At 45.5% G+C, this 115,483-nt stretch overlaps 9 protein-coding genes across 10 annotated transcripts in view; 2 read left to right on the forward strand and 7 right to left on the reverse strand.

Moving 5' to 3' along the window:
* Positions 1-5,727: 5,727 nt before the first annotated feature.
* Positions 5,728-13,832, reverse strand: LOC149275709 (protein saal1-like). Its single transcript, XM_089504409.1, has 13 exons — positions 13,766-13,832; positions 12,190-12,356; positions 11,742-11,855; positions 10,536-10,619; positions 10,013-10,092; positions 8,890-8,949; positions 8,515-8,630; positions 8,147-8,330; positions 7,526-7,608; positions 7,094-7,282; positions 6,484-6,674; positions 5,905-5,997; positions 5,728-5,817 (listed from the first exon to the last, which is right to left on the reverse strand). Exons 1-13 carry the CDS (start codon positions 13,830-13,832, stop codon positions 5,728-5,730), a joined length of 1,518 nt encoding a protein of 505 aa, XP_089360535.1.
* A 4,725-nt stretch (positions 13,833-18,557) lies between these two features.
* On the reverse strand, positions 18,558-30,201 carry LOC149275710 (BLOC-2 complex member HPS5-like). The gene is made up of 22 exons (XM_089504392.1): positions 30,094-30,201; positions 29,711-29,821; positions 28,110-28,174; positions 27,613-27,805; positions 26,932-27,065; positions 26,619-26,834; positions 26,184-26,255; positions 25,913-26,001; positions 25,360-25,538; positions 24,825-24,983; positions 23,900-24,059; positions 23,661-23,784; positions 22,766-22,906; positions 22,473-22,544; positions 21,729-22,252; positions 21,046-21,166; positions 20,579-20,734; positions 20,282-20,401; positions 19,983-20,096; positions 19,393-19,499; positions 18,851-19,136; positions 18,558-18,618 (listed from the first exon to the last, which is right to left on the reverse strand). Exons 1-22 carry the CDS (start codon positions 30,199-30,201, stop codon positions 18,558-18,560), a joined length of 3,312 nt encoding a protein of 1,103 aa, XP_089360518.1.
* A 5,330-nt stretch (positions 30,202-35,531) lies between these two features.
* LOC149275711 (general transcription factor IIH subunit 1-like) lies at positions 35,532-42,102 on the reverse strand. The gene is made up of 14 exons (XM_089504398.1): positions 41,949-42,102; positions 41,151-41,343; positions 40,696-40,858; positions 40,295-40,388; positions 39,941-40,090; positions 39,584-39,663; positions 38,963-39,090; positions 38,331-38,418; positions 37,987-38,075; positions 37,444-37,561; positions 37,004-37,094; positions 36,210-36,325; positions 36,000-36,092; positions 35,532-35,618 (listed from the first exon to the last, which is right to left on the reverse strand). The coding sequence occupies exons 1-14, from the start codon at positions 42,100-42,102 to the stop codon at positions 35,532-35,534; spliced, it is 1,644 nt and encodes a 547-aa protein (XP_089360524.1).
* Positions 42,103-53,522: 11,420 nt separating this feature from the next.
* LOC149275712 (L-lactate dehydrogenase A chain) lies at positions 53,523-55,677 on the forward strand. Of its 2 annotated transcripts, XM_089504424.1 has the most exons (7): positions 53,523-53,648; positions 53,812-53,929; positions 54,040-54,213; positions 54,338-54,511; positions 54,951-55,068; positions 55,234-55,357; positions 55,513-55,677. In XM_089504424.1, the coding sequence occupies exons 1-7, from the start codon at positions 53,523-53,525 to the stop codon at positions 55,675-55,677; spliced, it is 999 nt and encodes a 332-aa protein (XP_089360550.1). The 2 variants fall into 2 exon arrangements, with proteins under 2 accessions (XP_089360550.1, XP_089360551.1); XM_089504425.1 differs by lacking the exon at positions 54,040-54,213.
* A 3,768-nt stretch (positions 55,678-59,445) lies between these two features.
* Positions 59,446-66,029, reverse strand: LOC149275713 (tumor susceptibility gene 101 protein-like). Its single transcript, XM_089504422.1, has 10 exons — positions 65,988-66,029; positions 64,808-64,892; positions 64,207-64,272; positions 63,783-63,946; positions 62,898-63,024; positions 62,384-62,444; positions 62,045-62,151; positions 60,522-60,724; positions 59,822-60,061; positions 59,446-59,535 (listed from the first exon to the last, which is right to left on the reverse strand). Exons 1-10 carry the CDS (start codon positions 66,027-66,029, stop codon positions 59,446-59,448), a joined length of 1,185 nt encoding a protein of 394 aa, XP_089360548.1.
* A 1,595-nt stretch (positions 66,030-67,624) lies between these two features.
* On the reverse strand, positions 67,625-73,455 carry LOC149275714 (ubiquitin-conjugating enzyme E2 variant 3-like). The gene is made up of 12 exons (XM_089504410.1): positions 73,414-73,455; positions 72,742-72,826; positions 72,363-72,428; positions 71,893-72,056; positions 71,466-71,623; positions 71,179-71,269; positions 70,485-70,593; positions 69,912-70,082; positions 69,633-69,809; positions 69,254-69,344; positions 68,469-68,592; positions 67,625-67,789 (listed from the first exon to the last, which is right to left on the reverse strand). The coding sequence occupies exons 1-12, from the start codon at positions 73,453-73,455 to the stop codon at positions 67,625-67,627; spliced, it is 1,443 nt and encodes a 480-aa protein (XP_089360536.1).
* Positions 73,456-75,958: 2,503 nt separating this feature from the next.
* On the reverse strand, positions 75,959-81,849 carry LOC149275715 (protein SPT2 homolog). The gene is made up of 6 exons (XM_089504411.1): positions 81,787-81,849; positions 78,686-78,800; positions 77,087-78,568; positions 76,634-76,787; positions 76,369-76,446; positions 75,959-76,064 (listed from the first exon to the last, which is right to left on the reverse strand). The coding sequence occupies exons 1-6, from the start codon at positions 81,847-81,849 to the stop codon at positions 75,959-75,961; spliced, it is 1,998 nt and encodes a 665-aa protein (XP_089360537.1).
* A 10,183-nt stretch (positions 81,850-92,032) lies between these two features.
* LOC149275716 (lysoplasmalogenase TMEM86A-like) lies at positions 92,033-102,939 on the forward strand. Its single transcript, XM_089504423.1, has 3 exons — positions 92,033-92,053; positions 99,314-99,578; positions 102,512-102,939. Exons 1-3 carry the CDS (start codon positions 92,033-92,035, stop codon positions 102,937-102,939), a joined length of 714 nt encoding a protein of 237 aa, XP_089360549.1.
* Positions 102,940-110,938: 7,999 nt separating this feature from the next.
* LOC149275717 (tyrosine-protein phosphatase non-receptor type 5-like) overlaps positions 110,939-115,483 on the reverse strand; it is a 12,121-nt gene continuing 7,576 nt past the window's right edge. The window contains exons 3-11 of the mRNA XM_089504413.1: positions 114,898-115,124; positions 114,576-114,762; positions 113,820-113,904; positions 113,449-113,531; positions 113,235-113,372; positions 112,999-113,109; positions 112,640-112,797; positions 111,316-111,429; positions 110,939-111,032 (exon numbers count right to left, since the gene is read on the reverse strand). Coding sequence (XP_089360539.1) covers positions 110,939-111,032; positions 111,316-111,429; positions 112,640-112,797; positions 112,999-113,109; positions 113,235-113,372; positions 113,449-113,531; positions 113,820-113,904; positions 114,576-114,762; positions 114,898-115,124 — 1,197 coding nt within the window. The remainder of the gene's footprint in view (positions 111,033-111,315; positions 111,430-112,639; positions 112,798-112,998; positions 113,110-113,234; positions 113,373-113,448; positions 113,532-113,819; positions 113,905-114,575; positions 114,763-114,897; positions 115,125-115,483) is intronic.

Here is a 115,483-nt window from a genome sequence, read left to right on the forward strand (position 1 = left end):
ATATAACCCCCCAGCACTGTATACAGTAATATAACCCCCCAGCGCTGTATACAGTAATATAATCCCCCGGCGCTGTATACAGTAATATAACCCCCCAGCGCTGTATACAGTAATATAATCCCCCGGCGCTGTATACAGTAATATAACCCCCAGCGCTGTATACAGTAATATAACCCCCCAGCGCTGTATACAGTAATATAACCCCCAGCGCTGTATACAGTAATATAATCCCCCGGCGCTGTATACAGTAATATAACCCCCCAGCGCTGTATACAGTAATATAACCCCCAGCGCTGTATACAGTAATATAACCTTCAGCGCTGTATACAGTAATATAACCCCCAGCGCTGTATACAGTAATATAACCCCCAGCGCTGTATACAGTAATATACCCCCAGCGCTGTATACAGTAATATAACCCCCAGCGCTGTATACAGTAATATAACCCCCAGCACTGTATACAGTAATATAACCCCCAGCGCTGTATACAGTAATATAACCCCAGCGCTGTATACAGTAATATAACCCCCAGCGCTGTGTACAGTAATATACCCCCCAGCACTGTATACAGTAATATAACCCCCCAGCACTGTATACAGTAATAACCCCAAGCACTGTATACAGTAATATAATCCCCCGGCGCTGTATACAGTAATATAACCCCCAGCGCTGTATACAGTAATATAATCCCCCGGCGCTGTATACAGTAATATAACCCCCCAGCGCTGTATACAGTAATATAACCTTCAGCGCTGTATACAGTAATATAACCCCCAGCGCTGTATACAGTAATATAACCCCAGCGCTGTATACAGTAATATAACCCCCAGCGCTGTGTACAGTAATATACCCCCCAGCACTGTATACAGTAATATAACCCCCCAGCACTGTATACAGTAATATAACCCCCAGCACTGTATACAGTAATATAATCCCCCGGCGCTGTATACAGTAATATAACCCCCAGCGCTGTATACAGTAATATAATCCCCCGGCGCTGTATACAGTAATATAACCCCCCAGCGCTGTATACAGTAATATAACCCCCCAGCGCTGTATACAGTAATATAACCCCCAGCGCTGTATACAGTAATATAACCCCCAGCGCTGTATACAGTAATGTAACCCCCAGCACTGTATACAGTAATATAATCCCCCGGCGCTGTATACAGTAATATAACCCCCCAGCGCTGTATACAGTAATATAACCTTCAGCGCTGTATACAGTAATATAACCCCCAGCGCTGTATACAGTAATATAACCTTCAGCGCTGTATACAGTAATATAACCCCCAGCGCTGTATACAGTAATATAACCCCCAGCACTGTATACAGTAATATAACCCCCAGCGCTGTATACGGTAATATAACCCCAGCGCTGTATACAGTAATATAACCCCCAGCGCTGTGTACGGTAATATACCCCCCAGCACTGTATACAGTAATATAACCCCCCAGCACTGTATACAGTAATGTCGGTCAGTACTGACACGAGTCTGGTTTTATATCATTTTGTTCCAATAAACTCCATTTATCTGCAGACCAGGAGGCTGCCTTTGTTATCAGTGACTTTTGGGTGACTTTCCCTTTTCACCGCACTGAGCTGATGCTTTATGGCGATGCTAATGAAGTCCGTTCCTCCATAGACTTTCATTAAGCAGAGAGTCATTCTCTTTCTCCCCACAGGCAGTATGATAAGGAGTCGGGGGGGTTTAGTAGATCGGGGATCAGATAACAGTGCGAGAATCATACAAACGGCTGATATGCAGCTGCCTGAAAACTTTATATTATGGGGCAAAAAGATTAATGTCGGCTGAATGTGAATCTAGGAAAAGAGACAAATCCTTTTAAATCATTTGGAAAACCATTCGGCCCCCGTCTAGTCTGCCGTTTCTCCTGCTGTAACGAATCAAACCTTAATCAGTCGTTGGTCTCGTCTTAGATTCAGGAGCCGTATGTCTATCCCATGCATGTTTAATACCCTCACTGTATTACCCTCTACCACTTCTGCTGGGAGGCTGTTCCACTTATCTACCATCCTCTCAGTAACCTAAGGCGTTCCCTTTTGCCAAGTCCTGTAAGTCAAGGAGTCTGCTGTTCTTTAGTGTGATGCGGAGCAGGAGTCTCTTTATCTTAATGTCAGCGAGTGAATGATTAGCTGTAATTCATGCCGTGTTCCCAGCAGGAGGATTACGAGTGAATTGTGCTGCAGCTCGGCGATGGCCGCCGTCCAGCAGGGGAGTCATTCCGCGTGGCACGTAGGCACCTCGTAATTACCCACCGCAACCCTTCGCTGCACTTCAAAGGCCTTTCAGGGCATTAACCACCTGTGTGCTGGGGCAGGGTGTGTGAACAGTTTAATAAAAAAGGCATAAAGGGTTAATAATTCACGGTTATTTACTGTCGTGGTTTAGCTGTTTGTAAAAGCTTTGGAGCAAACATCCTCCTTGTCCAGAACTTACTTCCCTTTCCCCCTGCTGTAATTAATTAACGGGGAGGAATAAGTATACAAAATCGTACTATTAAGACGGCTGGGATTCTTAAAATATTAACCCATTAGTAGCTTGTCCCAAAGATTCTTTTTGCAATGAGTCTCAATGGGGAGGAATAAGTATTCAAATCCCATTAATAGGCCATCCCAAAGATTCTTTTTACAGTGGTGAACGCAGTCAAAACGGTCCTCATAGAAAGCATGCCTTGTGAGGAGTTAGAGATATTCCGAATGAAGTCACCTGTATTAAAGCAGGGATTTGAGCTGTGATATAATGGGGAGCTGTGATATTTAGGGTTAACCCCCCCCCCCCCCGATAATACAGACTGACTTTAATTGCGTTTTAAATAAACCTGGCGTTTGAATAGAAGGTGACGTTCCAAAGCGATGAGCTCGTGTTCCGTGTTCCGTGACACGCACCACGCTGCAGGCATCAGCCTCTTTAGAGCGTCCGGGGCTTTTGTCGCGCACCTGGACTTTCTAATTTTGCTTCCATCTTTCAGTGACGGGAAAACAAAAAAAATCCGTTCTCTTTATTGTGCACATTTTTTTGTGTCAGCGGCAGGACATGAAAGGAGCGCCACACGGGGGGGTCTGCGTTTCATCAATTCCCTTCTTTCAAGACTCTGCAAACTGCTGTCTGAGGATGAGGGTCCGCGTCCCGCGCTCTTCTCTTCATTAAGGGTCATAATATAAAACTAGAGTGTTTAGATGTCATTTAAGGAAGTCTTACTTTACTGAGAGTGGTACATCAGTGGAAGAGCCTTTCCAGCAGAAGTGGTAGAGGGTAATACAGTGAGGGTATTAAACATGCATGGGATAGACATACGGCTCCTGAATCTAAGACGAGACCAATGACTGATTAAGGTTTGAGTCTTTACAGCAGGAGAAACGGGCGACTAGACGGGGGCCCGATCTGCTGTTAAATTCTATCTTTATTTACTAAATGAATTAAGAGCGTTATTGCAAAATTAAATATATTTGCCCCGGTTAGATTGACCCCGGACACCATTCATTCACATTATATTCTTATTCATTCACATTATATTCTTATTCATTCACTCTGAAATCTTACATCCCTCAACACACGCGCACACACACACACACACGTTTAACAGCCACAGGAAGTTGACCTATAAAAACTTCCTATTAACCGTGAATGGAAAAAAAAAAATTAATAATTTTTACTGTTTTTTTAAAGAAAACAAAATAATAATAAAATTCCGCTGCCGTCAGACACCCAGCCGCTTTATTAAAGTCAGAAATATCCCTCGTATTGACAGTAGATAGAGAGGCCGTTATAGAGCTGCGCCGAGGAAATGATATTTGTGATTTTATTACACCAATCGACAAAGAACTTCCTCGCCTGGTCGGCGGAGCAGATGGCGGATGAAGTTATAGCTTCTTATTTAAACAAAGTCCTCTCGTGAAAGCTCTGCGCGGCAACAGACATAATATTGATAGAGTGGCGGGGTCCGGCTGATAGACTGCGAGCGCACCGGGCGGCTCATGGAGGACTCGGCGATGGCTTGTAATAATCTGATGAAGAAGTTGTTACATCAGCGAGGTTTGGGGCTGGTATTCTGCGCGGCGCACGTTTCGGCCGCCCGCTCGGCGGAGTTCAAACAGTGATGGCGGGACGGCCCTAACAGGAACGGGCGATCAGCACAAGTAACAAGATAATCATCCCTGATGACACGCATCGCACCCAACTCCACCCCCCCCCCCCCCGGGATACCTCTCCTTAGTCTCTGTAACTCCAGATTGTTACCCCTTGTACAGCACCCCAGAATACGAGGGCGATATATACGTCAGTAAATAATACCGGACATTAAATGGCCTCTATCTATGGAATTGGGACGCGATGCTTAGTTAAACTGTCACACCGTGCCTTCCGTAATCATTCCGCAGAGCGCCGGCCGACGGACAGAATGCCGCGATTATACGCTTTGTCTGCGCCGGGAGAGAGCGGCTCGCTATATTTATAATCTGGGGTTTTAGGTATAATTTGGGGCCGGAAAGTCATTTTATAGCCGAATTTGGGGTTTAAAGCATCGGCCCCCCTCATAGATCATTTGGATTTGGAGGGATTTATATGAAATTGTTTCTCGTGCCGGGGAAGCAAATGCAGATCCGTTCCCTCTCTGCCTGTGACAGCAGATCGAGGGAGCAGGGCTGGAGAGGATTAGGGGTACCGGCGGTGATTAGGGGGTACCCTCACTTTAAGGCCAGCAGCCCCGAAATAATGTAAGTGGTTCTGGAACGCGGATTAATGTCCCGTTGAATGAACCCGGGGGGGGGGGGGGGGGGCGCAGAGCGGATCAGAGGCCGTCACTCTCCGTAATAACGCAATTCTACTGAGTGAAGAAGAGACGCGATGAGGGTTTTTAATCCCGATCTGATCCAAACCGGACCAAAGAAAAGACTTCCAGACCAAGAAAATCCCACGCCACCTGCTGCTGTGTGGATGAGGGGGAAAAAGGGAGATGCATTACTTAGCTGATAAGACCCATTCGGCCCGTCTAGTCTGCCCATTTCTCTTGTTGTAAAATCTAATCCAAAATAATCATTAAAAAAATATTAGAATAAAAAAAACAAAAAAAAACAGCAGATCAGCCCCCGTTTCTCCTGCTTAATCAGTCGTTGGTCTCGTCTTAGATTCAGGAGCCGTATGCCTATCCCATGCATGTTTAATCCCCTCGCTGTATTACCCTCTACCACTTCTGCTGGGAGGCTGTTCCACTTATCTACCACCCCCTCAGTAAAGTAAAACTTCCTCCCATCCCATCTCAGCCTCTGACCCTCTAGTTTTAGATTCTGTCTGTCTCGTAACTTTTATCCCCTTCTGTAAGGGGGGCAGAAATAGGGGTAACATTCTCTGGGGCAGGATCCCGGTTACATTGATTGCCTGTATCTTTCCTCGGGGGGGGGTCACTGTCTCCTCCGCTGTGGCTTTAAAGCACTTTAGTGGGGTTTGTGGCTTTAGACGGTTTCACTCCGCGTGCCGACGCCATTTAAAGATCGAGACAAAAGTACAAAAAGACAGCTTTATATTTCAATTATATGACAACAAAATACAAAAAATACTCTTTCTTGGCACAAGAAATCTTCCGCTGACACTGAATAACATGTTTAACCCTCAAAAGCCCCCCGGGGTCAGATCTGCTCCGTTCCGACAAGCCGTGAAAACAGGGCGACGCTCCTACAGCGAAGACGTAACGGAAGCTCGCGTCTGGTCACTGGTCACGTAAAGCAGGGAGCTGCTCCGTTAACGTGTCCGCCAGGGGCCGGTCCGCTTCGCTCAGGATCCCCATGAAGCTTTTCACCTGAGGGTAAGAGGGAGAGCGTTAGCGCGGCCCGCGGGGTAACAGAACCGGTTTCACCCCGAAAGAGAATTCCGCACTGATACTCACGTAAGCAGCGTACAGGGGTAAGAGATCGGCGAGCGCCCGTCGGCATTTGTGTTCGTTGATGTGTCCTTGTTTGATTCCCTCTAGTATGCTTTCCTATAATAAAATCAGCATCGGTTTAATGCCCACGCGCTCCCGCTGATTTTGTGACCATTACCACCCGCAACATGTGTGTCCAATCCCGCCCGCTCCCGCAACATATATCCACTCCCGCAACATATATCCACTCTCGCAACATATATCCGCTCCGGCAACATATATCCACTCCCGCCCCCTCCCGCAACATGTGTCCAATCCCACCCAACTCCTTTCCTGAACTGCAGATTTCCTGCGCATTCCCGCAAGGCTGCCTTCGCATTGCTCGCACACAGCATCTCTTGTTCCGCCCAGGGGAAGCGGGAACGGAGCAGAGTCACGTGAAGTAAAAATCACGTGACTCCGCTGGGTTCCTGGGCGGAACAAGAGAAGAGACGCTCCGAGGGAGCAACGCGAAGGCAGCCTTCCCGCAACACCCGAAAAACCACCAGCACCCGCAAGTTTTTTGGCGAGACCCGCATCCCAATGCAGTCCTCTACTTCAGACCTTCGTGAGTTCGGAGAGGACGTTGGACAGGAATTCGCAGCAGACGTCTTTCAGAATCTGTAAATGCAGATCTTCGTCGGAGGCGCCGGGCGGATCGTCCGATCCCCTGTGTCTGCATTTATCGGAGCGGCTCGTGTGACAGGCGCCGAGGTTCTCCAACACACGGAGCAGACTGTCAATCAGAAAAAAGTCTGCAAGAACACAAAAAAAGGAAAAAAAAAAAAAAAAACACATTAAGAACGTTAGAAATACGGCTTTTTATCACTCCCATCACTCCTGTGCTCCAATGGCACGTTGTGTTCGCTGATCTAAGTTTAAGTTTTAAAGTCTAATTGAGGGTTAGAAAACCTTTTTGCAGCTAGAAATTGACCTGTTTTCCATAAAAAGCTGAGTGACCCCAAACCTTTGAAAAGTAATGTGTATTTTTACAGGCTATAGGGCACCCTAAAGGCCATTCTTCACAAGGAACAGAAATAATAATAATATGACTGTTAAAGCCAAGAAAAAGCTTCTAGTTTATTTCTGTTCCTATGACATAAAATAAACATCCTGGGTGACATCAGCAGGTCGCTGCCGGGCTCGACGTGTTTCTGTAATATTAAATAATTACTTTTTTCAATCTTCCTGTACTCTTGGTCCGCCTGGGAAGCAAAGATGATTGACATAACCGCGAAGACGGAGGACAATATGGTCTTCTGCTCCTGGACGATGAGAGGTGGATCGTCGGGCTGGCACAGGTCACGGCTGATAAGCTCGTACAAGAACTCCCAGGCGCTTCGTCCGCGGTCAGGAGATCGCACTTTACAAAGAGAACGCAGCTTTAATAACAGTAATAAAAGCATTTGCCCCCACCTGACCCTGTATGCAAATGACTCTCTGATACGGTGCGCAGGGGTAACGCATGTTAAAAAATGTATATGTATTTCAACTGGGAACTAGGACCGGTCACGGCATTGAGATGAGGATTAAATATCACACGCTTCATACGTGTCAATGCCTGGAACATGTTATTCATATCTAGAGATCGGGGAAAGAGACAAACCGATAGCTTGCAGCCCGGCGTCCACCGTGGTCAGCAGCTGCAGGACATGCATGTAGACGTCGAGACCTTCCGTGCTCTCGTACCTGCGAAGACGGCAATCATTTATGGAGAGTTAATAGCCACCCTCCTATAGAACAGATCGATGAGGCGGCCACCAGCACCTGGGTAGACGGTCCATCCCAGACAACCCCCTGTCCTTTTTTCTATTCAGTGTTTTTATGGTGACTGTTCATGCCGCCCCCTGGTGGTAATATCTGGAACTGCAGATCTATCCAAGTAGCAATTGGAGAGATTAAAGCCCAGAAGCGTCGGGGTCCGCGTGATCATTTCTTTTATTCACATTAAACGCGCAGAAATGTATGACCAGCTCCAAAATGACAGGGGTTACAGGTTTAAAGGTTTATAGCCTAACTTTCCGCACCTTTAGCTAGGAGTAGCATGCGCAGACCGCAAAAGGACAAAGCAAAACGTCTGTCGATAGTTACAATGAGATCTCATCAAAACACAAAGGTCCTGGAAAGCATCTTTTCTGTACAGATCAGACATCTTTATAATCTTTTCATGTTCTTTACACTTTAATGCGTTTGTTGGTTCCATAGAGATACGGACATTCATTCTCACCTGAGCTGTTTTGCGGCTTCCAATAAGCAGCTCACGATCTCCAGGGCCGGGGCTTTGTCTTCTTCGATGTCAGTAACTGGAGTTTGGGGCTCCGGGGAGCCGGCTTCTATCCAGTCAGTCATCAGATCCTCATCCATGTCGAAGATCTTGTCCACCAGCTCACCGACTTTCACCAAGAGGTCCACTGCCCGAAGGAATCGGAAAGGAGCCATTAGTACAAAGTCTTAAAGGATGGAATCCACTTAAACCCAAAGAACGCAGACCTACATGGACTGGTTTTGGGTGGGGAGTTGCCTTAAATATACGGCGCAATCACTCATCAGCTGTATAGAGAATAACGATGCCGTTAATGACAGACATGACCGTACCGTTGGTGGAGCTGGACATGATGAAGCAGAGGTTTTCTCGGACTGACCAATGCTTTCTGATCCTCTCCAACCACAAACTCGCCACATCTGCCTGAGACAAGCAAGTCAGGAGCAACCTGGAAGCGAAAAGAACCGGCCGGTTACAGACGGCAAACACGGAAAGGCGAAAGATTCTGGCCTGCCATAAAAGTCTAGCGAGGGGACACCACGGAAGTTTAAAGGGACCACGCGGCTATCGTATGCATTAAAGTGACCTATTCTGGGTGTTTTGGTGAAAAATGCGATGAGGTTTATTTACTAAGCACGCCGTAGCACAAGTAATGTTCTATTAGGGGAACGTGACCTTTAACAGCATGTAATTACTGGATACAGTACCTGCAGGTTTCCAGTAATGTCGGCGGATCGGGATCGGCCAGTAACAGGAGAAGGAGCTCCCTGAAACATCAAGACAATACATATAACCTTCAGATACTATTAGTACTCCCAGTATATACAATCCATACAATATAATTCACGTCATCTAAACAGCCCGGATCACAATCGGAATTCCTTGTACTAGAAAGTTATATTTCAAGGAGAAGTTACTTTGCCTGCTGATTTTTATATTTATTTGTAATTATAAAATGCCCCGAAGGATCTGTCAGATGTGTAGAGCATTAAAAGTTCTAGAAATTTCTGGCTGTAACATAATTGCAAAAGGGTTTCTAACGATCAGGTAGCCTTTTAAACTTAAGCTTGAATCAGCGAACACAACGTGCCATTGGAATACAGGAGTGATGGGAGTGATAAAGGGCCATTGGAATACAGGAGTGATGAGAGTGATAAAGGGCCATTGGAACACAGGAGTGATGGGAGTGATAAAGGGCCATTGGAGCACAGGAGTGATGGGAGTGATAAAGGGCCATTGGAGCACAGGAGTGATGGGAGTGATAAAGGGCCATTGGAGCACAGGAGTGATGGGAGTGATAAAGGGCCATTGGAGCACAGGAGTGATGGGAGTGATAAAGGGCCATTGGAGCACAGGAGTGATGGGAGTGATAAAGGGCCATTGGAACACAGGAGTGATGGGAGTGATAAAGGGCCATTGGAACACAGGAGTGATGGGAGTGATAAAGGGCCATTGGAACACAGGAGTGATGGGAGTGATAAAGGGCCATTGGAACACAGGAGTGATGGGAGTGATAAAGGGCCTCTGTACGCCTATGAAAAGATTCCATTCCAAGTCGACCGTTTCCAGCTACAATAGTCATTTACAATATTAACCCCGTCTGTGCTGGATTTCTGATCCATTTCATGTTGTTTAAATGAACAAATTCGGATTTTCAAAAACAAGGACATTTCAAAGTGACCCCAAACATTTGAACGGTAGTGTGTGTTGAATAACAATGAAGTTAAGGTTTTTTGGTGAGCGTTATGACAGCGCCGGTGTTATTCCACTAATGGTATAATAAGAACTATTAAGAAGTATTATGTTTTAGCATAATTAGTAATACATTACCCCAGGTTTTCGTTGTCGCTGATGGCCGTGCACGTCTCTTGGAAACAGGACATATTTGCCAAAACGCCGACACAGATTTCCTAGCGAAAAAAGCCGGAATCAGAATCTCCCGTTAATTAATGAAGGTTCCTCACGAATCTATCAGACACTGAGTGCTATCTATGGGTACCGCGTCCTATATCACAGAATTCAACAGACGAAGAGTCCATTCTTACGGTATATTTCTACGGCAGGTAAAGCATCCATACGGTCTCTGACCCTTCTTCACTTTTATTCCTCACTTAGCACCACATCCGTACTGGGCATTCCTGAATTGGGAAACCTGGTCACTGCTGGAAGGCGATTCCATGCAGCCACCACTCTGATAAACTACACTGCATTGATACTTCCAATGAGAATCTGAGTGGGTTATAATAGAAGTACGGATTATATATATATATATATATATATATATATATATATATATATATATATATATACACACACACACACACACACACACACACACCAGACGTTTACTTACGGTTAGCCGGTTACTTTTGGACTTGTTAATAACGCCCAAGAATATTTCAGGTGCGTTAAACTCCTTGAGGAATAAAGACACTTCCTACAAAAGAAAAAAGTAATGATTTTTTACAACATCATCGACTTCTCAGCAAATAAATAGGATTTTGTGCAAGACAGTAATACCAAAACTTTATGTGGTGAGTTTAATATCTATGAAAGGGAACCCCACGCCTGGATATTGTGACCCCCCCCCCATCTCCGTACCGCAGAGATCGGCAACCCCCACGTCCCAAAAGAGTTTGTAGGGAAGAAGAAAGCAAAACGGGGAGGTAAATATAAAAATTCAATCCCTCATCAATTATTCATCTCATATATAATAATGTATTTTTCAGTCTCATAATAAATATTTTTGGTCCTGTATATTAATAATAATCTATTAGTCTCATATTAATAACAAATTTATTAAATAGTTTCATATATAATAATGTATTTTTCAGTCTCATAATAAAAAAAAATTGTCTTGTATTAATCTCATATCATAATGTATTGTTCAGTCTCATATTAATAATATTTTTTGTCTCTTATTAATAATAATTTATTTATTATTCTTATATGAATTCAGTTTTACTATTTTAGTACATTAGAAAGCGTGGACAGCAGACGTGCCTCGACGCCTCTGCATAAAAGGAAGCGTAACGGCCCCTCAGATACTCCGCACCGCCATAGATTTGTGAAACCTTTTTTTTCCCCCGTCTTATCTCATCGGTCGGATACGATTTCTCAAAGGAAAAAGGTTAATTTTAATCTTTCCTTTGTCTCTTCAGCCCCGCTGAGTACGACTACAAATCGGCGATTATTAAATGCAATATTTTACATGTAAAGACGCAGCGACCTTTCAGCGGCCGAAGGATTATACCCCACAGAGGGGGATCGGGTTGCATTAAAGTGGAACGCGGATCCTAAAACGGGGGGGGGTTACAAAGTCCGGTTACAGGAACAGCTTTCATGGTTCTCAAACTGCGGCCCTCCAGCTGCTGCAGGACTACATCTCCCATAATGCTCCTTCAGCTAAGGGGCTGGCTGAGGAGTATGGGAGATGTAGTCCTGCAGCAGCTGGAGGGCCGCAGTTTGAGAACCCCTGATTTAGAACTTTATCCCCGCAGAGTCCATCCCAGGCAGACGGCCCGCGGTATACTCCTTCCGCGCGCCGCTCGGGTTTTACCTCATTCATAGACATGTCCCAGACTTTACAAATATCGTTCTCCATGTCTTCATCCAGCTCGGCCGGCGCCTCCTCTCCCTCCTTATCCTTTCGTTCCTCCTTCCGAGTGACGGCCTAGGAGAAGACTTCTGTTACTCAACGGCCGATACATTTCGATCGATACATGGAGATCCATTAAAAAGGTACCGATTGTGAATGCCGAGTATCCTACGGGAGCGACAGAGCAGATAACATTGTCGTTTTAGGCCCCTCCGGACAGGACTCTCGGGGACGCGCGTTAAACCTCTACCCAGGGCAATAAAAAGTTCCAGTATAACATTCAGGGAAGTTGCCCAAACTCGGAGGATTGTGGACAAGAAATTAATATATTCCATCCATCCCGCTGAAAATCAGTCCTACGTAATCACTGTTATTATATTATTATTATATTAGATATTATTCCACAAACCTCGATCAGCTTGGTCAGGGTGCTGAAAAACCAGTGCTTGCTGTACACGGTGCTCCCGATGGAATCTCCCACCGGCGTCCCATCTTCGCTGGGTGGCGGGGACGGGTTGCGGTTCGCGTAATCGGAGGGTTCCGGGTCGCTGGCGCCCAACTCGTTACTGCGGTCCTCTAAACAAAGAAGAAAAAAAAAAACACAACGTGTCGGTTTTATAATCGACATTAAGAAAAAAAAGAAAGCGCCAGTGGGGTTTTCCAAACATCCAGCCAGAAATAAAACTGCCATTTATATGCTAAACCGCTGAAAACGGACGTTACTAACGGAAAACCCTGCCTCCGGCCGGCTAAAAAATAAATAATAATATTTACAACAACAATAATAAACAACAGCAAAAACAATAATAATAGTAATGTCTCCCTGGAATTACTACCAATAATGCGCTCCAGGATTTACCATTCCAAAGCAATAAAAATAGATTGTAAGCTCCTTTGTCTAACTGTTATGCTAGTACTTCTCTGCTGTTTACCTAATGTACAGCGCTGCGGAATATGATGGCGCTATATAATAAATAATAATAACTTGGCATCAGGAGGGGATCGTTTTTTATGGCAGTTTCACAAGGGGGGGTTGTGTTGTCTATGTTTTGAAAAGCGCAAACAAGGCTGAGAATGAAAGACTTAAAATCATTGATTTTTTTTATGTTATGTTTAGTTACTAAGAAAATATCACAAACTGATACAGATAATTGCAGAATAATCCCCTCAACAGCTTCTCTCTCTCTTTTTTGGAACAAGAGCAGTCAGGAGATGATCCGTAACACGAGGTGCGGACACTTTATACCTCGGCTTCCTCGTTACTAAAGTTTGGGGTCACTCGGCTGTTTTCATGGGAAATTAGCAAATATCTGGCCGTAACAGAATCGCAAAAGGGCTTTCTAACCATCAATTAGCCTCTTTCAAACGTTTTAAACATAGTTCTCTGATAACGTGGCATTTCAGATTTGGCAGAGACCGCTTTAGGGTTGTTTGTAATAGAAACAAACAAAAAGAATAAGCCCGGACTGTATGAATAACATTAAATACAGCGATTAATGAAATCGGCCCCCGCTGGTCCCCCACCCCAGAACGATGTGTATAAATACTCCATGAATCAGCGGTAATTTGGTAAAACTCCACGAACATCCAGTGACGGTAAGTCTGTGCGTTTTACTCCCGTCACGTGATGGAAATTTATAATCCTCAACCAGCAAAAACGACGTATTTTAGAGTAAAAAAATCTACACTTCTCTGTCTCAGGAGAAGCTTAAAACGACGCTCCGGCCATCGTATGCATATGACAGCTGTGGGGTCCCCCTCTGCAGAATCCCCCCATATGCCCATATATACATTTGCCCCTTTCCCCCCATCCCATAGCCATTTGCAGTGTAAGAGATGTATTCGGGGAGGGGGGGGGCACATCTCCACGCGTGATATACTAGTCTGGAGCTAGAAGCCGCAGAAGGGTCTCCATTCGGACCCCCAGTGGGCATGTGTAGAAAGGGCTCTCATTGATTTCAATGGGAATAGTTTCTGCTGCTAACCCAGTGGTGAGAACAGTGAGATGGAGGAGGAGGAGGAGGTTAGGGTCCTCGGTTCTTTAATTCGCATTCTTTACGGGGGCGACGAGGTCAGTAAACAGTCCCTTGGAGTTGGGGTCTTGTGTCCAGCGTATTGATAAGTCGCAGTGTTTGCTTGTCGCAGTGACCGTCCCTCGGAGAAGCAGACGATGAAGTTCTCGGTCTGCACGGTTTTGCTTTCCTTGGTCCTGAACGTCGGTGGAAACCTGCCTTACGGGGCTGGACACGCGAGGAACGGCTTCCAAGGTGAGTCCAACAACATACGACAAACCAGCGGCCATCTTTACGCGATCGTCACGGTCATCAGAGCATTCGCTTTCAAACCAACCCCAAGCCAGGGGTGGTATAAGATACTAAATCTTTCAAAAGCATCAGTACCCCCAAAGGGTTAAGTGATGTGATCTAGGCTACCATGGACAGAATCCAGCCGAGGGGTTCCCCGTCCTGACGGTTACATGAACGGTACGGAACGTGTTTATTCACAGGGTTCTAGAAACGGTGTCGGTTAACTGGAGACTTCTGACGTATCTCGGTTCCTTACTTCTAAATCTATTATTCTTTAGATAATTTATCCGGAAAAACACTGAGCAGGCAATCCGACGATCAGACGGAATACGGAGGGACGTATTCCAAGAGATACAGCTACAACAACGGACATGCACAGGACGGAGGGGGTCCGGGGCTGGAGCAGAGGGTGGGATCTTACGGCCGAGGCTGTGCTTCAGGAAAGAATAAAGGGAGAAGGGGTGGTTTACAAGGAGGAGAGCAGGAGCAGCTCACCGGAATTCCGCAACAGCTGAACCTTCCGGGACATCGTCATCCGTCCGGAGGAGCTGAAGAAATGGGCGGCCTGCAGGAGCAACTGTCGGGGCTTCTGCAGAACTTAGGACCTCAACTGCAAGCCTTGATGTCTGGGGGGGGAGGGGGCGCTTTACAGGAGCAACTGTCGGGGCTTCTGCAGAACTTGGGACCTCTGCTGCAAGGCTTGATGTCTGGGAGTTCAGGGGGAGCTTTGCAGGGGCAACTGTCGGGGCTTCTGCAGAACTTGGGACCTCTGCTGCAAGGCTTGACGTCTGGGGGGTCAGGGGGAAAAGGGGGCGCTCTACAGGGTGGGCTGCAGGGGCAACTGTCGGGGCTTCTGCAGAACTTGGGACCCCTAATGCAAGGCTTGATGTCTGGGGGCTCTGGGGGAAAAGGCGGTGGGCTGCAGGGACTTTTGCAAAACTTGGGACCTTTAGGTCAAGGCTTGTCCTCCGGAGGATCAGCGGGCAAAGGAGGAAGTTCGCGGCACGGGCAAAGGTCAGGTTCTCAGCGCCAAGGCTTAACGTCAGGTGGATCTGAGACCCGAGGAAGGAAGGGCTATCCTCGAGGCGGTTACCAAGACGATGACGTCATGGGGTAAGAAACAGCATATCTGACACGATTTACTAAAACAGCATTCTAACCCAGCCAATATGGCGTCTTCTACCCCATGCCCCGACCTCGCCGACCGCACACCTAGATCGGCGCATAGAGACAAAGGGAAGCCGACAACGTCCAGCTATAAAATAATAATAAATAAAACTAAAGCATTAAAATTACACAAAATTCCTTCATCTCAGTCCGTCCAGAAATAACAATTCAATGTTTTGCTAGAACTGCAGTTATTAACAAAAAAAACAAAAACAGGTTATGTTGAGTTAAAGAACGTCCCAAAACAGCGGTTTGTGTTATCGTAAGTGGAAACAATTTGTTACTTTTGTATCCCTGCAGACAAAGGAAACGGGGCAAATAAAGTCCATTCCACGGCTGCGCCGGAGCCGTCATCCACTGGGCACGAAATTATTATATATATACGTCTGATCCGGAACGCGAAGGGTGCGAGCGTACGCTCACTGCCCCCAATATCACGATGATTCGTTAAGACCGACTCGCTGTATATGACGAATAAAGCTTGTTGTGTAAAAAAAACAATGAATGCTGTGTGATTCCAAACAATATGACCGGGACTATTGTAATGAGTTTCCTATGCGGCTGTAAGGCAAGTTCACAGCAAGGAGATCGCAAAGCTTTAAAAGTGGTGTTATCACCATAGCAACCTGCAAAATGCTGCAGCTGATTGGACCATTCCATTGGTTGCTATAGGGATAAGATCACATAACCCCATGTTTACATTTTTATTGCCTTTGGCTCCTAATTCTGCCTCTGCACACACAAGGGAAACCTCTAGGAGCACACAGTATACACAGGCATGCAAACCTCTAGGAGCGCACGGTATACACAGGCGTGCAAACCTCTAGGAGCGCACGGTATACGCAGGCGTGCAAACCTCTAGGAGCGCACGGTATACGCAGGCGTGCAAACCTCTAGGAGCGCACGGTATACGCAGGCGTGCAAACCTCTAGGAGCGCACGGTATACGCAGGCGTGCAAACCTCTAGGAGCGCACGGTATACGCAGGCGTGCAAACCTCTAGGAGCGCACGGTATACGCAGGCGTGCAAACCTCTAGGAGCGCACGGTATACGCAGGCGTGCAAACCACTAGGAGCGCACGGTATACGCAGGCGTGCAAACCACTAGGAGCGCACGGTACAAGAAGCCAAACTATTAGGACTGCTGGGTATATGGGCAAACCTCTAGTACATGGTGTGTGTGTATATATAGGCAGGCAAACCTCTAGGACTGCACCCCACGCACACAGGCAGGCAAACCTCTAGGACTGCACCCCAGGCAGGCAGGCAGGCAGGCAAACCTCTAGGACTGCACCCCACGCACGCAGGCAGGCAAACCTCTAGGACTGCACCCCACGCACGCAGGCAAACCTCTAGGACTGCACACAGGCAGGCGCACGTACACCTCTAGGACTGGAGGCTAGTTTCATGCTCGTGTCCCGATCCCAGCCGCCTTTGAATTTCCCTCCCCAGAGCCTGATACGATTTGGCCCTCATATTACTCCTTACCCATTGTGGTCTTCGCCTGACGTCACTCAGGCCCCGCCCACGACTCGCATGGCGCATCAGCTGCCGGAGACCCGGCCGTCTGAGCAGAACCCCGCAAGCCCCGCCCCCTGCCGGGATCGCTGTACGGGAGCTCCGAAGGCTCAATCTTCTCCCGTGACGCCATTCGCGCTCTCAGTTACTAAATGCTGCAGACTGGGACCGTGGATGGAGTTTTATCATTTAAAAGTAAAAAGCATTTTACCGCAGAGCAAAATCTGTCTGCTCCTCAGAACAAGATCTTTCTAGAAGGAAACAAAAACCTTTTGTCTGCATATTACCTATATGATCAACGTAAAGTTAGAAAAAGTTTTTTTAAATACTACACAGCTTGTTACTGTACAGGGTGTCAATACTAAGTGGGGGCGTTAGATAAGAACTATGGTCGCCGGTTACATCACCGCCACATGTAATAAGATGACGTCTCCAATACTATACTCTGTAATTATGTATCCTGCAGCATGTTGGCCACCATATGGCCCTTACCGGACAGCCTGGCTAAATTATCCAACAACCGAGAACACGTCACTAAAATTCAGCATTTTTTTATTTTAAGGTTCAGTGTTAAATATTGCTTTAATTACAGAGAAAATACAAAGAAGAAAAAAAACTTCACGTTGGTGAGTATTCGTTAGAAATAAACACAGGAACAGGAGTGACAAAAACATGACATTTACAGCGTTCAGTCAATATGAACCAAAACACACAAAAATAAATTGCACTTACAATGAGCCATTCCCGTGGACAACTCGGCGCCTCCATTAAAGGACATCATTTTGGGGGGATTTGGGCAATTTGAGAATTTTGTTTAGGATAACCTTCCTTATTGTGGTTTAAAGAATTTGCTTGGACATGGTTTATTACTATTAAATAAATGATATTTACCATAACTAGTGACTGGAGGGTGCAGAAGGGGTTAAAACACAGAATTAACAATTCACCTGTCCTACTAAGGCTCAGTGATGAACCTGGCCAATATACATATTACAGGGCTCTGCATAGTGGCCTCAGCGAGGAACCTGGCCAATATACATATTACAGGGCTCTGCATAGTGGCCTTAGCGAGGAACCTGGCCAATATACATATTACAGGGCTCTGCATAGTGGCCTCAGCGAGGAACCTGGCCAATATACATATTACAGGGCCCTGCATAGTTGTGGCTTCAGTGAGGAACTTGGCCAATATACATATTACAGGGCACCGCATCCTAGCTAACACATATATCATATAGATAATAATTCACATGCCTGGAATTACAAATTAAAATGTAAAGAGCGATGCTAGGTATGCACTTGAATTCTTTCTAGAACATTCTCAGCAACTCCCATCAACCCGGTCCAAAAGTTACCCAAAACGATTCAAATGTAGTATTTTTGTTTGTTTTTAAATCACTATTAAATACTTTAATGAAGCGCTAAGGAATCCAATTCCGTGGGGTTAATACTGAATATATATAATAATACAGCTCGCAGTCCCAGTAAAATGTCACCAAAACATCATATCCCGTATCCGTAAACCCGCCCTGTTTTGTTCTTAACGGTTCTGGGACCGGATCTTAGCGTGTAACACGGTATGAGCAGTGACTTTGGCATGTGCTTGGAATCCAGAGTCAGTCCACCTGCGTAAGGTCACTTTAATTGTTCCGAAGGCTTCGGTTCGATACGATGTGGCGTCCGCTTCACGCACCGCTCTGTTATTCTTTGTTCCATCGGCGTAGAGTAAGCGTGAATGAAAGGTGTTCCTCGGTCAAGGAACGCTGGAGACCTCGTGCCCAAAGTCGTCAGGCCTGCTGGGACCACAGGAACCGCTCACATCTTTCCAACATAGACTGGATCAAAGCCCTGCGATCACACGGCACGGAGACATCAGCACGAGACCAACGAGTGCCGCAGTCTAATACGGTTTAATGCAACGTGCCGTAGATTACATGCGATGGGCAGCTACAAATGTTGCAAACCCAATGCTTTAATTAAAGGGGCAAAAAAGACTGTTCCTTTAAGAGAAAAATCGACATCATACTCCATATACGGAAATAATTATCCAGAAAAGACACACCCCCCCCCTCAAACTTGCCTTTGCCTCTTTTCAGCTACTTTCATCACCTCGCAGACCTTGGAGTATCGATCGGAGAAGTCCTCGGTCAGGCCCCAGTCTTGCAGGTACGGCCAGGCACGGTCCGGGCCAATCACCTTCGCCAACGTCAGCGCCAGGTTTTCTATGGTGATGCAGTTAGGCCAATCAGAATGCCCGTTACTCAGGGTATCCCCATTCTGCGCGCCGTGATGCCGATGATCCAGGTTGGAACTTTTTGCAAGATGAAGAACGAGCCTCCATTCATCGATGGTCTCCGGCGCGACACCTACTCGGGGTACATCACACAGATTACCTTTAACTAAAAACTTAAATAAAAAACAAAAAAAAACAACACATTTTTGTAATTGCTTTATTAGCGTAGCAGCTATAGCCTCTTCTCTGCCTCTATTTCCAGCTATATAGAGCTGGCAATGTTTATTTTATCCAACAGAGGTACCGCCGGCAGGTAAACGCTCCTCGGGAACGCAAAGCCACAGGTCGCTGTGCGGCCGGAAATAAAAAATAAAAAAAAGTCGACTTACCGCGGTCCCCGTCAATCAGATTCATATCATCCAGGTACACGATATTGGTCAGAGCCTCCACTCTTCTGTCCAGCTCCAAGCAAAGAGTTAAATATCCCGGCCAAAATCTTAAAGGAATCAATTAAAATGATTGAGGAACTCATTTTATTTGGCACAAAAAAAAAAAAAAAGGGTAAAAAACTAAATAAATAAAGCCACAAATCTGTAAAAAGCTACAGAATTATTAGCTGAGACTTTATAAAAACGTTAACAGAACGTAAAGATTATTTGTACAGATCCCCTTTACGTCATTTTATTTGTTCCATCAGAAATACCATATTTGTCCGTTTATAAGAAAAATTAATCCGAAGGTAAAAAAAAAACCAAAAAAAAAAACCTTGTCTATAAATCGACAAAAGAACAAGAAGAGGCAAGAGAAAGAGCGGAGCTGCGGAAAGCAGACGGGACATGGAAGAGGTCGGCGGAGAGGGAGACATGGAGAGCGAGTGTCAGTGAAACAGAAGCAAAAACTGTTTTCATTTTTGGGGGGGTTCTCTTATAATCGAGTAATTACGGTGCATTGTTTCATTATACCAAAGAATTCTTCTTACCCGAAGGTTTTACAAGCGGAGATCATCTTCTCTTTGGTGGAAGAGTCTGCCGGGAGCTTAATTAAAAGCGTTAGTAGCTGCGCGAAGCCCCAGGTGCAGAGGTGAGCGCGGGACCTGGCGGGAACAGAACGCAGGACAGGTTAATCTGAGCTCAGCTTCCGGGGGATCCGGGTCTTTGACCTCAAACCACCCCAAAGCGCTCGGTGGGAGCGGGGCCTGGTAAATCACATGGTGCTTGGGGGGGGTTTGGACCATTGGGCTAAATGTTTGGCGTGTGTCCATTGGCCGCCATTACTTACCGGGGATTTCCTGCGGGATCCGCCAGGTTTTTGGCCTGAGGTGCATCGTGGGTAAGAGCCATTAACAGCCAATCCAGTTTTAGAGACTCTGGTTGCGCAAGAGACTGCAGTAAAGACGATCTGTCAACAGAGACGCAAACATTCTTCATCTCAGTAACATTAGAACTTGGACAGGCGTTACGGTAACAAAGTAGCAACAAAGAAAAAGCAGGTTTCATCCGCAGAGCCGGACATCGCCATCATCACACCGCGGCCAAAATACTAGCGTTATTTGGGAGGTAAGGAGACCCCCCCTACCTTTGTTCCTCTGGTTTCGATTTAACGAGGTTGTCCAGATAAGCCAAAAAGTGCCGCGGTTGGGCCCTGCAGAGCCTCGCGATGTCCACAGGTTGGATAGACGGGAAGAACTTGGTATACAGTCTCACCGCGCGTTCCCCAAACCTTCCATAAATCCTAGAGAGGAGGAGAATTGACCTGTAACCGGCATGGAGAACGACCCCGAGACGCGGCCGCCGCACAATCTTTTCGACGGACTCCGCGATAAATACGTTATTTGGTTTCAAATCCCTTTTTATGGCTTAAAAACGGCAATATAAAATCCGCCCACAGAGATGAGAACTAATTAGAGAGACCATAATGGGCCAAGGAGGACGACGACAGACGGAGCGTCCGCCGGCGGTTACTGAACATCGCGCAGGAAATATTTTGTTATTTGCCCCGAAGAACGCAGCTTTCCGGCTCGTTTTGGGCGGACGAAGGAATACCTGGAGGCATGAGCTAGTAGGAAGGGGCTATCCCAAGGCTCCAAGTCGCTTAATATCCGAACGGAACTCATCAAGTCTTCTTTTTCCAGCGCTAAATCCAGCGGACTCGGGCCGACCAGTTCTGCAAGAGTTGAATGGGACAGACGGGTAAAAGAATAAACGTAGGAACAGACAGCAGATAAGAACCATTTAGTTTATCTGGCCTTAAATACTCAGAATTACTTTATTATTAATTGTATGGCACCATCATATTCTGCAGCGCTGTACAACGGGAGGGCAAGAGTAGCGCATCACATAATTTGGAACTACAATAACAAAAGCTGACTAGGGTCCTGATCAAAAGAGCTGACAATCTACATGAAGAATTTATACCAATAAAAGCAGACTCTTATAGCTGCCAACAGTCCTGTATCTTAAGGGGGTGCCCAGACAGATGGGCTTTTACTTGAAGGTTGCAGCAAATTAGGTATCTGCAAATACTGAATGAACCCTTTCTCCATAGTCTGGGGCGCGGAGGGCTCCTGCTGCAACGTTTAGGGGAGATAGACCTCGTGGGCAATATATCCAAGCATTGTCAGCTCAAGAACTACCCCGGGGCAATTCTAGGACCCGATCTTCCAGAATCTAACCATCAGAAAATAGATATAATCTTTATAGATAAAGATAAAAAAAAAATACAATACCTTTTAACCCTTCCATGTATGTGTCCCATACTATAGGGCAGTCACCATAGTTGAAGACGATGCATCGTTTGAGTCTCTTTAAATCCAGAAGAAAGAAGTAGGTTTGTATGAACTGACAGGCGAGGGTATTAACCCCCGAAGAGTCTGGATCCAAACGGTCCTTCTCTCCGGGAAACACTTTGAATTCCAAACATAACATGGCTAATCGGGACAAGTCCCTCTGTAAACGTTCTTCTAAGGCACGCGGAGCCCGGACACAAAAAGAGGGCTTTTCTTCTTGCTCGGTTCTGCGAGGGGCATCTGGAATTCCTTCACCGATCTCGGCATCGGGCCGTACGAGAGGTTCGCTTTCTCCAACAGCCTCGGTAGAAGGTGGACGGGTCTCCAGAGGAGCATCACACGGTCTTTGGGCACAGAGATGACCTTCAGTCTTAAATGTCTTCTCCAAGTACGGCAGCCAACCCTGTAAGACGTTCCCGACGGCTTCCGGACTGAACAGAACTTGAGAATCTTGAAGTTTGAATCTGAAAAGGGGGGGGGGGTAAAAAAGGTATATTCAGTTATCTTTGTCCTAAAGAACCCAGAAGATCCCAACCAAGGACAACCTATGATGATGAAAGTAACATTTTTAATACAACCTCTCTTAGTCCTTAGATTTCCCTGCATTTAAACCTCATTAAGATGTGGAAAAGAACGATTAAAAGAGGCGATCGCTAATCCGTCATTGAGCTTTATTTCTCTTACACGGCTTCGGCAGTCGCAGCTTTCAGGTCTTCAAGGTGGATTTCCTCTTCTGACAGCGGAGCAGGTTCGGTTCTGTAAAAAAAATAAAAAAAAATAATATTATTATTAGTTCCCTATAATTTATTTTAAATCACAGACGTTATCTATGACTTCTTGAATAACCATCATAAATATTAGGATGCCACCAGCTGGAGAAGCGTTAGGGCAGGGGACACGTCTATGTGAAACAAGCCAACGGAGCCCAATGTGACCGGTGTGAAGAGACGGCGTGCCCCCCGTACGTCCTGACTCACCCCTGGTTTTCCTCCTCTGGTTCCGGAGCAGCCGCTTCCACGGGCCGTTCTTCTTCCTTCGTCTCCTGCCGGACTCGGAGATCGGGGCTCATGTGCATGGTGCCGATCTTCTCGGTCGTCTTCCTTACAAAGCTGGACACGCTACAATCACAGGAGAGGGAACGTTGGCACGGACTCGTCAGAACAGAAACGCGGAAAAGGATCTTGTTAGGAATTGGTACATGAAGTTACCCCTCGTACAATATCCGGAATCTCAGCGGAAACCTGTATATTATTCATACAGCTTTTGCCCCAATGTTCAGGACTTCGTGTAGTGCTGAGAATAAAACGTTACGGGTGCCGAGCCTTCCTTAAAAAAGGGGCCCTTATTATCTAAATAATAAAATAAAGGAATTGGAAGATCTTTTAAAGAGAGACTAAAAAAAGTTATATTTATATATAAAATGGCATCTTAGAGGGTAAATTATAATATTGTATAAATCTGTGCGGGGTCGATGCAAAGAGCTCTCCAGTGACCGGTTCATTAACAGAAATGTACAAAGAACAAGAGGTTTCATACACAACAAAAGGAAGGGATTCTTTACAGTGAGGGCAGTAAAGGTACGGAATCCACCGCCGAGAGAGGGAGTAAAAACAGAACATACAGGGGCACAAATGATAGAATAAACAGTCATATTTTACAGCTTTTCGACCCGAGAAGAAACAGGATTGCTTTTTGATTAAAGGAATTATTTTCCCCTAAGTGGCAAAATTCTGAAAAATAGCATAATTTGGATTTTTTTTGTCTTCTTTTGGATCAGAAGCAGGAAGGACATTAATTTGCCCGCACCGTTTCAGTCTAGTTTCGCATCTCGTTTTATCGGGTCCAGCACGGGGTAGGACGCTTTCTCTTTACCTTTCCTTAACCGCCTGGAGAGAGACGCGGGGCGAAGTGGAGCGGAATGGCAATGAGATGGTGAATGGGAGCAGGGTCTCATTCCGATCACTCTCAGCCGGCACGGACACATGAGACACGCCGTCTGACGAATGGGAGGAAAGCACACAACGTAAAAATAAAAAAAGAAGCACGACACGGCATGAAGAAAATAAAGATGAGGATGGAGCCGACCAACGGAAGACGTCGAGCGGCCTCACCGGAAGCGCTCTGCTCGGGATCCGGCTGGAAGGAGAGTTCCCGGAGCCGCTCGTCCTCGGACAGGGATTGGCTGTGCAGAGACGCAGAGTCCTCGTCGGATTGGCTGTTCTTACGGCTGATCACCTGATAGATCCCACAGTCCAACACGTTAAAACTCTCCTTCAATTCAAGAACGTTACATTTATTAATTAATAGAGCTCAGATCCCACGGCGTGGTTACAATAACGAGACAGACGAGATACAACGTGACGAGAAGAGTGACACATAACGAAGCAGCCCAGGCCTTTACGGGTTAACTCCTCGTCCGGTAATCAGATCACTGGTCCACCGGCGGGAATTCTCTTTAGAGAATACCGTCCCCCACCCCATTGAAGATTGAAACCAGGGTGCAACCTGTCAGACACGCCCCCCCAAAATCTGAATAATAATTTAGGGGGGAAAAAAAAGGAAAAAGTCTGAATATAAGACGACCCTATAGGAAAAAAGTTTTACCAGTAAATGTTAATTCATGTAAACTATTTCTTCATATTTAATAAAAACTATGATTAAGAAAAAAAAAAAAAATTCTTGTTTTTATTTCCTTTTATTTGCCAACCTGCCCCCCCCCCAGTTATGCCACTCTGCCCTCCCAGACTTGCCCCCCGTGCTCCAGACTCCCTAGTGTCTAGTGCCGGCACTTCCATGACTGAGCACCGGAAGGTCATGTGACGCCGGCACTGCATCATAGAAGCCCTGGCCGAAGCGCCGGCAGCAGCCAAGGTTGTCTCCATCGCACAGACGTCCACCGGCTGCCAGAGAGGAGGATCCGCGTCCCTGCAGCGCTGCGGGGGATTCTAACATTCAAGCAAATACAGTAATACGTCGGCAGTCAATTAACACAGCCCCCCCATAATCTTCCCTGCGATAAAATGTTGGGGTTCTTACGTGGGAGGTGATGCTGCTCCGGCGGCTGCTGCAGGCAGAGCCCGTGGGCTCCAGCTTCGGGATCAGCTCCTCCAGCTGGGTGATGGCGTCTCGCTGGGTTACGAGGTCCAGCTGCGCCTTGAGATATTCCAGCCTATCGACCGGCAAGACCTTCCTCGCCTGCGGCAAAAGATACATGAGACGCGTCGTCGCAATCCTTGTTTTCGGTCAAAGAAACGTCATTGCGTTCGCAGAAAACGCCAGTTTATGAAATTGAACTTCTGGGCTTAAATTTATTAAAAACTCAAAATCTTAAATTAATCAGTGGTGGCTTATTTTATTTCCTTTTATAAAGTTTGAAAAGCAGACTTTTTAATGACTCCATCGGTTGCTATGGCGATAAGATAATTTTTTTCCAAAAATGGAACCAGATGAAAGTTTTGAACAACAATTAGGATTTAAAAGACAAGGAGAATTTAGGGGGGGGGGGGGGGGGGATCCAAAGCACTTCCATGAAACGCATTTCCACGCGGTCGCCGCACCGTTAACGACTCACCCTGCCGGAAGCGATGGCGTTCTGGAAAACGTGGCAGACTTTGGCAGCCGTCTCCCAGCAGCTCCTCTTAATCAGTCGTTCGACGCACCTCTCCACAGGTAACAGGGAGAAGTGGGAGACCCTCCCGTCCAGGTGGAGGCAAAAGAGCTCGTTCTTATACACAGAGACGTCCTGGATCTCTACGGGAAGAAGGAACAACAAATCATTAAGTTAGAACCCGGCCAACACAGCCAAGAGTTTGTGAAAGAAAAAGGAGGCCATAATCGAAAAATAGAAGGTCAGAGGCCGGGGTGGAACGGAATGACGTTTTACTTGAAGGAGAGGGTGGTAGATAAGTGGAACAGCCTCCCTGCAGAAGTGGTAGAGGGTAATACAGTGAGGGTATTAAACATGCGTGGGATCGGCATACGGCTCCTGAATCTAAGACGAGACCAACGACTGTTTAAGGTTTGAGTTTTTACAGCAGGAGAAACGGGAGACTAGACGGGGGCCGAATGGGGCCGATCTGCCGGCAGGTTCTGGGTTTCTGCAAACAGAAATGAAACTCACTGACCTTTGACCTCACTCCAGAGTAGAACCTGGACACTTTGAGGAAGAAAAATGTAAATTCCCCTTTCTGTCCACGTCAGGATGCTGTGCTCACTACGAGAAGAGAGCGGAGAAGGAAAGAAGTCTCAGGATTTGTGCAAGAAAACGAAACTAACCGGACATTAAAGGACCGACCCTACTAACGGTAACATTTATCGGTCTATAGAACACCGAGAACATTCCAACACGCGGAGATACGCGCTCTCTCACGCCCCGACCGTTTCAGAAAATCTTACCTTAAATACAAAAGTTTTGGGAACGCCAGAGACTGGGAGGGACCCGGAGAACCGTCGTACCGAGGGTCTGACCTGGAAGAGGAACGGGCGATCGGTAAAAGGAAAAAAAAAAAAAAAAAAAAGTTATTTTATAATAAAAGCCAGGAGAGAATAAAAATAAAAAAAAACCCTGCAATGATTTTAAGGGCAAACATAAATTTTTTTAATTATTTTTTATTTGGATTTTTTCCAAAATGGTTGTTTATGAGCGTAATAAATATATATAATATATAAAATACATTAAAAAAACATTTCTTTTTGAGAAGCAGCCTGCAGCAAAGATTATTTTGATAGCTGTGTGAGAAGACGTTAAATAAAAGATGGGTTGTTCTAGGAGCCGCCATGAGCTCTCGCAATCCACCCACAGAGCAGGAGGCCGCCGACCGGTGTCATTACCGTGCGTTGATGACCGGCAGAGGTGGTGATGACAGCAGCTGCTTGAACTGATGGGTGCTCTGAACCTCTCCTTCAAAGTTTACCTCCCACATGCGGGAGCCGGGGCGAGCGCAGTATATCAACGGCGGCTGGGTCACAAGGTTTCTGCCAATAGGGAAAAAGCAAGCCCCGTATTCGCCGTCTCTCTCCTTATTGCCGATTTTCCAGAACTTTTCCCTAGAAGAAAAAAAATCATTAAAAATAAAAAAACCCACACAGGGAATAATTGAACATTCTGTGCATTAGACAAACGCGGCGCGGGATCTGGGCGTACCGTTCCGTATCACATAAATACGATCGTGCAAGAGACGAGATCAGCAATCGACCATCGAAATAATCCATCTGAACAACGCGAGAGTCGACGGCTGTGATTATCTGCACCGGAAACATCACGAAAGCAGCGGCTGCCTGCGCCGGACACAAAAGGAACAACAAATACAATAACACAACAACAATAACCATAATAAATACATAACAGCAACAATGTTACAACATTATCGTTGTTGACTTTACGCTGTGCACCATGCCAGGCAGCTGCTGCTAAGGCACGCAAGAAGCCGTCATGTAATAAGAGGGGAAAAGGTTTAAGATCAGGACATCATTTTGCCTCTTTATAAGTTATTTATAAGGCCGGATCTAGAATAGGGGGGGGGGGGGGGACAGTTTTGGGCACCAGTACAAAAAAAAAAAACACAATTAAAAAAAAAAAAAAAAAAAAAAAAAAAAAAAAAAAAAGGGAAATAGTGGGAATAGAAAGTTCTACAAATTTATTAAAGGATTGGAACATTTCTGCTATGAAGAAAGGCGGACTAAATTGGGATTGTTTTCTTTGGAGTAAAAACTAACTTTCCTGGCAAAGTCCCAGCTTGTGCCCCGTTTAACCCTTCATTAAACTCCTCCCCCGACCTCCATCTTTGAGAACAGAATAGAATCCTCGTAGGTTTTTTCCGGTTACCTTTCCCTGTTTGGAGGAATGTAACTTGATGGCGGTCACTTTGCCCACGTGGTCTCCCACGAAGACACGCAGTACCGCCGTGTCCCAGCAGAGGGCGGTCACCTTCCGACCTTTGTGCTCCGACGAGACGTAAGTCCGCTCCGGCTTCCCGCGACGCTCGTGGTTCAGTTCCCAGACCACCACATATCCCTGGCTACAGACATCACAGGGAGAAACGTACAATACTTATTGTTACATAGTTTGTTTGTTTTTTTAACTTTACTGAGAGGCTGGTAGATAAGTGGAACAGCCTCCCAGCAGAAGTGGTAGCGGATAATACAGTGAGGGTATTAAACATGCATGGGATAGACATACGGCTCCTGAATCTAAGACGAGACCAACGAATGATTAAGGTTTGAGTCTTTACAGCAGGAGAAACGGGCGACCAGATGGGGCCAAAAGCGGCCGATCTGTTTGCAGGTTCTGGCTTTCTACAGCAGGAGACTCGGTATCTTTACCTGGTAGCCACGGCAACATAATCCTCATCATGGGGGCAAATTGCAACCCGAAAGATTCCACCTTCCTGAAACAAAACAGCAAATTGCAGGCTTTTAATTTATTCGGGGACCGTGTAAAACAAACATCTTATTTGTAATGATTAGGGGTCTCTAGCGGTGCAGAAAGCTGTACCCCCCCACATTAGTATTAATATGTGCATGGCGGACCACCACCATGGCAACCCCCACCCACAGCATATTCAACTCCACCCACACCCCGCCCACTGCGACCAAGCCCCGCCCCTCCACACCGCTATGTATTCATCTCAGTATCGCACGGTAGAGGACTGCATTGGGAGGCGGGTCCCGCCAAAAAACTTGCGGGCGCGGGCGGTCTTGCTGGGGCTGCGGGCGGTCAGGCACTGTACCTGTGGGTCCCGTTTATCCCGCGCAGTCCCGCAAAGGCTGTCTTCTCGCTGCTCCATAACAGTGTCTCCTATCTTGCTCCGCCCAGGAACACGGTGGAGTCACGTGATGTGACATCACTTCCTGTGACTCCGCCTTGTTCCTGGGCGGAGCAAGAGAAGAGACGCTGTGAGGGAACAACTTGCGGGACATCAGGTAAGGAGGCGGGCGTGATTGGCCACAAATGTGCCGGGAGCGGGGGGGATTGGCCACAAATGTGGCGGGAGCGGAACACCCACATTGCGGGAGCGGGATTAAAAACAGCGGGAGCGGGATTAAGAAAGCAGTCCCGCGCAGGGCTCTATCGCACGGCTCGCGTCCAGGGATGGATGTAATAAAAGGAAATTTCATCCTGTGACATCATACGTTATATGATGCGTCCGGAGCTTTTGTGCCTCAAAAAAGAAACTAAAAATATTATAAATTATCTAGAAGGGAATTTCCAGCAGCTCAGTAATTCGGCTCTCCTGAGACAAAGACTCGCCTGTTTCCTCGCCGGGTTCTTCCTAATTACCGCGCGGGGGGGGCAATTAAATCGGAGAATAATTTGAGCCGCCGCTCGTTGGTTACAAAACATGACCTTTAACCTTCAAAGGCGCACACGACAGCGGTTACACGCAACGCTAACCGGGATGCCAGAAAAATAGTCACTGGATCCTCTGGATCAGGGGCGGAGCCAGAAACCACAAGGCCCCGGCGCTAAAACTGCCCCAGCCCCCAACTTCACCGAGCAACTTGTCTCACAAAGCCAGCCCAGCCACTAAACAGTCTGTCAGAGCCACCTCTGTCCCCAAACAACGTCCTTGTGCCATCTTAGCCTCCAAACTGCTTGCCCTCCGTGCAGACTGATCCAGCACGCAGGAAATGGTTGTGATGTCACTTCCTGAGCGCTGGATCAGACCACGTGCAAGATGTGTCACCCGGAGCTAGCGGCTTTTAAAGCCAACGATTGGTGCTCCTGTGCTCTGGACACAGCAAGTGGCGCAACCGTGGAATCACTTTGCTGCGGGGGAAGATTTATGATGGCGGCACAACAGGAAGCGGCATTGAGCAGGTTCACTCGGGACCCAAACCTTCCAAAATTCTAAAACAGAAGCAGGCGACGGGAGCCGCTGCCAGGAAACGTCGCTGCGTTTAAACAGCTTGTTACGCCATACCTTGTGTGTGACGATGAGCCTCTGCTTCCAGCCTTCTCGTTGTATGAGGTTTAGTCCTCCCCCGGAGCTCCCCAGGGCCAGCCATTTCCGGGACACAGCCAGACACGTGCACTATAGGAAAGACAGCGTCTTACTGTTAGACATTAAAAGGCACGTATAACATCTGGCGATATTACCCATATGCCTACCAATGCATGATTAATACCCTCTACCACTTCTGCTGGGAGGCTGTTCCACTTATCTACCACCCTCTCATATGATGGCCTCTTACTCTTAAATAAACTTCCTGTCCGTTGTTAAGTCATTTTATGCGTTTAAATGTATCTCTCCCCTTCCCTTCTCCTCCACGCCGTCCATACCGAGACCCCTTTATTCATAAATACCTTTAAGCGACTTGAATCCAAACGAAGAGCCGACAGCAAAGGATCCAGGGAGTCAAACTCAACCAACACGTGGCTGCAACTCTCCGGGGCGGCGGATGACGAAGTCATGGAGGAACGCGTTAGAACGCAGGGCACATCCCAAAACCTGAAAGAGAATGCACGTGATGTCATCAACAGAGCGCTACCGGCCCCCGCGGACCCTTCCATCTCCTGAATAATTCATTCACTTCCTGGCCAAGCGAATGATGGAGAGGAGATCCAATGAGAGGAGTCGTTAATCATCAGAATCCTCAATTGGACCAAAGGGGTACTAGACGGGGGCGATCTGCCGGCAGGCTGCCTGACTACCAACTGAAATCCATGACTGTTTGCAGGTATGAGCGTCACTAGCATTATTAATGTTTCTATGGACTGCTCTCAGATGACCCCCCCCCCCCCACCAACCGGTCAGATTAACCCCATGATGGTTGTGTAATGATTATTATTTACGTCACTTGCTCTCCTCCACCCTCCGCACGGCCTCCTCTCCCCTCTATCATTGATTCTATGGAGAAGTCATCCTCAGAAGGTCATCAGCGCCGGGGATGGGGAGCGAAACGGGATATCCCCGCAGGACGGGGGGGGGTTATCAGCGAACACAAAGTGCCATTGGAACACAGGAGTGATGGGAGTGATAAAGGGCCATTGGAACACAGGAGTGATGGGAGTGATAAAGGGCCATTGGAACACAGGAGTGATGGGAGTGATAAAGGGCCATTGGAACACAGGAGTGATGGGAGTGATAAAGGGCCATTGGAACACAGGAGTGATGGGAGTGATAACGGGCCATTGGAACACAGGAGTGATGGGAGTGATAACGGGCCATTGGAACACAGGAGTGATGGGAGTGATAAAGGGCCATTGGAACACAGGAGTGATGGGAGTGATAAAGGGCCATTGGAACACAGGAGTGATGGGAGTGATAAAGGGCCATTGGAACCCAGGGGTGATGGGAGTGATAAAGGGCCATTGGGACACAGGGGTGTGTGTCGTTTAAAATTAACTCCTTAATAACCTAACAGCTTCACAAACACCCAGGGTGGACGGTTTTGGACGTTTCTGGTTGTTAGCGGCAGTCGTGCCGTTTCACTTCCCAAACACTGAAAAAGCACCAAGCTTTCTGTCCTTTTAACTCTTTATGTGCTTGACACGTGTAATGTTATCTCTGGTGGTTACAGGGTTAACTGTCAGCTTATATTTTAACAAGTTGTTGGCACTCGGCGATGTACTGAAAGTAACAGAATAACCAGAGGAAGGAGCAGGGATCTGACGCTGGTCACAAGGATTAAATTAATGTCTTTACGAGCCGAGCCCTCCGTACCTAATGTCTCGGCTCGTCTTTGGCTATCAGGTCTGGTTTGGTTTGGTCAGACCCTTTAAATGTAGGGACTGTAAGAAGTGCTGTGGGAATTGTTGATGCTATACAAATAAAAGATAATAGTTAATATTATTTAAAAAGTAAATGCCCCCACGCCCAGATAATCTCCGTCTCCACTGCCCGGGAGGGTAACAAGGCCATTGATTCAGTAAAGTGTGAATGAGTGTGAATTCCGAGCGCGTACTCGCAGCCGAGACTAGTGAAGTTACTTTCAGGCAGATCTACCTAACAGCGAAGCGTTAAATTCTCCACCAACCCGCAGAAACTAATATTAACAACAAAACGACCCGAAACTAAAAGGAAAATAAAATGAGTCGGATACGTGTTATCGCCATAGCAACGAAGGAACTCTTCCTGCTGGCTGGGCTAATGCATCGGTTCCCATGGTGATAAGACCATTAGTCAATTTTGCCGCAGAATTATTATTTATAAATCAAATTAATCTAATTCAGCCTTAAATTCTAAGGCTGAAGCACCTGCCCCACAGAGCTAACACTCTACAGGGATATAGAGGGTCATCATTTAACCCCATCATTGCCATCATTGAAATAGCATTTTATCATTTCTATACTTATTAAACTTTAAGTACTTCATCTCATAAATCTGACTGCATTTCTTGTAGCATTCAATAGAAATATAACAGACGCTTTAATCACAAGCCTGATAAAGACAGTTGCTCAAAGAGCTTGCAATCTAGAGGAGGGCACCGCTGCACTTACCCGAAAGCAGTAAGAGGACGCAGCAGTCTCCTTCCTGGAATGTAAGTGCTTTACAACCAGAGCAGGAATTTTAAAGCCCAGATGACTGCTTCACCAGAGTCGTATGGGACGAGGCCTGTGATTGGCTATCAGCAGGGGCTGTGTAAGAGGGCGCAGGTGATTGGCTGGGTTATGTGGAAGCGCCCCGGGGCAGCCGGACAGTCACATGCGGCTTGTTAGCGGCTGTTCCGGGGTAGCTGACTGAACACGTGAGCTCGGAGTCATAGAAACACCACTCCCATCACCCTCATCCACTGGGCAGCCATCGGGGATATGTGAAATAATGAACCGCTCTGATCTCTCCGCAGGGGGGCTCCTCGTATTAGTTCCCCATCAGCTGTTAAACTGCAACTCTCAAGACTCTCAGACAGTATTTGGGTTGCTGGAGGCTGATCAGTCTTACACTATCACAGATTGTCCTGATTCCTCAACAGGGGAACTTCCTACTAGTCCCCATCTGTCCAACTATAACTCCCAACACTCCCAGCCTAGTACTCCATCTGTTTAACTGTAACTCCCAACACTCCCAGCCAGTGTCTGGTTTGCTGGAGACTAGATCCCTGCCCCTGTAAGGGTCTACACAGGTTATCAAGAGCCCCGCACAGGAAGCAATCCTGTATTTGCAACTCCCATCATCCTTAGGCAGGATTCTGAAGGAAAAGGGGGCTAGAAGATGAGCTTAATGGGAGTTGTAGCTATTTGGCTTGTGCTGTTTTTATATAATTTTTAGGATACTGGAGATTAACCTGTGCAGAATTTTAATAGTAGTCCTATCGCCATAGCAACCGAAAGAATGGTCCAATAACTAGGAACATTCCATTGGTCGCTATGGTGATAGCATCCCTTTACATTAGAATTCCTTTGCACATAATAGCGGCCAGTTTTCTAGACAAATCGAAACAAAAGAATCAATGATTACAAATAAATATAATTAATATATAAATATTTACAAATATATTACAAATAAATATAATTCATATATATTTAAAATTAAATACATGAACCTGATAAAGCGGATACATCGTATCTTATCGTTTATTTATTCAGCGACGCCGGGATTTCGATTTTATATTTCGCTGGAATGTTGTTGGAAGCCGCGTATAGTCTGGTTTTCGGCGGCTTCTGTTCTGAAGTCTTTAATTTACCGGAGCGGTGGTTTTTCACGCCGGTCCCTTTTACCGGACATTTACTTTTTAAATAATTTTTTTTTTTATTTGCTATTTTTTTGCTCGGATATTATATGAATTTGGGGATTGGGTTTCACTCAATGAGGACATCGTTCGTAGTTCCAAACGTTTCTTTATTATAAAGATTTAATTAAAAGCCGGGATCCAGATCTTCTCCGATCAGCCAAGTCTGGACAAATTTAGACCCCTTTTCCCCTGAAAAGGCAATTATCATCAGAAGCGGCTCTGGATGACATAAAGGGACAGTAACACAATGATTGCGACACGACATATAAAGGAACGGAACGTTAAACCCGTGGCTTGATTAAAGACAGAAATCTGGGAATTCTGCGCTGATCTGCTAAGTGACATCATAAGCAAGAGATGGCGGCTGTAACATACACGGGCACAGGTTTTGGGCAGAAAGAAAGGAAACATGGGTACAAAATGTGGCACCTTTAAAGATATCGGTTATTCTTATCACGCTGTTCAGCATAAAAAAAATTAAAAAAAAAGTTGTATGGCTCTGTATGATATTGTGGTCTGGCTCAACATGGGATCTGGTGAATCTATACACATCCGGCTGTATTTTTTTTTTAAATATATAATATATATACACATTTTACTATAACAGATCTAAAGGAAACAAAGCAGAACTATTTTTTTTTTAATTATATGAGCCAATTTATTTGGGGCTAACAATTCATGAAAATGTAAAAAAAAAAAAAAATTGAAATAAAAAATTGCTAACTTTTTTTTTTGCAACCTTCCCCCTTATTCCAAAGTTGCCATCTACGAAAACGGACTCCAAACAGCCCCAAACCACACCGTGGAAGAACGTTAAACCACGCTAAGAATTTAGGAATTACGTTTTATTTTTATTTAAAAAAAAAAAAAAAGTGAGTTTAAATTTTAATTATTAGCATCTCTGCAACAATTCAAGTAATAACTTCTCGCTGGAAACCGCACGGCAACGGGTTCGTTAAAGGAACTTTCGGATTTCATCCACAATGTTAAAATAAGGCGTCTGGTCCAGGAGCCCCGGAGGACGCAAATATGTCCGCCAAGAACGTAAATCTCGCCATAAAAACAAAAAATAAAATAAAAAACGATGCCGCCGTTTCAGTTCATTCTTAGATCTGCATAGATAACGACAAGATTTGCCGAAACATACGAAAAAAACACCAAAATCTATTCATAAAACACTTTTTTTGTGTATATTATATTGGCTTTTTAATACAAGTGTTTAAGAACCTTTACTGGAAATATTTTATGGCACCGGCCGGCATTAACCCCTTAGGGTGATCCTCGCTTTAGGCGCCCAATAAATTACCAAATCACTCAACATAGAGCAAAAATATTTTTGAAGAGTGAAAAATAGTGATTTTTTTTTTATTTTACAAATAAAAGTATGAGGTGGGGGGAGGGGAGGAATTAGTGTCATTGAGAGATCTCATTTGCTGACAATTTTTTTATACGACAGACGAGCACCTGGATTGGTTAATATGGGTCTCATGGGGCGTAACCCCCGCCGTCAGTGCAAATTGTCCGCAAATCTTTGGGAATAAGAAGATTTCCATCTGTTTCAAAAAAAAAAAAAAAGTAACATTTTTCTTTATTTTTAATTCTCTTTAAAAAAAAAAACAAAAAAAACCTTAAACAGGCACAAACTGGAGTCCGGAAACGGAACCCGGAGCCAGCAGGAAAGCTTTCGGTTCTATACCCTGTGCTGCAAGTATTTAAAAGAAACAAAAACAACAAAAAAAGTGAGTCAAAATTTTCCAAACAATTAAATCCAGAAAAGCATTTTTTTTTGTTTGTTTTTAAACGTCTGCAGAGCGGCCGCACCGAGCCGACCCGACGCTCTACGTCTTCTTCTTGGCCCCCCCGGGCTGCGTTGTGTTTCGGCTCCTGTCGCAGCTTTTGCTTGCTGGGCTCGAGGGCCGCGCCGGACGCCAGCGCCGCGTAGCTCCTGGGAACGTTCCGTGCCCTTTGCCCGCCGGCCAGGTTTTTAGTTTTTTTTTTTTTTTACATTTTGTTTTTTAAAAATCTATGCATTTTGCAAGTTCTTGTTTTTAGCGCTCGCGGGGAGAGCCTTCACGTCTTTTTAAGCATGCGTCTGGACTGCCACGTGTGGAACTTGTTGTAGGCGGTCTGTAGCATTTCTTCTAAGTGACTTGTTATCTAAAATACGAATAAAAAATATATAAAATTAGAATTAAAAAAAGGCAAACATTTTCCGGCAGGTCGGCCCCATTCGGCCCCCGTCTAGTCGCCAGTTTTTCCTGCTGTAAAGACTCAAACCTTAATCAGTCGTTGGTCTCGTCTTAGATTCAGGAGCCGTATGTCTATCCCATGCATGTTTAAATCCCCTCACTGTATTACCCTCTACCACTTCTGCTGGGTGGCTGCTCCACTTATCTCCCACTCTGTCACTACACCATAGTGTAGTAAGGGTGTGTGGTTGGAGGCTGCTACAAGGTCACAGGCCTAATACATAATGTAGTTTATTATGAAAACGAACGCCCCGAGTTACTCCCCGACACACGGACTCGAGACGCTTACGTTTGTGCTCAGGTACTGCTTTCGGACTTTCTCCTGGAACGGACACAGTTTAGTGACCTGGAACCTCTCCAAGTTACTCTTCATCTTAATAACCTAAAGTAACAAAAAAAAAAAAAATATAAAATAAGAGAAGAGTTCGTCGCCCCCCCCGCAGGGACAGATATTGGGGTCCGGGAGGTGGCTTTGGTATTTTCTGGGTGAAGACGTTACCTTTTCGTCTAAGAACGGAGTATTTACAGGGAAGCACGACCAGAAATGGCGAAGCAGCTCGCCCACCGCCACGTACAGATGTTTCAGCTCAGACTGGATGTCGCTCGGCACCAATTCTGAAACAAACACAGAATGTTTACCGTTCCTTCCGAGCGTCCGTCACGGCAGCTTTATTACCGACAGCAGGGCGAGGATTTTACACTGGTTTGGCTACTGAGTGTATTCACTAAAGGCTGGTTAAAAGGCACACGACCGTTCAAGCCCAATCATCACATACACTGTGGCTCAAAAGTTTGGGGTCACTCATCTGCTTTCATGGAAAAGAAGGAAATTTCTGGCTGTAACATAATTACAAAAGGGTTTTCTAACCATCAATTAGCCTTTTAAACTTAAACTTGGATCAGCGAACACAACGTGCCATTGGAACACAGGAGTGATGGGAGTGATAAAGGGCCACTGGAACACAGGAGTGATGGGAGTGATAAAGGGCCATTGGAACACAGGAGTGATGGGAGTGATGAAGTATCTCTGTACGCCTATGAAGAGATTACATTAAAAAAAATCAGCCGTTTCCAGCTACAATATAAAACATTAACCCTGTCTGCGCTGGATGACCCCAAACTGTTGAACGGTACTGTAAGTCTTGTATTAAATGCCACTGGTGCTCCTTTCCTGGGATTGCAAATCTGCCCCCCTCCCCTGGTAGCAGAGCTGTAGCGGATCCCAGGCTTGGGAACGCCGTCCGTGTTTTTACCTGAAACATTCAGAAAATATTAACGCCCCGCAGCACTTACGATTTATGGCTTGCTGAGTCGCCCCTTGCATCAAAGCACCGCCAGGCGACAGAGCTGATATCGTACTGCTGGCAGCACTGCTAGAAAGAACCTAAAATGGTTAGAAAAGGAAGGAACGGTTAGGAAGACATCATGCATCAACCCTGCAAAGCTTCATGCTACACAGGAGCACGTCAGCAGGAGAACAGGGCAGCAGCGATCATATATCAGATATGTGAGAGCAGCTGCTGCAGACTGCAATTCCTGTGATCCTCCGTCCATGAAGCATTGCAGCGCATGCACCATCTCTTTACGGCTGCCTAGAGATGAACGGTAACAATATATCCGGAAAGCCATAGGTTGGCCACTGCTAGCCACCAACAGGGCAACGCACCCCAGGGCCAGCTCAGGGAGTCAGACAGCGCATGTACGGACGGATAACACGAGCGAGTATTCCATACCTGAGTTAGCCTTGGGACGTAGCTTTCCATTTGCATTTTAATACCGTGTAGAGAATTAATAATATCCTGGCTGGTTGCATATTGCTGGGACTGAACCGGCGTCGGACCGTGGCAATACCTGGAAGACAGATGCGGAAACACGAGCGTAAAGCGCCGAGTATCACGCGGCCTCCGAGCCAACCCGACATCTCCGAAGAGTAATCAAAAGCCGCAACGTCTTTCCTCCCCAACACAACCTAAAAACAGAAAGAACTCCCATAACGCTCAGCCAGCTGGCGCATAAAATGATGTCCTCTCTCGGGACTGTCGGCTGATCGTCATAGGAGTTATTTCTAATGATAATTAGCGAGCTATCCCTGCTGCAAAGAGCGTTAAAGTAACCGCCGGCAGACAAACAAAAAGCACGGACTACACGGAGTTTCATTCATGAATTTAGTTTAGACTTAAAGCTACGATGGCGACAACTGCCCTTTAACTCCCTCAATGCTTGGGCTTCGATTACATCACGGACTGATTTATTCCCCCCCCCCCCCCGAGACTTACCTATCCGACTTCTTAAGATTCAGAGAAATGGGTTTTACGCCGTTATTGTGCCCTAAATCTTCATACTCTATGGCCTCGTGTAACTTCACCTGAAATAAAGCAGGGTTAACAGACATGAAGCCAAACATACATAGGTTCCTGCGCACTAAATATATCAAGAACAAGTTATTTACGAGAACATCCTATTTGTTTCCATGGCGACTGCACCAAATTCACACAATCGCCATTACTCTGCCCTTTTAGTATTCTGATGAGTAAAATGCAAATAATAATAAACTAGAATACAAAAATCTATAACTACGGCGATTATCCTTCTGACAGTTCCAAGGGCGGCCAAAGTCTACCTTTTTGACCGGGGGTTGGAAGAAGTCGGAATCGCGGGAGTTCCCGTCCGTGCTGCTCGTCTCGCTGTTCTGGTCATTTTGTGCTTCTCTACGAAAGATAATAAAATAAAATTAATGTTACTAATAAATATTATTTCACGTGTAAACTATTTTTTCAGATTTAATAAAAACTATGATTGAGAAAAATGCATTTTTTGTTTTTATCTCCTTTTGCCACCCTGCCCCCTAGATATGCCTCATACCCCCCTATTTGCCACTGACTTTCTGACATTCTTTTTAACCCCTATATGCTACTCTGCCTCCAGAAAGCCCTTTAAAGCCCTAGTCTAGTGAGGCAGCCGGTGACAACCTGAGCTGCTGCTACCGACACTTGTGCCGGGGCTTCTATGAATGAGCATAGGAGGGTCACGTCGGTGCTCAGTCATAGAAGTCCCAGAGGAAGTGCCGGCAGCGACAGAGGCTGCCGGAGAGGAGGATCCGGTTCCCCTGCAGAGCTGCGGGGGATCTGGATCTTAGTCTTGTAGTCAGACCTCTATTTGAGGTCTGATTAGAAGACGACCTCGAATATAAGACGATGGTGCACCATTTATAACATAGTCTTGCTGCCGTAGCGACAAGAAACGAACTCTTACTCTTTTCGGAGTCCCGCCGCCAACACCCGGGCACTGTGGTGATTGTAGCGTTTAATGATGGCAGCGTTGCTGTTTTCCTTTATGGATCTGAAGTTTGATGTCGACGGCAAAGACGAAACCCCGTAGCCCTGAAAACAAGCAAGCGTCATATAGTGAGGAGACATCATCGGCATGAACTACTGAGGGATGCAAAACGAGACACAACTCCCATCACTCACAGGACCTGGCACTGCCCATTTACCTTACTGCAATGTGGGAATTCTACATACTGAATCCAGCAAGCGGGTATTTAAAGGAAAGCGGGTCCGACTGGCAGGCGGATCAGACCCTTCCATTATATGATGATAATGGTAGAAAGCACGGAAAAGAGGTATTTCTGTTTTAATGCTGAAAAGGGAGATTTGTGGAATATTTGTGAACAGGTAATGACCCTTCCTTGGTTTGCTTCGTGTTCCCAAATAAAACAAGTGCAGAAAGTGCAAATACAAGCCAGATGGTAACAATGATTTGCCCCAGGCCTTTTTTTTTTTTTTTTAATTAAGTTCAAAGCTTTTGGGCAAATAATCACCCAACAAACATGGGGCGGGAGGCCAAACTTATTTCTCTACAAAGCACTCTCACCTCATCTAAGCACTTATCGTCCAGAGACATCAAATCGAGCATCGGGTTCCTCACTCCTTGGGAGACGATGGACTTCAAACCTACAAAGAAAAAAAAAAAGTCAGCGAAGAGCTTGGATGGGGGGGGGGGGTCACAAAACCATAGCAGGGTTAACAGGTCACTTGGATGAGCCAAGCAGATTCTGGACCGGGCTCATCAAACCAGACGGTAAGGAAAGTCTCTCCGAGCGTCTGTACGGAGCCTTACGAGGACCAAAACAGCGCGGCGGAGGATGAGCTTGAGCCCTACAGCTCAGCAGACAATAAATAACCCTTCGGTTCCAAGCAAAACCGACCCCCCCGACAGCAAGAACCGTACCTTTCTCATCCATTTTGGCACACTCAGCAAACAGGTCTTTAGCTCCGGTGTTTAGGCGATCTCGGTGAAAATAGTGGGACTGGAAAAAGCGCGTCCAGAACTCTTTCTCCGTCATGTTGTGCGGCACGTTCTCTGCGTACTTCAACTTCACTGCAAAGGGGACGGAGAGGATCATCACATGGCCACGGTCCAGAGAGGTTTCAATAGCCCAGCATTAACGGGGAGAAGGTTCTGACAAGGTCCCTCAATCATATCTACTAGACATGGCTTCAAGGCCAACCTTAACCAAGGATACTGTGCCGGGCCAAACTACCGGGTAGAACCGAAACAACGTTATGCCGGTCTTTGTCCTACCTGCAGGGTACGTCCGGAATATGGATTCTATGATATCAGACGTCAGGTTATACCTCAAGCCGTTGCAACCATCGGACTGAGGGCGCACGTCTGCCTAAAACACAAAAGAAGTCCAGCAAGGGTTAATATTTGTATACTATCCAGAAAAATGAACAGTTCTGGAAACATTCCTTCCCACCACGGGTTCTATAGAGAGATGAACGAAGAAGAATCCTCGTGTGGGAATGGGAGACTCTGTGGCACAGGTGCTCTCTTGCGTTCCTTCAGTGGGTTATGAGACACCATGCCACGGCAGGACTCCGGCCAATGTTTTGGCAAACAAATACCTCCATTATCAGCTGTCGAAACCCAGTAAATAACAATGAAGGGGGGGGGGGGGCATGTCTCATCAGATCTCTTACCAGAAAAGCTGCCGAGATGCCCACTTCTTGTTTGTTGCTGGAAACGGAGGTGTCCAGCGAGTTCAGGCTCAGCCGATTGGCCCAAAACTCCTCGGCGCTGATCACCTGACTCACCACAAGGTCCTTGTAGAGTTGGAACAAGACAGGATCCTCCTTCAGCATCCTTCAGAAAACACATGAAAAATGTGAGAGACCAAAGCGAAGCCGCTTACCGGGTCATTATAGAAAGGTCTACATCAGGGGTGTCCAACCTGCGGCCCTCCAACTGCACCAGGACCACACACAGCTCTTTTAGCTAAGGGGCTGGCTGAGGAGCATGGGAGATGTAGTCCTGCGCAGGTTGGACACCCCTGGTCTACATGCTTCTCTATAGCAGAGAGTACATTTGAAGATAATTCACCAGGCTGCTGCCTCCCGTCTCGATTCCCGAACTCTACTGCCCGTTCGTTACTGACCTGTTTTTTTCTTCTAGCTCCTTGTTGGCTTTCCTCTTAAATTTGGGGAGCAGTTGCTGTAGAAGCTCTTTGACCGCGTCCCGCTCTTTGATTGCTGTGCTTTCGTTTGAGAAATGGAAATTTGTGGTTTCTCCCGCGTGGAGGACGAGCTGCAGCTGGACTTTAGCTTTGCCATCAGGGCTAATTTTCTGACCTGGAATGAAATGGTTATTAAGAATCACACGCCGACCGTTTTCACCACGTGTTTGGTTAACGGATCTACCGCAGTGATCCTTAACTCACCCTCCATCCATCTGGCTGCAATAATCTAGCCTCCTGGAGCACTTACACAAAATGGCGGAGCCACCACAGGGACCCGTTCCTCCAACCAGGGGAGAGTCTGTGCACTGAGGCTCCGCCCTTTTGCGGAAGTACCTGGATGATGGAGCGGATACCAGCGGACGAAGAAAGAAATCAAGAGGAAGAAAGAAGAAACAGAGCTGCGCTAAACGAGACAGGGACGCAGTCAACAGAGAAGGTAGGGAGACATTGACAGAAAGCGAGAAAGGGACCAAAAGGCAACATGATGAGGAATTACAGAGAAGCGTGTGCGAAGGAATGATGAAGAATGCCAGTACAGTTGAGCGTTGGTTCTGTACCCAAAATACACGGGGCGTGAGTGACAGATACAAGCTTAGTAAATTTGCTAAACGTTAACTGCTTTAGGCAAAAGGATCATTTAACGAACCTCATTAGCTGGAGATTTGACATCACTCTTACATCATCATAGTCAGAAGCACAAGCACTTTAGAGACTTACACTTAATATCTCCGTACATGTGGCTCACGGTGAACCTGTCCTTGCCTTCGGGCGCCCAGGCGACCCTTTCCGCCATGAGGTAGAGAGCCCCATCCTGCTTCTTCTGACGCACCTTTTTCACGATGAGTAACACTTCTTCGGATGACGTGGCCATGACATCAGAGGAGGTGGGCGCTGTAACGATAAACCCGGCGTATGGATATGGAATTTAATGCTATAGGCACAGATTCTCGGGGTAATTCCCAAAAACCATAAAAAGAAAGGAAAATCATTAAAGGCAAACGTTGTTGGCAAATATTCCCATCACGCAAGAGGGGGGCACGCCGCCTGCCATGGGGGGGAACGCCGCCTGCCATGGGGGGGAACGCCGCCTGCCATGGGGGGGAACGCCGCCTGCACCCCTCTCTTTATCGGACAGGAGCAGACAGCCGGGACGGGCAGCGGATAATCTGATGACTCAGATCATAAGAAGCGGCAACCCAGGTACCTTCCAGATGCTAGGGGGGGATTACTGCAGATCGGTTTAGACTCGTCTATATCTATCCGACACGGCAGTGGGAGACGGATAAATACAATAAAGCTTTAAAATTAAAAAATAAATAAAAAATGTTTACCGCGTTATATTGCACGGCCCTAATTTATTAGGAGAAAGTTGTAATTGTTCTTTTACTTCCCACGGTTGCTGCGCTGAACGCCCAGCCGGATACGGGGAGCGAGTAAACGTTTTATAGGTTATCGTGACGGATCTGGGTTTAATAAGGCAACGTTCCTGCGTGAAGGTTTGTACGTATTAACCCTTTACCCGCTAGATCGGGTAAAAACATACTTTGGGCAGTTACTAAAACGCATAAACGCGCTACGGAATAAGAAAACTCTGAGATCCGAGCGCAGCTCGAAACACAGGCGATTCAGACGTGGTTTTTGGATCAAACGCCCCCCACAATGACAGGAGTCGCGTAACGGGGCATTTAATCTCTACATTTACTACCCACAGCGAAGCCCCCGGAACCCGGTGACCCGGTAACACAGCTGCTGACCCGCAGATGTATGGATGATGTATGTCTGGTAAACACCCCAGAAAGGCACTCACCAGACGAGCAATGAATGGACAATTAAACAAATCTTTGGATTTCATTAAAAAAACTATTTTATGTGAATTTCTGGGATTTAAACAATACATGGTGCAGGGTATACATGGCTGACGGTGTCCGGTGTGTGTGTGTAATGTATTGTGTAATATGGAGTCTGCGAATATAATACACGGTGGGCACGGTGACCCCCGCCTGGCCCAGAAACCCCTGGTCACGCACCGCTCCGGTCACCCGCACACACGAAGCGGCTCCATGCTCCCAGGGCGTCCCCGCTCACCGCTTCCTCTTTCCTTCCTTCAGAGCTGCGTACGGAGCCCGACAAAGGCCAAACCTCCTGCCTCGCTCGGCCGGTCCCAGGGCGATCGCTCACAGGCAGGAATCCGTCACGTGACCGCAGTGACAGCGATCACCAGTCACACAACTCGCATTGGTTGTTTCTGATCACATGGCAACACTAACCCACTCTCTGGTTGCCGGGGGGATCGGCAGGGATTGGCCTTGGATTGCGCGAGTTCTAAACACCAGAGCATGCGCCAACAAGCGTATTAGACAATAAGCGTCGTGTCCTGGTTTCAACGCAGTTACATAGAGTCCGTCTTACGTCAGTCCAGCATTAAGATGTCTGTTAAATGCCATGAAAACCATGCCCCGTAAACCAGGAATAAGACCATATAGAGACTCTTGTGCCTGGTTCTCTGTTTGCTTTTGTCTCATGTGACACAAATCTACCTATAGAAAGCGAGTTCTACTACATAAGTGCTATTTTATGTGGTCTCCAAGAAAATGGCTGCACCCTAAAGATTAGAGCAAGATATTGTATAATAATAGTTTTTAATAAAATATGTAGGAATAAAACAAATGGTGGTAACAGCCCTGGAGCAGGGCAGGAAGGCAATGGGAACAATTGCCCCTGGGTTGGGCACCTGGTACTTTGCATCAGGCTGATCAGACTCTTGAATGCAAAATCTGGGGCATATCTATGTTACAACACGCGTGACTAAAACACGGCTGGAGACATGCTGTCCCGGTGCATAGAAACACGAGCCACGTACTGCCCCGGAGGAAGCGGCTGCAGACATCGGTGTCCACTAGGGGTCAGCCATGAATAATCTCCAAGCGTCTCGTCCTCACCTTCTTCACTCATCCACGATCCGCAGCTGTCCACGTGACATGCAGGGGATATTACGCAATTCCGCACGTGATGTCATCATAACAGGTGTTAGACACAGATAGCGTGTACTGATGACATCATCAAAAATCATTTTAATATCTAGTGCTGGACAGATCGCAGGAGATTAAACCCATAGATTATGTAGATTTCTTAATATCAACTCTCATCACACTTAGGTCAAGGTATTTCTGTTACACGCGATAATCATTCGTATGCGATGTATGATGTATTTTACTAAGTGTGATGGGATTATAGATACGATGAGCGGCATCAAGATGCGTTCTTCGTGTCGCTTCCCAGGAACAAAGGCCGAGACCGAGCTGTCCGTCCGCGTGATGAGACGACTGTGTATTAATCCCCCCGGGCTCTGTATAAGAACACAAAGCATCACAAGTCTCGCTGGAAACCCCGGCCGACTGCAAGCTAAGCAGCGCAGAGGAGCCTAAAATCACTTCCTTGGGTTATTTGTCTCCTTCAATGAAAGAGCAAAACTAACATTCCCGTTACAAGCCATAAAGCGCGGAGACTGGCGGCTGAGAAAGGGTTCAGCCGCGCGTCAAATCCAATCATCTGATCGGTTAAACAGAGGGATTCTCCGAATGCCTGAATAAAATGGGGTCATCCAGTGTGTTAGAGAAAGACCCCGCTATGGCCAACGTTGATAAAGTGACAATGTATCCATAGCATAGATTAAATAACAGCATGGATACATAATTACACGATCATAAAATAGTCGTGAAGACTCTATGTAGTGACTGCCCTAATACCGGCCCTCGTGGACACCTTGACTTGTCATTATTTACGGATACACTTAATAGAGTCACCTGCATTCAAGCAGGGATATAAACCATAACATACTGGGAGCAAAAGCACCAACTGGGAGTCTTATATATGATCCCAGCGGGGAGAATGGGAAAGAGTCAGACTGTGTGACCCCCGAGCATCTGCCCCGGAGACCCTGAGATTGGGGCCAGACCGGCCTACTGGGATACCTGGAAATTTCCCAGTTGGCTGCCTGTTCTGGGACCGTTCTTAACGCCGTCCATCTAGGGCCGTACCGGGTTGCGATGGATCTGAGGCAGGAATCGTGGTGGGGTCATGTAATAAAATGTTATGTGACCCCCACAGTGAAAACACGCCTGCAAGAAGCCCTCGGAAGGTAAGGAGGTGAGTGACTGTGTGTGTATGTTACAGAGAATGTGTGTGTTAGCATGAGTGTGTAAGTGTGTGTGTTAGCATGAGTGTGTAAGTGTGTGTGTTAGCATGAGTGTGTGTGTTAGTATGAGTGTGTAAGTGTGTGTGTTAGTATGAGAGTGTAAGTGTGTGTGTTAGCATGAGTGTGTGTGTTAGTATGAGTGTGTAAGTGTGTGTGTTAGTATGAGAGTGTAAGTGTGTGTGTTAGTATGAGAGTGTAACTGTATGTGTTAGCATGAGTGTGTAAGAGGGAGTGTGTGTTTTGGGAAGTAACTGAGTAGCGATGCATTCTATGTATATCACATGAGTTTGGGGGCTTGAGAATGTCCGACATGAATACAGGGGTATTTTATATTTTAACTCAGCCGGTGAATCCACACTCCCAGCCGGCACTCAACGTGTTTTCTTGTGTTGTGTCTGCGGACTTTGAGTTTGTTTTTTTTGATTTGCAGCTGAAAAAGTACATGGATCAAAACAACTCTTGAATAAAAGCCAGAAAACCTGAAAACTCTAATGTAAAAGTGTAAAAAACACACACACTATATACTGTATATATATATACGGCACCGTTCAAAGGTTTGGGGAAAAACAAGGAGATTTCTGGCTGTAACATAATTGCCAAAGGGTTTTCTAACCATCAATAAGCCTTTTAAACTTAAACTTGGATCAGAGAACACAACGTGCCATTGGAACACAGGAGTGATGGGAGTGATAAAGGGCCACTGGAACACAGGAGTGATGGGAGTGATAAAGGGCCATTGGAACACAGGAGTGATGGGAGTGATAAAGGGCCATTGGAACACAGGAGTGATGGGAGTGATAAAGGGCCATTGGAACACAGGAGTGATGGGAGTGATAAAGGGCCTCTGTAAGCCTATGAAGCTATTCCAATAAAAATCAGTCGTTTCCAGTTACAATAGTCATTTATAGCATCTTTTTCATATTATTTTAATGGACAAAATCTGATTTTCTTTCAAAAAACAAGGACATTTATAAGTGACCCCAAACCTTTGAAGGTTAATGTATAGAATATAAATATATATATAAGGGAAAGACAGATGGAAACTCTACATCTTCTGTGTTTGTCCAATAAAAAAAAATCTTCTCTGAATAGAGACTCCATTTATTGTAGAAGAGGGGCGGTTGGGAGGAATGGGGGGACGTTTAGCAGCACGGAGTCAGGGATAACTTGCTGTAATGGAACACAACTCCTATCATGCTAACCCAGAGCCCGAATTTGCCTCTTCCATGTATATTTCCGTGTATTATGTGACATCAGAGGAGTTCTGTAAATCATTTCCAAAGCTTTTCCGATCACAACACGTTTACAGCGCAGACCCCGAACCCCAAAGAATCTCTTCGCTCCCGATACAAGCGGAGATCCGGAATAGAATTTACTGATCGCTTTAAGGGTTAAATCAGCCGGGTCGTGGCAGGTCGCTGTTCTCTGGCCGTTTATTAAGGAATTTGGGGAATGCCGTTTTATTATTATTATTACATCTGACCGGCTGGAAAATTTGTTTGCACGGATGCCGCTGACCCTGCGAGCCGGACAGGGAGAGAAACGGGGCTATTACAGGGGCGAGCGGGCTGGGCGTTGGGGGGACACGGCGATCGGGGGAGGCGCCTATGAACGTCTGCACGGGTCGTTGCACAAGTGTTAGTGAATTCTAGTGAATTGTTACACACATATATATATATATATACAGTATATACAGTCATTACTGTAACGCGAGTGACAATCAGAAGGTACTTTTTTCCTCTAGATTGTAAGCCTGCGAGCCGAGCACTCTTAACCTAATATAGCAGCTCGTCTTAGTCTGTCGGACCCTTTAAATGTAGGGAATGTAATAAGATCTGCAAGAATTGTTAGTGCTTTATAAAAAATAATATTAATAATAATAAATAAGAGATAATAATATTAATAATAATAATAAGAAGAAATACAATATAATAATAATAATAATAAATAATAAATAAATAAAAGTTGATTATAATAAATAAAATATAATAATAATAATAATAATAGTTTTGCTGCACATTGGAGCTGCGGCTATTATTGGCATCGCTACAAAGCACCCTCATGTTTCAGGTTTAATAATGAAATGTATTTGCTGCGTCTCTGGCAGTGAAGGAGTTAATTAATGCTCCAGAGAAAGGTGCCGAGGGGTCACTGAGTGACATTTCCGAGAAGGTCGTGGCATGAGGTCGTGGCAGGTGTGCAGCACATTTGGCTGCCGATGCCACGACCTTTTCCGATGACCTTCTCTTAACCTCAGGCGGCCGGCCCTTGGAGACGTCTCTGGCGCGAGTCTTTCCCAGACCAGTACCCCCCCCCCCCCCAGTCGTTGGCAAATCTCAGTCGTTGGCCTCCTTCTTAAATTCAGGAGCCGTATGCCTATCCCATGCATGTTTAATCCCCTCACTGTATTACCCTCTACCACTTCTGCTGGGCGGCTGCTCCACTTATCTACCACCATCCCCTGAAAGCCTATGACTTGTTCAGAGATTCACATCTTGTGTGACATCAGACTTGAATCATATTTGTTTGTGATGTCATTGGATCGAGGTGACATCTGCATGACGTCTGTAATTTCCCGATTTAATCAGGACACTTCCTCTAGATTGTCAGCTCTTGGGATCAGGCTACCTTTTCTCTTTAGTTCTTTTTTTAATATTGTTTTTCCACCCATGGGGGGGGGTTAATAACCTCCTTGTGATTGGTGGATTTTGTGCTGACCGCTCTTTTACGGTAAGTCCTGTGCAGCCCGTGTTCTGATAAAGGGCACGGCCTGTAAACGGTGCTATTTATAGGACGCGCTCTGCAGGTGGCTCCGTCGCCGTGAACCGATTGGTGGTCATTTTACCGAAAGCGCTTCAGGGCCAGCGAATAAACAACCAGAAATCATTTCATTAGAAATCATTAACCCCTTAAATCTGCCCCGAGACCCTGAGATTGGGGCAAAAAACCCTGAGAGTTCCCAAGTAAGAGACAATTGATTGCGTTATTATTTATTATTAATGGATTCTCGGTGCATCGCCCACAATCCTCCATAATTAATGCGACAAACAGGAGCTCAGCAGCAAAGAGCGACCTTCTTCATGCGCGACGCTGAACGTCCTTTATATCGTTTCGAATGAAGCCTCATCCTACTGTCCGTACTGCCTCAGAATACATTCTATGAGCTATTATTATATTTTATTATTATTGTATTTATTATTAATATTATATTTTATTATTATATTTGATTTATTATATTTTATTATTATTATTAAATGTAATATTATTATAGTTATTGCTATTATTATTATATTTTATATTATTATTATATTGTTTTTTTTATATGTAATATTATTATATTTTATTATTATATTTTATATTATTATTATTATTATATTGATTTTTTTTTTATATGTAATATTATTATAGTTATTGCTATAATTATTATATTTTATCATTTTCGTATTATTATCTTGTAATTATATGGCGCCAACAATTCCCGCAGCGCTTCTTACAGTCCCTACGTTCCAAGGGCTCCGATGAAACGAGAGCTGACGGACTGAGGCGACCCGATACGTTAGGTACAGAGGGCTCGGCTCATAAGCTTACAATCGACAGAATGTATTTTGTACAGCGAGCTCCGAGGATATATTTTGAGACACAAATCGGCTCAGACGCTTTCAATATTAACCCTTTAATGGCCTATCGTGACGATGGATGCTGAAAACCACCCCTGCTGGTCGTCCATCAATTATCGTCCATTTCCAAGCTGCGCGGCTTCAGCGAGAAGGAATAGAAGATGTAGAAGGTCATTAGAAGGTCAATTAATCCGTGTAAGGGAATATACTTCCATGTATAATCCATGTTTCAAGAGGCCAGAATCTAAAAGTAGAGGGTCGGAGGCTGAGATGGAATGGAAAGAAGTTTTACTTTACATGCATGGTAGTAGATAAGCGGAACAGCCTCCTGGCTGGATAGACATACGGCTCCTGAATCTAAGACGAGACCGACGACTGATTAAGGTTTGAGTCTTTACAGCAGGAGAAACGGGCGACTAGACGGGGGCCGTATCCCTATCCCATGCATGTTTAATCCCTCACTGTATTACCCTCTACCACTTCTGCTGGGAGGCCATTCCACCCCTTTACGCAGACGGCGGTAAATAGTAAAGTTTCGCATCGAGTGGGTACTGATTGGCCGCCGTCATGGCGGTTCCCGGATGATGAAAGAAGACGGTTAGTGATGTAACAGAACAGGAAGTGAGTCGCAGCTCTGATTACTGAAACCGGTTATTGAGCGGAAACAAATAATTCCGTCTCCTGCCCAGAAGCAAAGTTTGCATTCAGTTTGTATCCCATGCGTGTTTAATACCCTCACTGTATTACCCTCTACCACTTCTGCTGGGAGGCTGTTCCACTCAACCTCCACCCTCTCAGTAAAATAAAATTTGCTAGGGCCGTCACGTAAGATCATGCGTTTCAGACATTACATGGTTAAGCGAGCCGGGGCCGCTGCTGAGTCACACACGGAACGTGCGCCGCTGCACATGTGTCACTCGTGGGATTCAGAGAAATCGAGCTGCAGCACGGCGCGTCGTTTAACCCTTCGATGCACTGCCTGCTTCCCTGACAGTGAATCCAGATGAACGCAGACCCGGGATGGCTGAGTGTTAAGCGAGGCTCTTCTCCTCCTGCCGCATCTATAATTCCTCCCCGGTAAGGAAACTAGGAAGGTGCGCCTCCGACCTCCAGACCACAATCCCAGCGCTAAGACAGCTTTAGGTTTCCAGGGTTGGCCAGCGAGCCCTTGCAGCGGCACTCGCAGGGTTAACATTTCCTAGCAGTTGCATCATCGCGCCGGCCGTATGACGTCACACAAGTCTCTCGTACAAACCGCACACCTTTTTTTTTTATCACCGTTTGGATGTTTTATTGCGTCTGGCGAGGTTCCTGGCGGCCCACGGGCCGAACGTATCGGGACTTGCCGGCTCGGTCTACATGATAAAGATTTCATCATATATATATATGCGTTATTGTGTTATATATCGCCAACATGTTCTGCAGCACCGTACAAAGCGTGACCAATCAAATGCTTCGTCTCACTGGGGTCCGTCTTTTATAATGCAGAATGAAGCCTCGGCTCCTGAAATAGTAAATAATCCCCTCCATGCGCGATTGACTCAGCCAGCCGGCAGCCAGTGCATGGAAAACGGTCGGGAGAAGAACCTGCCGGCAGATCGGCCCCCATCCGGCCCCCGTCTAGTCTGCCCGTTTCTCCTGCTGTAAAGACTCAAACCTTAATCAGTCGTTGGCCTCGTCTTAGATTCAGGAGCCGTATGTCTATCCCATGCGTGTTTAATCCCCTCGCTGTATTACCTGTTACCACTTCTGCCAAAAGGCTGTTCCACTTATCTACCACTCTCTTACATCACATCTCAATTATATTATATTATTATTATTATATTATTATCTTTATTCTACCACCAGCCTATAACCTGCACCAACTGCCCCCCCCTCCCCCCTCCCTTAGAAGCCTCCATTCCCTCCTTCATACCCCAGTAAATGCCCCCTGCAGCCTCCCCTGTAATTCTCCATCACGGACATCCTTCCTCTGCCTCCTCCGCCGGACCTGCACCCTGGCACGTCCCCACATGCAAATGACACCGCATCAGCAGGCGGGGCCAACGAGTCCCCGCCCACACCCTGTATATATGTCCCTCCGGCGGGGCTGCTGCGCGGACTGCGGGATCAGAGACCTCCTTACCTGGTGAGTGCTGCCGGCGAACCGTTAGCAGGGAGGGGATTACAGGGTTAACTCCATGCAGTGCCATTATCTGCCACCGCTGGGGGTATTAACTAGTAAGAGGGGCATCAAACCCGGTTTATTAAAACTGCTTGGGGTAATTAAATGATATAACAGGGGGTGTGGTTTGTGTAAGTGGGGAGGTTAGGAGGTAGCGACCCCCCCATTAATATGATGATTATTATTTATTATTATTATTGTTATTATTAATATTGTTATTCTGGATGCAGGCAGCCCCCCCCGTGAATAAATAAACAGTTACAATGTATCATTACCGGGATAAACAAATAAACAAACCTACAGGAGCCCCGCGGGGGGCAATTAATGAGGACGTTTATCGCTGATCCTTTTTTGCCCCCCCCCCCCAGCAGGGGGTATTATCAGTGACAGATACCCCACCCATCACCCAGGGCATCAGTACCAGGGGGGGGGGCAAAGGCCAAAACCCAGCAACAGCCTTCACCATGAAACATGGCGTGTTAACCCTCTGAGAGCCAGTGGCAGTTTAGCACTATTTAGTGGATCGGGGCTTTAATCCTCTCCATCTGTGTCTGGGTATGGGGGGGGGGCTGAGGATGGCGGCTCACTATTTATTATTATTATTAATTATATATATTATTACAGAGGGGCCGGTGGATCCATAGTAGAAAGGGGGAGGAATAACTGGATTATATCTGTCTGTCTATCCTCATCTTATTGCCACCTACATGAGTATATTTGCCCTCAAAATACCCCATTCCGCTTTGCCACAAGGGGGCGTCACAATCACCTGCCATGTTTTGGACGTTATTTTCATTTATAAAGCAGGATTATTAGATTATTATTTCACCCCATTTAATGGATATCTATCTATCGGCGCACGCACATACATATGTTTGGCACACGGATAACACGCTATGTGCGCCTCGTTTGGAAGATTCCGGATGTTATTTATAGGAATTCTGATTCATTCAGCTTTGGAAATGTCAGAATATAAAGGGACGTCATTGATTGGCTGGATTCCGGATTCATTGGGGGAGAATAAACATGATTTAGGGAGGAGCGGTCATTAATAGGCTCCGGTACACGAGTGATTGCTGCGTGTGTCGCGTGTAACAAACATGGCAAGGGTTGGCTGGGGGGGGGGGGCATGACATCAGATTAAGTCATGTTAGTAACACCAGTTCGGAGTGTAAGCTCTGTCGGTTTGGAGAGCCTTCACCCAAACCCAATGGGCACAAAAATGAGACCGGGGGGGCTGAGGGCTTGGGGCGGTCGGTAGGAGGGCGCGTTGGGGACGGAAGCTTCCGGAGATGGGGGGTTTCCAGCTATGAGAAGGCTGTGTCTTACAGGCTGCAGGATCGTTGTAATGATCAGAAGAAAGCCGGCCAAGAGCTTGAGAAGAATGAGTTATTATTATTCATTGTTCTGTATAGCGCCTTCGTATTCCGCAGCGCTGTACAATGGAATGAGCGGCCTTAGTGTTGGCTTTGTGAAGGTCATCGGCTGCGTCGGCAAATGTTTCTTCGGTGGAAAAGCCACCAGGACCATGTCCAGTAGATGAAGAATGATGAAGAATGGCGTCCTTTGGCAGATGTGTTCTGGGGGGGGGCGGGGGGTCGCTGAGATGATGGGGCAGCTCGGAACATCCGATGCGGGGAATTTAATGGCAGGTTCTAGAGTAGCGGCATGAACGGAACATTCATCATCATCATCAATCTATGGGTTTGGCGTGTGGGCCCCAGCGAAACGGAGAGAACGCGACCCTAAAGAGTAACCCGAAAAATAATAGTTTCATAATATTTATTACAAACCAAAGCATTTGCTAATCGTAAAATTCTTTTATTTTTATAAATTTCATTAGTATTAACATAAAATATCTTTACAGTTTGCTCCCGGATTCCGTTCCATTAAACGGCCGGCTTGTGAGCGCTCAGCCTTATCTCGGATAAATATGTATTCAGTTTCCTGACTTGTTGACTTCCTCCTAAACCAATAAGGCGTTTGGGAGACGTCCAACTCGCTTACCGGGGAGGAGATAACTCTTCGCGTATCTACAAAGTCCGGCTCGTTCCCCGCGCTTTAGATAATCGGATGCACTTGCCAGACGGCAGAGGTCTCGGGAGTCTTTTTTACCCCCTCCAGAAGGCTTAAGAACCTCTTTATTTATATGGAAACTGTCATAACGTCGCCTGGTGCTCTGAGCATTACAGGAAGTGCTCAGGAAATGGGTGCGCTGCAGAGTTCTGTCCCCCTGCCTACCGGAATAGAATCCATCGGCCGGCCGTGGAAAGAATAGCGTATTCTGTTTTATTTCCGCAGTAAAAAGAGAGAAAATGGCAACCGTGAAAGACAAACTCATCCACAATGTGGTGGCCGAAGCATCCACTTCCCACAACAAGATCACCATTGTTGGCGTTGGCGCGGTCGGCATGGCATGCGCCATCAGCATCCTGCAGAAAGTAAGTCTGGGCATGAAATACGTTGTTACCCCGGGTACTACGACTCGTGGAGTATCGCTCGGTGCTACAAGGGGGGGCCCGACGAGTCCTCTTTCACGTTTCGGGGCGTACAGAGAAGGGATTGATTAAAACGGACACTTAATGAGTATTTCCCCCGGCATAGGACTTGGCAGATGAGCTGGCGTTGGTCGATGTGATCGAAGACAAGCTGAAAGGCGAGATGATGGATCTCCAACACGGAAGTCTCTTTCTCCGTACTCCAAAGATAGTCTCCGGGAAGGGTGAGTAGACCCTCAGTAGAAACACTCAATGATCTGGAGACATTCGGGTGGCCGCGGCCCCCTGGGGTATCGTTTTGGGTAGATCCTCTGTAACGATGGGGTGTCTCCAGATTACAGCGTGACGGCCAACTCCAAGCTGGTCGTCATCACCGCCGGGGCCCGGCAACAAGAAGGAGAGAGCCGCCTGAACCTGGTGCAACGCAACGTCAACATCTTCAAATTCATCATTCCCAACATCGTCAAATACAGTCCCAACAGCACGCTGCTCGTGGTCTCCAATCCGGGTGAGTCCTGCCGACGGCAATCGCTCGGCTTTGGGCAGCTCCGGGCGGACTATGATTGTCTTTTAGTCCTCGTCCTCTGGATCTGACCGGCTCGTTGGCTTTTATGTATTTTTTGCCCCCTTAGTGGACATTTTGACCTACGTGGCCTGGAAAATCAGCGGCTTCCCCAAACACAGGGTCATCGGCAGCGGCTGCAATCTGGATTCCGCTCGTTTCCGCCACCTCATGGGGGAGAAGTTTGGCATCCACCCCCTGAGCTGCCACGGCTGGGTCATCGGTGAACACGGAGACTCGAGCGGTGAGTGCCACTCGGCTGCTCCTTAAGCCTCTCTCAAGATAGTCCGAGACCTTAAGTAACTCTACACGGGATCTATATTTACCGCGACGGCTTGTTGGGAAAGGTCGCGGCTGTAACACAAGTAGGTCACCCCAAAAGGTCCAGAGTTCACAGAGGCTGCCCTGACATTAACGGGCAGTCCCTACGGTAACTGCATAGGAAGTGTCACATTGAGTGTTTTTGTGTAAATTTTGAATTCTGGAAGACCAATGTGTTTTAAGACCTGAAATTCCTGAAATAATTAAACGTTCCGTACGACGAGACAAAACCCCAGGGGCAGTTCCTGAGAACGTCGGCGCCGGGGTCTCCGATGCGCGTTTTGTACCGGTGGACCTCGGATTCCGTTTAATTATTTTTTATAAATCTTCCTGGTTGCGTTAATAAATTGCCTCGTCTTCAGTTCCCGTCTGGAGCGGCGTTAACGTCGCCGGAGTTTCCCTAAAGACGCTAAACCCCGAGATGGGGACGGATGCCGACAAAGAGAACTGGAAGGAGGTTCACAAGCAGGTGGTGGACAGGTACGTCGAGTGATCGCTAGAGCAAAGCAATCGTTCGGGCCGCGCGCTTTCCAGGAAAGTCATCTGGGCCGTGCAGCACGTCCTACGTTTTAAGCCTTTATCACCTAAGTATGTAACGTCCTGAACCCCCTCTGCATTAATAACGCGGAATCTCTCTGGCTCCAGCGCCTATGAGGTCATCAAGCTGAAAGGATACACCTCCTGGGCGATCGGCCTCTCCGTGGCGGACCTGGCGGAGAGCATCCTGAAAAACCTCCGACGCGTTCATCCCATTTCAACAATGGTCAAGGTAAAGTTACGCCGCGTGACCCGACAATCGCAACAATGTATCGCCTATTGTTATGTCCGGTCTACCGGTTGTACAGCGCTACGGAATATGATGGCGCTACATAAAAAAAAAATTATAATAAGGTCCAATCTTGACCATCTGTTTTTCTGCTTCAGGGAATGTACGGGGTTAAAGAAGATGTCTTCCTCAGTGTCCCATGTGTTCTGGGCAATTTGGGCATCACAGACGTGGTGAACATGACCCTTAAGCCCGACGAAGAGGATCGTCTCCGGAAGAGCGCCGACACTCTGTGGGGAATCCAGAAGGAGCTGCAGTTCTGAGCTCTTCCCGTCATCGTCGTCGTCTTCTTCTGTTCACATCAAGTGTCTGATGCGTTTTGTTGTTTACGTTGCACTGTTAAGTAGGTCAAGCCCTTCGTATTGTGTGTTTGTGAAACATTTTTCGACTCTTATCACCAGACAGACACTTCCACGAGTAGCTCAGGAATACAAAAGCATCGATGGCCACCCTGGCTGAGAAAGGGTCAGTTTACTAACAAAAAAAGAAAATCAGTCTAATAATTATCGTCATCGAAGCCTTAAAAGAACAAAAATAACGACCCGCTTTATTACCGCGTGGGGCGGAAATAGTTAAAAAGGAGGCATTGTAATTTATAAAGCACTGATACATTCTAACGGGAGTGAACTGGTTAATTTAATGCAAGGTTGTTTACAATGGTGATGTGTTTAACCCTTTCTTGGTGCCATGGTTGTGAACGCGCTTTGCCCGGCCCTCCCCGGACGGTATATGAGCACTTCCACGGCACATCGCCGGCGTATAAAAGCCGTGACGTATCTCTCGTCTCCTTTGCGGTCCGACCGCGGTATGAATATGGTTTATGATTAAAGCCTGAATGTTTAAACCAGGATATTAACCAAACGCGTTATTACGGCTCCCTGTTTGTGTTACACCCAATTACACGCAATACGGCAACCCGACGGCCGGCTTTACAGCCCGACAGCGAAGCTCCTGTGCAACAGAACCGGACGCCGGATACGCAAAAGCGGCCATCCAATAATTATATTAACTCGTCAACCAACACATTTTGTCATTAGCCCACTAGGCCAGGGCCAGGCTGTAGCCCAGAGCTGTCTGGTGGGAAGACTGCAACTCGCAGGACAGATGTAATACAAATTCCCACCCAGGGACCCCTTCAGTCTGAAAGACTACAGTTCAAAAGTTTGGGGTCAGTCTTTTAAACTTGGCTCGGTGAACACAACGTGCACGGGAGTGATGAGAGTGATAAAGGGCCATTGGAACACAGGAGTGATGGGACTGATAAAGGGCCATTGGAGCACAGGAGTGATGGGAGTGATAAAGGGCCATTGGAACACAGGAGTGATGGGACTGATAAAGGGCCATTGGAGCACAGGTGTGATGGGAGCGATAAAGGGCCATTGGAACACAGGAGTGATGGGAGTGAAAGGGGCCATTGGAGCACAGGAGTGATGGGAATGATAAAGGGCCATCGGAACACAGGAGTGATGGGAATGATAAAGGGCCATCGGAACACAGGAGTGATAAAGGGCTGTTGGAACACAGGAGTGATGGGAGTGATAAAGGGCCTCTGAAGAGATTCCATTAAAAATCACCCATTTCCAGCTACAATAGTCATTTACAACATTAACCCCGCCTGCGCTGGATTTCTGATCCATTTGATGTTATTTTAATGGGCAAAATTTGCTACCAAAAATAAGGACTTTTCTAAACTTTTGAGCAGTAGCGTCTCTGTACATCCTTAGCATTTTCCATGCTCAGCCCCACTCTTTGTAACCCACACACTGTCTGGCCGCTGAACACTCGCCGGACAGCACAAGATCAGCCCTTTAAGGAGGAGAACCAGCGAGCGGTGAACATTAAAAAAAAAAATACTATTTAAAGTTATTAAATTCCCAAGTCAGAGTTTCACTGAGCGCTCCTCAAGGCTCAGGGACCTTTATCCAATTATGATCTTATTAATATTGTCGATACAGTAACAAAGTACTAAAGGTTACGTTTTATTGACGAGTGAAACCCGGCTTGGACTTTCCTCTCCCGCACCGCGCTCTGCTCAGACAAAAACAGAATTTGTTGGCAGATAAGAGCCGTTCGGCCCCCGTCTAGTCGCCCGTTTTTTCCTGCTGTAAAAACTCAAACCTTAATCAGTCGTTGGTCTTTGTCTACCATCTAGGAAAGTCTATGTCTTTAAAGGCCTATAATACTGTATTAATCACTTCTGCAGGGAGGCTGTTCCATCCATCCGCCACCCTCACAGTCCACACATCTTCCAAAAAATATATAAAAATATACTACATATATATAAAATATACTATATATGTATACCTAAAATATAATACCTTAGATATAAAATATAATACAATACTATATATATATATAAATATAAAATATAATACTAATTACCGTATTTGCTCGATTATAAGACGACCCCCCAAATCTGAATATTAATTTAGGAAAAAAAAGAAAAAGCCTGAATATAAGACGACCCTATAGGAAAAAAGTTTTACCAGTAACTTAATTCATCTAAACTATTTTTTTTTTTAATAAAAGCTATGATTGAGAAAAATATTTTGGTTTTATTTCCTTCTATTTTCCAACCTGCCCCCCAGTTATGCACATCTGCCCCAGAAATGCCTTATACCCCCTATATGCCACTGTGCCCCATGATATGCCTTTTAACCCTCTAAATGCCACTGTGCCCCACAATATGCCTTTTAACCCTATATGCCACTGTGCCCCATGATATGCCTTTTAACCCTATATGCCACCGTGCCCCATGATATGCCTTATACCCCCTATATGCCACTGTGCCCCATGATATGCCTTTTAACCCTATATGCCAGTGCCCCATGATATGCCTTTTAACCCTATATGCCACTGTGCCCCATGATATGCCTTTTAACCCCCTATGTGCCACTCTGCCTCCAGAAATGCCTTATGCCCCTATATGCCACTCTGGCATTTAGAGGGTTAAAAGGCATATTATGGGGAAGAGTGGCATATAGGGAGGTTTAAGGCATTCAGGAGGCAGAGTGGCGTATAGAGGGTTAAAAGGCATTTCTGGAGGCAGAGTGGGATTAAGGGGGTTAAAAGGCATTTCACAGAGCACTCTGCCTCCAGAAATGCCTTATGCCCCCCATTTAACACTCCCCCGCCCCCCCCCTACTCATGTAGCCGGGGCAGCGTCTAGATCCCACGCACTTACGCGCAGACCTTCCCCGACTGTCAGAGATCAGAGTTCCCCGAAACCTCGTCTTATAATCGAGCAAATACAGTATATATATACACACACACGGATTACATCTGCAGAACCGCATTGGTTCCATTTGTAAAATTATTTTTTTTTGGAGGTTTTAGCCTTGTCTCCAAAGTTTAGGGCACTTTATTCCCTTAACCCCCCATATTTTTCCAAACCAAACGAAAACAGCCGCCATCTTTTATTTTATGGCAGTTGGGACCAGAAATTCTTTGCTAATCTCCCTAACGATGCTCAGTAGCAAATGAAATCTGTGACGCGCGCGTCGCAAAGAACGATGACCCAATCGCAGCCTGAACGCTGAAATGACCAAATGAGAAAGAATTAGTATCTATTTAATTACACAATAATAAAAGTATTCACATACATAATAATTTGATGTTGCTGCGCTGGAGTGAGGTCGGTAACATCGTAAGGAAACGCACAGAAATAGAAACATGATCACTGCTCCTGTCACAAGCAGATGCGTTACGGTACAGCCTTTCTGCCAAGCTGTGTATTTGGGGGTGAAACTGGATTTTTGGGGGGCCTCGATAAATCTGGCTCTACGAGTATCAACAGTATTTGCTACGAAAAAGACAAGCAACGTTATTACACATTGCAACGAGTCGTAGCGATCTTTACGAGGCTCTCGTATTGAAGTCTGTCACTCAAAAAAAAATATTGATATATATATATATATATTGATTTCGTTCTCCGTTAACTATGACCTCACCCCAATTTCTAATGATTATAAAGAAACAAGTAAAAAGGAAATAAAACGGGAGGGTTTTTAAGAAGTTTTTGACAGCTGCCGTTAATACAGATCGCTCAGGCCTGCCGTCTTCCGTGCTTTCTGCATGAGCGCTCTGAGCTGGAACTGCTTGCGGGACAAGAGGCGGACGTGCTGGAAGAGAAGAGACACGGAGATCAGCGCGATCGCTGCTCGATACGGAGAGACACTTCTATCCTTTAAGATCTGACGAGATTAGAGCTCTAACCACCCGAGCCCATCACGGACATTAATATCACATTAGAAGGTGGCTGTTGCTCTAAAAGAGCCGATGATGTAGATTGCAAGCGATGGACGCTGCGGAACACGAGCTGAAGGAATGCAGGCAAATAATGACACAATCCCCAAGATCCTTCATAGGGTTAACGGCCTTATCCCAGCCCGTTAATGAATAACCTACCTTTAGGAAGATATCCAGGTCTATCACTCCACGCCTGAGTGCTTCTCCCAGGTAAAAGATAGTGTCCTCAATAGCGTTCTCCTCCGCGTAGAGATTTAGGATCTGTTTGTAGAGCGGGGCCGTCGGGATGATAACCTCGTCAATGTCTCTGTATTCCGACTGGCTTTCCATCTTTTCTACAACGGCCCCCAGCTCCTCGTCTTTCTTCCGCAGGGTTTTGATGTTTTTGTCCACCTCAGTCTAACGGAATCACAGATTGTACATAAGAACAAGAACCACGATGATCCCAAAGAACAATAAACTGTGTCGAAATGTGTCGAATTTAAAGTGTGTCGCCCTTAGATTTCAAGTAAGTCTTTGGGGTCAAAGAGTTTGGGGCTCAAACCCTTAAAGGTTCCCAGGTCTGCCTCTACTGGAATATACTTAATAACAAACTATTAAACCAAGCTTCTCAATATAGAAGGAAGGGCACTGCATAAAACTAGAGAAACTAAAAAGAATATTTAGTGACATCAATCACTCTCTGCGTCCGACCAAAAGCCAGAAACAGAGGGCCGGAGGAACATGAGCTGTTTTTGTTGCTATGGTTACCAGAGGAGATACGGCACGTGGGTGCCATTCCCGGTACAAGTTACGTTCGCTTCCATAGTTTGGAATAGACGTATGTAACTCGACCGGCTCCCAAACCTCCTTTACTCACCACTTCCTGGTCGAGGCGAGTGACCATTTCTTCCAGCTTTTGATGGCCTTTCTTCAGGTCTTCTTCTGTGCGTTTCAAAGCATTCAGCTCTGCCTGGGCGCGATCCATTTCTTCTTTCATCCTCCATCGCAGTTTGTCGCTGACGGCTGATATAAGGGAGGCTCGGATTGTGTCTTCACCAATCGTACCATCTCTGGCTGGACCTACAAAGCCACAGACAGGTTAAAAATACAAACACACACCTTAAAACATTCAGAATTCTCTGTGTTATTGGATGTAGTATCAGGGCAGGAAATTTGTTCAGTAACCTGCAAAACGTACATAGGCTGAGCTATCAAAAAATTCCCAAAGGTAACTGGGTATAGATATTATTACTACACTCCTCCCAAACGTGTAAATGATCTCATCACGGTCCGGCTACAAAGGGGTTTGGAGAGCCATGATAATGAGTTATTTTCATCAACAGAACTCATTAGGGAATTAACAAGTAATAAATGTGATGGGTTACATGACATCATGTAAGCCTCAAATTACCATAAACGCAGTAAGGGAACTAAACCATTACAGTGTAAAGGGTGCAGGGATCAGCAAGCAGACTGAACCATTTCAGTGAGAGGGGTGCATGGATCAGCAAGCAGACTGGGTAAGTTCTGATTAATAGGCTTAAGCAAGCAGTGCCCGCTTAGCTCAGCCAAGTGTCGGCCTCCACTATTTATAGCCAAGCTGGTGGCTCCTTGCCACATAACTGAAAAAAACACTTAACCTTTACAGTGAGAGTCCGGTTACAGAGACCCGACCTACTGTATCCCATCATGTACAAAGAGGCCAGGAATGAGACCTCATTAACGGTTTGTCTGCCATAATGGTCCCCAGAGCAGCAGACACTTAGCCCGGATCATAAAGAGGGTAACATTGTTAAAGACCTGCAATCCAAACAATACGCACATTGGCTTCTCTAACCATGCCACAGTACAATTCCAAAGCACTGTATATACCGCTGCTGGCTTTGTGAGCTCTGGGACGTATAAATATATGACGTAGCTGGTATTAGACAGACACACACACAGACAGACAGACAGACAGACAGACAGACAGACACACACACACACCAGCTACTAAACCCTGTTCTGTATTTAAAGTGTCTCTTATGGCCTTTATCAGTAGTTTTAGCCTGCAGCGCCCTCTAGTGGTAACTCAATGACAACACTGGCATAAAGTTACTTACTCAGGCCACAAAATTTTAAAAATTATTAAAAATAACTAAAATAATACACAGGCTGAATTTGAACCTAAAATAATGCATTGGCCTGATGGTATTAGCGTGGGCATAAGAGGAATTTGGCTGCCATGGATATACTAGACTAGGGAAAGGTGATCACTGCCAATGTATCTGCTCTGAGCTACGATTCTCACGATGCCGAGTGTATTTCATGGCCATTTACCGGCTATATCCGGAGCTCTGGGCGCTGTTTGTAGATGAGTCTGCAGGAGAGTAATGCGTTTAGAGCTGAAGGTATACTCACCAGAGCTGGTGACTGAAGGCTGAGACACCGGGGGCTGGGGGAAAATCTGGGGACCTGACGTTGGGGGATATGGTCCACTTTGAGGATACGGGAAACCAGGATAGCCACTGTAGTGAAAACAAAGAAAAGAAACATTTAACCACAGTTAGCAAGAAAAACACAGAAAAAGAGGTATTGTTACTTAAGCTTTTGGGACTTCAGATTCCATGGCCAGACAAGTTATTGCTATGGAACCCGGGTGACAGATGCGGGGGTTAAAGAAAAGTTAGTGTAAAAGTGTGAGAGCCAACAGTGTGCCCCCTGCGTCTCTAATGCAGGACATCTGGCTTCCCTTCATACCTGGGGTTGGACTGATGTGCTTGATTTGGGTAGGGAGGCATTGCTCCTGGCATGTAGGAAGCTGCAATACAATAAAGGTTTTGACGGTTAATGGCTAGCACAGACATACAGATTAGGAGAGGTCACAGGTCCAACGACCACGCAGGTCACTGCAGTCTCTTAACCGGATTTCTTTCCATTTAATTGTATAAAGCAATAACTGACCACATCAACGGCCGACATGCCTAAGAAACCATGGGTGGTCCCGCTGGCACGATGTACTATCTGCATGCATGGGAAATCCTGCTTACAAAATCCACTCGATGATAAAACATCGATGATTAAAAAGGGTTTCATTAACAAAAGGAATACATTAATCTGCTACAAACTATGACTCTTTTATACAGCGTGTTAGGGTTAGAGGTCTATCAATCTATTACAGATCACAATTTAAATAAATAAGACCCCCCCCCCCCAGTATATTTTACTGACATCCCAGCCAACGGCTGGATTATAGAATAAAGCAGCCACTTACTGTTTGGGGGTCCCGTCGCTGGGTACATGGAATACGGAGCAGGGGCTGTAGAGCGGGAGAAAACAGGAGGTTCCTCGCCAAAAACGACAATCAGGATCTGGATGAGTCCCAGCAGGTCTGACGGCGGCTGGGGGGAAAAAAGCGAGAACACATGAATGTGCGTTTGGATGCTCCGGATCAGCAAATCCACGCTTTTCCCCCTCCTTTCGATTTGCATCTAGCAGCTTCTCATTCAACCCGTCTGTGTGAGCAGAGAGTCAAGCATACAATCCGTCTGTCAGCTGCTGTCCAGCAACGAGTAAAACCTTACACCAAGGGATTGATTGTCACTATACATTCCGCCGTCTCTCTCCTGCCCCGACCATTCATGTAATTACTTTATTGGATATATTATTTTTTATCAGCAACACAGGCTATTTCATATACACTACCGCTCACATGTTTGGGGTCAAAAACAGGACATTTTGTCCATTAAAATAACATGAAAATCCAGCGCAGACGGGGTTAATGTTGTAAATGACTATTGTAGCTGGAAACGGTTGATTTTTAATGGAATCTCTTCGTAGGCATACAGAGGCCCTTTATCACTCCCATCACTCCTGTGTTCCAATGGCCCTTTATCACTCCCATCACTCCTATGTTCCAATGTCCCTTTATCACTCCCATCACTCCTGTGTTCCAATGTCCCTTTATCACTCCCATCACACCTGTGTTCCAATGGCCCTTTATCACTCCCATCACTCCTGTGTTCCAATGGCCCTTTATCACTCCCATCACTCCTGTGTTCCAACGGCCCCAAACTTTTGAACCGTAGTGCGTTTAAAAAACTATTCAACAAATACAAGGGCAGCACAGGTTCCTAAGAAGGTGGGGGTCTCTACTTACATGCTTCCACTCGTGAAGGTAAGGGAGATAAATCTTGCCGTTGGCGTCGACGTGTTTGCCCGTCTTTATAGTCATCGTGTTGGTAGGTTTGACAAAGCAGATGGGGGGGTTGAAGGGGTACGTATCAAGCAGCCACAGGCAGATCGGGATGTTGTATGTGTTACCTACACAGATGATAAAAAAAAGTGAAAAAACCCATCAATTTCAATATTAATGAAAAGTTCTAAAGTCTGAATTACTGAATATAATTTTACTGCCGTGCCGGGAAGCTTTGGATGACCGAGAATGCAAAACCACTAACTATTCAGCAATTTTTTATTCGCTATTTTGCCCCCTTCACGACTGTGTATCGGTCACTTTACCCCTCCGTGGACTTTAAATCAGAAGACAGCCGAATTAACCGAGAGCCACAAGCACAGCTTACCCCTGTAGGGAACCGGTATCGTCCCGGTGAGGTTCAGAAGCTCCCTTGAGGAACCGTCATTGAAAACTGTAACAAAAAAGAAATAAACGCGAGTAAAATGTTACAGAACGAGTTATTCCACGACAACAGCTAAATCCTCAGGGCAGCTTTTCCTCTACACGGCTGCTGCATGGAAGAGCGTTCGGGCCACTGTGGTATTTATTATACACGTTAGTAAAGTTTGCTTCACTAACCCCCCGCAGGCAAACTGAGGCCGGGTATGTGCGGTTATACGCAGATCACAGATGCAGTGGAAGGGGCAGGGGGCATCTCACAAAGCCTGTGGTCTTACCAGGGGGGTAATACGGCAACCAACTGCGGAAACCGAACCGAAAAGGCTAACAATCAAATACCAGCAGCCCCCTAGATAAGTATTAGGAGGTTGGATACAACGTTACTCTTGAATTTGGCAAAAATAAAAAAACATGAATTGGTTAGCGGCGGTCTGTGGGCTGTCTGACTATCAACAGAAAAACCGGTGGCCGGATCCCCCCCGTTAATGGGGGGCGGTGAGACCACAAGATGCTGACACAGATAAGACCCCCTCAATTCTCGGGCTCACCATAAGAATCCATCAGGGGTTTGAGGTCTCGGTATAGGCTGGTGACATTCAGAATCTCGCGTGTTGAGAGGTCTCTGTATTTGTACTGAAGAAAAACAGAAAAATATATATTAAAAAAAATATACATTTATTCAAATGAGCTTAAAAACCCTAAAAACTTTATTTGGTGTAGTATTACGTTCAAGCTAGCCGCAGCATTTACGCTTCCTCGCTGCATGAACCACATCTGCCGGAGGACCGCTCCACTTACCCACTACCCCCTCAAAGAAATAATATGATTCAATCCAGAATACATCCCAAGTATCTGAAGTCGTTCGGGATTTTTAATCTCACAGGGAAAAAAAATTGCCATAAAAAAAAAGCTTCATCTACTGAAAATAGAACACAGAATATATAATGATATATTATATTTTTTTAACATCAAGATTCCTTTTCTGTATCTATGGCAACAACCTATCTGTGACTGTGTGTCACATGACAATTATGTTCCAGGCAACAAAACCGACACGATTAAATAATTATTTCTGGGAAACGATGGATATCCGTAAATTTTAGTAATTATGCTGCCAACGCTGCGTTTAATTATAAAAGCGTTAAATTGCGCAGATTAGGCTTCTTTTCTTACATCATAAATGACATCATAAATGACATCATAGTCACGTGCCTGTAATCTGGAGATGAGTCGCTATGATGTCACTAGATATTTACGTCAGGTAATAAATATTTCCCGTTATTCTACGGGAACGATATGAGGTGAGCGAGGAGAGGAGGGACATTAAAGGTCTGACGGGGGGGGGGTGTCCCGCCGCACCGCAGAGTATAGAGAAGGTAAGCGCGGGGTCAATACAAGAATATGGAGAACCCAGGAGCGGTGATTTAAGAGAGAACATTGGGGGGGGCTTTGACAGCTATTTGGGGGATACACAGCTTTGGGGGGGCAGTTTTTTAATAAGGTACAGGCAGCTATATGGGGGTACATTTAGCTAAAACGGGGGTACATTTAGCTAAAAGGGGGGTACGGGAAGCTAATGGGGGGTACGGGCAGCTGATGGGGGGTACGCAGTAAGCGATGTGCCCGCAGGGGCCGAGGCAGGAAGGGCAGCACACAGAGCTGTAACGTTAATACCCCTGACAGGTGTGCCGAGAGCCCGGGGCCAGCAGCGGCCCGGACAGAGCTCACCTTGCTTAGCATCTTCTTGAGCTGAGCCTCGGACGCCGCCATGGTGCGCGATATCCCGCCTGCCAGACACAAACAGCGAGAAGTATCGCCTTCCCCAGAACTCGGCGAACCACCAAACCCCAGACGGAAACTCAGCTGTCTAACAGCGACTTCCGCCTTTGACCAATACGTCACTTCCCTGGATACAGGGCCTGGGTTACCAAGGAGACCAAGGGCATGCTCTAGCAGCCATCTTTGTTAAGGGAAGAGGAGCTCTGCAGTGGCTTAGAAAATCTGTCAAAATATGATCATTTTATCTAATCCTATGTGAATTAACCCCTTAGACAGTGATGCCACCAACACCCAGGATTCCCAATAATATTTTTATATTATCACTAATAATAAAACATGAATAAAATAATAATAATATACGTCCCGCTAATTTTTTTTGGACACTGAATATAAATATTTATCAGATTTTTTTAAATAAAATGAAATAAAAAATGATATAATAAAATAATATTAATAATAATATACATCATGCTGATTTTTCCTTTGGACACTGAATATGGATATTTATCTGAATTCTTTAAATATATAATAATTATATAAAAATAATAGTAATAATATTCATTATACTGATTTTTTCTTTGGACATGGAATATAAATATTTATCTGAATTCTTTAAATATATAATTATATAAAAATAATAGAAATAATAATTCATTATTCTGATTTTTTTTTTTGGACATGGAATATAAATATTTATCTGAATTCTTTAAATAAATAAGTATATAATAAAATAATAGTAATAATATTCATTATTCAGATTTTTTTTGGACATGGAATATAAATATTTATCTGAATCTTTTTTGATTGGCACTTTTATAATGTATATCACTTTATATCTCTGGGCCGTAATACATTCTCCGCTTAGAAAATACATTCAGAAAGGCAGTCAGACGCACTCTCGTATGTCATAGGATATGGTTTTAATTCTCCTAAAAAATATACAATAACATGATAAGAAATAACAGTAAAAATACATTTCCCTAAACACTTTGCGCTAATATGTATATCCGGACATTCAGAAAAATAGATTTTTTTTGTGTGCGTTACAAAAAAATATAATTTTCCTTGCGGCTTAGCTGGTTTGGTGATTACATTTCATAGGAACAGAAAGCAGCCCAAAACCCGCATAGGTTATCTCATAAACGGGATATTAAAGCAAAATATTATATATTTATTATCCACCCTTTCCTTTTGCCGATAATGCAATAATGGTCTGAAAACCCGTTTCTGGATATTCCTAACTTACTTAAGTTTTAATGCTTCTGTTCCACCTACGCTGCTGAGGTCATTTATTATTTTATATAATATAATTAATGTTTTTGTTTAAGTGAAACTGCAGCTTTAAAAAAAAAAAAAAATAGTGGCGCTTAGCGCAGAAAAAAATTGGATAAAAAGTGATTTAGCGTCTTTTTTTCCCCCTGTAAATCACAGCGATGAGAGCATTTGGTTTGGAGAAATTTCAATGAGAAGACTTCTTGAAGAAGTAACGTCTGCAACGGCAGACATCTTGAAGGTGAGGTCGCGCATGTCGCGCGGCTCCTGGCGTCCCTCTCTCGCCCGCGTTTCTTTCCGGTTCTTCGGCTTTCTCAGATCTTCAGCTGCTGCTGCAGGTTGTGAACCGACGTGGCGCTTTTTTGAACGGTTTCTGAAGCTTGGTCGTCTTGCATCATTGGGGCAACTCCTATCACGCCGGATGCCCCAAGTAGGCACGGAATGCTCAAGAATACCTCGTTCTCTATGCTAAAAATACCCTGGAGAGGGGGGAAAAAAGCATATATTAAAATAAAGGTCGCTCAAAAGTGTCTGTTTTTACATTAAAACTCTCATGACACTCAGCTGGACTCAAGAAGCATGAATAAGAATCACGTAAGTTAGAAAGTTTCTAAACAAGCTGCCCTCTTGAAACATTAACCCTTTAATAGCCCATCATGAAGATTCTATGTAGTGAGTCACCAGATGGCTCTAATATTGGCCCCCTTGAATTGTCATTATTTAAAGATACACTTAATGAGTCACCTGCATTCAAGCAGGGATATCAACCATAACATACTGGGGGCGAAAGCACCAATTGGCAGGCTTATATATGATCACAGCAGGGGGGGGGATAGGAAGGAGTTAGACTGTGTGACCCCGAGAATCTGCCCCTTCACCCTGAGACTGGGGCAAAATTCCTGAGAGTTCCTGCTTGAGAAAAGGAAACGTTTTAGCTGAAAGTATAAGGAAGGCCCTGCACTAGTTCAACAAATAGTATTTGGGGGGTTCCATGTGTTGCCTGGACCCCGAAACACAAGGGCTGAGAATGTAGATATAATAGATAGATAGATATATATATAATAGATAGATAGATATAATAGATAGAATAGATAGATATAATAGATGATAGATATAATAGATGATAGATATAATAGATAGATATGACAGATACGTCACCTTGACCAGCGAGGAGACAGAATGCACTTTTTGTTTGTTTTGCACAATGGTATCAGTGAGGTCGGCCACAGACAGCCCCACGGACCACGACCTCTGACCTTTCCCTTTCAGCACCTCCATCGCCCTGGGCACACAAACAGAACGGTGTATCGGACTAACGCGCTGACTAAAGTAATAAACATATCAACGTACAGTAAATCTCCGCCTCCCACGCTGCTATACCGTGGCATAGGATGACATAGGATGTCATAGGATGGCATCCTATGACATCACCTGATGTCTGTGCGTCAGGATGGAACCCAATGAGCATACCCAGAGTCTCTTTAAATATTAACCCTTTAATAGCTCATCATGAAGATTCTACATGTTACCCAGGTGGCGCTAATACCAGTCGTCATGGAAACCTTGACTTTTCATTATTTAAAGATACACTTAATCGAGTCACCGGCATTCAAGCAGGGATATCGACCATAATATACTGGGGGCAAAAACACCACCTGGGAATCTTATATATGATCTCAGCGGGGAGGGATAGGAAACAGTCAGACTGTGTGACCCCGAGAATCACCTTCACCCCGCTACTGGGGCAAAAACCTGAGACTCAGGGGTAAACCGTAAGAGTTCCCAGGTATACCTATTGGGCCCATGCCGTGGTCTATGGAGGCATTAAGGGATGTTAACACAACATGCCCCAGGACGCATCGGGTTGAAGGCATCTAAAGATCTATAGAGATGGATGCAGCTGGGGGGGGGGGATCATAACCTTTCACCCCCGTCCCATTAACCTGTTTGTAAGCTGCTCCTGGAAGACCCTGGGGTACAGTTTTGAAGACGGCTGGTGAGCATCTGAGGAGTCTGCATCGCTCCAGACGGCTACTGGAAGAATAAACCAAACTTGGCATCAAGACCCCCAACATACTATAATAAAATAACATAATAAAATAAAATAATAATATATTTAAACCCAGTTCTCCTCTCTCCGGAAATAATATGTTTTTTACTTCTGGATTTTTCGTTTCTTTCCTTTTTTCTAATCCGCTAAACGAAACAAGCAGGATTTTTTTTTAAAGGTTTTTTTTATTTCGTTCTGCATTGTAGGAAATAATAGAATTCCTGGATCCGCAACCCTTGTCCAACCCCGGGGCGGCTCGGACTCCGGCTCACCTTTCCCGTCTCCTTGTTCTCCGATTATCCATCCTTCATGCTCGCTGTTCTCCTGAGCGGCCGTCATCCCTCTGATAATATGCCGAAATCTCGCGGAGTCCAAGTTGCACCCGATGCCGACGACCTGTCTGTGGTTGAAGCCGCTTAACTTCCAAACGGCGAACGTCATTATTTCCACTAAACAACAACAAAAAAAAGAAAGGAGGAGGAGCGCCTCTATTAGTAAAATATATTCAGTATTACGAGAAACCGCAAAATCCAAAAACCGGAGGCAATTACCTGGCTGAGAGGCAACAAGCAAAACGCTATTGGGGCAATGATAGGCCACGGCTGCGATGACCCCTCGTAGGAGGTCCACGTTACTCTGTAGGACGCCCAGGTAAGACTGCTCGTTGCTCCAGGCATTAACGGTCACGACGACCACGTTAGATCCAGCCGCCGCCGACAAGTCTTCCGGAAAAAAAGGCAGCCATATTAACCCTTCTTATACCATTCCGGAATCTCATGTAACGATTATACCGAAATAACAATTCGTTTCCAGCCCTTTCCGTTCGGAGGAAATTCGGAAGGCTTTTTCCCCATTCGGAAACAAAATTGCTCGTCACTCAGCCCCGCTAAGGGGGGGGGGGGGCACCGCCGCCCCTTTTGCGGAGCTACGCCAATATTCTGGCCTCTTGGGAGTACTTCTGCAAATGGGCGGAGCCACGGCACGCACATCACTCACTGGGACAGCCTTTCCCCCGTTTTGCTAATGTGGGAAGAGGGGGCGTGCGGAGGCTCCGCCCTTTTTGGCGGAAGTGCTCCAGGAGGCCTAATTTAATTTACAGCAGGACCCCCCATCCATCGCTTTACCTTTACTGACTTCTACATTAGGGATGGGGAAGATGTCCAAGTCCATCGCACCGCTGCCTTTCGCGCCCCCATCGCTGACGTCGAGGAGAACGAGTTTCCCTGCGGACCCCTGAGGATTAAAAACACAGAAGTCGGACGTACGTCACCATCCAGCGTAAGATTTAAAACGCCAAACCACAAACCAGAACTTGGGATCCAGCTGCTCCGGGTTACAGTTAGTCCTCCTCGGGGTTCGGACTGGCTGCTTGAATCAGCCAATCAGGGGTAGGGAAGAGCTCCCATTGAAGCGGAGTGCTCGCTGCGCACGCATAAAGGTGGTCTGATCAGCATACCTGGGAACATTCAGGATACCTGGAGGCCGCCCTTTTAGGGATGTGGGTGGGCGGGTCTACCGATGCCAGCGGGCGGGTTTACCGATGCCTCATACGAGGCTAGCCCCGCACACTGAAAGTTTGAAAGTGGTAGGAGGGGAAATGGGCGGAGAGTGGGGGTGTGCCAATCCTGATCTCCGCCCACAACATTCGCCGAGCCAGCGCAGGAGCTGACTGGCGGCAAGTATATTACGTACAGGGAGATGTGTTCGGCCAATCACATCTCCTGCACTGCAAATACCTGGGGGAGGGGGGGTGGGGGGCAAACACGGGGTAATTCTCTAGGCATTTACAAAACTGTCAACATGAAAATGTTGTTTTACCTTTGCGGATATTGCCAGCAAGCAAGAAAGAGCCAGGTCTCCTGCCCCGATCACGGTGACTTTGCCTCTGTTGCTCGGGGTAATTTCTACCCTGGAGACCCCTAACCAAGTAAAAGAAACGCACCTACGTTAGGGGTCCGGAACATTCAGCATCTTGATACGAAGGCGCTACATAAATCAATATAAAAACCACCCAGAATCCCGAGCGGCATTCAGTATCCCCGACCTGACAGCTCCCCGCGTTAGAGATCTTTATGAATTTTCGAAAGGTGGGATCGAAAGCCCACCAGGGCGCAGCTCCGCGCTTACCGTCCGTCACCTGCGCGATGTAGGACAGCAGCTCCTTCTGCCTGGCGGCTTCCGCGGCCGTCACAGAGTACAAAGGGAGCTCTTCCTCGAACTTAATAATCATCTCTCGGATCAGACCCACGACGGTGGACTTCGGCTGAGGAGGGTTAGAAAGGGTTAATGTGCGCGTCATTAATATTTTATATATATTATAATAAATATATGAATATTTATATATATTTAAGAGAAATAAAATACACAGTTTTTTTTTTAAAACACATAGAATTTAACGGCGGCCAAGAACCATAAGATAATCAGGCAGTACGGTGACAGCCATCCTCCTGCTGCTAAGATACCACTACCAGTACCCTCAGCCGAAGGTTTGTTGGGGGCACTGGGATCAGGGAGATGGTGGAAGGTGCTCACGTGGCTCCAGTTCTGCAGGTAAGGCAGGTAAATCCTCCCCTGCGCGTCGATGTGTTTCCCGACCCGGACCGCCATGCTTTCGGTGGGTTTCAGGAAGCAGAGGGGGGGCGCGAACGGATGGGAGTCGAGGAGCCACAGGAGGATGGGGATGTTATACAAGCAGCCTGATGGGGAGGAAAAATAGGACAAAATTATATCTATATATTATAAATTATACTATATGACACCCTAGCCTCTAATATAAAATTGTAGCACAGTATTAAAAATATATATATTTTTTAACAAAATAATAATAAAATAAAAAATAATAAAAAATCACCATAGCAATCAATCTCCCTTCTGACCTTAATTGATGATTCCATTGGTTGCTATAGCGATAAAACAACTTTTCAAATTTAGCACCAGAATCAATTTTTTTATTTTTTTTTTTACACTTAACCCTTTTTGTTCTGTTGCTAGTTTTTAATCACCTTGAAACTTCATCGGAATCGTCCCCGAGAGGCTCAGCAGCTCCTTCTGGGATCCGTCTTTAAATGCTGACGACAGGGGAAAAAAGGGTTAATTTGAGTAGGATCTGATCTATAATCTGGGTAACTAAGGGGCTCAATCCTCTCTAAAGGGGGCGATTCCGCAGGCAGGGGGTAATTGTACATCATGCTGCATCAGGGAGATTGTAGATACAAGTTCTGAAATGGCCGGAATCTACAGGATTTCTCTGGTAAATGTATAGATCAAAAGACCCCCTTAAAGGGAGCGTATACCGCCCCCCACCGTGCAGAAAAGGGGCAAATGCATATGGAGGGGTCTGCTAAATACCCCTGGGGGGCACTGAGGGTCCCGTATACTCACTGTAGGTGTTCATGGAGAACAGGAAGTTGGGATAAATCCTAAAAATGTCCTTCAGCTCCTCCACAGTGAGATCCCGGAACCTGTACTGCAAGCGGAAGAGAGAGAGTTACAGGGCGGCAATGCCCTCGCCCGCCAGCGTGCCCCCTGCTCTCACCCGCCAGACCTCACCCGCCAGTGCGCCCCCTGCCCTCGTCCCCCAGACCTCACCCACCAGTCTGCCCCCTGCCCTCGCCCCCAGACCTCACCCACCAGTGCGCCCCCTGCTCTAACCTGCCAGACCTCACCCGCCAGTCTGCCCCCTGCCCTCGTCCCCCAGACCTCACCCACCAGTCTGCCCCCTGCCCTCGTCCCCCAGACCTCCCCCGCCAGTGCGCCCCCTGCTCTCACCCGCCAGACCTCCCCACCAGTTTGCCCCCAACCCTGGCCTGCTAGACATCACCCGCCAGTCTGGCCCGTGCCCTCACCCACCAGTCTGCCCCAACCCTCGCCCGCCAGTGCGCCCCATGCCCTCGCCTACCAGACCTCACCCACCAGTCTGCCCATACCCTCGCCCGCCAGTATGCCCCCTGCCCTCACCCACCAGTCTGCATCCTGCCCTCGCCCACCAGCCCTCAGCCCTCACCCACCAGCCCTCAGTGTGCCCCCAGCCCTCAGTGTGCCCCCAGCCCTCACCCTTCCCAGCCGCTGTCTGGCCGTCTCTGCACTGAACTCCATGTCCGTTTCCCGGTCTCAGCTGCCGCTTCCGCCTCCCGGGAAATGCAGCAGTTGGAGAATCAGCCCTGCCGGGAGGCGGATCCTCGCCGCCCACTCCTCCCCGAGTTATCCTGGAGCCACACCCCCGGCTGCAATTAACTCCGTGAGTCAGTGAATGTTTGTGTTCTGAGTGTCACATGGTTGGTGATCCCACACCCGGTGGCCCTTATGTTTTGGGTGACCCGGATTTTCTTAGACCCCATCTTGATGATCTATCCAGACCCACTCACACAAGCACAAATGATTAAGTATTTTCTGCTGCAACGGCAACAAATCCCAGCTCCTTGTTGGACACTCTCAGTACAGACCTCGGGGGGAGGAAACATCACAAAACCTCGAATCCTTTCAAAGGAAACGTTTATTTTTTTCCGTACATTTTATGAAACGGTCGGTATAAAGTCAGAGTTTTAGCACCAAGAAACAGAACTGCGGGGGTCACTTATTCCCCCCCCCCCTCCGATCGTCCTCAAATATAAAAAAAATCTCAAAAATATAAATCTGAATTTTTACAACAATATATCTAGAGAAAAAAAACAAACCCCCCCCCGTCTGTAATTTTTACCACAAAAAAAGTACATATGAAATTTTGTTAAAAAGAAAAAAAATACATTTAGTGTTTTTCTAATCCGGGCGTAAAGGAAACGGCGAATATTCTTCATAACGGAGAAGAATTTGGGGGGAATTTAATCAGTTTTAAGACTGGGTGACATCAACACAATATCGCAATAACTGCTACAGAACAGAAAAAAGGAAAAATTCCCAAAAGCTGCGTTTTTTAAATTTCATTTCATTTGTTCTTGGAATAGATTTTTTAACAAAATATTGGAATTCCTGTAATTCTAGATTACCAAATCCACTAAAATAAATTAAAAAAATTAATAATGTCAAGTTACTGGCAAATTCTATTTAAATGGCATGTGACCCTAGAAAAGGGGCACCTGTACACACAAAGCCTTGGTTGCCATGGCATCAGAAAAGGCTTCTTAGTTTTATTTGAGGGTAAGTAGACCTGCCCAAATCAGTGATTAGGGTTAATTAATAAATGGCAAAGCGATCAAAAACAAAAAATTAACTCTTTCAGGAGAGAAAAAAACCCCACACATTTACAAAGTTTCAAGGAGTAAGAAATTGTGATCAAAAAGTAAATATTTTGGAAATATGATTTTTTTTTGCGTGTAAAGAAAGCGAGATAATGCAATCTCCATGGAAACTATCTCCGCTACGGCCTATAGAAGCCGCATAACCAGATTTATATCAAACAAAGGCCAATTACTAATTACATTTCCTGATTTTAAACAAATGTCTAATTAAAGTTTGTTGGGGGGGGCCGTACAGGCGAGTCCTAGGGGGCCGGTTAATTCCAGTACACTAACGTGACGAGGCTTAAAATCGTAGATTTCTCTTAAACCGGCTTAAACTGTGGGGCATTCCGGGTGCTCACTAGTTAATTTTATTTAACTCTTTGTGAACAGTCTGTGTAGAGCGCTACGCAAACAAGCAACAGAGCAAGCAGCTCCGGCAGGTTTACAACACAGATCAAGACACTGATCCTCCATTTACGACGCGTGGCTCCGGGGGTTACAGGGTTAAGAAATCTACTTAAGAAAATAAAATATAAAAAAAAAAAAAACCCACAAAAAAGCCCCAAACCAGCCCCTTCTCCGCAAGATATATTAAGTGCACTTTAAGGAGCGCGTACAATAATATTTAATAAAATAACATTTCATATATCGCAAAACGCGCGCACTTTCCACGCGTTCGGAGTTAAAGCTGTAATGAAGTCTTTACATTAAATCGCTGGACCGCCCAAAACCAGTAATAAAAAAAAAAATACAATATTTCTAGTTTCATTTCTGACAATATATTTAGAACACATGTTGCTATTAAACTCTTGTGCTTAGAACATTATTTCCAGTCCTGGATCTCTTTCCCCAGTGTTTGAGCCGCTGGGGGTTAATAGTGAATATTGAAAAAGCTCAATTGAACAACCAAAAGTCCAATTGATTGGCAAATTCCATCAAGGGGGTCTTCACCGAAAAGGTATTTATTAATAGGGCAGTCGCCAGCCCCCCTTTTTATTACATCAGTAAATTTATTGGGGGGCCTGTTCTAGATTTGGTTCTAGCACAAAAAATATGAAAATAAGGTTTTATTTTTTTTCCCCATTTTATGGCAAATTCTGGCCTATCAATATTGACAATTTCGTGTAACTAAAAATATCCTGAAATTCATTTTTGTTTTTTTTTTTCTTCTTAAAAACGCTTTGCAAAGAAAAAACGCCCGCGTATGTTTTTTTTTTTTTTTTTGCATTTTTCTCCAGTTTTTTTAATTTAATTTGTTGGGTTTTTTGTTTTTTTTTGTACGAAAAGGTTGAATTCCTGTTCCGGTTTCCGTGCCGACGCGGCAGCGAAGATATAACTGGACAGCTCGGCGAAAAAAGAGTCTATGATGCGTCGAGCCGCTGCTACCGCGTCTTCATGCGCTTCGCCTTCTCCCGCTTGGCTTTCATTTTCAGTTCTTCCTCTTCGCGTCTTAATTCCTCCAAGTCTTCTTGGATGCCTAATCTCAAACTGGTCAAAAAATAAAAATAAATAAATGGTTATTTCTATGCCTCGATAGCATGCTTATAGATTCTAGGAGGTCCGTAGACCATATCTCTATCGGGGGCATAATCTTTGCCATGGAGTACTGCCTCCCGCCCCCTCTACGACCCGGCTGCCCCGCCCCTCTAGGACCCTGTGATATGATGTCATAAGGAAACATCCGAGTTCCATACACCATGCTCTCCCGGCAAGACACGGCAAATAACCCTTTCCCTCCCAACAGCTCCACACTGAACAAACACGTCAGATAAGATGAGCGAGGGCTCCGTACCTCCTGGCTTCCTCTTTCTGCAGCTCCCTGAAGTTGGTTTCCATGTAACGGAGGGCATAATCGCTTTCATCTTTGTACCTACGGAACGAAACATGGCGGAGATTCAATACACAGGCAATCCCGGCTGGGGTGAGGGGCAACGCACAGAGACTTCAGAGGGTTAATTTATCCTATCGACCGGATTCACGAGCCGGAGAGTAGGATACGAGGTTACGGACTGCGTGGCGCTCTGATTGTTACATCGAGTCTCGACTCGTATACTCACTTATTTTTGTCATAACCAAATATTTCCCGGATGTGTTTGGATATTTCCTCCTGGCACTCCCCGCCATCATCGATAAAATCCTCCATCTCCGAGTCCTCCTCTTCATCATCAATTCTTCTCTTGTAAGAGATATCTATTGGCGGCCTGGGGGGACCTGCAGGAAATGAAATATGAGACAAAACCCCCCAAAAAGGACACCGATCAGACCTCGATTAAAAGAAAAACCAGAAGCCGAGACGTTAAAACGGCCCTGGAATGATGTTATGTACATCGATGGGAGTAATCCAACGAGAATTGTCTCTTTTCTGCTTGAAATCTGGTGTTTTTAGAAAACACTGCAAATCACAGCGATTTGCAGGAGAACAAAAACAAACTAGAATTACAGAACCCTTTGAAGGCAAACGCGCAGCCCACCCGACTTAGTTATTGCTTCACTTTAGATGGTTAACGTACCTGGCGGGCGCATCGTCGGTCTGGGTCCTGGAGCCTGTGCCGGTCTCATTCCATTTATTTGTCCGTTATTTGATTTAGGAATAAAGTTTTTGGATGAAATGGTTTCAGCAATAACCGTACATTTGGGTTTTGATGGAAAGCCGTGTACCCCCGTTGCACCATTAATTGGCCTTCCAGGGCCCAAGCCGCTGCCCGGGCGCAGAGAGGACGAGCCGGGCGCTTGGCGAGAAAGGGCACTTTTGGGAGTGCTGCCCGGCAGCGGAGCGCCCCCATTTGCTTTACTGGAGCCGGACACGCCGGGCGGGCGTGAGGAACCTGAGCTGATGTTCGAATGCCCAACGGCACTTGGGCGAGATGATGCTGAACCGGAGCTGCCAGAAGGTCGAAGGGATGCAGAATTACCAGAAGGTCGAATGGAAGAGGAACCACCAGTGGGTCGCGTGGAGCTGGAACTCCCAGAAGAGGGCCGGGCCGAACTAGACACAGAACCCCCAGAAGAGGGCCGGGCCGAAGCAGACACAGAGCCCCCTGATGGTCGGGTGGATCCAGAACTGGAAGGCCGTCCAGAACTGGTACCCGAGCTACCGGACGGCCGCGCAGGGTTCGTGGCACTGCTGGGCCGGCCACTCCCTTGGCTCTTTCCATTCATGCTGCCCATGCTTTCTGGTCGAGAAGATGAGTGTTTAACACCATGTTCCCTGACCGAAGGAGACTTATGACTTCCGTTGGCAGGTGCCTTAGAGGCTTTGGAGTGGGAAGAAGACATGCTTTTCTCGGTTCGGTTTCCACCATCGCTGGAAGACCTCTTGATTGACCCGTTGTGGCCATTTTTTACCTTCTCAGAAGATCCTGATTTGGAGAACGTGCTGGATTTTTTTTCTTGGGACTTGGACTTCCCGTCCCCTGAACGGCTTCCTTTCGTAGAGGAATGTTTGTCTCCGGAGCTTTTACTGACCTTAACAATCTGACCGTTTCTCTTAACGTCTTTCTCCAAAGTCCGTTTTTCACCCTTGTGAGTTTTCCTCTCCAAGAACTCCAGCTCCCGCAGCTCCTCGGCAGTCCTGGGTCTTTCGTCAGATTTTTTAACAGGCTTCACGATTTCCACGGGCTCAAACTGTTTCTTCTGCGCAAGTTGTAGCAACTCAGCAAAGTTCATAGCTGGGGGTGCAGCTTTTCTTACGCTCGAGGTCTTGGCCATTTTCTTGGGTGGTGGTTCCGGCTCTTCTTCCTCCTCGGACTCTGTCTGAGAATACTCATAGCGCTCCTCTTCGGTCATGTACTCCTCGTCGGACCCGCCGTTCGCGTTCGAATCTCCTTGAGGACTGGAATGTCTTTTTTTCGGTCTGTCTTCAATAATGGGAACGCCATTATAGCCCCTAAAATTGTCCTTTGTCCGTGAAGCCATTGCTCTGGCTTTCTTATCATGTTTCAGTTCTTTCCGTTTGGCCAGAAGTTCCTCTTTCTTTTTCTTCTCTTCAAGTTCTAGAACGTTCAAAATACATAAATAAAAATTACTTTACCGTAAATTTAAACGTGTAACCACGATAAAGAGCGAGACTATTAACTAAAAATGAACGTGCGGAGCCAAAACGAGGATACCTTGCAGCCGCTTCTCCTCCTCTTTTTTCTTGAGGAAAGCCTGAACGGCCGTAGACTGGACACCTTTCACCTTTGGGACCTTCTTCGGGGGTCCCACTGCCAAGCTGTACCTTTTCTGAAGAAAGGGAGAAAATCATTAACATCATCAAAATCATTTTATCAAGTTTCAATTAAAAAAAAAAAAAAAAGTGCATTTTCTCAAGCCACAATATAAACAGGTTCTAATTACAGCCTGAAAAAAAAATAAATAAAAAAAATATATATATATATATATGGTACTAATTGGTTAATGTAGATTTTTGGTAGCAAACCCAATAAATAAAACACTTAATATAAGCAGAGTAAAGAATTACAGGGTATAGGCGGAGGAATGAAACACACCGCATGCTGCCAACGGCTGAGTAAGAAGTTGCCAGGGATCGTCCGCACCGGGCTTCTCCGGTAAACGCAGAGATGCCGCAGCGCTTGGGTTTTATTTCACGAAGGATAATCGTATCAGAGGAGGATCTTACAGGGTTACACTGAAGTCGTTATTCCCAGGATAAGGTATTAAAAGTTACATCAGCCATACGCTTACTATAAAGGGAGGCTCCATGCCCACTGGGACAGAGCATGATGAAACGGCAGAGACCACCGAGGAGATCCACCGGTAACAGCAGAGCACAACCAAGACCCTTAACAACCGCTCTGCTTACAAACAGCTCGGGGTTTGTCGCTCTCTTTTATTCTGCACGCGGTGCGCCCCCCCGATCCAGCCAGGGGCTTCCCCCACATCTGACAGACAGCATAGTATCGAGCAAATAAATAATACAATGTGTTCTACGCAGCCTGCCACCACCTCAAAGTATCCGGCGAGGACGCGGGTCCAGGTAAACGGGAAGGCATGTCAAGAAGACGGGGGTGGGGAGGAAACCCCCCAAAAAAGCAGAGCAAGTGAAACTATCAAACAAGCATCTGCCGCCTGCAGTCATTTTACATCACGAAACAACGAAAACGCGCATTTCATCCGGGCCTCGAGCGCAGAGGCTGCAGCTTCCCAGTGGAACGCGTCGTCCTCCAACGCGATGCAAAGCTACGGGATCAGGACGGATGATGAACCCGCGGGGAGAAAAGTCTGCGGGGGAAACGCATTGTAAAGACAGACGCTTATAAGAAGCTGTAAGAAGGCAAAGTCCAAATATTACGATTCGCAAACGAAGAAGAGCACTCCCATCACGCCCAGCCGCTCCCGGCACCGGATAACGTCAACCAACTGGGAAAAAATCTCTTTGCAGCATCCCGGTTACCCAGAATACAAGTCACACAACGGATAGCCGAGAAAGCCGGCGCGCTTCGACGCGAATATTCTGTTACAAACCGATTGTAATAAAATGGGATTATGTGGGTTATATAACCGTTATCCTATTTTATCTTATTTATCTTACTGTGCATTTGGTTGGATGGACACATATATAATATATATATATATTTTTTTTTTTATTCAGACTGGCCCAGAAAAGTTTGGACAGTTTCCATGAGATATAATTTGGAACACGGTAATCCGAGAATAAAGGGGCCTGGATTCTGGAAATTAAAAAAAAAAGTTTGGAAATCCCTGGCCCAAAAACAATAAAAAAGAATTCTTAAATGACACTTAAGGGGTAACTAAATTATTCCAACCGGATTTTGATTAAAAGAATACCAGCAGTTACCGGCGAGGGAGGGGGGGTCTGTGTAACAGTTAATATTTTATGTTTGCACATTTTATAAATGTTACAGAATTTAGAACGATTTGTAAATCTTTCCACGCAAATAAAAACAAAACTTTCAAAACATCAAAAACTCCTCGATGAGGCGGCTTTTTATGGCGTTCTAGCTGTCGAAAGGGCAGGCCTCTGCGGTTGCAAAGGGTTAAAAGGTGTTAATCACCAATAAGCGACCCGTCGGTAGTTTTACTGCAGATATTTAGGCTTTAAACACCAAATCTCAAAAGAAAATGCAATTTTTTTTTTTTATATTAAACGGTTACGACTGCCATATAAATCCTCTAGACGCTGGTTAAAGCGCAGAATAAATGGGTTTTTTTTTGTCATCGTGGAAGGACCGCTCCGGCCGGTGCCGTCCTGGATTTCAGAGAGCCGGTGATGATCTGGATCTCTGAATTTTACCCCAAACGGGTTGCTAAGAGCCGGAGCGGCTAACAGATGATGTTGGAGTGTCAGCAGCTGATGATGTTGGAGTGTCAGCAGCTGACGATGCAGTCCCATCCCCCCCCATCGTACGGCCATTCACTGCCTGCTCTCTGAGCTGCTCTCACCCCAAGCATGGAACTTAATTTAGATCCTCATAAACATGCTCTTAACCCCGCGCACTCCATGCCTTTCGCCCATCTGATAGCAGATTGCAGTCACCAAGGCTTTGCTATCAGCTTTTACCTCCTGATATGAGCAGCTGCTAATACTTACCCCTGCCCCAGAGAGACACATGAGAAGTACCCCCCAAAACCTGTTGCAACCCCCTCCTTGATGAAAAGTTGGTTCATTTTAACCTTTTTGGTGCCAGTTACAGTTTAGGTATTAGGCATGCATACCCCTTAAGTCATTACCTCCATTACCTGGACCTGCTTAATCCATCTCCCACAAGCACATGCCCCTTGTGCGCAGCTGGGGCAGGACATACCGAATGACTAAGTCTCCCGAGTACATACCCCTACACCCCACCTGTTACCCCTACCTCTCCCTCATACCACTTTCTGATCAGCTGTTACCCCTACACCCCACCTGTTACCCCTGTGCTCATAGTATATACCACCACCCAGCCAACTGTTACCCCATATACCGAGCACATACCCCTACACCTTGAGAACACCTCCCTGCCTGATAAGATGCAGCCTGTATATCGCCCCTGTTGCCCCAGCTGTTGGCTACCGAACACATATGCCTTGTACCCCAGTTAGCGTCCTAATACCTGTGGCTACCCTCCCCCCATGCTGCTATAACCCTGTACACCCATTAGACCTGCCCCTGCTACCCCGGCTGGGGGCAGCCACAGATCCTCAGACCCAGTGGCCCCTCTCCCTCCACGTTGGGAACCCAGGCCCTCCTCTCCCAGCTGGACTCCACACTCACCACGCCGCCCTCCGCCTGCTTGCTGGCCGCCACCTTCAGCACGCTGTCGAAATCCATTTCGGATCCCCGGAGCAGCAATGGCCGCAGCTTTCAGCTGAGCGAGCCCTCCGGGGAGCTGTATGACGCACTTGGCTGCCAGAAACTACTAGATCGCAGAGACCCAAGCGCATCATCACTACATGGCACGTCACTTCCGCCCACACTGAGGCACATCCGCCCGGGGCTTTCCAGCTGGCGATAGCACGTGACTACCGCTGGAAGGTTACCCGGGATACAGTACGGCTCCAGGGCGGCCATTCTCAGACTGTTATATAACTGGTGTCATCACAGGCCTTTGCCTGGTGTAATAACCCATATTCGACACAATCCCCTGCCTGCCAGCTTGGCAGCAGCGCTTCAGCCAATCAAAAGGTAAGTTGCACTCGGCTAGCCAATCAAAATCTAAAGAAGGGACAGTTCGTTACTAGGAGAAATATCTCCATCTCTTAAAGGGATACTCAACCATTTGCTCAACCAATGAATGGAATCTTGTATATAACAGATTTCTTACACTTTCCTATCTTTTACATTAAATAAATCCCTTATTTAAATCTTTAATCACCGCAGTTTATGTTTATTGAGAGTACTGAGCAGAAAAAATGAGTAATTTACGAAATTCATAGAGTCGATTTAAATTATCGCCACGCGATCGAGTCACGTTCTATGAAAATATCCTTTACGATGCCGGTTAAATATCTAGACGATGATATCGTTTCCCGATTAATGTGCTCATTTCTCTGGCGTTCATGGGGTTAATTAAAATATTTTGGTAGTTTTACGAGCCTGTAATTTGGTGAGTAATCCAGGCGAGGCGCGAAGCTGCCATTAATTCCGCGTCTTCCTTTGGATTCGTATCTTTTATCCTCGCTAGTGTGTATTATAACCCAGCCTTCCTATAAACCGACCAATACGCCCTCATGTCCTTCCTCGTACCCCCTCATGTCCTTCCTCGTACCCCCTCATGTCCTTCCTCATACCCCCATGTCCTTCCTTACACCCCCCATGTCCCTTTCCGCTCCCCAGTACCCTGCATACCCCCCCCCGATGCAGGAAAACAGCAGGAAACAGCTTTATAAACTAAATGGGGTAAATAACACTCATTATTCTTCTTATAAATGCCTCACTCAGTTACACAAATAGCCCTGCCCTCAGCCACACCTCTAACCACACCCCTAAAACAAAAGTGCCCAAATATGGCCATGTGGAAAATGTCGGGGAGGGGATTGTCTTCTTATTAGTGTTTTAACAATTTAACGAACATTCTGAGTTCTCATAAACACGAATACTGAACGTGGAACGCGGATGCCTCGCGCAGAAAGCAACTTCCGTGCTCAGTGGCCGATTTCTCCCGGCCTAAGGCGGTCTCCTCCTCTGTGCCATGACTTCTTCTGAGCCCCAGGATATGACATCATATCATAAATGCACGTAGCGCCTTTTAACGCATCATATGAAGGCTGTACCTGCTCATCACTTCCCTACATACTGCATACCTCCCAACTTCGAACCTCGGCGAATCGGGATACAGGGGGGCGGAGCTTGGGAAGTAGAGTGGCAGCACATGCACTGTATACACTCTCCGAATCCCGCTCTCCCGCGGAGCTCTACCTGTGCTGCGGATATAGAGGCAAAATCAGGACTGTCCTGCACAAAGCGAGACAGTGGGGAGGCTTGTTAGTGGGCCAGAGGAAATCAGTGACCTTTTAAGCGACCCATTGAGACGTCACTGGCTGTGTTGTGCGTTAACCCTTTAAAGGGCTCGCAGTCCGCATGCAAATCCACCGAAACTCTTTCTTTTGATACTTTCGAATCTGCAGCTGCCGCCCGGCGCGTTTTCAGTCTTACGCCCTTTGGGACTATTTTTTTTTTAGTTTAACCCGAGCTTCACGCTATGAGACTCCTGCCTCGGATGTGAACATTTTGCATATCGTGTAAAAAGTAGTGAAGAGGACGCAAAACTGAACGATTTTGGAAAATATATTCTGCTGTTTTAGATTTTTGGGGGGTATTGTGAATTTTTGCCTATTTTCTGTCTATTGTTTAATCTCTGACATTTTTTTTTTTTGCTATATGAATTTGATCCATTATAACGGCAGATTCTATCACATGTATCATAAAATATTAACAGGAATGATTCTTCCCCCCCGGACCCTGCAGCGAGCATCTGTTATAAGTTCCCTGATTTTAAGCGGTTGTAGTCACCCTACTTTAAAAAAAAAATAAAGAAATAAAAGCCCCATGAAGCCATTTTATTAAAGCAAATTTTACTTTTCAGTATTTTTTCATTCAGTAATTGATACTTCCTACAATGTAGCAGAAATTATATAGTGCAGAGATGATGTCATTGGCTGCACACCTCCTGGGGGGCGGCCATACGGTTGCCATTGCAGCACTTTCAAGGCTGGATTCTACTGCTGGTGATAAATTCATAGCAACTGATTGACTCGCACCTTTTTTTTTTTTACATAAATTGGGGTAGAAATAAAAAAACAAAACAGCGACATATGTTATCTCATGGAATAGAATCAAGACTGTGAAGCAGCAATATATACTAATATTAAGTACTCGATACTAATGGTCTTCCACTGAAATGCTTAATAGAAATGCAAAGTGACCTTAAATATTATTTATTTTTAAATTAATCTTTAAATTAAATGTAAAAAAAATGCAAGATTCTTTTACTTGTCCTGTTTTGTTCATTGGCCACCAGGGGGCGCTCAATAGCGGATAATACGGTAATACTTTTCTAACATGAAATAAAATGTATTTAAATACAGGAGGTAAAATGCTTTTAATTCATTTATTTTAATGAATTTTAATTTTATTTGTAACTGTTGCACTCTTCATAGAAAAGATCTCACTTACAGTGCTATATAATATCCCATGGTACAGCACCGCTGAATATGGTGGCGCTATATAAATAAATATTATTTTTTTTTGTTATTACCTTTTAGATATATAGCGCCAACAGTTTACGCTGCGCTTCTTACAGATCATATATTCAAGAGGTCTGACGAAACTAGAACTAGGACAAGCTGATTCGTTAGGCAGAGAGGGCTCGGCTCGCAAGCTTACAATCTAGAGATATGATAAGCATGAAACTAATATCTACGCATTTATTCAATAGCATATCAGTAGTGTAGGTGGAGTATGAATAATGAGGACTACAGCAGAAGCAGTGTTATCACCATAGCAACAGATAGAATGTTAGAACCATTCTTGTGGTTGTTTTGGTGATAGGACCAACTTTGCACAAAAATCACTTTTTTTTTTTTTTTTTTTTTTTTTATAGCGCCCTTCCCCCATTCGGATCATTCTCGGAGTCCCCGTACTTTACAGCACAATAACCAACACTGGTCTCGGATGACCCCGCCAGGGTTTTTATAACGCTGACACACCGCATTCCTTGCAAAAATCATCTGTCAGCGGATGATTACGTTAAAATGCGAAATCATCCCCTAAAACGGCGGTGGAGCTGCGCGTGACGACCGCGATTTCGCAAAGAAAGGGAAGTAGAGATATTTCAACGGTTAGACATACAGTTCCGAAAATAGAAGGGCGTGCGATCAGGTGGATTCCTCGTCTGAGGGCTTTCTGGGTGAAAATATTAATAAAGGGTCATGTTGGGTAAAACGTGCATTTAATAAAGAAAGTAGTAATAAATTATCTATAGTTAGATTTATTGGCTGTCCTGATACACTATAACGCAGGATTCCATCGCTCGTATCATCAAATATTAACAGGAATGATTGGACGTTTATGTGTTATAACAGATGCTCCCTGCAGGGCCAGGATGATTTTAAGTTTCCCGATTTTAAGCGGTTGTGGTCACCCTAGCCGCGTACCTACATTTAAAAAAATAAATAAAAAAAAAGCCCCAGAATGCATTTTATTAAAGCAACTTTTACTTTTCAGTATTTTTTCATGATTTCCGATACTTCCTACAATGTAGCAGATATCCTGTAGTGCAGAGATGATGTCATTGGCTACGCACCTTCTGAGGTGCATCCATACGGTTGCCATTGCAGCACCTTTGAGGCTGGATTCCCTAAATAAATAGGCATCAGACACTGTGCCACAAGAAGCAAAGCTCCATACGACCGTCATTTCGCTATATGCATGCTACGCTTTGACTATACATGCGGTTTAGGGGTCAGGGAGGAGAGAACGTTATGCCTCTTATTACCCTGTATTAGAATACAGGGTAATACAGTGAGGGTATTAAACATGCATGGGATAGACATACGGCTCCTGAATCTAAGATGAGACCAACGACTGATTAAGGTTTGAGTCTTTACAGCAGGAGAAACGGCCGACTGGATGGGGGCCGAATGGGGGCCGATCTGACGACAAGGAAAGATACCGATATCCTTCAACCACCGACCTTTCCAGGTAGGTTGTCACCCCCAGCAGGACCCTACTGGATATCGTCACCGGATTATTTCAGCCTTTATGATGTCATGCCTGCTGTCCGACCTCATTAATGAACCCTCTGTCTTCGAGCGGGTGGTGACTCCGAGCTACCGGACTCTCGTTACGAGAAAACCCATTGTTCACTTTTGAGTCATTGCTAATGTATTCTCCCGGCCCTGGAGGGTTACAGTACGCACGTAAACAAAGGCCTCCTGCAAATGAATAGACGATGTATTCAAGCAAATATGTCATATTAGTCCCCGTGGAGAGGATAATTTAATCGACATGCAGATATCTCGTGGAGTCTCAAATCCCGCAGCGCTCTTTTCCATAGCAGGCGTCGCGCATGCTGTATATACCTGGTTCCAATCACTTAGTGAGTTCCACTGCGGAGACGGGGCAGACTGCGGCACGCTGTGGCTCCATCGCATCACCGCAGAACGCACCTACCCTATGACATCGTATCCCTGAATAGGATTTATGAATGGATACAATGTTTAGACACAAAGAACAGAAGGAAAATGTTTATTTACCAAAGCAACAGTATTTAATGAAAAATATTTACAATAAAAATAAAAATGTATTTATTTAGAGTCGCGCCAGCTTTAAATTATCCTTCTGTAAAGGACGTTCCATTGTAATGCTACATTTTTTACAGATTTATAGGGATATTATGGAATTTTCCTTAATCTTATATTACCGTATAGTGTAAGTATAAAGTGGCAAAATATTAGATATGAATATATATTCCTCTATTTTATATATATATATATATATATATATATATTCCTCTATTTCATATATATATATATATATATATATATATGTGTGTGTATAATGTATAATTAATATATTAATAAAGTTCTATATATTTATTAATTCATAAATAAAATATATTATAGTGTACATATAAAGTGGTAAAATATTAAATATGAATATATATATATCTATATAATATAAATAATATATTAATATATTTATCAATGAAATAAACATAGAAAATACAATATTTAATGATAATCGGAACTTGAATATATTGTCCTTTTTTGTACAATGCACCTGATATTAAAATATTGCAAAGATACATTATTTGACGGATTGGCCATTCGGGTGGCATGTTGTATTTTGGGGTATTATGTTATCACTAGAGCACCTTTTGGCCTCTAGAGCAGGGTCAGCTGATGGATACCTCCAGATCTTGTAGAATGCAGGTTTCCATGGTTACCAGAAACACATTATTTTAAATGTTTTTTTAATATTGGCTAAGAGTTCCGAAACATATACCGCAGTACCAGTAATCACGCAATGATTCAATCCGTAATGTATTTCCGTGAAAAGTAACGTCACCTTGGCTTATGATCCCACACAGTGCGAAGTCCTAATTATTCATAATCCGATGCATAAAAAACATAAACTGTCATTATTTTGGGTGGTGCTCTTTTTTGGCCACCATTAGCAAAAACAGAATATTTGGGTCATCAAAACAATTCACTATTATTGTTGTTCAAGGAGCAGCGGTGATACAACCCCCCCCCCCCCCCCCAAGAATTAGACATTATTGTATGTCCTCTTGGAAGTTCTTTGTCCAAAATAAGTAAAACTGTAGTGGGATCCGTGCACGAAAGACAAATTCGAGGATTAGGTTTCTCGGGCGCAGCGCAGGCTCTCGGCGAAGCACATAATGATCTCCTGTTCTGCACTGCAGCCGATAGCATTCCCAAGAGCTGGACATAATAGCTTAGATATACCAAAGGATAGATATATCAAATTCGAGAGATCCGGAGAATTCAGCAGAGTTTTAGAAGCCTTGGCGAGGCAGACAAAATTGCCAGTCGAGTACAAAAAGATCAATTGTTCTGTGTAAAATTTGGAATTTAATAAAATACAAAAATCATTCAAAAAAAATAATAAATAAATGAATAACAATAATAAATAAATATATAATAACTAATAATTAACTAATAATATATAATAAATATATATATATATATATATATATAATGCAGAGTGTTTCTATCAGTCTGAAGAACAGGAGACCAAGAATGGGGTTCAGCAACACTCAGGGTTCATTATAGGGGTGCGACAATACAGGTAGCACCCCGAATCCCGGCAAACCTTGGAACTTTAAGGTTCAGATATAACCCTTTAACAGCCCAAGTTTTTTGTTTGAGGGGCAACCAAATAGTTGTAACGGTCCTTATGGAAACCATGACTTGTCAGGAGTTAAAGGCATTGTGAATGAAGTCACCTGTTTTCAAGCAGGGATTTCAGTTGTGATATAGCAGTAAGAAAAGGATATCATTAAATCAGATGAGAATAGGAAGAAGTCACCTCAAAACCGTGTGACCCTGAGAATCTGCCAATTCACCCTGGCACCCATAGACCGGGGTAAAAACCCAGAGACTTAGGGGCTCACCCTGCCAAAATCCAGCTGGCAACACACAGTGTCTCTTCCCTGGTCCTCCAGGTCTGTCATCACTTTGCACTATTTAGTGAATACAACCCTTTATAGCACCAGGCAGACCAAGCAGCCCCCATTGGGTGCAGACCTCCAGAAAGCTGGTACAAGACCCACCACCTAGAAATAAAACCTCACGGTTTACAAATAAGAAATTCTTCATTCAGAGAGACCTGATTTTATCTTAATAGGCAATGTAGCAACAGATATATTTTTTTTGAATTTGGGTTTTTAAGTGGTTTTATAGATCATTTGCTGTATTCTGGAACCTTTGCAACCCATTCCCTTCTGGATCAGCTTGCTATCAATTCCTGGCTCCTTCCCAGCAGCGGGAGAGTTAAAGTCGATATCACTCGCCAGGAATAGCTCCATATTGATTACCATCAGCAACCTTGGCGTTTTTCTTCCTCTGTCTGCCCTTGGGACCTAAAAACACAGAATATGATGGGCAAATCAGGGCCCATTAACCCGCCTGGTCTGCTCATTCTCCTGTCCACCAAGAAGCTTATTGTGTCTTCTTCCAGAAGAAATATCTCATAATTGGGTATTCTTCAGACCGTGACATTGTTTTTTCTCCTGGAAGGATTGTTCCAGGATTGTTTGGTGGGCATTGTAGTGACAATAGGACCTTCGTCAATGTCTGTTGTGCCACAAAAAACGTGGCCAGGTCTTTACGCGGACACAGCCTCACACCAAACCACGGAATATGGGCCGTGACGCGACGTGATGCCACCTTGGCCAGGCAGTGGTCATTGCTAATGGATTTATAACGTGGGCAGGTCAACCACCATCTTTCCTGATAAACAGAACTTAACATGACTATAAAATGTCGATTTCCGGGGTCATTTTGAAGATCCATCACCTTTACAGAGGAGGTATCCATCTTGACCTGACTTTAGTAAATATCTCTCTCCAGTCATTTATTGAGTGGGCCAGATGGAATCTGATGTGTTGTGGCAACTTCGAAAAGGAGGAGCGAGAATTGAATTGACCAAACCTGGTTAAACTGTGAGGTTCTCGACCGTGAAAACCCAGACTCTCTCCAGCTAAGCCGAATGCCTAGGCTGCCCATGGCTGACGCTGCTTTGTGAAGCTGGTAGAGATCTTCCTCGGAAAGAGTTAAATGTTCCCGACAGCGGCAGAAGAATATGTTAGGGGTTGGATTCCTCTTATGACCCCTTTAGGGTAAAACTATATTGGAACCCAACATCGATAGGCAGTTAATTATCTTATTAATCAATTGGCTAATTAGAAGAGACCATGGTTCCTGTACAAGCCCATCACAAACGTGGTCTTCATGACCTCGCCTGTTATTGCTAGATTAGGATTATGATGCATGGTACCTATAGAATGGGCACGAGGTGGTAATTTTGTGAGTAGTTGGGTAAGTGATGTCTGAATGATGGCATTTATTAATTCAACGTATGTTCTGCCCTCTCCTAGAATTGGTCTGATCCTGGAGGCCATGTTGGATGTTGGCCAATGTCTACATTGGCTTTTAGATAAAGGGGTACTGGTAATTATGGGAACCGGTTCCATTAACAAAGGGGTAAAGGCTATATTAGACCTTGATGTTTGTTTCTCCAGTGTCCCCTTCTACTGGTTTGAAGGACATTGATGTTTACAATACATTGTTTAAATCAACATCCGACAAGGCCTCCTATCAGCGCTAGATTTTATTTAATTTAATAAAAATTCTGAGTTTTACAGACAAAATCCTTCAGTAATTTGTCTTCCAGGGCAGGGAGCTCGTCATGACGTAGGATGCGACTATCCGGCTATTCCTCGAACTGTCGTGGTGAGACTGTTATGGGTGACCCTCTTCATCCAGGGGTATTAGACAGGGTCAGGCCCGACGGGCTCAGCGGGCAGAGCCACACAGTGACCCGATCTGCTGCTGCAGAGGCCGATCTGGTGCGGCAGTGTGTGGCCGGTGGCTGGATATGCTGCATGAGCATAAAAACGACCTTTGTTATTAGGCGGCAGCTGGCCTTAAAGTGCCATGACTGCTCTGTGATCATCGGTCTAGCCCTGGACGGGGTATATAAATAGGGAAATGTGAATTTTCCTCTTTGTGGCATGTTTTTTTTATTTACTGCATGGAATCGTTGCAGACTCTCAGGATGTGATAAAGGGGGCATCTTGTATTTGCCTGATGGTGCTATACAGAGGCAGGGCCCGAGCAGCCACATGTTTGGCTCTGTGTTCCTGGGTAGGAGGAGATGAGTACAGTCAGGGTATCACATGCAGTGGGCACTGGGTATACAGGCTGGGTATCACATGCAGTGGGCACTGGGTGTACAGTCAGGGTATCACATGCAATGGGCACTGGATATACAGGCTGGGTATTGTATGCAGTGGGCACTGGATATACAGGCTGGGTATCACATGCAATGGGCACTGGATATACAGGCTGGGTATTGTATGCAGTGGGCACTGGGTATACAGGCTGGGTATCACATGCAGTGGGCACTGGGTATACAGGCTGGGTATTGTATGCAGTGGGCACTGGGTATACAGGCTGGGTATTGTATGCAGTGGGCACTGGGTATACAGGCTGGGTATCACATGCAGTGGGCACTGGGTATACAGGCTGGGTATTGTATGCAGTGGGCACTGGGTATACAGGCTGGGTATTGTATGCAGTGGGCACTGGGTATACAGGCTGGGTATCACATGCAGTGGGCACTGGGTATACAGGCTGGGTATTGTATGCAGTGGGCACTGGGTATACAGGCTGGGTATTGTATGCAGTGGGCACTGGGTATACAGGCTGGGTATCACATGCAGTGGGCACTGGGTATACAGGCTGGGTATCACATGCAGTGGGCACTGGGTATACAGGCTGGGTATTGTATGCAGTGGGCACTGGGTATACAGGCTGGGTATCACATGCAGTGGGCACTGGGTGTACAGTCAGGGTATCACATGCAGTGGGCACTGGATATACAGGCTGGGTATCACATGCAATGGGCACTGGATATACAGGCTGGGTATTGTATGCAGTGGGCACTGGGTATACAGGCTGGGTATCACATGCAGTGGGCACTGGGTGTACAGTCAGGGTATCACATGCAGTGGGCACTGGCATAGCTGGGTCTCTCGCAGAATTGCGGCATGAAACGGGTTAACAGATGTACAACTGAAAAGCTGAAGCTGCAAGCCCCGCCCTCCGTGACGTCTCCGCATTCTAAAATAGAATACAATAACAATCCGCAGCCGGGATCCGGAGGGATCGGGACGGCACACCGGGGATACACACCGGGACCGGGGACACGCCATAGGCACACACCGGCACCGGGGACACTCCGGGATCACGCGTCAGCCGCAGACATGGTGTCTCCAGTCACTGTGGTGAGTATCAGATTATTTACATTCCATCGGGGTAAACAGGGCAGAATGCGGGGTGCCAGCAGCACAGGGGGCACATGCCAGGGGTATCAGACAATGCCCCCCATGATAAGCCCTGCACATTGCTCAGATCCGTCCCTAAAGCCGCTGAGTGATGGGAGTTTCCCAGCGGTCACTACCCCCTGTCTGTCTAGCAATGTGCAGGGGGCTGTGTGTTGGGGGGGGGGGGCGCTGTGTGTGTTGGGGGGCTGTGTGTGTATGTGTGTGTTTGGGGGGCTGTGTGTGTGTATATGTGGGGGGGCTGTGTGTGTACGCTATGTGTGTGTGGGGGGATGTTTGTGTACACTGTGTGGGGGGCTGTGTGTGGGGGGGGCTGTTTGTGTACATTGTGTGGGGAGTCTGTGTGTGTACACTGTGGTGGTGGGGGGTGCTGTGTGTGGAGGGGCTGTGTGTGTACATTGTGTGTATATGGGGGGGGGCTGTGTGTGTATGTGTGTGTTTGGGGGGCTGTGTGTGTGTATATGTGGGGGGGCTGTGTGTGTACGCTATGTGTGTGTGGGGGGATGTTTGTGTACACTGTGTGGGGGGCTGTGTGTGGGGGGGGCTGTTTGTGTACATTGTGTGGGGAGTCTGTGTGTGTACACTGTGGTGGTGGGGGGTGCTGTGTGTGGAGGGGCTGTGTGTGTACATTGTGTGTATATGGGGGGGGGCTGTGTGATGCCCCCATCTATTTGGCGCAGTGGGTGAGCCCAGTGTGTGTACTGTTTTTTATGCCCTTTGTGTGTTGTCTGGTGGTTGGTGCTGTGTAGTATGTGTTGTGTATCGCTGTGGAGTGTGGCAGTGTCCTGGGTGCTGGGTATGTGGGCATCACATTGTGTCAGGTGTATTCCTCAGCACTTTGTGCCCTGACTTTGCATTGTGAGCTTTACTTAGTATTGTCTATTGTTGGAAGAAATTGTGTAACCTGTCATATTTTGTGTTTTATTCTGTAACGTATTGTTTGTTTGGCAGTGTGCTGTATTTTTGCATTTTGACTTGTCATGTATTGTGTTGGATGAGCGTTGTATCAGGATGCATTGTGTGTGTTGTGTTATTGGCTGTGCATTGTGTCTGGATGTATATTGTGTTATTGGCTGTGTGTTGTGTCGGGATGTATATTGTGTGCTTTGGCTGTGTGTTGTGTTGGCTGTGCATTGTGTTCTTTGGCTGTGCTTTGTTGTCTGTTGTGTCTCACATTTGAAAACATCAGACACGTGACTCCGTGACATGTGTGTTTTTGTGCTGATCTGCAGTCCTGCCCCGGGGAGGGCTTTACCCACACAGAGTATTATACAGCGATTAACCCTTTAAGTGCCAGAACACTATAATAGGTCAATACATTAACCTGCAAACATCTCCCCTTGTGTTAGAAATACAACACTGTTTGTACGCCACCGCCACTGTGGCGGGCGTCTCGGTGTGCAGAAGGATTACGGACAAATCCCGTATGGAAGTTCAAGAGTTAGACTTTTAACCCCTTGAGTGCTCACCTGCATAACTGGGGGGGGGGGCTTTGCATTAAAAATACTTTGATCCAAAAATTAACCAGGTGTCTTATCACCATAGCAACCAGTGGAATTTCACTGCTGGTTAGACCATTCCATTGGTTGCTATGGCGATTGGACACCGTCTTAAATGTTTTTGCTCGCCTACGGATGGCCGGAGACCTTTGGGGGGCTCGTTGTGCATGTTACCCGTGCTCTAAACAGCATTTGAGTAAGAAGGTCATCTCAGGACTTGACCCTAAGATTCTGCAAAGTCTTCTTCTCTAAATAGCTCACTAGCGGGGCGAGAGAGGAAATGAAGGAGTTAATTTAGCACCTTGGAAATGTAGAAGACGATCTCCATTCACGTGACGAGATCCGCATTGAGAAATGGCAGTTCGCCCTTTGGCACAGTTTCCCCTCCTGCATAGATAGACGGGGAGGACCGCAGTGACCCAGAGTCCTCCGTTTTAGGACTCCAAACATGTTGTCATCATCAGATTCTCACCGCAATGGTAACAAAGTCACGATAGATACTGCAACATCAACAAAAATGTTACCTTGTGATTCGGAAGGCCAAGTAGACTTCTGTGGGGACAGGAGAGGTTGGGAGAGATCTCCACCGATGGTCCAGAGCGACCAAGATTGGCCATCAAAAGACTGGTGGGGTTCCTACCATGAGTGGACCTTCCTCAGACCCCGCTGGGTTCAGCTTATACTCATTTACTGAGTGCAGATGGTCTCAGTAGGATGTAACGTGGTGATGACCCAGAACCAGGTCGTCGCTGAAGTCACAGGAGATGGAACCCACCAGATCAGATCGATGGAGAGTTTTATCTGAGCAGCTTTGAGCTTTTTCAGTGAAGCCTCTTGTCTCAAAATACATTTTATTAACTGTCCAGGAGATTAGGATGGAGTGCAGTGAGTTTTTTTTCTTAGTAAATGTGAAAGAGAAGGCGGTAGATAAGTGGAACAGCCTCCCAGCAGAAGTGGTAGAGGGTAATACAGTGAGGTATTAAACATGCATGGGATAGACGTACGGCTCCTGAATCTAAGACGGGACCAACGACTGATTAAGGTTTGACTCTTTAGAGCAGGAGAAACGGGCGACTAGGCGGGGGCCGAATGGGGCCGATCTGCCGACAGGTTCTAGGTTTCTAGCACAAGTATAAGAGTTTGAGCCTTAATTTCTAAACCTAATTTTAATAAATTTATATTTTAGGGAAAAAGAAAGAACAGAGAAAGTAAACAAACCGTGTGTCCAGATAAGAATATGAGTATGGGGGTGTGTGCGGGGGGGGGGGGTAATGTCTCTGACCTCCAGCCCTCTAATACATCCGCTGATAACACAATCAGACTGAACGCCGGCTACTCGCTGTGACCGAGTTGAGTCATGCTGAGTTGAAAAATAATTTGCAGTCGAAGGTTGAAATCAAGTAAAATTCCATGCATGGAAAAGCGAATGTAATATGGAACTGCCTCCCAGCAGAAGTGGTAGAGGGTAATACAGTGAGGGTATTAAACATGTGTGGGATAGGCATACGGCTCCTGAATCTAAGACGAGACCAACGACTGAGTCTTTACAGCAGGAGAAACGGGCAGACTAGACGGGGGCTGAATGGGGCCGATCTGCCGCACATAACTCGGGCAGATGAGTTGCCGCTCCATTGTACTTTGTCCTAAGACTATAATTCATTTCCTCGTTTAGCACCGACGCGTTTCTCCGTGCTGTAAAATTGGGTTTTTACTGACTTGTTTTGGTCTGTCCAGCATCACATGATCCCCATTGCAGCGAGAAAGCAGCGTGTCTGCGCATGCCCACCGCAAAAACTCTTAATGTACCACCTCGGCTAACGAATCTCCTGCGCTGGTAAACACGGCGCGGCTGATACGCGGCACTTTGACTTATCAGGAGGAAATTTTAGGAGCTTGGCCGGCATCCAGCCATTGTGACGCTCGGCTTTCCAGGCTGTCCTCTTGATAAAACCATTAAGCTAATTGCTCAGCTCGTTCCTGAACTTCAAATATTGTCGTACTTGTTGGAAACGGCTTAGAAGACCAACCCACCTTATCTCCTCAGTCCTCTCCTGCCGTGGCCCGAACCCTTTGACGTGATTATTCTTCTAATGGGTATACTGGTCGGATTGTTAGATCCCCAGCGGGTTACTGGGACAATCACAATGTTCATCACTTTTCCATTAACTCTCAGGAGTAGATCTTGGAAAGGTTCCTCACCAGTTCCCACCCAACCACCACTGGTTCAGGTAGAACATGACCCATGGAAGCCATCAGAACCGGAGTCTTGCGCATGTGCGGTCGTTAGGAACATATGAAAGTGCCACCAGTGCGAAAGAAGAGAAGGAGTACAGGAAGAATCCAGGGAGGGTGGAAATGCTGTCTATAAGACTGTCCTCTGCTGTGATATCTGGAATTCTGGACCAAAGTCAACCGAGAGAAATCCTGGGGGGTATTTCCTCCTGGAGACCCAGGCGAGTCTGAACCTGCTTAGGATCATTACCGTGACTCGTTAGCCCTCATGCTTGTTAACACGATTTAATTAGTATTTCTGTCAAGTTTTATGAACGTTCTCTTTGTTCCACCGCGTTAAACGCGTGACCCGAAATGCTGAGAAAAAACCCCAAAATGCCTCCGTCCTTGCCCCCCCCCGCTAATAAAGTATTAAGTAAAAGAAAGAAAAGTGTCAAGAAGATTAAGGAGTCGGAATGCAAAGTATTTGAATTCCAAGAAAAAGTCCTTAAACTCTGAATTTAGCAAAACTTAGAGGAACCACATGGTGGGGTCTCCAGAGCTGAATGGTTAGATGTTCTGGGGGCGTCCTAGACGTTCAACGTTGAACGGAACTAATGTGTGGGACGTAATAGGTTGCAGGGAAGTTGGGGCAATTCCTGGGCTAATGGCAAATTGATAAGCTATAGGACAGTAATAGGGAATCTTTATCTACTTCTGGTCTGGTGGTAGATGTAGGAGGTCTTCTAGGTTCTAGGTGGTCTTCTCTGGTGGGCATGTTGTGGTTACCCTAACTTCTAGATGGCCAGTGACTTTTAGAAGGTCATCCAACCAAGAAGAGTCTCAATAGCTTGTCGTCAGATCAATGTTCACTCAAAAGTGGGTAACACCGGCTAGATTCGGGTTTACGGAATAATATTTTTGTGCTGGAATCTTTGAGGGTCACATCGTGAGTCAAACTGTTGTGATATTTTAACTGGTATGGGTGTAAAGGCGTTGGTTCCAGCCGCAGACATGAATATACTTGTCAGGAAAGCGTGAAGGCATCTAGAGTTAGTTTATGCTGATTCCCACACCTTTTGGAGGGTACCTGCGTCCATATAATTTGAGAGACGGTGGATTTAGTGGATCTGTGGGACCGTAGACGCAGGAAGCGGCGTGATATGATTTCTCATTACTCGCAGTACGCGGCCGCGTGATTGGAGATGACGGAATTTGGTGTTGATTATCACTTGATGGTATCGCTCATTTACTTTGAGAACCATTTATAAGACCGGTTCTGTATATGGTTGTTTATTTTTGAAATACACGTTAAATATTCAGAACTGTCGTTCCATAATGATACAGGACTCTTTACCTAACGGATCGGGTCGTCGAATTAAGCTTAAGTCTGGCAGGGTGACCGGATGCCCAACATGGTGGAAAAAGGTGGAGAATTCAGGCAGAGCCAAGAAGCACTTAGTGGGTGGAATGGCTTGGCTTGGCTGGAATAGAATGTTACCAAATACACCATAGGAAGGTTTGGCCGGATCGTTATCATGGAGGGGAGTCAGTTGGGTGTATAGGAAGGTTTGGCCGGATCGTTATCATGGAGGGGAGTCGGTTGGGTATATAGGAAGGTTTGGCCGGATCGTTATCATGGAGGGGAGTCGGTTGGGTGTATAGGAAGGTTTGGCCAGATCGTTATCATGGAGGGGAGTCAGTTGGGTGTATAGGAAGGTTTGGCCGGATCGTTATCATGGAGGGGAGTCGGTTGGGTATATAGGAAGGTTTGGCCGGATCGTTATCATGGAGGGGAGTCAGTTGGGTGTATAGGAAGGTTTGGCCGGATCGTTATCATGGAGGGGAGTCGGTTGGGTGTATAGGAAGGTTTGGCCAGATCGTTATCATGGAGGGGAGTCAGTTGGGTGTATAGGAAGGTTTGGCCGGATCGTTACCATGGAGGGGAGTCGGTTGGGTATATAGGAAGGTTTGGCCGGATCATTATCATGGAGGGGAGTCGGTTGGGTGTATAGGAAGGTTTGGCCGGATCGTTATCATGGAGGGGAGTCAGTTGGGTGTATAGGAAGGTTTGGCCGGATCGTTATCATGGAGGGGAGTCGGTTGGGTATATAGGAAGGTTTGGCCGGATCGTTATCATGGAGGGGGAGTCGGTTGGGTATATAGGAAGGTTTGGCCGGATCGTTACCATGGAGGGGAGTCGGTTGGGTATATAGGAAGGTTTGGCCGGATCGTTATCATGGAGGGGAGTCGGTTGGGTATATAGGAAGGTTTGGCCGGATCGTTATCATGGAGGGGAGTCGGTTGGGTATATAGGAAGGTTTGGCCGGATCATTATCATGGAGGGGAGTCGGTTGGGTGTATAGGAAGGTTTGGCCGGATCGTTATCATGGAGGGGAGTCGGTTGGGTATATAGGAAGGTTTGGCCGGATCGTTATCATGGAGGGGAGTCGGTTGGGTATATAGGAAGGTTTGGCCGGATCATTATCATGGAGGGGAGTCGGTTGGGTGTATAGGAAGGTTTGGCCGGATCGTTATCATGGAGGGGAGTCGGTTGGGTATATAGGAAGGTTTGGCCGGATCGTTATCATGGAGGGGGAGTCGGTTGGGTATATAGGAAGGTTTGGCCGGATCGTTATCATGGAGGGGGAGTCGGTTGGGTATATAGGAAGGTTTGGCCGGATCGTTATCATGGAGGGGGAGTCGGTTGGGTATATAGGAAGGTTTGGCCGGATCGTTACCATGGAGGGGAGTCGGTTGGGTATATAGGAAGGTTTGGCCGGATCGTTATCATGGAGGGGAGTCGGTTGGGTATATAGGAAGGTTTGGCCGGATCGTTATCATGGAGGGGGAGTCGGTTGGGTATATAGGAAGGTTTGGCCGGATCGTTATCATGGAGGGGAGTCGGTTGGGTATATAGGAAGGTTTGGCCGGATCGTTATCATGGAGGGGGAGTCGGTTGGGTATATAGGAAGGTTTGGCCGGATCGTTATCATGGAGGGGGAGTCGGTTGGGTATATAGGAAGGTTTGGCCGGATCGTTATCATGGAGGGGGAGTCGGTTGGGTATATAGGAAGGTTTGGCCGGATCGTTATCATGGAGGGGAGTCAGTTGGGTGTATAGGAAGGTTTGGCCGGATCGTTATCATGGAGGGGAGTCAGTTGGGTGTATAGGAAGGTTTGGCCGGATCGTTATCATGGAGGGGAGTTGGTTGGGTAGAGTTGGGTTTATAAAAAATGGTTGAATTTCCAGAGTTTGGAGGTAAGTCGGAGGTCTGGTGGGTTCTCGGATGTGAGTGGCGTGTTTCCAGATCCCGTTTATTAACGATTAGCGTCTCTCCACGGTTAGGATTGTTTCATGGAGCAATTTACAGTTTTTAATTAATTTAATATTTCTTATTGAATATAGCGAGAAGAACCTTTTGTAGTTTGTAGAGAGTCTGTATTTTTATGTAGTTTGTGTTTTTAACCCTTTTTTTTCTCCCCCCCAACAGGTCAAATGTGAGGGTCCAAAGCTGGTACCGTTTTTCAAGGCCACCTGCGTTTATTTTGTGCTCTGGCTTCCGACGTCGAGTCCGTCTTGGTTCAGCGCCCTCATTAAGTGTTTACCCATCTTCTGCCTCTGGGTATTCCTTCTGGCCCACGGGGTAAATTTCCTCGTCAGCCACCGCAGTGCCAAGAGAATTTTCGCCGGATTAATATTCTCGGCGGTGGGAGATGCCTTCCTGATTTGGCAGGAACAGGGATACTTTGTGCACGGTGAGTGGGGAGAAAGCGCCGGCGATCTTTAAACCCGCAGGATTATTTTTCAATTCAGCTTTCTGTGAAAGGAATTAACCGGCGATACAAAGTAACAGAACGCGCAGTAATATCACACCGGAGATAGCGTTTTAATTGCTTCTCAGGGGCCGACCTGTTTCCTACATACTAACTTTGTCTGTAATAACCCCCAGCGCTGTATACAGTAATAACCCCCAGCGCTGTATACAGTAATATAACCCCAGCGCTGTATACAGTAATATAACCCCCAGCGCTGTATACAGTAATATAACCCCAGCGCTGTATACAGTAATATAACCCCCAGCGCTGTATACAGTAATAACCCCCAGCGCTGTATACAGTAATATAACCCCCAGCACTGTATACAGTAATATAACCCCCAGTGCTGTATACAGTAATATAACCCCCAGCACTGTATACAGTAATATAACCCCCAGCACTGTATACAGTAATATAACCCTCAGTGCTGTATACAGTAATATAACCCCCAGCACTGTATACAGTAATATAACCCTCAGTGCTGTATACAGTAATATAACCCCAACGCTGTATACAGTAATAACCCCCAGCGCTGTATACAGTAATATAACCCCCAGCACTGTATACAGTAATATAACCCCCAGCACTGTATACAGTAATATAACCCTCAGTGCTGTATACAGTAATATAACCCCAACGCTGTATACAGTAATAACCCCCAGCGCTGTATACAGTAATATAACCCCAGCGCTGTATACAGTAATATAACCCCCAGCACTGTATACAGTAATATACCCCCCAGCGCTGTATACAGTAATATAACCCCCAGCACTGTATACAGTAATATAACCCCCAGCGCTGTATACAGTAATATAACCCCCAGCACTGTATACAGTAATATAACCCCCAGCACTGTATACAGTAATATACCCCCCAGCGCTGTATACAGTAATATAACTCCCAGCACTGTATACAGTAATATAACCCCCAGCACTGTATACAGTAATATAACCCCCCAGCGCTGTATACAGTAATATAACCCCCCAGCGCTGTATACAGTAATATAACCCCCAGCGCTGTATACAGTAATATAACCCCCAGCGCTGTATACAGTAATATAACCCCCCAGCGCTGTATACAGTAATATAACCCCCAGCGCTGTATACAGTAATATAACCCCCAGCACTGTATACAGTAATATAACCCCCAGCACTGTATACAGTAATATAACCCCAGCGCTGTATACAGTAATATAACCCCCAGCGCTGTATACAGTAATATAACCCCCAGCGCTGTATACAGTAATAAAACCCCCAGCGCTGTATACAGTAATATAACCCCCAGCGCTGTATACAGTAATATAACCCCCAGCGCTGTATACAGTAATATAACCCCCAGCACTGTATACAGTAATTAGTGAGAGTTAATCTTAAGAACCAAGACTCGTCAGAAGTCCTTTTGACCAGAGGTTTAAATCCACCAAAAATCTACACCCTTTGGCCCAGTTTTAATCTTCTAGGTTCTGAAGGGGGTTAATGTTCCCTCCGGCTCTCAGTGGGTTAAATGTCCTTGCGAATGAATGAACCCCGTTCGTTTGCTTTTTGTGTTGGACGCGGACCTCGTAGCCGCTAACCTACAATAGCCCCATTCAGCAGCGTCTGACATTAAACGCTTTTCCCACGTTTTTATTTATTTCATTTATTTTGGAAGTTAAATAAAAGCCCCTTAGGAGAGGGGCCGGTGCCTGGGCCGGGGGGGCAGAGGGATCTCAGCAGCTGGGGTATTTGGCAGGAATTAATGCTCATTCAGGTCTCTATAGCACAGAAGACCTTTGTCATGATACGGCTAAGTTTCAATTTCAACCTTTTTTGCTTTTTTGGGGGAATTTTCTGGCGTCCCGTTCCCGCTCCAGCGATGAGAATCGTGCGGGAAGCGCCCCTGGTTATCAGTATTTTAAACAATGTGTTGGGTTCCTGTCTGTTTTTATAACGTTTTAACATTTTTCCACCGGAGTCTCAATCAGACGCGTGCTCCGAATGGAAAATTTTACTAGAGAAACATAGAACTCATCGGCCCCATCCGGCCCCCGTCTAGTCGCCCGTTCCTCCTACTGTAACGACTCAAACCTTAATCAGTCGTTGGTCTCGTCTTAGATTCAGGAGCCGTATGTCTATCCCATGCATGTTTAATCCCCTCACTGTATTACCCTCTACCACTTCTGCTGGGAAGCTGTTCCACTTATCTACCACCCTCTCAGTAGAGTAAAACTTTCTTACATTCCTTTTAAACCTCTGAGCCTCTAGTTTAAAATTATGGCCTCTTGTTCTCCTTTGAAACAAACGTCCCTTCTGTACGATGTTAAAGTACATCAAATAAATAAAAAAAATATATCTATATAATAAATAAATTTATAAAATATACTATATAAAATAAAAAAAAACATATATATCTGTTTATAATACATTTTTAATGAGATTGGGGAAAAATAATTTAATATTTTCTGTTTTGCAAATAAAATCATTTAATACCCCGGTGCAGTTCTGTGTAAGCGGCGATGGCCCTGTGTAAGCGGTGATGGGGATGGCCCGGGCGTGTGACCGGTGATGGCCCCGTGTAAGCGGTGATGGCCCGCACGTGTGACCGGTGATGGCCCCGTGTAAGCGGTGATGGCGATGGCCCGCACGTGTGACCGGTGATGGCCCCGTGTAAGCGGTGATGGGGATGGCCCGCACGTGTGACCGGCGCTGGCCCGCGCGTGTGACCGGTGATGGCCCCGTGTAAGCGGTGATGGCCCTCGCGTGTGACTGGCGATGGCCCCGTGTAAGCGGTGATGGCGCTGGCCCGCGCGTGTGACCGGCGCTGGCCCGCGCGTGTGACCGGTGATGGCCCGCGCCGCCGTACGTGTCTCAGTTGTACGCTCTGTCTCGTTGCAGGTCTGCTGATGTTCGCCGTCACCCACATCCTGTATTCCTCGGCCTTCGGCATGAAACCCCTGGACCTGAGGAGCGGACTCGTCGTGGGTCTGATCTCCGTCGTTCTCTACACCTTTTTGTATTCCTATCTCTCCGGCCCGTTCACTTACCTGGTGGCCGTCTACACGGCTCTGATCTCGTTCATGGGCTGGAGGGCGATAGCCGGCGTCCAGCTCTGCAACGACCTCTGGACGTGGACCAAGCTGTCCGCCTGCCTCGGCTCCGTGCTCTTCATAGTCTCCGACCTGACGATCGCCGTCAACAAGTTCTGCTTCCCGGTGCCCAGCTCCAGAGCCATCATAATGGCCACTTATTACGCGGCCCAGATGCTGATCTCGCTGTCGGCCGTCGAATGCAGGGACGGCGATGACTACAAGAAGAGGAAGTAAATATCCGCGCGGACCTTTCCTGGAAAGAATAATGGGGTCCGAGACCTCTAAGGTGTGTACAGTGCGTTAAGTGCGCCCGGAGCGGCATGTCCGACGCCTATCCGGAGCCCCCTTTACAAGAAAAACACAAAAAAGGGTGAAAAAGACAGATAATCACTCGCTTGTTGCATTCCCAGCGGCTGCCGCCATGTATCGCTTCCTCCTGCAGAGTTTACTGTGAACCATGCGCAGGCCGGGGCCTCTATGTATGCGGAAGGGACCCGCTGTCTGCGCCGGTTACCGGATACCGGCAAAGTCTTACCCAGAACGCATCCTCCCTGTTACATTGTGTCTCGGTGGGCAGAGCCCCCCCCCCCCCCGGAACGCTGTCTCTTTCCAGAAGTCTTCTAATTCATCGTCTTAAAGGCAAAACCACAGACAAAAAAACACATTATTTCTACACAAATTACATCCGTAGATGATAAAAATGTCACATTTTGCACAGTTTGGGGGCACCAGGCGTTTCGGTTGGTTAGGGCCACCGGCAGCAGGTCGCCGAAGGCATGAAGCCGGGGCGTGGAGACGTTCTGGATACCCGTTAAAAAAAAAAAAGTGTTTACTGCGTCTCGTCTTAATATGATCGGGTCCGAGATGGAGATAATTGTTCCGTAGGAAACAACGGAATGTTCTTTTGGACCATTCTTTTGGTTGCTATGGTAATAAGACCCCACTTAGCCGGGATCTGCCCCGCTAATTGCCATTTATCTTTAATAAATATAAGTTTCGAGTTGGGGGGCCCCAGAGACAGACTGAAGATATTTAGACCGCTCCGTCACTTTAAGGCCAGCGGCCGTCTAATAATTGCAGCCGACGGTTGGATATGTACGGCCCTGCACTACATATCCAGCATCCGCCGGGGGGGTCTTATGACCAGTCCGCAGCCTGGGGGGGCCCTATCGTATTTTTTTGATTAACAATTATTTTTATTGATATTTCAAACATCATTTTTTGCTATAAAACAAACAAAAAAAAAAAAGGTCTCCTTTCTACTTTGGCACCCAAATCGCAGCCGTGCCTTTAATTACAAAACTGAGAGATCTAATACCGATTACAAAAAAGAGCACGTTTAAAAATTACAGATTTTGGTGCAATCTCTTTATTATTATTATTTTTTTGTTTACTTCTATATCTCAGCAGATCTGTGACGTTAATAGAAATAAATATTTTTCCTAGATTATTAATATTATATATAATATATTATATATAAAATTATATATATATAATATTATTATTATAATATATTTATAATATTCACTTTTTTTAGGAGTGAAGATTAATTAGCACTTAGTAACCAATCATTATAATTTTGATTTATAAAATTTGTTTAGATTTCCATAAAACACCATAAAAAAGGCGTTATTCAGTGACATTACAATTACTGGAAAGGTATTGATTACGGAATCAACCAGAAGCCAAAACTCCGCGTGAAAACATTGAACGTCCGGCTTTAAGATTTACGGAAAAAGTCTTTAAAACCGAAAAATGTGTATTATTAATTATTATTATTTTTTCATAGAAAAAAAACACATTTGAATTTTTTGGTGCAAATCTGTAGAAATAAATACGGGTTAAAGTAACAATGTGATGTCATATTACACGGAGGGCGCAGATAATACGTATTTCTCCTTTTATGGGCCACTTAGGGAACAGCGAGACTTTACTTTTTTTGGTAATCAATTGCTTCAAATGTTTGTTTTTATCACCGTTCTGTTACACCGCCGGTCTGATCGGGTGTGAAAATGGCATTATATTTCATAACCACTTTTTGTGGATTTGGTAAATTGTTGCGCAATTGCTGGGGTTTCAGTAATTCTTCCAACTCATTCTGGCAAACTGGCTGCTGTGGGCTTTGGCTGAGCATGATGGGAGTTGTAGGCCACAGCATCCCATTATGGCTTCCTATATTCCAAAAGCATTTACCAAGTCGGGCATCGTCTTTGTTGCCCCGTTGGGGGGGGGGGCGATAAATCGACCTCAGTGAGGTAAGGTATTAGCCAGGTGCAGCCACCCCCTGCCTTCTTGCTGCTTTGAATTTCCACTCCCATTCTGCTCAGCCATCATTTGGATTTCTTGACATTTTGCTAGATTTCTATGTTTGGAAATAATGGGAGTTGTAGGACCGCCTGGAATGCCAGACGTGATTTGGGGGTCTTTCTACACGTGTTACACCCCCTGTCATTAAGTGATTTAGTCATTCGCAAAGCAAGGGTTAAAAATTGATTTTCCCGTTGGGTCCAACACAGCCCCGTATTTACGTTTTTAAATCACAAAAAAATAAAAATAAGTACATTTGGACATTTTCGAAACCCCAGAATATTGCTTTTCGTCTATCCGCTGGCTTAAAAGACACCACAGAACCTTACATAAAACTCGAATCCCGAGAGGACCTGGCTGTAGAGGATGCTCTATGGGACCGCCGAGCCCTCCCGTATTGCCGGGAGGATGAAACATGCGCAGCAGCGCGGACTCTGCACGTTACCTGTTACTGTATCTCAGTTACCACTGAATTTTCTTACTCTGTATAAATGGAATAAACGTATAGCCGATACCAGCAGAGTCTGACTTTTTTATGACTTTGTCTTCCTCACCTGCCAGTCACTGGAAATATCACGCTTTCTCCTGTGGACTATAACTCTCATATGCTTAGCCAGCCATTGGCATCCTGGGAGCCGGAGAAAGGTAGGTCTTTTGTTCATCAACACAAACTCCTATAATGCATTGTTAGTCATCGTGTTGGCAAACTGTTGTACTCACTGTGGACTATGGCGCTGAGGATAACAAGCCAGTTGCCACCTCAGGTAGCATCCAATACCTGTCAGAATGTGACTAGTTGCCTGATACTCTTTATTCCAGCCCAAATTTAAAGGCTTGATCAATAGCCTGACATTTCAGACTGGAGAGGCTGCTCTTGGAACTGGTCTGCGTCCCAAAGGTCTATTCAAAGGTTGAGTTGACTCTGGTTGACTCCCACCTTGACTCTTCCATTCAAACTCCACTAAGTTGGCTGAAATTGTCCGTTCTTTGAAGTAAACCCAACTTTAGGCTCACTTGGCTGCCAACTCGTAATGAGTCGATGACACCGAGACGTGTGATGACCGACTCGATGGCGCCCAACTCTACCGCAACTTGACTTTTTATGAATAGTTGATTTCAGGAGAAGGAACAGAGGTGCAGATCGTCTTCTTCCCCCACTAGACCACCAAGAATAGCCCCTCGCAGACCCCAATCCAGACCGGAAACATTTTTTAGGGATATGGTGCCACTTGCTGCCATGTTTCACTGGTGGGATGATGTTTCTGTGGACCCATCATATCTGTGCATTACGTAGCATGGATTGTCAACCCTAGATGGTCTTCTTCTGGACGAAGAGTCATCTAGAACACTAGATCTTTCCCTTAACCCCATAGAGTGTTTAATTGTGCACTGGTGCCATTTTTCACTGCTAGGTTGATGTTCTGGGGTCCCTTTAAATCAATGCATTATATTTATATCGATTGTCATCCCTTGGTGGGCTTCATCTTAACCACTGAGCTAAAACACTGGGCCTTTCCTTAGTTTCTCATTATTTGGTGGTAGAATCTCTTGGAATCGGGGGATTAAATGTCAGCAAAACTGGAAAGTCACAGATGTATCCTATAAAATTATAGAAAAAATCCCTTTTTAATTAGACCAAGATGTAAAAGAATAAATAAAAAGCGATGTAATCCTGCCGTAATGGGGTAATCCTGTAGTGACGCCGGCTACGATATTTCCACCGTTTCTACAGGCTGTACTTTGGGGGATTTAATCCGATTCCGTCTCCCTTACAGTTACAGCAATTTGTTGCCGAGCCGTTGGTTCTTGGAATTCATTCTCACCAAGGACCCTAATATTAGACATGAGATGGATCAGGTTTCTTGGCCAATGAGGGGCGCCTCAAAAAAAAAAACACGCGCCTTAATAGTAAGTCGCATGGAAACATAGTGGTTGATGTCACTTCGGTTCTTAGATGGATCGTCCTGCGGCTTTTCAGGAACGTGTTAAAAATAGCAGCCAAGAAGTTCTCCTTCGACTTTAATTAACTGCCCCGTCAGGCTGCACCATGGGGCTATCACATCTCACTTCTAGGAGACCACAACTCAAAATACACACGGGGATCTGTTTATACGCATGACGTGGTGTCCTCGTTGGTAAACACACAACATTTGGATCCCTTTTGGATGTTTCCATGAAATTAATATCATCACGTTGGGTTTGGTCTGCTGTGGTGCTGAAGGTAAACTCATCATTGACACTAGGAGCAGCTCGATAATACGTTGCACTTTATTTGTGCCGCTTGAGCAGGTTCCGTATCGCTGTTACAATAGGGGAGAGCGAAAGTTAGCGAAAACATTAAAATAAACAATATAAAATGTGGCGATATGATTAACACAAGTTAACACTTACTGGTACAGAAGGAGAAGAGGGCCCTGTTCCTCAGAGCTTACAATCTAGTAGGAGGTTCAGGGGGTTGCAATTCTAGTCTATAGGCTTGTGGGTTCAAATAAACATTTTGGCTGGAGAGAATTCTCAAGTTTGCTAAATCCCACCTCTGCCAAAACTTGGGGAGTTGAAGGATGAGGTAAGGCCATCTATGTCAATAATAATAAAAATACTACTACTAATAATAATGAGAATTATTAATAATAATGATAATAATTATGATTAAATATAGCGGCTGTTATAATTTTATAGTTTAATTTTTCACTCAAAGGGTTACTTTTTTTTTTACCCAATAGGCTACTTTTTTTTTGAATGGCTTGGTTTCTCTTTTGTGAGGTGTTCTTGCACCCTCTAGTGGTGACAGACTATACTGCAGGGCATTTTATCAAAGCGCCTCCTATCTACCACCTTCTAAGTAAAGTAAAACTTCCTTACATTCTATCTTGAAATACAAAGTAATCGCATAAAATATAAACCACGGAGTAAACCAAATAGCGCGTAAGAAACGTCTCAAATCGGCTTTTATTTGATGTAAAATCCACATCAGTTTACAGCAATAAAAATGACGTTGAAAACATTTTGGAGGTGATTTTTATCTATCACATTCATAAAAATTCTAAAAATGCCCGTGCAATCTATTCCTTTGAGGTTTTTTTAAAATAATTTATAAACACTTTTGAGTTTTTAATCTCTTCACTCCCAAAATAAGACCTGAATCACGCTTGTATGCTGCTCTTTTGGCAGCGAACGGGTTAACTATTTACAAATTATATCTCGTCGGAAACAACAAACAAAAATGTGCCGTAATTGAGAAATAAAAAGCAGACTTCGGTCAAGAAATAAAATATTGAGAACTGCGGCCAACATGGAATTGCTTAAATGTGGATTTCTATTGAGCGCTAATAACAATTGGAGGTTTTGGCTGAAATCTCCCCAAATCTACTTTTTTATATTTTAGATTCTGCTGCATTGCTTTTTGCCTAAAAAAATACATTCTTATAACCCCCAGTGCTGTATACAGTAATATAAACCCCAGCACTGTATACAGTAATATAACCCCCAGCACTGCATACAGTAATATAACCCCAGCGCTGTATACAGTAATATAAACCCCAGCACTGTATACAGTAATATAACCCCCAGCACTGCATACAGTAATATAACCCCCAGCGCTGTATACAGTAATATAACCCCCAGCGCTGTATACAGCAATATACCCCCCCAGCGCTGTATACAGTAATATAACCCCCAGCGCTGTATACAGTAATATAACCCCCCAGCGCTGTATACAGTAATATAACCCCCAGCTCTGTATACAGTAATATAACCCCCCAGCGCTGTATACAGTAATATAACCCCCAGCGCTGTATACAGTAATATAACCCCCAGTGCTGTATACAGTAATATAACCCCCAGCACTGTATACAATAATAACCCCCCAGCACTGTATACAGTAATATAACCCCCCAGCGCTGTATACAGTAATATAACCCCCAGCGCTGTATACAGTAATATAACCCCCAGCACTGTAGACAGTAATGTCAGTTGGTGACAAAAACCTGGTTTTATCTAATTTTGTTCCAATAAACTCCATTTATCTGCAGACCTGGAGCTGCCGTCGTTGTCGGTGACTTTTAGATGACTTTCACCACACTGAGCTGGTGCTTTATGGCAATGTTAATGAAGTCTTTCCTCCATAGACTTTTATTAGTCACAGAGTCCATTAGGGTTATTAAGACTGAGCCATTCTATCCCACAGGCAGTATGATAAGGAGTCGGGGGGGGGGGTTAGTAGATTGGGGATCAGATAACAGAGCGAGAATCATACAAATTGCTGCCTGAAATAATTATATTATGGGGCAAAAACTACAACTGAGTTATAAAAGAAAACAGAACAAAATGTATTAAACCTTATTTTGGATCTGATATCAGGAATAAGACATTAGTGTTCTGCTTTTAACGGTTACGTTGGCCTGAAACTAATTATTTGAATGCTCTTAAGAGGAAACATTCAGGGCTGACATTTCCCTTTATGTTTCTATAGCAGATTGTTCTCAAGGAGCTCATCCGAGTGTCACCTCCAGCTCATTAGATCCGAGTGTGAGTTGGGGTGGGAATAATAATCGGCTTCTCAGTTTATCCACAGTATATGTGAAACCCATGAATTCATCACATTACTAAACTGTGATAACAATTAGCAACTGATGGGCTCTTTAAAGATGCCGGTGGCAGTCGAGGCATCGCTCATAATACGTGTATTATTTTTATTATTATTATTATTATTATTATTATTATTATTATTATTTATCCTGCTCTGGAAACACTCACTAACTTATTTTTCTTTTAAAAATGGATTGTGAGAACACAGCCTAGAATAAGGTTTAAAGGGTTAAATCTTACAATTTCAAATGAAAAGTACACACTGGCCTTCAAGTAAAGTAATCAGCCATTTGTATGAGGTTCTCACTCTGTTATCCCGATCTACTAGACAACCCCCCCCCGACTCCTTATCATACTACCTGTGGGGGACAATAGAATGGCTCGGTCTTAATCACTCAACTGGACTTTCTGACTAATGAAAGTCTATGGAGGAAGGGACTTCATTAGCATTGCCATAAAGCATCAGCTCAGTGCTGTTCCGGCTGCCTTTAGGAAGGTTTGGGTGTTTTCACAACAGACCAACACTCATGGACAAGACTCCTCGTCTATCAAAAAAGACAACAAAATGTATTAATGGATTTCTTCTATGCTGCCCATTTTTAATGTAATTTACATTTTTCATAGACTCCTTTACACCATTATGTAGAATACGGATATTTTTGAATTATTATTATTATTAAAAATTAAAAATAAATAGTTTGGCCTATAAAAAAGAAGGAACAAGGGTAATTTTTAAGGGGTTAAAGATGAGACAGCCCCCGTCATGCTCCCACGTGTATGTTTTGCTTACAAGATGAGGTATTCAAACCGAAAGCCTTTAGCTACGCCATTCATTACAGAGCTTCGACAATAAACAACAGAACACAGTATCCGGTAATAATAAGAAATATAAAAACGAGTCCGAAAAAGCAAAAAAAAAGGTACTTCCCAGCGTTAATATCATATAGAATTATAGAATTCCGCAAACACAGCAATTCTAAGCAATTTATTCTCTTGCCTTTTTTTTTTTGCCTCCTGAAAAATAGCAAATTTAAAAACACAAAAAAAAAGATTCTTTTTTTTAAAATCATCCTATAAACCGGGCCGGCGTCGTATGTACAATAGAAATTTGGATTTGTGAAGAATGTCCCGTAAAATAAGCAGTGGGGGGGGGGAGCGTTCCGTGAGTTCTTAGCACGTTAGGTTTTGGAACTCGGCCTTAAGAGGTCGCTTGGAAAGTCTCTGCTCTCCTCCAAAGTCTCTTTAGTTAACCGTTCCGCCAGAACCCAAGCTGGGAATGAAATCTCGCTCACGTTGAGTTGGGTCAAGTTGGCCAAAGACGCCAAAACTTTCGAAAACCTTACTCGCCGACGGTGTGAGAATGTTGCTTTACGTACAAACTCAACACATGGTGCACAAACTGGTACTGCTCGCTCGTCTGAATCATGCCACCCCTAAAAAAAGAAACCAAAAATAGGTTACTCTCTTGGAATGTCCACCTTTCAGGTCCATCATGGCGGCCAATATACCTAAAAAAATTTTTTTATTTATTAATTTATTTAATATTTATTTATTTATTTATTTCACCAATAATAACAAAATCTGTTCCCAAAATCCTGATTTCATTTTTATTCCAGAAAAAAAAAATTAAACCACTCAACCATTCAAAATTAAACGTGATCTTGTAATGAAAAAAAATCAATTTTAGGCAATAAATAAATAAAACGATTGTCCTACCTGTCCAATCTCAACTGGCAGGTTGTTCTTAGAATGTCGACGGTTCTCTCGTATTCCAACTGCTTACAAAGAATACTCATCGCAATGAAGCATCCGGTTCGCCCGATCCCTGCGCTGAAACATTAAGTAGGTATAATGCTAATTAAAAGGAGAGAAAAAAACCCCCAAACGGATTGTTTAAAAACACATCTATCTATCTGTTATGATTTAATGATAATAGAGCGCAAAGATGGGTGTCTCATTAATATGCAGTTATTATGAAAGATTGTCATCGCTTGTATGAAGTCTATGTACTCGGGGATAAGCGCTCTCCTATCTGGCAGCTGCAGGTAAGCAGACGCTCGACAGGTGATCCTTTTGTGTATGAAGAAAGCTCCATTTATCATAATCTCATCGACGGAGCCGCACGTACCCCCCAGCAGCGCCACGCGGGCTGCGGCTCTTCCTACATATACCTGGACTTTAGCCCGGGCCCCCTGTCTAAGACGTATTACGAAAATCGTGCAGAATTCTCCCAAGAACGTATAATTAAGTCCCGCTGGGAGCTGATGAGATTCCTCTGTTCTTTCTGTAACTTTAATTAGGTTTATGGTCCAGATCTGCCCATCTCCTGGACTTTGCTCACGCAAATGGCTGTTCTGTACATACTCTGGGAGATCTAATACCCCTTATTGCCCCTTAGCTTTATAAGCTTTCAAATAGGATCTTGTAGTACATTCTGGAGAGAGAGGGTTAATGCCTTCTAAAGCCAGGGGTAACCAGGGTACAGATCTCCTCCACTTCTACTCCTTTTTTGTGTTCTCCGCTTCTTCATTCTTCATTCCTCTCCAGTGAATGGACGTGGTGCTCCCCGAGGCTCCGTCCTGTGCTCCAGGAGACCAAGATAATGCAGACGGATCCTTGGAGAAAGAGAAGCGTTCCTCCGCAGATCTCTCTGCACTATTTTGGTCTCCTGGAGCACTTCTGGAACAGAGCATCACCCCGGAGCCCACTATAGACACAGCCCCTCTCTCTCATTCCCCCGATCGGGGAGAGGTCACCTTAGTGGTGCGAGCCGAGGCAGAAGTGCTCCAGGGGGCCAGGGTTGATTTTGTGGATCACTGGGAGAAGCGGATCACTGGAGAAGAAGGAAGACACAGAGAACATGAAGAAGAGGAAAGGGGGAAACAGAGACGTAGGGAGACATTGAGAGAGTGCCAGAGCTAGACAGAGAGTGACAGAGAGCGAGTGTGAAAAATGGAACTTTCAGCTTCTTTTTCTTTTGTTTCACTTGGGGTCCTCACAAATTCGAATGTAGACGTTTAATAGAAACTATTTGGACTACCTGCAATGAACAATGATGGGGCCGCTGCTCTTGGACCGCTGCATGGTCTCGTCAACATCTTGCACTAGCTTTAGGAGCGGCGGGGCTTGATCTGGGGTCTTCTGGTCTGGCCACGAGGTGTACCAGAAATGTTTCAGGGTCCTTTCCTCTTCTCCCTTCTGTGACACCAAATGTAAATCAAATCAAACACAGGCTTCTACCACTTTTGGCAAAAATAGCTTGACTATGTCCACCAACGCTCAAGAGACGTTCCCACGGAACGTGGCCGCTACTCATCGCGTCCTCTCCAAGATACAAAGCAAGTCTGGAAACAAAAAATGTACAACTCCACCAAATGTTACATTGTTTCAAGACGTTACCTTCAAGCTTATCAGTCTTAAAACGTAAGCGTCCTCCTGGATGACGAGGTTTATGGTGACCTCTATTCCCTCGTAGGACGCTTGCTTCTCCGGCCAATATTCTGTGCATTTCTATTCAAAGAAAGAGCGGAAACTGACCCAAACCAGTACACCCATTAGCTTTCTACGTATGGACGCAGGCGTAATAATAACGTGGAAGGATGGAGCGGCCAACGGGTCCCTCATTGTCTACCTACTTCATTGACTTCTTCGATGTTTGTGATCATGACGATTATCGGAGCTCTCTGCTGCCAAACCATGTTCCAGAAATCACCGACGGTGTTGACCGTGGGGCCCTGGGTCGCGATATAAACCTTTTCTTCTTCTCCATAACCCTGGAGACAAACAAAGGGTCAGCCGGAGAGAGAGAAACGCGGTGCCCACCCAGAGCTCGACAGCGTCCCAACGTACCCGTATGTAGTTGGCATTTATATAAGAGCTCAGCGGGTCATCCTCCTGGCCGGGCGACGTAAGGCACACTCTGCTATGGGGGTCTGAAACACACAAAATCCCTTCTTTTAAAAGAAAAAATATTTTTCTTGAATAATTTAGAAATTCTTAACGTTTTGGTGTTTAAGAGTATTTTCTTCCCACTAATTATAGCAACATTTCTCAGGTAACTGTAATATACAGGTGTATCTCTTTTTTTTTTTTTTAAATAGAGTTTTTTGGTTCCTAAGCAACAGCACAAAATCAATGGGGCAATTACCGGAAAAAAAAAAGCATTTCTGTTTGTAGACATGAGTTTTTTCAGGCCTGTTTTAATCATACTTGGTACCTACTTGGTAATATTGTTTTGTATCTGTTCTTTCTTACTAATCCCAGGATTTCATATTCTTTTGGATCCACAAAATTCATCGGAATTTCCTGATAAAAAAAATACAGGTAGAAAAAATTACAATAAAATAGATAAAAAAAAGATTCATAGCAAACAATGTGCAATCATATGTTCAAGGATCAAGTCCACGGTTAAAAGTGGTAAAAATGCAGCAATTGCCATAGCAACCGATGCAATATTACGACCAATAGGAGCCACTTGTAGCACTCTTAGTTTGAGAACAGCGCCACCGCAGAAGACAGGTTGCAGCAGGAATTACAGTTTTGGAAGCTCTGGATTAAAGTCTTCTGCTCTAGATATTGGTAAAGTATGCCCAAAAAAGGAGTTGGGGCGTGGAACAAAAATATAGTGGGTGGGACTTATTTTAAACCCCTCCCATTGGCATATCACGTCGTAAAAGACCGCTAAAGACTAACTTACCTCGAAACCCTAACTATCTCAGAAAAGAACTTATTTTAAATTATTCCGCTTGTAAAGGTGTAGAAAATAAATATTTGCTTAAATAGATAAAATTTGACATGAAATGACTCAAAACTGATTTTTTAAAAAAAATAGCTAAAATGCTAAAATAGCTCGTTCTAGCACCTGAATAAAATATTATTATTTTCCATAGCTTTTTCTTGCATTATTTGTTCTGCGCTACTAATCACGAACAGAAAAAAAGAGCATTTCCCCGATATGTAAAAGAAAAATAACTTACAAAGAATTCTTTCTGGAGAGAAAAAGAATCCAGAGCTCGCTCGTGTAATTCCTCCTTGGTCAGGACATTGCTTGCGGTCTCCAGGTATTCCCGAGACGACTGCTCCCGGGGGGACATGATGTGTCCGTAGGGTTCCATGGATCCCGGGGTGCACATATCCAGGGTCAATGAAACATTGGACCCCCGTCTGTACAACGAGAACGTACACCGGTGTAAATGCACCCAAAGCAGCACAAATGCCCCGAGTGGCTCTTATCTGCCGCCATATTCTCTGTTTCTACCCCGATTCGTGTTTAGCTTTCAGCCGGGACGTAAACATCACCTCTCCTGGAGCCCCACGGGTTTCACGGACAGGGTCCCGAGATCCGTGTCTCCTCTGATGTCCATCAAACAGTCAAAAACCGGAGTGTCCGGGACGGGCTCGAGGTCTAAAAACTCCTCCGTTTTGTCATCTGTCCATTCGGAGTAAGTGAAGGACGGCTGGCGGCTCACAGACTGACGGCGGTCATCGGAGAAAACCGGCTCGCTCTGCGACCTCAGATACCAGATCTGAAAACGGGAGGGGGGGGGGAAGAAAAAATAATCCAGAAGCACATTTTTGACCTTGTGTTTGCCAGACGGCGTTTGTTTGGACACCCCTAGAATAACAAGAGCTTTCGTGCACAGATGTCACACTCGGTCACATTCTAATTGTTCATCTCTGCCCAGCCTCGTACTTTCATACCGTCGATGAATACAACATTCTAGAACACAGAGGAAACATTCAATGCCGGCCTGTCCTTTTGTTCAAACCTAAGCTATTAAATAATACTAATAATACTAATAATACTAATAATAAGTGCTGCGGCATTGGACGGCGCTATATAAATAAATGATTAATAATTATATGAATTCTAAAAGGGTTTATC

Source organism: Sceloporus occidentalis, unplaced genomic scaffold (assembly GCF_023333645.1).
Source record: "Sceloporus occidentalis isolate IW3139 unplaced genomic scaffold, rSceOcc1.0.p SCAF_270, whole genome shotgun sequence".
Taxonomy (NCBI): Eukaryota; Metazoa; Chordata; class Lepidosauria; order Squamata; family Phrynosomatidae; genus Sceloporus; species Sceloporus occidentalis.

What these genes read in the sequence shown, in the direction of transcription:
- LOC149275716 (XM_089504423.1), top strand. Translation starts at nt 92,033, where the DNA reads ATGGTGTCTCCAGTCACTGTG. An exon ending in TGGTGTCTCCAGTCACTGTG is followed by an intron (nt 92,054 to 99,313) that starts GTGAGTATCAGA and finishes CCCCCCCAACAG; the next exon opens with GTCAAATGTGAGGGTCCAAA. An exon ending in ACAGGGATACTTTGTGCACG is followed by an intron (nt 99,579 to 102,511) that starts GTGAGTGGGGAG and finishes GTCTCGTTGCAG; the next exon opens with GTCTGCTGATGTTCGCCGTC.
- LOC149275710 (XM_089504392.1), bottom strand. Translation starts at nt 30,201, where the DNA reads ATGACTTCGTCATCCGCCGCCCCGGAGAGTTGCAGCCACGTGTTGGTT. An exon ending in GGCTCATCGTCACACACAAG is followed by an intron (nt 28,175 to 29,710) that starts GTATGGCGTAAC and finishes GTTTTGTTTCAG; the next exon opens with GAAGGTGGAATCTTTCGGGT. An exon ending in GTAGCTGAAAAGAGGCAAAG is followed by an intron (nt 18,619 to 18,850) that starts GCAAGTTTGAGG and finishes GTGTGATCGCAG; the next exon opens with GGCTTTGATCCAGTCTATGT.
- LOC149275714 (XM_089504410.1), bottom strand. Translation starts at nt 73,455, where the DNA reads ATGGAGTTCAGTGCAGAGACGGCCAGACAGCGGCTGGGAAGG. An exon ending in GATTCCGATGAAGTTTCAAG is followed by an intron (nt 72,057 to 72,362) that starts GTGATTAAAAAC and finishes CCTCCCCATCAG; the next exon opens with GCTGCTTGTATAACATCCCC. An exon ending in TAATGTAGAAGTCAGTAAAG is followed by an intron (nt 70,083 to 70,484) that starts GTAAAGCGATGG and finishes TTTTTCCGGAAG; the next exon opens with ACTTGTCGGCGGCGGCTGGA.
- LOC149275713 (XM_089504422.1), bottom strand. Translation starts at nt 66,029, where the DNA reads ATGGCGGCGTCCGAGGCTCAGCTCAAGAAGATGCTAAGCAAG. An exon ending in AGCGACGGGACCCCCAAACA is followed by an intron (nt 62,445 to 62,897) that starts GTAAGTGGCTGC and finishes ATTGTATTGCAG; the next exon opens with CTTCCTACATGCCAGGAGCA. An exon ending in CTCGCCTCGACCAGGAAGTG is followed by an intron (nt 60,062 to 60,521) that starts GTGAGTAAAGGA and finishes TGATTCCGTTAG; the next exon opens with ACTGAGGTGGACAAAAACAT.
- LOC149275712 (XM_089504424.1), top strand. Translation starts at nt 53,523, where the DNA reads ATGGCAACCGTGAAAGACAAACTCATCCACAATGTGGTGGCCGAAGCA. An exon ending in GCTCGTGGTCTCCAATCCGG is followed by an intron (nt 54,214 to 54,337) that starts GTGAGTCCTGCC and finishes TTGCCCCCTTAG; the next exon opens with TGGACATTTTGACCTACGTG. An exon ending in CACAAGCAGGTGGTGGACAG is followed by an intron (nt 55,069 to 55,233) that starts GTACGTCGAGTG and finishes CTCTGGCTCCAG; the next exon opens with CGCCTATGAGGTCATCAAGC.
- LOC149275709 (XM_089504409.1), bottom strand. Translation starts at nt 13,832, where the DNA reads ATGCGAATTAAAGAACCGAGGACCCTAACCTCCTCCTCCTCCTCCATC. An exon ending in CTCACTGTTCTCACCACTGG is followed by an intron (nt 12,357 to 13,765) that starts GTTAGCAGCAGA and finishes TTCTTTGTTTAG; the next exon opens with AGGACCGCAGTAACGAGTTG. An exon ending in CCAAAAGTAACCGGCTAACC is followed by an intron (nt 10,093 to 10,535) that starts GTAAGTAAACGT and finishes TTTTTTCGCTAG; the next exon opens with GAAATCTGTGTCGGCGTTTT.
- LOC149275711 (XM_089504398.1), bottom strand. Translation starts at nt 42,102, where the DNA reads ATGGCCACGTCATCCGAAGAAGTGTTACTCATCGTGAAAAAGGTGCGT. An exon ending in GAGCTAGAAGAAAAAAACAG is followed by an intron (nt 40,859 to 41,150) that starts GTCAGTAACGAA and finishes TGTTTTCTGAAG; the next exon opens with GATGCTGAAGGAGGATCCTG. An exon ending in GCATCTCGGCAGCTTTTCTG is followed by an intron (nt 40,389 to 40,695) that starts GTAAGAGATCTG and finishes TTTGTGTTTTAG; the next exon opens with GCAGACGTGCGCCCTCAGTC.
- LOC149275715 (XM_089504411.1), bottom strand. Translation starts at nt 81,849, where the DNA reads ATGGATTTCGACAGCGTGCTGAAGGTGGCGGCCAGCAAGCAGGCGGAG. An exon ending in CGGAGGGCGGCGTGGTGAGT is followed by an intron (nt 78,801 to 81,786) that starts GTGGAGTCCAGC and finishes CCCTTTCTTCAG; the next exon opens with AAAAGGTACAGCTTGGCAGT. An exon ending in GGAGGAGAAGCGGCTGCAAG is followed by an intron (nt 78,569 to 78,685) that starts GTATCCTCGTTT and finishes TGAACGTTCTAG; the next exon opens with AACTTGAAGAGAAGAAAAAG.